The 127,975-nt window shown below is 44.2% G+C and overlaps 4 protein-coding genes and 2 long non-coding RNA genes across 12 annotated transcripts; 3 read left to right on the top strand and 3 right to left on the bottom strand.

Moving 5' to 3' along the window:
• Positions 1-14,966: 14,966 nt before the first annotated feature.
• Positions 14,967-18,398, bottom strand: MGP (matrix Gla protein). Its single transcript, XM_084765418.1, has 4 exons — positions 18,241-18,398; positions 16,828-16,860; positions 15,747-15,822; positions 14,967-15,332 (listed from the first exon to the last, which is right to left on the bottom strand). The coding sequence occupies exons 1-4, from the start codon at positions 18,299-18,301 to the stop codon at positions 15,191-15,193; spliced, it is 312 nt and encodes a 103-aa protein (XP_084621544.1). The 5' UTR covers positions 18,302-18,398; the 3' UTR covers positions 14,967-15,190.
• Positions 15,339-21,288, top strand: LOC311588024. The gene is made up of 3 exons (XR_014776059.1): positions 15,339-15,462; positions 19,364-19,571; positions 20,750-21,288. It is a non-coding gene; the product is annotated as an uncharacterized lncRNA (long non-coding RNA).
• A 10,154-nt stretch (positions 21,289-31,442) lies between these two features.
• LOC311588021 lies at positions 31,443-36,134 on the top strand. The gene is made up of 3 exons (XR_014776056.1): positions 31,443-31,677; positions 35,628-35,811; positions 35,923-36,134. It is a non-coding gene; the product is annotated as an uncharacterized lncRNA (long non-coding RNA).
• Positions 36,135-50,911: 14,777 nt separating this feature from the next.
• ERP27 (endoplasmic reticulum protein 27) lies at positions 50,912-68,660 on the bottom strand. The gene is made up of 7 exons (XM_084765411.1): positions 68,399-68,660; positions 68,115-68,215; positions 64,927-65,064; positions 56,432-56,548; positions 53,715-53,840; positions 51,465-51,662; positions 50,912-51,020 (listed from the first exon to the last, which is right to left on the bottom strand). Exons 1-7 carry the CDS (start codon positions 68,490-68,492, stop codon positions 50,976-50,978), a joined length of 819 nt encoding a protein of 272 aa, XP_084621537.1. The 5' UTR covers positions 68,493-68,660; the 3' UTR covers positions 50,912-50,975.
• Positions 68,661-69,806: 1,146 nt separating this feature from the next.
• Positions 69,807-89,032, bottom strand: ARHGDIB (Rho GDP dissociation inhibitor beta). Of its 2 annotated transcripts, XM_084765415.1 has the most exons (7): positions 88,971-89,032; positions 88,807-88,874; positions 81,150-81,340; positions 79,901-79,984; positions 75,580-75,656; positions 72,658-72,721; positions 69,807-70,524 (listed from the first exon to the last, which is right to left on the bottom strand). In XM_084765415.1, exons 3-7 carry the CDS (start codon positions 81,325-81,327, stop codon positions 70,325-70,327), a joined length of 603 nt encoding a protein of 200 aa, XP_084621541.1. In that variant the 5' UTR covers positions 81,328-81,340; positions 88,807-88,874; positions 88,971-89,032; the 3' UTR covers positions 69,807-70,324. The 2 variants fall into 2 exon arrangements, with proteins under 2 accessions (XP_084621541.1, XP_084621540.1); XM_084765414.1 differs by lacking the exon at positions 88,971-89,032 and having other exon boundaries at positions 88,807-88,914.
• Positions 86,441-109,184, top strand: PDE6H (phosphodiesterase 6H). 6 transcript variants are annotated; one of them, XM_084765424.1, is made up of 5 exons: positions 86,441-88,574; positions 104,361-104,562; positions 106,126-106,166; positions 108,305-108,410; positions 108,522-109,184. In XM_084765424.1, the coding sequence occupies exons 2-4, from the start codon at positions 104,429-104,431 to the stop codon at positions 108,379-108,381; spliced, it is 252 nt and encodes an 83-aa protein (XP_084621550.1). In that variant the 5' UTR covers positions 86,441-88,574; positions 104,361-104,428; the 3' UTR covers positions 108,382-108,410; positions 108,522-109,184. The 6 variants fall into 6 exon arrangements, with proteins under 6 accessions (XP_084621550.1, XP_084621551.1, XP_084621549.1 ...); XM_084765425.1 differs by having other exon boundaries at positions 86,441-88,457; positions 104,387-104,562; positions 108,305-109,184; XM_084765423.1 differs by having other exon boundaries at positions 86,441-88,534; positions 104,387-104,562; positions 108,305-109,184.
• The last annotated feature ends 18,791 nt before the right edge of the window (positions 109,185-127,975 follow it).

Here is a 127,975-nt window from a genome sequence, read left to right as displayed (position 1 = left end):
CATTAGAAATGGAGAAGATCAGGCGAGGATAAGCATCAGAAAACATGTCACTAAGACATGAATTTGGCCAATTTCTTTTCTTTTTGATTGATTTTTTTCCCCCTAAGACAGGGTTTCTCTGTATAGCTCTGGCTGTCTTGGACTCACTTTGTAGACCAAGGTGACTTTGAACTCACAGAGATCTGCCTGTCTCTACCTCCCAGAGTACTGGGATTACAGGTGTGTGTGGCTGGATTCAGTTAATTTCTTAATTGACTTTTAAAATTACTTCAAATGAGGCATATTTTACTCTAACTTATTTCTCTTCCTTTCTTTTTTCTTTCCCTCTCTCTCTCTCTCTCTCTCTCACACACACACACACACACACACACACACACACACACACACACACACACAGAGAGCGAGAGAGAGAGAGAGAGAGAAAGAGAGAGAGAGAGAGAGAGAGAGAAAGAGAGACACTACCTCCATGTAATGCAGACCAGGTGCACATTACAGAGATTCACCTGCCTCTGCTCCCTGGGTGCTTTGATTAAAGGCCTCTGCCGCCGCAGCCAGCTACTCTGTAAGTTTTAAACTTATCTTACAGCAATTTTGAACTGACAAGGAGTTTTGAAACAGCACAGTGAAGCCTGTGTACTTTGCCCCAGTTTCTTCCAGTAGCTATGTCTCATGAGCCACGACACAGTATTAAAAACAGCAAACAAATACCAGTGGGAGGTGTGTAGTTCTGTGGAGCCGCAGGCACTATGGCGATGTAGAACTGGAGGCTGGAGAGATGGCTCAGTGGGTGAGAGCACTTGCTGCTCTTACACAGGACCTGGCACCCACATGGCAGCTCACAATGATCTGTCACTGCAGTTACAGGGGAGTTTATGCCCTCTTCCAGCCTCTGTAGACAAAGGGTACACATGTGGTGAGCAGACATGCATGCAGGCAAAACACCCATACACACAAAATAGATAAGCAAACAGACGAATAGATAAATAAAAACAGAAGAAAGGCATAAAACTAAGTATCAGTGCACAGACCTTCCCCATGACCTCATGACCCCTCCTCTCCACCATCCCTAAGCGCTAGAGATCAGTCCTCCCATCCTTGCAGTTTTGTCACTCCAAGAATATTGGGTAAATAAATCACACAGGGTGTCATTAAAAAAAAAAAAACCACCTTTTCCCACTTAGCACAATGCCCTTGAGGTCGCCGTGCAGGACTTATGTTTTGTGGTTGAACAATACTCCTTTGTTCTGGTTCTATTGCTAATGGACCCGCTCAGCGCTCTGTCCCATGAAGACCATGCCTGCTCTCTCATTCTGTTTAATCCTGGTCACTGTTACTTCCTGGACATCGGATTTTGAACCAGTGACTTAACATCTCTGTCACTCAAAGTCCTGGTAGGTTAAATGGGAGGATAAAATGGGTCCTGGGAGATCCGCCCCCTAGAGATTGTTCAAGGAATAAAAACAGTTGTTATTGAAATGACAAACTTTTGTTGCTATGTACCCATTGGCCTTATTTTCACGTTTGTTTGTCACTGAGTCTTGAACATGCTTTCAGCATACGTCTGTGTGTTTCTCTTAGTTTGAGAGGCATAATCCAGGGAACTGACGGATGAAGTATGAATGTGTATTTTTAGATTTAATGGCAACTTTCAGCAGTGTTTGAAAATAGCCTCTTAAGATACCTAAAATTCTTTTTATTTTATTTTATTTTATTTATTATTAATTCATTCTTGTTACATCTCAATGGTTATCCCCTCCCTTGTATCCTCCCATTCTTCCCTCCCTCCCATTTTCCCCTTACTCCCCTCCCCTATGACTGTTCCTGAGGGGGATTACCTCCCCCTCTATATGTTCATAGGGTATCAAGTCTCCTCTTGGTAACCTGCTGTCCTTCCTCTGAGTGCCATCAGGTCTCCCCCTCCAGGGGACATGGTCAAAGGTGAGGCACCAGAGTATGTGAGAAAGTAATATCCCACTCTCCACTCTACTGTGGAGAGTGTTCCGTCCATTGGCTAGATCTGGGTAGGGGTTTAAGGTTTACCGCCTGTATTGTCCTTGGCTGGTGCCTTAGTTTGAGCGGGACCCCTGGGCCCAAATCTGCCTATCATAATGTTCTACTTGTAGGCTTCTAGGACCCTCTGGGTCCTTCTACTTTGCCTTTCTCCCATGATTCTCTCATCTAGAATCCCACTAGAATGTCCTCTCCTCTGTCTCAGTTTCCTGGTAAGTGAAGGCTTTCGTGGGACATGCCCCTTGGGCTAATATGAAGATATAAGTGAGTATATACCATTTGAGTCTTTCTGCTCCTGGGTTAACTCACTCATTATGCTCATTTCTAGCTCAATCCATTTATCCACAAATTTCGGGAATTCCTTGTTTTTAATAGCTGAATAGTATCCTCATTATCAGCTTTTGTGAGGAGGACGTGGGGAGAGCTTAGTTTGAATCTGAGCATCTGGGCTGTGGCTTCTGAGCCACTCGGAGTGCTGCGAAGCTAGCTTTAAACTGAGCGAGCTTGCTGGGCCTCAGTTTCCTGTAGTCTTGGGAAGGTTACTGAGGGTGTCATAGACCTACTTTACTGAGAGGCTCTGCTTTGAACCCCCTTTGTTTTTTCCCTCATGTTTATTTTCTCAGACTACAAGGGGGCTGTAAGAAGAGACATCTAAACATTTATTTATTTAGAATTTTATTTTATTTTATTGTATGAATGTTTGGCTGTTGTGTATGTCTGTTTGCCACATGTGTGCCTGGTCCCTGTGGAGGTCAGAAGAGGGCATCAGATCCTCAGAGGCAGGAGTTACAGGAAGCTGTGAACCTCTGTGTGGGTGCTGGGAATGGAATTCAGGTCCTTTGCAGGAGCAGCCAGTGCTCTTAACCACCAAGACATTTCTCCAGGCCTGTATGTATGTATGTATGTATGTATGCATGCATGTATGTATCTACCTACCATCATCTATCTATCTATCTATCATCCATCATCTATTTATCTATGTACCTATGTATGTATGCATGCATGTATGTGTGTATGTATGTATGTATGTATGTATGTATGTATGTATGTATGTATACATGCATTTACCTTAGGTGTACCTGCATGAATTTATGCACTCCATGTGTGTGAAGATGACCTTGGAAGTCATGGTATGAGATCTCTTGGAACTGGAGTTACAGGCAGTTGTGAGCCATCTGATGTGGGTGCTGGGCACTGAACCTGGGTCCTCCGCAAGGGCAGTAAGTACTCTTACCCTCTGAGCCATCTCTCCATCCAGGAAGACTTACCTGTGCTTTCACTGTCTAGAGATGGCTGCTGAGATGCAGCTCTGGGGAAGGTGAGTGCCTTACTTACTCCTTCCTTCTTCACAGCCCAAAAGTCCTCCCCAAAGTCTAAATGACTAGGTAACTCTATTTTTAATTAATCTAATTAATAGATCAATTAATTAACTTTGCGTCTGGATCGTCACCCCACCCCATCTTTCCTCCCTCTTCCCCCATCCCCATTTGTAAAGTGCCATCTGGGGAAGAGTTTGTTAGCTTTCTTACTGCGAATGCGCTTCTACACTCTGCCCACTAGAGGGCAGCAGGAACTTTAATAACAGTTTACTGTGCCGACTCCTTTGTGTCGTGTGTTGGGGGAGGTAAAGGCAATAGAAATGTTTCTCAGTGTGCTTTTTCAGAGAAAGACGGCCTTACTTGGAGTTTGGGGGTGCGGGGCGAGAACTCTATAGCCTTACATGACTCTCAGCCGTTCCTGTTGAGGTCATGAATGCTTGTGTGTGTGTGTGTGTGTGTGTGTGAATTTAATGGTGGCATTTTTATTGCTAGAAGTCCATGCTATTGCCAGGAAAGCTGTTTGGTAGAGGCCCTGCAATTTGATAGTCACAGGATTTTTTTTTGTTTTTTTGTTTTTTTTTGTTTTTTTGAGACAGGGTTTCTCTGTGTAGCCTTGGCTGTCCTGGACTCGCTTTGTAGACCAGGCTGATTTTTAAAGCTATCTGTATTTTCACTTCTCAGTTCTCATTTACCGTCACAGTCCTTAGAGAATTGAGTGACGCCATCTGCTGAAGCTGTAGGAGAGAGTGTCTTATGCGAGATCTGTTAGAAACAACAGCTGGAAAAGTGTTTGTTGAGTGACCGAGTGAGACTGACTTGGATGACTGTGGCAATGTCTTCTCCAAGTTTCCGGCTCTATGGCTACGTATCATCCCAATACATTTGTTCACTCTGGACAGACCTCCTTTAAAAATATAATATTTTTATTAATTCTCAGAAAATTTTTATACACTCTATTTTGATCGTCTTCACTCTGCACTCCCTCCTACCCCAGCTCCCTCCAAGAGCTGCACCCCATCTTTCCCTCACCCCTCCCAACTTTGTGTCCTTAAAAAAAAATATCCCATCAAGTCTTTGCGCTGCCTACATACTCACGGGTTTGGGGCTATCCAGAGGAGTGAGGTTGACCTGCCAGGGGACACACTCCTAAAGAAAAATACCTTCCCTTCCCTGGAAGCCATCAACCATCAATAGCTTCTCACTTAGGGGTGGGGCTCCTCAGTCCCTCCCTGTTTCACGCTGCAATGTTGACTGACCTGATGATCTTGTGCAGGCAACCGCAGATGCTGGGGATTCAAGAGTGCGGTGGTCCTGCCGTGGCCAGAAGATGCTGTCACACCCTGCTACTCCCTGACTCTGGCTCTTCTGGTCCTTCTATCCCTCTTCTGTGATGGCGCCCGAGCCTGGGAAGGGATGTGTGAATGACGTGAATGTCCCATCTGTGGCCGAATACTCCATGGACCTTGTCTTTATACTTTGATCAGCTGTGGATTTCTGTGCCTTTCACTGTCTAGACAGCCTGTTACAAAGCCACACATAGAGTCCTTGGAGGGACCTGGGACCCAGTGCCCTGATGTTAGATGTAGTTTCTCTTGCCACCTTTTGTCTTGATCTTAGACTTATCTGTGATTATATTCTTCCGTGGCACCCTCAGTTTTATGGCTTGTAATCTTCAGAGCTTTCATCTTCTGATACAAATTGACATTTTGGGGTCTGTGTGTCAGTTGTAATCTTAGTCCCCTAGCTACGTAAGCTAACTGGTAGTTTTTAATTTTTGTTTGCTTGGTTTGGCTTGGTATTCTCCTCTGGGAAACAGTGCTCTTTGCCTAAGTCTCCTTTCAACTCTTCTGCCACTATTATCTATGGAATGACCCTCAAAACTACGTAGCTCTCTGATTTGGGGGAGTTGCTGTGGGGATGTGGGGCTGCTTCACAGCAGCTGTCTATGATGTGCTTTGTGCTCTGGTTGCAGTGTGATTTTTTTTTAATTTTTTTAATTTTAATTTTAATTTTTTTATTTTTTATTTTATTTTTGCCAGTTGCGGGTTGTTTATGTGCTCTTGTGGCGTTTGTAATTCTGGGGACTTTTCAGAGGGTATATAAATGGCCAAGAGGTGGGGGTGGGGTTGTTGGTTGGTTGCTGTTAGTTGCCATTGGTTGCTGCTGGTCATGGTTTGTTAAGTAGTCATATGCAAAGAAAGAAGGAGGAGGAGGAGGAGGAGGAAGGAGGAGGAGGAAAGAAAAGGAGGAGGAGGAGGAGGAGGAGGAAGAAGAAAGTAGATATCCTGATGGTGAAGATCAAATTTGCCCCCCAAGGAACTCAATGCCCCTAATCAGCAAGGAGTAGACTAATGATAACATTACCCTTGCAGGACAAAGCCTGCTAAGGGCCTGAGTAGACCAGGAACCCTGAGATTCCCTCACGATCCCAAACCCCACACTCTGCCCAGGGCACAGAAGCACACAGCTTTATGAACGCGGACCCCAACATACCCAAACCCATACCCGGTTCAGAAGCTCAGCAGGCTGCTCAGCGGAAGACAGTGTGTGTCCATTTCAGGCCCCGCTGACCTCAGACTCTTTGTTTAGGCACAACATCCAAAACTCAAGAGACATTTATGATACACACGCCTAAGTAAGACATTTACTCTGAATGCAATTAGTTGCCAAAATGTGCAGGAAATTGAGGGTCTCTAGACAACAAACAAGGAACTCAGACTATTGTTAAGAGATAAAGTGACCCCACAGAAATATAATCAGGACTGAGCCAGACACGGGAGCTGTTAGACAGGAACTGACACCACGCCCTTCCCACATTCTCTGGAATCTTATGCATGTGTTTGTTTCATTTTCTCTTAGGTTTTCTTGCTGCTTCTCTAGACTCTGAAAACAAATTTCATCCAGCTCTCATGGCCCTTAGAGATATCTCCATGGACTACAGCAATGAAATATTTGCGTCCTTCTTGTTCGAAAGTTTAGTATTTATTTTTGTCACAGGGTCTCATGTAGACCAGCAGGCCTCAAGCTACCTAAGTAGCTGACTGGCCTTGTAACCCTGATCCTCCCGCCTCTGTCTCCCACATACTAGGATGACAGGATTGTGCCACCATGCCCACCCAGTGTGGGTCACTTTAAAATACCTAATTTGTTTTAGAACTTGACACCTTTTTATTGCCAAAACTTAGGTCCCATAAGCTCAGTAGAGACAAGAGCTTTCGTTTTAGATGCTTTTGAGCTTCAGGTGAGCTCAGTGGGACCTTAGAGTTATCATGCAGTTGCCAGCAATTGTGCTAGTGGTTATGTTAACTATGCTTTAGGTTTACATACAGTGGGGGAAGTAGGTGGTACTTTAAAGGCTTCTTGGCTTGGTCTTGCTAGCTCAATGGGTTTCCACTCTGTCATGGATGTCTTAAAGATGCCTGTATTTGTTGTTGATCCTATAAAATGAAATTATGCAGTGGATTATCTAGCAAATAGAGGCTTATCAAGTTTAATACATACTTGATTGTAAATGTGTTAATTGAAAGACTTGATGCTATTATACCAGGGTAGAGAGAAGCAAGACATATTTTAGCTGAAATATAATATGGTTTTTCTGGTCTTAGTGTGTGGTTTCATCGCTTCATTAATAGCAATTTTCTTCCCTTAATTAAAAAACATGTCTTTAAATGTTGTTTCAGGCTGGCAGGTCTTTGGGCAAACCCCTAATTGCTGTCAAGGAAAACATCATTTTGCAGCTGAATGTGTGTGCTGCGACCGCACAGTTACGCTTTCATGTAACTTGTGTACAAAGCTGTACTGTAGTGTTGAGAAAGGAAAGTTTTGGTCAATCTGGTGCCTCTGGAGTCTGACTGCAGTCACATAAACATTGACATTTTGTGACTAATGAGCAGGAAAAGCAGCTACTCACACCCAGGGCCCAACTTCAGCATTGTTCACGTGTTGACCGAGTAGAATGGCTAGCTCCTGTTCTCTCTGTGATGTGAACTGTGACTTTCCAGAGCTGGCAGGGGAACAGGATCCACAGGCTGCATGCCCGATTTCTACTCGCTCATGTGTGCCTGACCACCTTCAGGCTCCTTTGACGTTTCGCTAGGCTTTCAGGTCACAGGGGTAGGTGACTCTTAAGAAGCAGTCATCATGGAAAATTCCATAGGGTACATGAGACTGGCTGAAGATTGTTCACCAAGCAGAGATATTTTAACAGAGGCATGAGCTGAGGAAGCTGAGACCAGATTCCATTTTACCTAGAAATAAGGAGTGCTAGAAGGAGGGAAGAGAGACAATAGGCAGGATTAAAAAAAAAAAGCAATCAAATTTAGTTTAAAAGCATTTGAGCGGGCTGTAGAGATGGCTCACTGGGTAGAGCAGTTGCCTCTCTTTCAGGGGGTCCTGGCTTGGTCCACAGCATTTACATAGCAGCTCACAGCCACCTGGAATGTTAGTTCCAGGGGATCTGACACACTCTTCTGGCTTCTGTGAGCACTACAAGTATATGGCACACATACATTATACAAGCAAACATTCATATACATAAAATGAAATAAACAATAAATACTTTAAAAAAGGATTTGAGTTTTAGAAAATACAGACATATATATATATACATACATACAGGGGAAACCATTATATTAAAGATTTGTGCTACAAATGTAAAGTGTAACAAAGGTGATTTGGGATCCGTTAACAAATAGTGGCTGTTATGTTTATTTAATTTAATCTCTGTGGTTTTGAGGGTTGTTCTTGGGCCTCACCTCTCATAGGTAAGTGCTCAACCACTGAGTTTTGAAGCTTTCAAGCTTCCTGATGCCACTACACAAATAAGCATGAGCTAGAACTTCCGATCCTTGTGTCCCCACCTCCTGGATGCTGGGATCACAGATCTGTGTCATCACGGCTGGTTTTACTCAGTGCTGGGAAGTGAAACCAGGGCCTTGCGCATGATAGCTGAGCATCCTAACAGCTGAGCTATGTCCACTAGACGCTCTGGCCACCAGGCTTAGTTTTAAGTTCCTTTGCTTTTTGTGTTCCTTCTCTGGACACAGTACCTGATCTCCAGATCTCATGGTGTAGACACCTGATCTCCAGATCTCATGGTGTAGACTCATGCAGTGAGCAGAACACAACCAGTCTGACGTAAGAGATGCGTTGCCTTGGACTTTCAGAAACGTGTGTGGCCTACATGAGGATGGCCTGTGGGGGGCGCCACTCTTCCAACTTTAGACTTCTCCCTGCCTAGAGGAGACACAAGACACAAGGCCCGGGGGTCCTGAGTAATCCCCAGTTAAGCTTAGGGAGGAATGGCTGGGAAGAAAGGTGATTTGCATCCTGCACCTTGCAGGAAGGAACAAGCTTTCCAGTCTAGCCTTTCCAAAGAACTAAAGAACATGCTAGGCATGGATGGATTGTGGCAACAAAGCAAGGAATGAGGCCACCAAATGGGGACTGTCCAGAGGCTGTCATGTTGGTGTAATCTCTATCTCTTAATGTGCTTTTGTCAATTTTCTTCAAGAACCCACCTCTGGGCACCTGCAGGAGCACAGCAAGACCACCTCTTTGGTGGATAGGAAGCTGTTCTGTGGGGTGGCCTGGTGGGAACGCTTTGGGAAAGCCAGAATCTCATCAATACGGACCCTGCAATGATTTTGTAGAACATGGAGGGCTTGTTCAAATGCTTAAATGTCTACAACTTTAGTTTATCTTGCCAAGTTCTTATTTAGCCTCTACAAGTAATACCTGTTTGCCTTCAGTGTGAAGAAGACACATGACAGCATTGTTTAAATTGTAAAGTGCATGCACGCCAGGCAGGCACAGGCCTGAAGCCCGGCTTTGAAGCTCCCTAACGGCAACAGTAAGGCACTCAGTCCAGCTTGGAGAAAACCATGGGCAGATGTTGGTTTGGCTCAGAACCTTCTTTTCATCTTTCAGGTCACAGAGTGCAAAGGGAAAAAAAAAACCTCTGTAAATATTTTTATGTTTTGAAGCACAGTTTTATTTTTCCCTCTTGCAAAATTATTTGATTTTGCCCCAAAGTTCTAGTGCATTCTAGAAAAGAGACTGGTTGCTTTTTAGTAGAAAATGATTTCTTTCTCTTCATATGCCTTTTCTTATATTTTAAACAAATTACTAGCATATTTTAATTATACTTAATGATGACATCCATTATGGCACTTTTATACACAATGTGTTTCAGTCAGATCCATTTGCCCAGTTACCCTCTTAAGTCCTTCATTAGTCTCATTGCTCATCTTCTTTCTGCTTCCATGTGGTGTGTGTTTGTGTGTGTGTGTGTGTGTGTGTGTGTGTCCCAGTGAATTTCATTGAAGTTGTTTATAAAAACACGGGCACCTTGCCAATAGCTGCACCACTGATGGGAAAGTCTCCCCCTCCCCTATTAAATATTCTCAGGAAGGGGCGGAGCCCATGAGCCCCTCCTCCTTCTGTGATGAGGTGTTGGTGGGCCCAGGCTTCTACATGGCTTATTCAGGAAATCATAGGTGCTGTAACTAGAGAGTTCACCCATATGGCTGTGATTTCCAAGAGTGGCTTGTCAGAACTGGAACCTGAGCAAAGCAGGCTTCCATTCTCAATATAATAGAACAGAACCTGGCATGATGGTGCACGTCTGTAGTCCCAGTTCCCTGGGAGGCAGAGGCAGGAGGATCACTGTGAGTTCCAGGCCAGCCTGGTCTACAAAGCAAGTCCAGAACTGCCAAGGCTACACAGAGAAAACTTGTCTAGGGAAAAAAAGAAAAAAAGAAGAAAGAAAGAGAATCCAGTCAGTTGCATTTCCATGGCTTTTTTTCAATTTCCTTTCACAAAACTCCTTAAAACCTCTTACCCTATCAGCTAAAGGGTACTGAGGCATGCAAAGCTGACCCACAGAGCAGTCTGGCTTTAGCCGGTCTGTGGCTTGCCTGACCCTCAGTGTCTGTACTCCTCAGGGCTGGAGAGGCAGTTCAGCTGGCAGCTTGCTTGCCCGGCACACACACAGCCTTGGGTTTGAACCATAGCACCACATAGAACCGGGCCTGGTATCTCCCACCTGTGATCCCAGCACCTGAGAGGTGAAAGCAGGACAAGCAATCGTTCAAGGTCATCTTCACTTACAGAGCAAGTTTGAGAGCAACACAGGCCACAGGATACCTTGTATCCAATGAGAAAGTCAGTTTTTACACTGTGGTCAGTACAACAGCACCTGTTTTGTCTATTCTCAGGTAGGCCCTGTTAGAATGAATCAAACAGTGTATGTGCCAGCACTAAGGAAACACAGCCTTCACGGCTCAGTGACTGACCACCACATAGCTAGCATACATGAGTTTAACTTCCTAAATTGGAATTGTCATCACCAGGCACACACACACACACACACACACACACACACACACACACACACACACACACAGAGAGAGAGAGAGAGAGAGAGAGAGAGAGAGAGAGAGAGAGAGAGAGAGAGAGAGAGAGAGAGAGAATATATCCAGGGATGCTAGGGCCCAAAGTAAAAGGTTTAGAGGTTTTCTAGGTCTTTTATAGTGGGGTGTTTCCTGGACAACTCTGAATCTGTCCAAGCTGTCATTGACTGGTCATCATGGTAGATAATAATAAATATTTGTTAAATAAGTGCCTGAAAAACTAGGGAAAGGAAGAGTAAGGAATTGGGATCCATAGTGGCTCTAAAAAGCATTCTACAAGACGTTGAGCAACACTGAGAAGACCATGCTACCATGAATCTTGTAAATGAATCACAATCAGTCTCAAATATATGCTTTTACTGGAGGATCATGCAGAATTTATACACACATACACACACACACATGCACACACGCATGCACGTGCACATGCACATGAGAAGACACACAGGGACAGCAAAGTCTAAAACGCTGTGTGGGCGTACAGCAGCTTCTGGCAGAACACCAGCTAGAACTCTGTTCCTCTGAATACTCCACTGGGAAATAACGCTCTTATTTCTCCTGTGTCTTCTTTCAGGTCTCCATCCCCTGTGTGTTCTGGAGGGATGAGTGCAAACTGCCTTTAAGGTTTCTTCTAGACTTTATAGTTTTAATGTCACTATCCTGGATATTTCTATTTTTTTTCCCTCTACACATATGTATTTACCTGCACAGTGAAAAAGAATGCTCTTTCTCTCAACTCTGTATTTCTTGGTACACTGTAGTATTGGGGCCCACCTCACTGCTGCGGGCAAATCATAGCACTTAGAGTTTTCTTTGAATACTTTTATAATACAGGAATCATTACCCTTTCTGAACCTTTCCAAGATTTCTCTTAAGGAGTCAGAATTTTCACTCAGGCTGCTTGAAATCATTCGTGTACGTTCACATTGTTTCTTTACTTGTCAGGAGTGGCCATTATCCTTCCTTGGAAGGTGGGGGACAAGCCTTGTGTGTCATTGTCCCCAAAGTAAAGGATCAGAGGGCTTCTAGGCGAACACCACAGACGGCATCCTGCTTTAGCCAAGTGAGCAGGGAGTACGTTTCCTGAGCGGTAGTTTTCAAAGCGTAACCTCATGCTTCAGCAACCCCAGATGATTCAGGTCGCTGGCTTTCATGTTTGCCTGGTTCACTTTCAATGCCCGAATTCAGAAAAAACGAGACATGGAAAAAAAAAACCCCTTGGGTCACCCAGGTCATTTCTCTAAAGGAGCTGACAGACACATCTCATAGAACACAGATGCCTCCTATATATGCCAGCGTACTAGAGGGGCAGGAGGCTCCATTTTCTTTCTTTCTTTTTTTAATTGGCAGTTCCATCTTTATTGAAATACAATCAATAAAAATAAATTATAGCTGAGTTATATAACTTGATGTAGGATATGCATATACATTTACAAAATAATTTCCGAATCACTCCATGGTGTACTTTAAAGTAAATCCTATGTGTGAAACATACACTGTGTTTTCACATTCTTTCACCCCAGGTCATTGTTATCCACCTCACCAACGTCTAGTCACTTTTATACTTCACTCTTATACTTCAGCCTTTTCTTTCTTCTTTCTTTCTTTCTTTCTTTCTTCTTTCTTTCTTTCTTCTTCTTCTTCTTCTTCTTCTTCTTCTTCTTCTTCTTCTTCTTCTTGTTCTTGTTCTTCTTCTTCTTCTTCTTCTTCTTCTTCTTCTTCTTCTCCTTCCTATTCATCTTCCTTCTCTTCTCCTTTTTCCTCTTCCTCTCTTCCTCCTCCTCCTCCTTTTCCTTTTTGCAGGTTTTTGTCTTTGCATTTCTCACCACATTTCTAGGTACATTGTATTGTTTTAGTAATAAAATTCCACAGATGTGGCTTAAAACAATAGCATCTATTAACCTATAATTATGGCAGTCATAGTTGAAACAGGCACTGCGACACTAACACCATGAGGCCAGCAGGGCTCCATCCTCTTAGCGCAGTGGTGTTGAACCTTCCCAGTGCTCTGACCCTTTAATACAGCTCCTCATGTTGTGGTGACCGCCAAACAAAATCATCTTGTTGCTTCCTCATCACTGTAATTTTGCTACTGTTATGAACTGTGATTTAAATATCTGTGTTTTCTGATTGCCTTAGGCCACCCCTGCCAGCATAAGGGTCATTTGACCCTTAAGGGGTCGAGACACACAGTTTGAGAACCATGGCATTACACTCTATTCCCGTACTAGCTCCATACGAGATGCTCCAGGAGGAGCTCTCCCAGGGTTCTTCGGGTTGGCCTCTTTCCCAGGAAAAAATGATCATGGAGAGGCTCTAATTATTCCTGGATGCTGTGCTGGTGTGATGGAAACACGCTTTCCAGTTTTCAGGTAACAGAAGACTCCTGTCTGTATAATGTTTCCTTGGTATCAGCTCTGGGCGGCAGTTCACACCTCCCACAAAGCCATGGCCTGCAAAGGTTAGTGGGATTAATACAGCCACCGTAGCTGCAGAGGTTGCAAGGCCACCATTAATATATGCTGTCTCCTTCTTAAGGCCTCCCTGTTCTAGGTTTCCCTGAAGTTTAGCATGTCTGATGACCCTGGTGTCTAACTTACCTAAGGAGAGAGAACCCTCTTCTTGAATGTGGTGAACTTAGGTCACCTCATCCTCCTTTGAGTTTGCATAGCTGTTCATCTACTGTCACAGCTCATTCGAGAGGTAGCAAGTGAGGCAGCAGGGTATTGTCCAGTGCATCAAGGGTGTGTTTGCTGCTTCTCCGGAAGCCCCGCTTTCTCCCGATGAATGGGGCTGATTACCTGTGAGGAAGATGATGACTTCTTTTGCTACCCAGCCTCCCAAGTGTCTCTGGAGTTATGTGGAGCTCTTTCTGTGTTCTGTAGAGAGGGTTCACATTCTGTAAGAGCCAGGCTTTTCAGACCCATTGATCAGAATCCTAGCGTTGAAGACAGAAACTGCAACAAACCTAGTCTCTTTTGCTCTCACATCTCAATTGCTGCCTCACACGTTCTGCCCATTAGAAACACTGCCACAAATGTTCACTGGTTTGAGGCGGTAGCCATTCTACTTAGAGGTGTTCAGTTTGCCTCTACAGACTGGGTCCACCTCGTCTGCTCCTAAGTGACACGGAAAGCTGGGAATTAATCAGCAGTAAGGGGACATGGGAGAAGCTTACCTAGCAACCATCAGACAGATGGTAGCGTCTGTTCAGAAGAAGGCCTCCCGGAGTGAGGCAGAGACCTGGGTGATGAAGAGATAAACAGAAGTGGCCCAAGCAAGGTCCCCTGTTAGGGATCCAAATAGATTCGGCATAGAATTGTACATCATTAACATTTTATTTTAGTTAACTTTGTTGAGTTGAAGAAGAGAAAATCATAAGACCAGAAAGTGCTAGGGATCTTTATACCTTGTGTGTTGACCAGCTTTGGGATATGAGTTGCTTTGGGAAAAGGTTTTGACTAGGGCAAGGGGACTCACGTGGGCGCCTTCACTAACATGTGCACCCCTCCCACACTGAACACGTAATTAAAAGTAAAAAAATAATAATAAATCTTTAGAAAGAATGACAAAAATGTCCTGTGAAATGTACCAACAGTTGTTATCTCAGTTTCCTCTGATTGTGACCTTGTTTTCCAGAATAAAACTCTGGGTGAAAACAAGCCCCACTGTCTGAGGCAGCTGAGTCTCAGCAGCTCAGGAAGGCCAGCTCCAGGGCTGTGGAAGCAGTACGAGTTGGTGGAAGGCCAGCTCGAAGACTGTGGAAACAGTACGTGTTGGTGGAGGAGACTGTCCAGCTGCACTGCCAACAGGAGACTCTCCCACATGCCGAGCTGCCTGCAAGCCACTTGGGACGGGCTATTCCGTGATGAAACTGCTTTGGAGCTGTCTCTCCCCCTTTAAGTGACCTCTTAAAGCTGGATCGCATAGACTATTCACATATGTGATTATGGACAAGGTTAGACTGAATTCTGCCATCTTGCCATATGTTTTCCATTGTTGTGTTTTCATTTTATTTTTACTTTTCTACATGGCCTTGGTTCAGAGGTGCTTTTTTTTTTTTAATGTTCGAGAGAGGAGAAACTAATTAAGTGAACCCTCATTTCTATGTTTCCCCCTCCACTCTACAGTACACACAAGAGCAACATAACCTGCTTGTCTTGGGTAGGCTGGCTATGATTTCAATATCTCAGCGTTTTCACACAAGAAACTGAATCCACAAAGCTAAAGTATCAAACCAGAATTTTTATTGTATATAAACACATTCTTAACACTGTTCTTTCATTACTTTCAACCTGGGGACAGGAAGGAGTGGCCCAGCCAGACAGGAAATCACGTGGGAAAGAAACAAGCGATGCGTGTGTATCTGTGTACTTCAGCCATGCCACTGCAGCGGGGTGTGAGACGAGAATCCAGAACAAGATTATTATTTTTTTTTTCCTGGTGTTCTTATTTGGCGCCTCGGCGCTGCCTGAAGTAGCGGTTGTAGGCAGCGTTGTAGCCGTAGACCATGGCGTAGCGCTCACAGAGCTTGTAATCATCACAGGCTTCTCTGTTGATCTCGTGGGCAGGCTTGTTCTGTTCCCGGATCCTGCAGAGTGGGGAAAGAGGCCACATTGAAGGGCGGAAGACACCGGTACAGGCAGAAAAAGGAAAAGGTTGTGGGGTGGGAGCACTGGAGAGAGCCCTTCCCCGAATATGAAAAGGCATTTGAAGAGCAGGTACCGGGGTGGGGGAAGAGGGTTTGATTTTGATATTGTTTTATGAGCAGAAACGGGAGCTTTCTATCTGCCTCCTCCTTTTCCTTCTTCCCTATCTCTTTTCTAAACAAAAAGCAAAATAGTTTCTAAGCATTCTCTTTTCTCTCTGTTGCTCTTCAATTCGTTGAGTTTAAGACATAGAGATGGTGATGAGTTGTCTGGCGCACTCTGTTCAGCTCCGGGCTACCACCCTGGGAAGAATGGCTACCCCTCCCCTCCCCGCCCCATCCAGTCCCGGTATGCACCTCTCTTGTAATTTAATTCGCCATCTCTGCTGAGGGGTCATAAAGGTGTTGGCATTTCTCCTGTTGATGAAGGGACCTAAAACAGAAAGTAAACAAACACACTTTCATGGCAACAGCAGGCGAAAATACTTTGTGAACAGTCTGAGGGGCAAACACATCTGAAATCCCATCAATCCCCTGTTTTTACGTAACCACAGATAGGGAAAACTGTAAAATGAGTATAAAGTAGATTTTATGAACTGCGTGGTCAAAGGGATGAATAATCACTTATGCGTCTTGGGGACTTTTCACACAGGCCATAGCAAGTCTTATCTGTTTTGTCTTTGCACAGTCCTTTGGTACATTTGGCAATACCTAGTCAGGGGGGGTCTTAATGTTCTTAAATTTTCTCACCCTTTGGACCTATACAAAACAGATCATAAACCACCAGCCTAGGAACACGTTGGACACTATGAAATTGAGGAACAAATTAAATGCAAGGACAAGTTCCGATAGGGGTGTGGGGGGGGCTGTTGGGCTGTGAGGTGCACGCCTGTCATCCCACTACTTGGGAGGTGGCAGCAGGAGGATGAGGAGTTTAAAATTATCCTCAGTCGTGCACTGAGTTGTAGGCCAAACTCCGGGTTACAAGAGACCCTGAGTCAAAAGCCAGACTAAAAAAATGAAAAATAAAGCCCGTCCAATGTATCAAACAAACGGAAATGAGAACGCTGGTCCATGTCCAGCTGTAGCCAGACTTTCCAAGTCTCTCAGGCGCACGCACGAGCTGATGCTGACGCCTGTGGTCTCCCAGCTGGCCGCTCTGGTCTGTGCTTCCTCAGATGCCATTCCTCCTCCTTTTCCATTTGTGTGGCTGATGTGGTGTTGACTTAAAATTTCCAAGTGTTCTGGATGCAGTTTAATGTTCACTGCTCACTCGGACAGTTTTAGTCACTGGGGGTTTTAAAATGCAGTTCTCCCAAAGATGCCCTCCCTCCCTTCCCTCTCAGTCATAGACCGGATCCAGCACTTTAGCTTAAAAAAATGGGGTGATATTCTTTAATGCAAGGAAATGAAACAAGGTTGGCAAGCATCTACTTACTGACTTCATAGGACTCCATGCTCTCGTGAGATTCTGGAATTAAAAGAAAGACTCATTTTAGGCTTATTTGTGACACACTGCCTTTGTCTAAACGTAAAAGTGGAAGGGGAGGAAGAATCAAAAAGATGGAAGTGATGCATTTAGCAAGGCGGTTGTCAGGAGATTCTGCTCATATAGGAATCACAAGTTATTTCTTTATTTCTGTCTTTGCTTTGGGTGTCTCCGTGCTTGTTCATCCGATATTGGAGGTAGCTGCCAGTTTGGGCTAAGACTTCCCGAGGGCTCTGAAAATTTCAGGCATATATTATAGGACCATGTGTTCAGTATAATATGGAGTTTTTGGAATGCCTTCTTCTGTGTATTCCTGGGCCCGTGTGAGACTAGAGGATGTTAAAGGTAGAGATGAGGCAGCCAGGCTTTTCCAGGGAGAGAGCCCCAGGGTGCTTATTGAGCTGTATGACCCAGACGGTTTCTAAGAGGGTTTGGAACAGCTCTTAAGAACGGGTGTTAAATTGGCAGCCTCAGAAACCACTGGCTCCCTCTCACAGCTCAAACTGGGCACCGAGCCAGGGCGGAGAGGACGTCAAAGCAAACGTTTCTGCTTTCTATGTCTCTTCTGAACACAGTGGGCGGAATGGGAATAAGAGGCTGCGTTCAGAAGTGTCTGCCTGCCTGAGAAGTGAGAGAAGGAGGCAAGGAGAGCAAAACTGTGCACAGGAAGTTTATGAATAATTAAAAAATCGAGAAGCATAACATTAGAGCTGGTCATACAGTTTAGACTTAAAAACAACTAAATATGGTCAGCACAATTTAGGCAGAATATGTAAGCAATTTGTCTTCAAACCTGTGAACAAATCACACACAACTTAATATCGTATAGGTAGCAGAAAAAAAATTCTTCGTAAACAGTTGTGAAATTGATGCTTTTCTAAAAATTCAGCATTAAAGTTTCTTTTAGAAATCGATTCCCTGAATAAGTGCACTAAGTTCATAATATTTTCTGTCCCTAAATGTGCTCTCCTAGCTAACAGTCCCACGAAAACATATTTTTCTTAAAGTAAATGGCTCACCAAATATCCCTAACCCATCAATACTCAAGTCTGAATAAGCACTCTTGAAGATAAGAAAGTTGGGAATTGACACATGTCTGAAGCATCTTGATTTCTAGGGATGTGGTTTTATCCCTGAAAGGACTTGCCTGCAAAATAACTCACATGCATTGGGATATTAGACTGAAAAACAGATAGGATGGAGTGACCAGTGACCATTGAGACAGGAGAACTTAAATTCATGATACTCTGGATTATACTAGAGAAAGAAGAAGAGGAGGAATGAGAGAGTGAAAGGAGAAGTGAGGGGAAGCCAGAGGCAGGAGGGAACCCTCCGTTGACAGCAGGGAGAGAGGTTTCTCACCATAGCCCAGGGCTGCCACGGCCAGTGCAGCCAGGATAGCCAGAGGGAGCACGCTCTTCATGGTGTCTCGGGTGTCCTGGGAGTCTGCCTCTGTGTCTGGCGCAGCAGCAGAGGGGTGAGGCTCCTACATGCTGCTGGAAGAGGCTAGGCTGTTTTTATAGGGATTTGAGCAGCTGAAAGGGGGGGAGGAGCCAGCGGGAGAGCAGGGCTGGAAAAGGTGGGCTGGCTTGGCACGAACCTTGCCTTGGGATGGCTCCCAAGTACTCATTTCTTCCAGATACTATCTACAAAGCGTGGGCAGTTTCCTTTCACTCCTGGTCCTGGCTGTGCTGCAGCAGGATGCTGTCCTAGTGCAGAAATTTGCGGCCAGCCCTATGTTGGCGAGACCCCGGGCACATGTCCACGGAGAGGGCTGTTACCACAAACACAGGGTTGCCTTTCGAAAGTCTCCTCTGATCTACTTGCTGGCCCTGACCACTAGCCGTTGGGGCCCGATCCACAGACAGAGCTGTAGTGTTCTCTTTGCTAACCAGATGGATGGAGGAGAGATTCTAGGGAGAAAGTCCCTTTCCCCCCAGATGTCTGCGACAGCATAGACATCTTCACAGTAGGGCAGAATTTTCAACTCTAGACCAATCAGGCATTTGCCTGGTGATAGGCAGTTTTCCAAGGGTTCAATGGGGGTAGATGTGTGGTACCCGCCCCCTCCAGTTTTGCTCATTAGCTGCACAGTCATCTGTTATTTAATCTTGTGACAGTCTTGTCTTGTGTCCTCTCAGGCTAATGTTATGGATGGTGTAGCACCTTGCTCAAGGGTGGCAGGGATGGAGGTGCTCTTTGGTCAGGTTCTCAGAGCACTGTCTTGCTGCTGAGCTAACGCCAGGGGCAGCTGATAAGGCACACAGTACTGTGTTTAGGTGTTGTGTGCTAGCTACAGACCAGAAGGGTGCCTCCCTGCCCCAAGTGTCAGAAATAGCTCTAGCCTATGCCCAGGTTTTCATAAGTCTGCATTTTACCATAGTGTGAGGTTTTGGGGGGGGGTGCTGTTGCTTATCTTACAGGAGAATTTCTACCCCATGGTGTCTTAGCTGATTGGAAACCCATGCATCTTCTTCATGCGCAGCAGTCTTGGGTCTCAGAAGCACACCGCAGTAGACCTAGGGCCTCAAGACCTTGGGCTTGCCATGAACCAGCAAAGAGACTGGGCTGTGGCCTCTAGACCTTTTGTCTTCCTGGAACACCACTGTCCTTTCACTTTCCACGCTGGGGAAGACTTTTAAAGATGCTCCAGGACTCACTGTTAAACGTGCAGCCCAACTACACCCTGTAAGGTTAGTGAATCTAAGGAAACAATAGATCTCTGGCTTTTCCCTCCAGTTAAAAAAAGTGTTTATTGGCTGCGGAGACAGTTAACTTTCTAGTACTCACATTGGGTGCTCATAACTACCTGTAACTCCATCTCCAGGCACTCTGATACCCTCTTCTGGCTTCTGTAGACACCCACACAATGTACACCCCCTCCACCCACCCACCCATCCACACACACGTACACACCCACACCCACACACCCACACATACACACGTACACACACACACACGTACACACACATATCTATATATCTATTTTAAATCTATTAGTTTTTTTTTTTTTAAGACAAGTGTTTTTTAAGCACTCATAGCTCTGTCTGTCCTGGAATTCAGTATGCAGACTAGTCTGGCCTCAAACTCATAGCTTCCCTGAGTGCTGGGCTGTGTGTATGTGTGTGTGTGTGTGTGTGTGTGTGTGTGTGTGTGTGCGCGCGCACCCATGAAGTGCAGATGGCAACTTTAGCCTTTGGTTCTCACTTTTCACCTTGTTTGAGGCAGGGCACCTCATGAGTTCCCTAGTGATTGTCCTGTCTTCCTCTTCCATCTCACCATAGGCGTGTTGGTATTGTAGATGACCAAGAGTTTCAGGGATTGAACCCCTGTTGCCAAGTTGTGTGGCTGGCACCTTTATCTACTGAGCCACGTCCCCAGCCCCATATTAGGCCACTTTAAATAAAGGAGACTCGAATGTCCCTGCCTTCACTTCAGTACAATGATCAGATCAAGATGGATTTCTGGCTTTGAGCACTCAGGGCCAGCAGCCGCCCCCTCTGTTCCTGGGCTCAAATGGCAACTGTGCTCTCTCACCCTCTCACATCCCCTAAAACCATCTCTTTCCAACCTAAGTTTTTCAATTGTTCTTACAAGTTTTAATGATGCTGCCACCAGATCCCTCAGGCTCACCAGCTTCTCTTTTCACCATCTAGGGTTTCACAAGGCCAACACTGTCACTCTCTGGTCCCTTTGTTTCTTCTCATTGTTAATCTAATCCATCCTTTCATGTCCCACCCACCCAATGTATTGATTACCTCCTACTTGTAGGTCTAGAATGGAAACACAGCCATACCACTGTGCTTTCTCTCCTCAAGCCTTCCAGAGCTTTTAGGACACAGATTTAATTAGTGCCTCCTTTTATCTAAAGCCTGTTTGCAGCCAGCTGGCCTTGGAGAGGACCACATGACATGCATGTCGTATTGTGGGGCTGACCCTCCCTGCCTCCAGAGTGCACCTCTATAACCCAGAGCAACAAGGAAAGCATTTGATGACCATCAGATAAGATCAGGGAGAGAACAGAAGAAAACTGTCAGCCATTACTGTGGGGAGACGCTTTCCTGAAAACCATTTGGAGGGTATCCCCAAAGAACTATGCCCTCTCTGGTATTTGTGAAGATTCAAGAAAACACAGAAATTAGAATGTATTTTCTCTACCAACCCTGCACCCTCTTCTTGCATACTATCAATTTCTAACAAGCTCCCCTTTTCTGATGGTTTAGCATTTTGTGTCTGAAAAATGTTCCTGGCTCCAATAAAATTAAAAAAAAAATCTTACTGTCCCATGAGATTCAACTTTATTTGCAAACATTGGTTTTATGAGTGCATTTTAAAAAATTCTATTTTGTGTGTGTGTGTGTGTGTGTGTGTGTGTGTGTGTGAGAGAGAGAGAGAGAGAGAGAGAGAGAGAGAGAGAGAGAGAGAGAGAGAAGGAGAAACCTATTATTCTTTCCAGCAAAGGAGAAAACAAATGAGAAGAGTTAGCAAGCAGAAGCCCAGAGGATAAAAACAAAAGGTCACCATCTAAGGCATTAAGTGGCAATGATTGCGACACAGAAGCAAGGCCAGCTTTATGAACTCTATTCTTTCAACACGGTGGTTCTCAACCTTCCTAAGACTGTGACTCTTTAATACAGTTTCTCCTGGTGTGGTGACCCCAACCATAAAATTATTTCTGTTGCTACTTCATAAGTGCAATTTTACTACAGTTATGAATTGCAATGTAAATCTCTGTGTTTTCCGATGGTCTTGGGCAGTCTCCATGGAAATGTTGTTCAGCTTCCAAAGGGGTTGTGGCCCACAGGTTGAGAACCACTGTTTTAATGAGTTTCTTGAATGGATTCTGTCTCTGACTCTTTGATTGACTTATTTTTCCAGACACGGAATAATTTATTCCTTTTCTTGAGTTGTCTAAGCTGACTAAGTACGAAGAAGCCTTTGTCAGTTTCAGGCAGGGGTGCATATGGGAATGACCATGGGCAGAAATTTCCAGGGAAACGTTCAAGCAATGGAGCTGCTGGTTGCGACCTGTGTACTTTTTCTTTACTTCACATTACGTCAGCCATGTGCTTCCTGTTTTCTGAAAGTTTCATTTTTCCAGATGGGGTGGTACCTGGGGTAGGAAGGCCCGCACCAGTGAAGGCGGTAGGACCTTTAGTGGTGTGCATGGATGCTAGGGTCGCTGTGGATGTGCCTTGGTGGGAATTGTGAGACCCCCTGCTCCTTCTCTGTCATTTTGCTCCCTTGCTTTGTCAGATGAGCTGTTTTGTTTCGCCATGGATTCCCACCTTGAGTTTTCACCTCCTCAGAAAACTGCCAAAATGGTGGCTCAAAACGAACTTCTTGCAAGTTGATTATTTCTGATATTTGGTGGCAGTGAGAGAAATGAACTAACAAAGGGAAAAAAATACCAACTAAGAGTTACCCCCCTCCCCACACACACACTACTTATGTGATATGATTCTATGTTGAGAACTTGCTCTCAGTTTTCGCCCATTGTGTCATTTACTTTTTAAAATAATAGAATGTCACCCACATCTTATGTGTGTGAACACAGAAGCTCCACAGGTCTGCGGTTTATGTAAGGTTGCACAGTAATTATGTGTCAAAGGGACTAAAGACTACGATTTTCATTACAGTTATAATCGTTCAATATCCACCATGTGACTGATAACCACTTATGCCACGGATTGTGTCCAAAAAGCTAAAGATACAATTAAACTAAAAGATGTACATATTAAAAATAACATTTTCCACAATATCTTTTAAAATAGAACGACAGAAATCAAAGACTTATGCTTTAGCGTGGAAGCCCAGAAAAGTGAAATGATTTAGGAAGCAGAGAAGGATGAACTCGGTGTTGGATCTTGCCTCCCGTGTCCCACCCACTACCCTGTATTGTCTGCCCAAACGTGTTCCAGTTAAAATACGTGACAGTCCAAAAACCTTTCAGCTCACTTCAGGAATCACCACGCATGTCTCCTCCCAGTCTGGGAACTCGTGTTTGCTGAGTGTCATCTGACACTAGCTCTCTGGTTGGTGTACCCAGGCAGCCATTTCCCAGTGCCTGTAAAGCCAGTTTCTACAGTTACTTAGACCTCAAGGAGGGAAAAGGGGGGGGGGGAGTGCAGGCTTAATTTACAAAATGCTCTTTCAAGTCAAAGCAAAATAGACCACTGGTTCCATTGCCAGTCTTGGCTAGCGATGAAGGTAAGGGCAGCTTGCTGCTTACTCTTTCAACCTTAGCTGTTTTTTCTGGATAAGAGATGATGAAGATGAAGTATGGGGAATTTCTAAGGTACCAACGTCCTAGCTGGAGACCAAGGAGTCTCTTTGCTATCTGCAGACTCTACTACATCCTCAATGCCGCCTTTCACTGTTCCAGTTCACCAAGATAAACTACTCCTTCCTGTGCTAGGGGGTGGGGGAGGGAGAGATCCGTAACCCCAGAGAATGAAGTGAGCTGTGGGGACTGTGGGAGTTGTGCATGACTGGCAGATGGGGGGGTGTTAGGGATGCACTTGGTGAGGTGAAGCTGTGGGAGCGTCAATGACAGCAGTTCTCACTAAATGGTACAGAGACAGAGTGCAACCTCGTTCATCGCGCACAAAACCTCCCCAGAGAAGGTGATCTTTTCACCCAATTGCTGTACCCAGAACCCAGCCATATAAGCCCAGCACTTGCGAGGCTGAAGGACCCTAAGCTACCCAGTTAGGCTCAGACTAAACAAAACAACCCTGGAGGACATAAGAAGATGGAAATGATACTTTAAATAATGCTGACTGAAAGTAGCTTTAAGAAACATCCTGTTAAAAAAAAAGCCAATAAAGGGCATTAGGAGAGTGAGCATCCCCTGGTTTCCCTCCTTCTGGTGCCTCTGGAAACAGTCACTGCTTGAGCTGGATTGGAATCCGAGGACAGGCTTCGCAGAAAGCAACACCTTCTCTGGCTAACATGTGTAGCTTGGGGGGATAAAAAGCCTGGGTTTGGACCTGAATCCTGGCTCTTCTGTCTGCTTTTCTCCTGACATGCAACATGTTATTTAAACTCTAGAGTCTTGCTTCTCAGCGACACAACTGGGGATTATAAAATCCAAAGCTGAAGAGTGTTGGCTAAGTTAAATAAGACAGCACATAGAGGGTTACCAACTGAAAGGCTGTCATGAGATATCATGGAACACACACACACACACACACACACACACACACACACACACAAACATGCATACATTAACAATAAACAACAACACAAAAGTCATTTGTTCAACTTCACCAAGAGTCAACTCCCTTTTTGTCCCTTGACTCTCTTTACCACTTGGGGAACAGATCAGCAGTGATAAATGAAACAGAGGAGGGAATACAGAAGGCAAACCTGGACCATCAAGTCAGCGAGGTCTTGTGCGATGAGAACTGAGGTAGGACCTGGAAAGCCTGGTTTGTTCTGATACTTCCACCCCATGGCCGTGTGAGTTTGTAAACAGCGTTATGTATGTTTGTAAACAGAAAGGTTGGGCTAGACCATTATAATTTTGGGCCTCTGAATTATTTCAGTCTTGAAAGGATAAACACACTGGGGAGACAGTCCTAGGAGCCAAGGCCCGGAGGAACACTTGGTTCCTACTGCAGCTTCGCAAGTGGTCCTTCAGGGCTGCCTGCTGTTGGACCGTGCACACCTCTGCCTGAAATCCAATAACGAGATGGCCTGCAAAGGCCTCGTTCAGATCTCTCCCTGCCTGGCATTGGGTGCTGCAACTTCGCAGCCATCAAATCACATCCCTGACAGCCTTTTGAAATGTGTATGACCAGAAAAGCAGCCTTTCCAGCCAGGCTTTGGTTCCTGAGAGAAAAAAAAAAACCCTTCTGTTCACAGAAGAGATTTAAAACTCTGTAACTCCCCTCCTTGGCTACAGAGTCTAATTACTGCAAGCCAAGGTTAGATGGAGTCCATAGAGGAAGCCGAGGGATGGAACAGAGGACACACTTCAGGTTAATATTGAGCAGGGTAGACTACAGGGCCGTGCATTGAGAGAAGAGTGTTTCTACATCCGAGTCTCACTGATAGGATTACAGGGAAAATGCAGAGAAGCTGGGGTTCAGCCTTGTCCTCCAGGGTTTGTGTAAGAGTTCTGTAATCACTGTTTATTTGAATTTGGGTGGCCCTCCTGCTGGCTCAGAGCCTTCTAATTTGTCATTCTCCGAGTCTCCTTGCTTCCTCTGACTCCTCTATCATGTACTTCCTGACATTATGAAAAATTTTGGAAGAAACTCTTATTTTGTTGAGAGAATGAAAGACACTTTTTTTTGCTGGGATTCTTTGGGTAGGGGACTCGTGGGTGGGAGGACTGATAACCCTGAGAGGAAGGGAGACAAGTGGAAGGGAACAGGATGCAGGAGGATGCCTTTCTTCACTCGTCTGTCTTGAGATAGCAAGAGAAGGGCTTAGGGACCAGGTAGGGTATTAGGTGTGGTGGTGTGAATGACAGTCTGATATTGAAAGCTGTCTGTCTGTCTGTCTATTCGTCTCTTTTTGAGACAAGGCCTTGCTATGTAGCTCAAGCTGGCCTCAAACTCAATATCCTTCTGCTTCACCCTCCCATGAGCGAGGATTGCTGGTCTATGCTACCATGACAAACTCTATTTATTTTTTAAAAACCAGGACACCTTCCCCATTGCTTCCTGAACTAAGCTAATATCACTCTTATGTGCAATCCAGATGGCTTTGTGAAAGACAGAAATAACAAGTGCTTTAGCATAGCTTGTCACTTGCTAATCTCTTGTCATCTTTTGGATGCTCCTTTCTGTGTTTGCCTTTTTTTTTAAAGATAGGGTTTTATGACGGGAAGGTTATAGACTCTGAGGGGCCTGTGTGCCAGCCTACCCTCTGCCATGCTGCACATCACTGGCGGGTGAAGACTCCCAGAGGCCTTGGGAAGACTCCCAGAGGCCTCCCCACAGCCATGCCATGCAGAGTGGGTGAGCCGAAGACACCCAGAGGCTGGCTTGCCTTGTGACCCACCTGTAGTGCAAACCACTCCGATGGGCAATGTGTGAGTATGTGTTGGACAGATGGGAGAGAAAGAGAAGAGAAGAGTTGTAGCACCACAAAGAGAGGCAGGCCTGGAGGCAGGAGGGCGGAGAGGAACAGCCTGAGGCTATGGTGAAAATCCAGCCCTTGCTGCCACTGAGGGCCGTATCTGGGTCTGTGGCCATGGAGTAGCAGGGGTCTATGCCAGTGTCCATGGCCGTGTTACCCGTGAAAGATCATGTGGACATCCTTGCTCTATGATGCTGCTGGGGACCATGTTGGTGTCCAAAGGCTGTGCAGAGCTGACACCACCCCTTACTGGCTGGGATACACTGAAGAGTTGGTATCACCTCTTGCTGGCTGCAGCACTCGGAAGAGTGGGCCCAGCACTTTACCTGCGCAACATGGCAGAGCTGGCTCTGCTGGTGAAGGAGCCAGTGAGCCAGCCCTGAGAGTGTGAGATGGCCCAGTCTTTCCCTGGCTGCAGCACTCAGGAGGACGGGGCCAGCACTTTGACTGGATAGCAGAATAGAGCATGCCCTGGAGGTGTGGGTCAAGGAGAGCTGAGGGGTCAGGTAGGCAGACCAACTCAGTTGCTACCCAGGCCTAGATCCAGGGCTTTGAGCTGGCCACTCCAACATCTAATTTATGAAGTGCCGGAGCAGATGAAGTGGCTGGTCCTGCAGATTCAAAGCTGCAGGATCTCCATGACAAAGAGCAGCAACAGGATACCCAAGAGGAGTCCAGGTGAGGATCTGAAATTGATGGTTAGCATAAGCCAGAAGTCTCGAACCAGACCAACGACTCGTTGCAATGAACAGTTGCAAGTAAAGATGTGTGGAAAAAGGGTACACTGTGGGATACAATATTACAATATGGCACTCCACACCTTCCACAGTGAGATGTGTTTTCTTGTTTTGCTTTATTTTATTATTTTTGTTTTGTTCTGCAGGGGAGGCTGCAAGGGCAGAGGGCAGACATGAAGAGACAGGGAGGTGTGTGGGGTTGGTGTGCATTATATGAAACTCACAAAGAATCAATAAAAAGCCAAAAGAAAAAAAAAGGGGGGGCAGGGCGGAGGTTAATGCAGCCTAGGCTGGCCTTAAACTTGGTATGTTGCCAAAGCTGGTTTTCTTCCTTCCTTCCTTCCTTCCTTCCTTCCTTTCTTATTTTTTCATCTGGAAGAGTGGAGGCTGTCATGGGAAGGACACGATTGAATAATTGTAGTGGGCATGAAAGGAGACAATGCATGCTGAGAATGCTCTGTAAAAGTGGCTGGTACTATTTCTAGTTAGCCGTGTGTCTTAGTCACTTTTCTACTGCAGCGGTAAACCGCCATGACCAAGGCAACTTATAGAAGGAAAGGTTAACTGAGGGATTGCAGTTCCAGGGGGGTCGGACGCCATCACCATCATGGTGGGGAGCATGGAAAGCAGGCAGGCAAATGTGGTGTAGGAGGAGCAGCTGATCTTTCACATATTGATCTGCAAACAGGAAGCAGAGAGGACACACTGAACTGGGACTAGGAACCTCAAAGCGCTTCCCCAGAGACACATCTCCATCAACAAGGCAACCTGTGCCAAGCCTTCCCAAGCAGGCTTACCAACCCGTATGCAAACACCAAGGATTTAAACACATGAGCCGAGAACACACGTTCTCATTGAAGCCTTCATACTATGTGACTCCAGGTCCCTGATTGTAACATCTAAATGACAGTTGTCCCACTAAATGCTGTAATGCCTCAGTGAGATTAGCCTTGGGATATATCGAGTGTGTGCACCTTGGTTAGGGCTGATTAAATGACAGTTCCTCTCCCTCTATGCCCAGGTCTCTTTCCTTTTCTTTTATTATTTCTCTTCTTGGAACACATCCTCCAGGCAGACTAAGTACTCATTCCAAGATGTTTCTGTTTTGGTTGTCTCACCTCGGCTCATATGAAAAAAATGTCATCTTCTTCTTCCCTTGTTTTCTGTCTCTATGGCAATGCCAGGTACCTTGTGTTCCCTGGACATCTGTCTGTGTACTATGCATGTGTGTCTGCTGCCTGAAGAGACAGAAAAGAGTATTACATCACCTAGGACTGTAGTTACAGATGGTTGGGAGCTGGTATATGGGCGCTAGGAACAGAACCTGGGGCCTCTGAGAAAGCAGCCATTGCCCTTAACCACTGAGCCTCCTCTCCAGCCTTCAGATGTCTTTTAAAGCAAGGCCTGTTATATAGTTTCTTATTTAAGCCACACACATATCTGTCCACCTGACTCTGATTCCACTAGTCTCCGGAGCGACTAAATGGATCGTTGCTTACTGAGGCTGCACACTGAGTTGCACGCCTCTTGTGAGTTTTCGCACTAACTCCATGACATTTTTTCTGTAGCTTTGACACTGTTCCCATGGCTGCATCCCATTGGATCTTACACTTCTCAAGAGAAGTCAGTTTGTTCCTTCTTCAGAGCCCATCTCTGATGTTTCTTCCAGCACACAATAGGTACTCGTTTATGTTTCTTGAATTGAGCCAATCTGCTAATTGAATATTCACTGAACATCATAAAGCTGTGATAAATTTGTCCTTAATATTTTGCTACAAGAATGCCTTATTTTTTTTTTTTGAGACAGGCTCTCACTATGTAGCTCTGACTGTCCTGAAACTCACTGTGTAGACCTCGCTGGCCTCAGACTCATAGAGATTCACCTGCCTTTGCCTCTTGATTTAGGCATTAAAAGCATGGGTCCCCATATCAGGGTTGTGTCTCTTAATTTTAATTGAAAATATTACTATCCTTTAACAAGTTGACATATACAATTAAGATTTTAATTTTTCTTTCTTTCCTTTATCTTTTTCTTATTCTCTGTATTTTCAAAAATTTTGTGTGTGGGGGCATATTTTCCCTGAAAGTACTATAGTCTGTGTTCCACATGTATTCAGTGCCTGGAGAGGCCAGGAGAGGGCTTCAGACTCCCAGGGACTGGAGTTACAGATGGTTGTGAACCGCCATGTGGATTCTGGGAATCAAACCTGAGCCTCTGCAAGAGCAGCTAGGGCTCATAACTGCTAGGCCATCTTTCTAGACCCACGATAAAGCTTATTTGTGAGACCAAGTCTTATGTTGTAGCCAAGAACTTGTGTTTTTCCTGTGTTGGCATCTTAAGTGCTGTGATTACAGGAGTGTGTGCCACGCCTGACCTGTATTAGGACAGGAAATGGTTATAGTTGAAAATATAAAATAATGATACAGATGCTCACTTTTTTTTAGTCTTTGATTTATGTAGCAACTCAACTACTTAATTAAATGACCACCCTTTGATGAAATAGCAATATTTCTAAAGAGTTTTTAGATAAGGACCCTGGAAAATTAAATTATAATGTCTATCCCTTCTTTAAGGAAAACAGTAGGGAAACCTCTGGAATAGCAAGAATTCCTTCAGAAGAGCGAGCATTGTATTTTAGAAAAGTCTCCTCCTATTGTGTTGGGAATGCCAATTCTCCTTTTAGGTATTTTTCTTTACATCTAGTGTCAAGACAAAATGCCAGTGGGATACAGATAAAATAAGTTCAGTAGTGAAAAAAAAACCCCTGCATACATTTAGGCATGGGGGTACAAGCTTATAATTCAAGCACTTGAGAGTCTGAGGCAGGAGGATTGCTGTGAATTCCTAATATACATATTTACATTTATAATTCGGACTCTCTTGACCTGTCAGCTCCCAATAATGACACAGAGACATACTTATTTATTATAGCTCCATAGAGACATATTTATTTATTATAGCTCATGCCTTAGCTTAGGCTATTTCCCAACTAGCTCATGTATCTTAGTTAACTTGCTTATTCCAGCCATGTTTGCCTCATGGCATGGCCTGTTACCTCTCCTCAGTCCTTGTACATCTGGATTTCCTCCATGTCTGGCTGATGAATCTCCTGCCTCTCAGTTTTTTCTACCATTCCTATCTCAGCTCAGAAGTCCCACCTTTCCTCTCCTGCCTGTTTATTACACCAATCAGAAGGTGAGGGAAGTGTGTTTACAAAACACTGAGACCAGGGATGCTTCATAGCAATAACGATACTAGAGTCAGCCTATAGTCAATTCTCTGGCAGGTTTGGAAACCAGCATTTGAATAATACAAAGACAAACATTACACAGTACACAAAAGATTATCCCAACATACATCTGTATATATGAAGAATATAAATATATAAAGATTACACACACACACACACACACACACACACACGCTTGTGCATGGTGCTGGAAAGATTGGAAAGATGGCTCGGTGATTAAGAGTCCTTGTTCCTCTTACAGAGGACACGAGTTTGGTTCCCATCCTATGTCTGCCTATAACTCTAGCTGTAGGGAATCCAAGACTCTCTTCTTGCCTCTGAGGGCACATGTATGCCCATGGTGCACATAAAGTCACACAAACACACATCCACATAAAATAAGTAAATACATAAACCTTCAAACATTGCGGCATACCGTTAGTGGGCTTTTCCTCCCCTAAGGAGTTACTTAATTAGATAGATAGTTTCACAAACAGGTCATTGACCAAGCACATACAAATTCACTCAGAAAAATCACTGAAAGTCTTTAATATCCTCTTAATATTTCAGACACTTAAAATGCCTTAGTATTCTCTCAGCATTCTGTGTTTGCGTTCATCCAACCATCTACCTCATGGAAGCAGTTCCTGCCAGTCAGCCTCACCAGGACTACCTTGCCAGCTTGTGCTATTGCTCTTCTTCTGTGCAACAGGAAGGCAGTGAGTTGGGTTTTTCACTTCAAGTCTACATAGGAAAAGTCCCAACCAGACTCTGCCTGGCCTGAGAAGGATTGAGCCTGAGTTCAGAACACATTATAAATATGAGGTGTGGGGGCTGAGAAATCCATGTTAGGTTGCCAGTTTAGTTAAGGACAACACTGATCCCCAGTTGTTCCAAGAACATTTTTATTATTGTACCGTTGTCCATTAGATTTATTTCTGGCAAAAAAAAAAAAAAAAACCCAAACATGGAGAATTTCGGCATTGCAGTGATACAGAGACCAGCCAACATCTGCACCAGACTTTCTACTCATTCCCAGGATCCCTTGGCTCCAAAGCACATATCCTCAACTCTCATCCTGACCTTGTGAGAAAGTTCAGATGGCCATTGGCAGCTAAGGATGAGAAATGCTGAGATTTGCTCCAAAAAATACACCACGGGATTCTTGGAAAAGGAACAGCATGGCAGAATTATCTTCTTTTCAGCTACTCAGTGAATGTGTGATTGTTAAAAATGCACTCACTTCTAACTAGACAAGTCTCCTATTAGAGGGAGGGGTCCGCCAACTCACCCACAAAAACTTTGACTCAAAATTCACCCTGCCTACAAGATATGCAGGGATAAAGATAGAGCAGATAAAGCAGAGATTGAGGGAATGTTGAGTCACTTCCTGGCCCAATGCAAGACTCGACCCATGGGAGAGGACCAACCCCTGATATGATATTATTAATGATACTCTGCTATGCTTGCAGACAGGGGTCAAGCACTGTTGTCCTCTGAGAGGCTCCACCCAGCAGGGCCTTGAAACAGATGCTGAGACTCACAGCCAAACGTGTAGGGAGCCTTGTGGAAAAGTGGGAAGAAAGAGAAAAGGAGCTGGAGGTGACAGGAGCCTCACAAGAAGACCAACAGAGCCAACCAGCCAGGGCTCAGGGACACCTCCTGACACTGAAGCACCAAGGACCTTGCATGGACTGGACCTAGGCGCTTGGCAGCTCAGGCTTCATGTGGGTCCTCTGGTAAGGGGAGCAATGGCTGTCTCTCACATGGACTCTATTGCTAGCCTTTCAACTACTTCCCCCTGGTGGGACTCCCTTGCCAGGCCACAGGGGAAGAGGACACGCTCAGTTCTGATATGACTTGGTGAGCTGGGGTGGATGGGAGGGGGCAGCTCCATTTTCTGAGGAATAGTGAAGAAGGATAGAGGAGACGGAGGGAGCACGGGACGGGGAGGTGAGGAGGGATGCAGCTACAACCAGGATGTAAAGCGGAGAACAAACAAACAAATAAACAAACGCACTTAAAAATGCATTCATAAGGAACTGAGGAACTGTGGGAGACCCATGCTTTCTACATGAACTAACTTTGTGTATGTTGCTTATAGACACTGAATTTATAATTTTCCTTACCTTATCTTAAAAACTGTGCCTTGGCCCCTAGCAAGTTGACCAAGCCCAGTGGGTGGCCTCACGCAGGAGCATATGTGCAGCATAAATTGGAATGGCTGAATTCTAAAACAATGAGTTACAAAGTTGGGAGGCACTGAGAAGAAGAGTGGTGAAAAAGATTGAACTATATTGTCAGAAATTCTCAAAAAGTATAAGCAAGTATAATTTTAAAATTTGTTCTTTCTTTTAAACCACGTGGCATAGATGAGAAGCTTGTTCTGGATAGACCAAGGAAAGAGAGAAAAGAAAGAAAGAAAAAGAAACCATGACTTAGTTCTTCGGTCTTAATTATTCATATTAATATAGGGAACTCACAGAGATCCACCTTTTTGTGCCTCCCAAGTACTGGATTAAAGGTGTGCACCATCATGCCCAGCTGGAAAATGTCATTACATTTATTTGTGTATCTGTTTGTGTGCACACCATCACATGCATGTGGAGGCCAGAGGACACCTTGCGAGAGTTAGTTATCTCTTTCCATCATCCACCCTGTGTGTGAGGATGCTGCTCCTTGGGTCTGCAGTGGCTCAGCGTGTGCAAAGCCCTGGGCTTGGTCTTCAGAACTTCAGGAAACAAGCAAACATACAAGCAAAATTGCCCTTAGCCTCTGAAAAACCCCGGATTCAGCATAGTCTAGTGAGGTGAATGGGCCTGTCCCCCTTCTCCTAGTCCGTAGGGCCACAGATCTGTGGCAGTTACAGTTTCAGAGTGTCTGCTGATTAGCGCATGAGGCAGGGAAGGCACCCCACTGGAAGTGATATTGTAGGGTGACTGCAACCAAAGACATGTATTAGACTCTTCCTGGCTGATCGTTTTTAGTCAGTTTTACCTATTCGTGTAAAAGCAATGGTAATTATAAAGGAAGAGATATAAGGACAGACTTAAGGATTGTGGCCACACCTAAGCATGGCCTTCTGGGTGCAGGGCTTTCTATGGCTATGCTTATGTTGTGCTTGGCTCTCTAGTTCCATAAATCTTTATGCTTTATTTCTCATTGCAGATGCCATTCTCTCTTCCCTTAGACTTAGTCACAAGTTCACTTTTTAGCACAAGAGCCATTTTTCTGGAATCAGCACAATGACATTTTTTTTGTTTTCATTTTAATATAACATTTGTGTACACTCATTTTTCAAACCATCTACTTTTTTGGACTCCCTACTGTGTGTAGGCAGATACATGCACAGGAAGCCAAAATTCTGTTCTCACGGAGAGGGATTCTAGTTGAAGAGATGAGGACTAAGCAAATAAGATAAGGGGAAATCTCTCATAGGCAGTAATGTCAGGAAGAAAGGGGAGAGGCGGACACACAGCATTGGACACACAACATTGGAGAGTCTGTACCCATGTCACATGCATTCCAATTCATGTCTTCACATGAAAAATGCAGTTAAAAATAAGTCCAAGTTAGAGGATCCAAATATAGTTTAAGTGGGTTGGAAATAATTTTTAAAAGAAGAGCAATCAACCCACAATTTCAGTTAGGAGCAAGAGCAAAAAAATGAGTCAATGAGCAAAGGTGAGTGAAAAACAAAGAGCCTGGAATACTGAAGGAATGGCGCCTTGCAGGCTGAAGGCTCTGAGAGTGATGGCGGTGGTGGTGATGATGGCGATGGCGGTGATGGCGATGGCAATGGTGATGATGATGATGGTGGTGGTGGTGGTGATGGTATGATGGTGGTGGTGATGATAATGATGATGATGATGATGATGGTGATGGTGGTGGTGATGATAGTGATGATGATGATGATGGTGATGATGATGATGGTGGCGGTGATGATGATGGTGGTGATGGTATGATGGTGATGATGATGATGATGATGATGATGATGATGATGATGGTGATGATGATGGTGATGGTGGTGGTGATGGTATGATGGTGGTGGTGATGATGATGATGGTGGTGATGATGATGATGGTGGCGATGGTGGTGATGGTGATGATGGTGGTGATGATAGTGATGATGGTGGTGATGGTGATGATGATGATGGTGATGATGATAATGATGATGGTGGTGAATTAGATGGGACTGGTGTGAGAATGAGAAGGATCTTATTTTAAAGGAAACCTTAAAGGAAATCACAAGCCACTGAATAACCTTAGGTGGGAGAAGAGAAATAATCCTGTTTTAGTGTCTGTAAAGGGCCAGATGGTCTTGTTGGGGGATATATTAGAAAGGGCAGGCGTTAGTGCAGTTGAGAGGGTGGGAGGGGGCGTGGCACAGGGGATGTTTATGTAAGTTCTGATGGTGCCATAATGGGAAAAGGAAGAACATGGAATGGCATTTATTTAGGAGGCCACGCTGGCGCCAGCGGGTAGCATAGGAGTGAACGTCTGGTGTCAAGGATGGCGCCTTCATTTCTGTGTTCTACAATCAGCGAGAGTCTAGAGCAGTTTAGTTTTCAGGGAGAAGTAAAAATGGGTATATTGAGTTGAGATTGTTTTGTGACAAATAGAAATGTAAAAACAAGTAACTGACCTAAGGCTCAATGTGGAGGAAGAGGTGGCCCAAAGAATATGAGAGCCAGAGGATCTGGGCTGACTTCTGAGAAATTGTAGCTTCTATTCAGGACAAGGAAGCTATACCTGCGGACTCTCATCAATATGGCTTCCTAAGCAAGACATCCACAATGACAACACTAGTTGATATGCCATCATGGACAGGAAAACCTCATAAGGTCTCACGCACAATGGCTATTGAGAGAGGGAAAATTCGGGTTACCCAGGCATGAGCCACTTAATAGTTTATCCAACCCCGAGTGGTCAGCCTTAAACACTCATACATATGACAATATTAAAAGGACACCACCTGGTGGGCTCAGCAGGGAACACATGCCCATTTGTATGTGTGTATGCATGCACATGCACATGCATGCACACACACAACAATAAAGAGATCGCAGATTTGAGAGAGAGGCCATGGAGGGCAGAGGAGGTGTTGGAGGAAGGGAGAAGGAAAGGTAAAAATCATGTGAACATCATTCTCATCTATCAAGTTCTAAAAAAAAAGAAAAAAAGAAAAAAAGAAAGAAAGAAAGAAAAGAAAGGAAAAGAAAAAAAAGTAAAACAAACCACTGAGGTCCAATGTTGGATCTGACTCAGAGACACAAACTTGGGGATTATCAGCTCATGGGAAAACCTACCCTCCACACATCTATTTTCAGTATAAATGGGTATTTTAATCTTCTTAAATGGGTTCCCACCTATTTCCCCTCATGGAATAACCATGTATTTTAAGCTACAATGGGTAAAAAGATGACTCCTTGTGGTGTCTGTCATTTCTGTTTACTTACTGTTCTTATTTCTCTATGACTAATAATAATAAAACCAAACAACATATTGCATAATTTCAACAAAACTGAGTTAAATATAGAGAGGTTAAAACACAAGAGCCCATGCTGGTGGTGGTGGGGGGAGGGGCGGTTTTCATAGAGTAGACAACCTACTTGGATCAATCACACTGAAAATATTGCTAATCACTTTCTTAGAAATGATGTCTAATTGAGTTTGTGTTCCCCTTTAAGAAGACAGGAGGAAGTCCTCCCACCCCTGAGGCCATTCAATGACAAAGGCAACTTAGTGACTTGGCATGACAGCAGATCCAAAGTTTCAATCTGCCACTTAGTTTTCGCATGCCAAGGACCCCATCAGCTAATGTGATTTAACAAATGTGGAGTGTCTGCAATGTGGAAAGAATGCTATGATTTTGTAAGAGTTTTTTTTTTTTATACCTTTTTTTGTCCTTTTAACAACATATCTTCCCAAATACTCTGCTTTAGGAATATTAAAGACAAATTGTATTTTCCATTCCTTCCCTAGAGACCAAAAACTTGACATGAACCCTGGCCAAAAAAGCCTCTTGGGACCAATTTGAGCAGTCTGGTGGGACCAGAAGAGGCAAACCGAAGGTAGTCTCACCGGAAGGGGTGGGACCACAGGAGCAAGCCCAGGGACTGGTTCCCAGGTAGGGGTGAGCGGTAGACGGGAAATGTGGGCAGCTAAGAGTTGAGATCAGGAGCTCACTGCAAGGAGGCCCACAAAGATGTCCGGACTTACTTCCCCCAGCACTGGGCAGGGATTGGGTGGTGTTTAAAAGCTCCTGACCATGTGAGAGCCTAGGCTCTTTGCTTCTTATCAGCACATTCCTTTGCTGACCTGTATCCTTCCTGTTTTCTGTAGACCAGTGAGTCCTATTTCTTATGTGACCACTGATAAGCTATTTAATTGTCCTTAACACAATTTGGGTATAAATCTGTTTCCTAATAAAAAATGCCAAAGCATTATGCTGTGTTTATTTCCAAAGGGACTTTTGAAAGCCCTCATGAGTTTTAAGCCTTGTGCTCTTTGTCCACTAATTTCAAATACACTTATTTAACAAATTTTAAAAAATTCCTAGCCATTTTAGGACACAAATAAACAAATATCTAAATAAGTTACTCTTAAAATTTTCCTGTACCATATGTTTGTTGCCTGGGAACATGCTTGAGGCTAGGAATAATGCTTCCTTTGTATTGTTTTATGTATTCTGTAAAACCAACAGCAATAACTGCCGGCATTCAAGTCAGTGGTTCTCAACCTGTGGGTCATGACCCCTTTGTGACCTCTTCACATAGGAAAACATGAAGGCTCAGAAAGCTTAATCTGTAGCTAGAACCAGGAAGGCTGATACTGCGATCAGAGCTCACTTGAGTTCTCTCTACTTCCCCAGGCTGCCTTAAAGCTGTTTATTTCTCCAGGCTACCTTAAAGCTGTTTATTGTTGATTTCGTTAATGAACCATTGCTCCACAGTTCCTGGTCTCCATCTCCTAGAGCCTCCATGATCATCTCTAGAATTAGACTACAGGCAGCGTGGGTAGGGAACATCTTGGGCCTTTTCCTTTCACAAGGGAAAGAAAACCTCAAGCCTTTGCTTGTGTATTCTTTTTTTTTTTTTTTTCTGTTAGTCTTGGTTCTTTGTTTCACATACGCTCATGAACAAAAAAATGACTTCTTACGTTTCAGCTCTTTCTCTCTCTTCCCTGATATAATTGTCAACGTGGATGTTTGGTATGAGCTCTGTTTACACATTTCTGAAGACTCCTAGGGTAACTAGTTACATTCCAAAACATTAATTTGCTCAGATGGGGGCTGATTTGTATGGCCATCCTGGGAAACACACACACACACAGACACCCACCCAATGTTTACATTTTTATTTTATTTCAAATTCTCTGTATGTGTCTGTGTCTGTGTGTGTTTGTGCACGTGATTGCAGATAGGTAGAGAAGACAAAAAAAAAAAAGCCATCAGAGACCCTGGAACTGGAGTCACGGGAAGCTGTAAATTGTCAGATACTAGCCCTAAGAGCCTTGTTCAGGCCCTCTGCATAAGTAGCAAGCACTCTTACTTCCCTGAGCCATCTCTCTAGTCCCTACAGTCAGATTTTTTAAAGTAATTTTTACAAAATTTTTGAGATTATAACATAATTATATCACTTCCTCTCCCCCTTTCTCCCATGCTCCCCCATGTACCTTTCTTTTTCTTTAATTGTTGGTACACGTATCTACACAGATAGACTATATATATATACACAAATACAACATGCTCAGCCTGTGTAGTGTGGCTTGTCTGTTGGTTTCAGGGCTGGCCATTTGGTGTTGGGTAACCAACTGGTGAGCTCTTTCCTGGAGAAGCCTCTTTCCATCACTCTCAGCATTCTTCTTTGTTGTCCATCCATAGCTCTTTCCCCCTTCTACCTTAGCATGTCTCTTGATACTGCTCTTGTTGGGATCAGGTTTAGACAGCCATGTTGGTGATACTTCATGGGTGTACCTTCTAACATTTCTAGGAGACATAATCTCCTAGCCAACACCCTGTTTCTCTGACTGACAGAGCTTTTGTTTTGTTTTGTTTGTTGGTTTTTGTTTTTAAGAGGAGAAAAATCAATGCATTTCAGTAAATTCATTCTTGGTGTTAACTGAGCTAATTTTCTTTGTGTGCATGTGTGTGTGCATATGCGTATATGTGTGTGCGTGTGCATGTGCACATGCGTGCATGGATGTGTGTGTGTGTATGTGCGTGCCTGTGTGTGTGCCCTTGCATGGAGAACCATGCCAGCAGGCTAGAAGGAGAGTAGCCAAAGCCAAAAATTACAATGCAAGACTCAGATTAAAAAAATGCAACTTGCTCCCTGACATCGATGTGGCAGCTTGTGAAAAAGGAAAACAAAAGGTCCTGGGAGGGTGCAGCTAATCAATTTTCAGTGATCAGTTGAAAAGCTAACTTTGTTTATTCTTAGCTTTACCGTTCCAAAGGGGTCAGTGTTGAACATGACCTCCAGCAATAATCACACGTTGTAGCCCCGGATTCCAAGGGCTCTGGGGAACAGGTTGGCAAGGAAGGGTAAAGAGGAAGCCACAGGAGGATGTTTATTTGTAAGAAAGAGACCCTGCCCTGACTTCCTGCACTGAAACCAGTCTAGACCTTTTTTTTTTCCATTTTACACAATGTCCGTAACAGAATAAATTTATTAAAACCAAATAAACTGGGGGCTGAGTTTTGGCATGGAAAGCCAGACAGGAATAGAGTCAGCTGCTGCTGAGTTCAGTCACAGACTGATTTATAAAACAGTAGGTTAAAGCTAGTTTGGCCTCAGCTGAACTGAGAGTAGAGGACAATCACAGGTCAAACATCTGGCCCATCACAGGTCAAACATCTGGCCCAGGTCAAGGACTCATCAGCCCTGCATTCAGCTGTCCTATTCCTTCAATATTCAAAACGCAAAATGTTAACATGGAATGTTATGGTCGTTTTCTTTTTTAAAATATTTTATTAATTTATTCATATTACATCTCAATTGTTATCCCATCCCTTGTATCCTCCCATTCCTCCCTCCCTCCCGCTTTCCCCCTACTCCCCTTCCTATGACTGTGACTGAGGGGGACCTCCTCCCTCTGTATATGCTCATAAGGGTATCAAGTCTTGGTAGCCTGCCATTTTCTTATTTGTGTGTGTGTGTGTGTGTGTGTGTGTGTGTGTGCGCGCGCGCGCGTGTGTGTGTGTGTGTGTGTGTAGAGGGAGAAAGTGTCCTTCTGTTCATCGCAGTGGTTGTGAGTGAACATGTCACTAAATTAACAGGGCCTACAAAGGAGAGATCCAGTTATGTCTCCTAGGGACTAGGAAAGTTAAGCCCAGGGCTATCTAATATGTGTGCATGGGGTTGGGGGAGGGAATGGGGGTAATGGGAGGGTGAGGAGGTGGGGTGTAGGGTCATGGAGCCCACTCTCTGTGAATTGGTAGAGCTGCACTTATGGGTTTTCCAACCTCTCCCTTCTCATCCTACATGGCTTCAAGCTGATTACTTCCGGATCCAGGCACCAACGGGAGCGTGCTTATGGAGTGCTGGTTCCTAGGAATTACTGAGCCCAGGCCAAAGTCAGCACACATTTTTATATCTCAGGATACTTCCCATTCCCCATTTCCGGTTGTCCCCGTCACGTGCACGTGGGAAGAGAGAAGGCCCTTTTAGCTCTGTTTCACATGGAGGAAGAATGTGGCACAGAAGTGACTTCAAGTGGAGGCTAACGGGGAAGACAGGATTGGAGCCCAAATCTCTGCTCTGTTTAAGCTGTCTTCATGATAGGACACTCTTCACCCCAGCGGGATTAGGAAAGCGGGTCAGTGAGTGAATGCTGAAAGGCACGCATGCTTTACATTCGGTATTTGAAAAAGGTGCTTTTAATTAATTTATATGTTAAACACTCTGGGTTTATTTTTGAGTGAGGTGTATCATGGGGCCATAACAGAAATTTAGTTGGCCTCTCGCTCAACATTTGTCTTGACTAGGCAAAATGGGCAGAACCACTTGTTCTCCACAGATTCTGTTCTGAAAAGCGTTCTGCCTGTCTCTCCAGGCAGAGGAGTGGACTAGACCCTCATCTCACAACAGAAACAAATGTCAGCTCTAAGCGGATTAAAGACATACATGTGAGACTCCAAGCTCTGAAACTACTAGACGAAAACACATGGAGAGTTATTCAGGGCGAACCTACAACCTGAAGTGCATTTACAAATAGGATAAGAGCAATTAAGACTCTTCTGGCCGGGCGGTGGTGGCACATGCCTTTAATCCCAGCACTTGGGAGGCAGGGGCAGGCGGATCGCTGTGAGTTCAAGGCCAGCCTGGTCTACAAAGTGAGTCTAGGATAGCCAAGGCTACACAGAGAAACCCTGTCTCAAAAAACCAAAAAAAAAAAAAAAAAAAAAAGATTCTTCTGAACATCAAAGGAAATGAATGAATCAACATCAAAAAATATTATCAAATACTCTCATCTGAAAGTGGGTTTAATGGCAGCTAAAATGGCTCAGCTTCTAAGAGTGCTTTCACGCACGCCTGATGACCTGAGTTTCATTGCTGGAATCCACTGCAGAAAGAGAGAAGATTCCCAAAAGATGGCCCTGACCTCCACATGCGCAGTTGTAGAAGCACATATGTGCTCATGCACCCCACCCCACACAAACAAATAAGGAAGGAAGAAAGAAGGAAGGAAAAGAAAATAGAAAAAAAAAGACATACTGAAGGAGAGATAAACATGTTTTTTTAGGATTCCAAGTGTGGGATCGGAATGGTCTCGTGAGAGAACAGGTGAGGTTAATTCACTAGATGAGCAACCACCTCGTGCAGGAGCTTAATTGTTGCCAGCTGAAAAGATCCCGTGACCAGACTCTGGGAGGAGATATATAAATGAGCCAGAACTGGAGGCAGGGGCTTTTTGGAGACTTGGGATAGATTTGGCTGTTCCTTGCTGCACTTCGAGACACTCCTAGACAGAACCGCTTGAGGGAAGGCTTCAGGGCTCCGGCTCCTGCTGAGGTTCTGGGTTCTGGTTACCCCAGGTTCTAGCAGAAGAAATCCTGCAGCTCACTTCCGGAGAATCGTTCCTTGGAACTGATATCCTTAAGGTTTTGTTATTGTGTCCATTAATCCTTATTTCCTATTGTTTTGGTTAGTTGGGTTATAAGTGACATATGCTCAGTCACTAAGTTGTTAATAAAATATATTGGTTAAGAAAATTGAGCCTACAACACCCGGCCAACAGATATTATGGAGAAATGTCAACAGCACTAACCCTCAGGGAAATCAGCTTAAGGCACGGTGTGACAGTATGATGGCTCAGCACCCAGTAGAGCGGCGAGAATGACTGTTATCAAGAGGCAGGGGGATGGTAGCAATGGAAGTTAGTGTAGTCATGTGGTGCGTAGAATGGAGGCTCTTGGGATGATGTAAACAGCATCATTATATGGCCTAGCAATCCTGTTCCTGGGTACAAGCCCAAGGCAACAAATGAATTGGCCTGGGAAGAGACAGCCACAGCTCTAAAATGAGACTGTCATTTTGATAACACGGAGGCCTTAAAGTTGGTTAATTCCATCGACAAAAATGTATTGCATATCTCAAAACAGCTAGGACACAGGATTTGAATGCACATACCAGAGAAAACAATCCGTGTTTAAGGCGAAAGGCATGCTAATTATACATTATAATTCTGTCTCCCCCCTCATATATGTATGCATATATATGAACCAAAACATCACATGATAGTCTATACATTACAAGTAATTATTGTTAATAAATATACTCAATTTTTGACATTTTTTTGAGGCAGGGTTTCTCTGTGTAGTCCTGGCTGTCCTGGAACTCACTCCATTGACCAGGCTCGCCTTGAACTCAAAGCTCCCCCTGCCTCTGCCTCTCAAGTGCTGGCACTAGAGGTATGCACCACCACCACTTTGCATCATTCTTTGACATCTAATGTCCATCTTCCCATGACAGATACAGAAGTCTAGGCATTTCTCAACTCTCACTTTGTGTTAACCCTTTGAGTGCCGAGTAGAGGAAGGAACCCCGGTGGGGGTCAACAGCTGCTTGGAGAAGAAGCTTTGTTCTTAGAAGACGTCTCTTTTCTCTTGACATACCTCATTTTCAGACAACTGTGAACTTTCTATCTCAGAGGCTCACACTCTCTATGGGAAAGAAAAACGAGATGTTAATCACGAGGCTTTTTGAATATATTTTTGTTTAAGGGGCGTACCCCTTCTAGGAACACGGTCAGGAATTTGCGGAGGAGCATGAGAGATTGAAATTAGTTCCACACACACACAATAGTCTTTGCTGTGGTTTGGATTCAGCTCTGGTGACTAAGACTGTTGTTACTGATATGTGACCTTTCCCAACCATGGTCCTTCCGGGCCCCTGTCTGGTAGTTTTCCCAGTTTCTCATATGTAGTCCTCTGGTACCAAGGCACAAACTTCTTTTACTTTTTCTCCTACAACTTCTCTCTCTGCTCAGAAGTTGGAAACACTGTACTTACACTAAACACTTTGAAAGCTAAACACTTAGTGACTTAACTTTTTGGAAATGACCGCACAAAGAAGCCAAGTGGTGATTAAAGTCCCTCAGTTTGGGGAGGGACGGCTTTCTCCTTGAGGCATCCCAGGAGAGCTTGAGCGTTCTCTAATTTGATAATTAGAAGATGAAAGGTGGAAGCAGAGAGTTGTAACCTGATGACAGTTCTCGAAAGATAGCTTCAGAAAATGAACATTTAGTGCAAGGTCTGGCTAGCTTACTTCTGTCGACATGGAGCCTCGCTGTCAGCCATTTTCCCCTAGTTACCAGCTGGATCAGGAAAAACAGCAGTTCCTGATCCTCTGACTCCCACTTTACAAATCAACAACACCTCATTGGCATTTCTTCTTGCATTTCACAATCATGTAAGAGCCTCACCACAAACCACTGTGCCCTTCCGCAAGCCCCGCTCACTTCCACTGTTGACTGACAGCCCCCTTTCCTTCTCCAGCTCTGCTGTATCATTAGCGGTCTTCACAAACAGTATGCGAGGTAAAAGAATGAGTCAATACAAGAGAGGCTTCGCATCTGAAGGATGGGATCACAAGTATCAATGTTTCACTCTCACGATGACGTGTTGCCAAAGCGTGGTAGAGTGTCTGCTACACACTCCGCACAGGTAGTCTCTTGGGGGCCAGTGTGATTCTAATGACCATGGAAGTTGCAGAACAAGCCAGAAACTTTTATGCACTGTTTAGTGTGAGGTATTTTGACTCTTAATTACTCTTCTCTGTGCTCAGCCATGATACTATCACTTCACTTACCAGAACCACTTTTCCTCTTGGAGCTGCTGTGAGGGATGAAGTTATGTTTTAAGTGTAAATTACTGTGTTTAAGAGACCTATGAAACAAATGTCTCTAACCTGTAAGACCCACCTGCCAAGGACAGGTAAACCTGCAAGACCCACCTGCCAAGGACAGGTAAACCTGCAAGACCCACCTGCCAAGGACAGTTAAACCTGTAAGATCCACCTGCCAAGGACAGGTAAACCTGCAAGACCCACCTGCCAAGGACAGTTAAACCTGTAAGATCCACCTGCCAAGGACAGGTAAACCTGCAAGACCCACCTGCCAAGGACAGGTAAACCTGTAAGATCCACCTGCCCCATGTAAGATAATAAGCCACATGTGTTCACTTCAGTAAACAAGCTTGGTGGCCCCAACTGCACAGGATGTGCTTGGTCACACATAAGCAGGGATTACATCAGGATGTATGCCTTCCCCCTTTGGATGAAGGTGACATATAAGTAGCCCTGTGGAATTTGCCTTTATAAACACCTGACTAACACAATTCACAGATGTTCTCCAGGAATCAAGCATATGCACTTGGCCAGTGTCCATTGTACTGTCAGGTTTTTAATAAAGCTTGACTCAAATTTGGCTCAAAAACTGTGGTAGTGGTTTTATCCTCACCCAGTGGGATTAACAGCATATCCTAGGGAGAGGAGATGAAGAGAAGTAGAAATAGAGGCTGTGAAATTTTAGGAGAAAGTCAGAGAGGATGGGCTATGGGTTGGGTAACTATCAACAGGATGGGTGACATTTGAGAAGGACCAGGAGCTGGAAGCAGATTCAGGAAGTTGTTACTGTCACCTCTTGATATCCAAGGAAAGGATATTAACAAATTATAAGAGACTTTCAGATATTTAGTTGGTATACATGAGCATTATGGGCTGTCTACAGCCAAATCTAACACCAGTGTTTGCTAACTTGCAATTTACTGTCCAAGTCTCTGTTTTCTCATTATCCTTTGTCATTATGAAGATATATGACTGCTTGTTAAGTACATTAGAAATTCAGTGTCCCCCTCAAAGTTCGGCCGATCTAAGGGAGAAGGGGGTGGAGTCAACATGATGCTGACTTGGATTTTATTTATTTCCTTCTATATCTTGCCCTGTGGTAGCTGTTCAAGAAATGCTTGATGAAGAGGCGAGTGAAAACCCTCATCCTGCCATTAGAGGTTTGTTCTAGTTCTTTCCTGCTTGTTTGTTTGCTTTGGGGAACAGGTCTCATCCCAGATTGGCCCGGCGCTCCTTAGGCAGCTGGGGATGATCTTGAACTTCTGGATCTTCTGTCTCTACCTCCTGAGTGTAGAGGTTACAGGGGTGAGCCACCATGCTGAATGTGGGGTTGGTGATCCAACCCAAGGTATTTCATGATGATAAGACATGTACCCTACTGATTAAGCTGCACCCCCAGCCCTATTCTGGTCCTTTCTATGATTATAGCAAAGGCATGCTTTCCTCCAATCACAATCAATCAGGTATTCTATATTCTATGTTCTTTAAAAGACATAAAATAAATTCATCCTGTTCTCAGGAGATGCACGGCACCTACAGGTGATGATCAGTATTGGGGTAGTAAGGCCTGGCTCCATTTTCCAACATGGGACAGTTTTACAAGACATCAGAGCATAAAGACGCTCATGGGACTAAGACATTATTATGGTTTTTCCCCCTTCTGTCTAGTCCCACTCCCATTTCAGTACAACTCCCAAGAGCTTGCCCCAGTAAACTTCCTGCAAGGGAATTTAGTCTCTTAACCTTCTCCCTGGGGAATATGAGCTGTTTTATTTATTATTTTTAAAACTCTCACTTCACCACCATTTGAATTACATCACATGTGTTCTTGCTTCTCTTCCTTAAACCTAGGTTAACACTATGTTGCTATACCAAGACCAGTGGGTCTAATGCAAAAGTTGAATCCTGCCATAAAGACTTGAGTAATTATTTGGACTGTTAAATATTAACATGTTGTTTCCACATGATTTTTTTTGTATCCTGCAGAGGTAGCCTGGCCCTGCCTAGCTCTTCTCACCCACTCCTTCCCACCATGACTCAACTTTTTCATGGTCAAGTTCACAACAATACTAAACTCTGGTTCCATAACAGGAAATGCCTTGTCTTAGAAACAATCTGAAGGGGCTAAATCTTTCACATTTGCAGGTACGCTTATTAAAATTAGTTTATTTCTTTTGGTTTCTTTCTATAGGTCTTTTTCTCCAGGATTCAGATCCCATTGGACCTTAGCCCCGTCCTTTTGATGTTCTCCATTTCTTCCTCTCTCCATGCAAGTTTGAACTTGAGGCTCAGGCACACCCCCACTTCCTTTCTTGCTTCTTTCTCTGCTCTAGAGCCCTGGTATTTTTAGAAAGGTGGAATAAACAGGGTTGGTGCCAAGTTCACTTTTGAAATATGTTTGGTCCATGGTGAACCTCTTTCTTGTCCTGCTAGACTTTTCATTGTGGCTTCTCTTCCATCTCTGGGGACTCCTTGGTCCATTGCCAGCTTCCTGTTAATTGCTCCCCACAGCCTACCTCTTTTCCTTTCTCAAGCTTGATCTGTTCTGCTGATCTCTGTCCATGGCCCAGAGACAGTCTGATGATGTCTGTGTCCCTCTGAAATGGAAAGCTCTCTGCTCAATGGCTGTTCATCTAAGGCCAAGCCTTCAGGAGGCAAGCCTGCTTGACACCCTCATAGCCAGTTGATAAGTATTTAAATGAATGATTGAGTATATGAATAAATGATGTGTTCTCACACTGAGTAATACATATCCTACCCTTTATCTACCCAAAACATGTGTGTTAATACAGGTTTAATAAACACAGTTTTTCTTTGAGCCCTGACCCAATGAGGAGGGATAGGAGCTCCAAGGTAAGTACATGACAGAATAACTGAAAACCATGTGTTTCTGGTGCTTCAACTTCTGAGACATCACTGGTCCTGCAAAATCTGTCCTTCCCAGCAACCTGAGCAGGTGGAGAGATCAAGAGCAGTGAGATACAAATGTAGCCTGATTGTTAAGGCTCAGTGTAGGATAATGAGCAATGTAGTGTATCCTAAGCCCTTTTCGATGTCCTGCTGGTACACCCAGCTCTCTCTGGGAGAGGGTGATGGTTATTCTTGCCTGTCAACTTGACTACCTCTGGAAATGGAGGGCATACTTGTAAGAGATATCTTGCTTGATTTGAAGTGGATGAATCCACTCAAGTCCGGACCTTTGTGGTAGAAGTCACACACCTATGATCCGGATCTTGAGACAGGAACATGAGTATCTTTGATTTGGATCTTCAGGTGGGAAACAAGTCTTTAAGGTGGGCCATGCCTTCTGCTGGAAGCCGATATAAGGACTTGGGACAAGGAAGATTTTGCTCTTCTTCTGTTTGCTCTCGCCTTGCTGGCATGTCCATTTCTTCCCTGGCAGGAGAGCCTACTTTTTTGGGAGTTCCAGTGTTCCTGAAGACCATCTGAGACATCCAGCCTTACGAACTGAGCAGCTTCTAGATTCTTGGACTTTCTGTTCATAGGCTGCCATTGCTGTATTAGTTGGACCATAATCTGTGATTTTAATCACTCTGTAAGTTCTGCTACTCTAGAGAACCCTGACAAGCACAGAGTTTCCTCTGGCCTCCAGGGATGGTGAGGTTGATCGCCTGTATTACCACAAATTATTGTTTTGCTTTAGAAAGTACCGCATTTGGTGAAACCACTCCTTTTCCCCTGGATCCTAGAAATAACCTTTCAGTTTTCAGGGATTCCACCTTAACATGCATGAGGTTAACATAAGTTTTCCTTCCACCTGCGAGATCTCTCTATTCCAAGCCCAGAGAGTGAGGGGCATCTAGCTCCTTGGCAGATGCTCTGTCCTCCTTGAGAGGGCAGCTACTGCCTTTGCTCCAACAGGTCAGCTCCTACTAACTCTTAGTGCTGGGATACAAGGGCACTAGGGCTAGCTAGTTCCTAGAGACAGCAAGCAAGTCACCTGCCATTCATGTTTCAGATGCAAACTGACTCATACGGAGTCCTTACTCCACTTACCTTCCTGATGAGATCTTATGCCTTAGCCACTGTCCGGTTGTCCTACTCACCCAGGGCCAAGGTCTAGGCAACCAAGGACAGCCCTGACACCTGTGAGCCTGGGCGTGTTGTTCAGCTCAGCTTCTCATCCTCCTTCACCCTCACCCCTCCTAGCCAGTTCAGCTCACTCTGCCACATCAACGGCGGAGATGCTTCACCTGCATACCCTACCTCACGGCATACCCAGCTCTTACTTCTTGCAAATTCTGCATAACCAATATTTTTAGCACTGGCTATGGTTTCCCGATCTGTGGACTCACTATGCTGAGTAATGATAAAAGAGAGATAAAGACAGTAATCTACAGAATTTTCTCCTGAGCAGGCTTATGTGTTTAAGGAAGTCAGTAAGCGGGACAGGGGTGGGGGTGGGGGTGGGTGGTGGGTGGTGGGTGGGTCTCTGTTTTTACAAGTTGTAACAATTGGAGAAATGACATGACGATGAGGAGGAATACAGTGTGACGATTTTTAGCCTTCCCTTGATATGTATCATCACCCTGGAATCTCGAAACGTCCTATGTAAACTATTTCATTGTCCTAAACAGGCTTTACATTAATCTTCAGAGACACAAACTGGTTCTCCTAAAGTCCAGAAAGGAGTCGAATCCAAATTTTTCTATCATGCCTGGTTCTGCCCATGTCCACTCCTTCTATAATAGTCTTCCAAATCTTCCAACATCTTCCTAGTGCTATAGGATAGCAGCACATGTCATACCTTAGTGAAAGGGCGTGGCTTTATCAATGAGAGCTAATGAATGAATCCATGAGCAAAACATCTTAGCTGCCCCCAGATATCCCAACAAGAGCATAGCCTCATGGAGTGAACATAGAGTCTTAGGAAACAATTAGCCAAATACAAAGAAGCATCTAGAAATGGCAGAAGTTTTAGCAGGTGCCATCTTTGGCCAACAGAAATCTCTTCTTTTGCCATCTTCGGTTTCACACACTTATAATCCCAGCACTTGGGAGGCAGAGGCAGGACAATCTTGAGTGTGAGGCCAACTGTTTACATAGAGGGAAACCATAAAGGCCTCAAATAAACACACAAGCAACCCTACATCTCTTTTCCCTAAAGAAATTTCATTCTTCGATTTTGAGTCCTCAAAGCTAATTAGCATTGACAAAGACATGGAGAATTCCTGGCAGCTTTGAAGAGCCATGAGCTGATAATAAATAATTCAGCTCAACACTATAAAGATACAAACATAAGCATATAAGATAATATATGACAAATTTGTTTGTTGTATCAGGACTTTCCCATGCTCCTAGGGTAATAACTCATGAGATTCAGTTATTACTTACAAACACCTAAGCATATAGCTAAGGTCTTCTATGACTACCTCATAACTTAAAATAACATGTTTATACTAATCTTTATTCTGCTAGGTGGATGGTTACCTGAGCTCAGGTACAATACATCCACTCTCCTCACATCTTGTCAGCTGGAATCACATGAGCCTGGCTCTATCCCAGAATCCCTTCTGCATGCGGATGTGTCCCAACTATTTTCTGCCTCAGCCATTGGCCATAGGTTTTTTTTTTAATTGAAAGGGTGTTGTATCCATACAGTACACAAGAGATTCCTTCTACAATTGCTACAAAATATCATCAGCCAGGTGCTGTTTTGTAGCATCTATGGAGTCTGTGCTACCACTAGCATGTGGGAAAGAGTGTATTAGGATAAAATGGTAAAATTAAGTCACTGTTATATATGACATAATTTGGGGGCTTTACTAAAGTTTAAGGTACTCTCATTTTAAGCAGGAAACAGGGAAAGATGAGGAAAAAGAAAGAGAGAACATGGTTAACTGATAAATGCATTGGAAATGAAAATAATGAAAGGTTGCATTGTATGGAGGACCAGAAACTATGTAGATGGTTACTTTAAAAAGGGTTTTTTTTTTAAATTTTAAAAAAGGGTTACTTTAGAGTAGCCAGGAGATGGCTGAGAATGTAGCTAAGTGGCAGAACACTCATCTAGTGTACCTAAGGCCCCAAGTTCAATTCCTAATAGCACCAAAAAGAAAAACAAATAAAAGCATGGAGTTGAAGCTAGCCTTAGGGCAGTTATTCTCAACCCGTGGGTCACCACCCTTTTGGGGGTGCTGAATTACCTTTTCACAGGAGTCCTATATCAGATATCTTTTATATCAAATGTTAACATCATGATTCATGGCGGTAGCAAAATTGCAGTTATGAATTAGCAATGAAACAGTTTTATGATTGGGGGTCATCGCAACATGAGGACCTGTATTAAAGGGTCACAGCATTAGGAAGGTTGCGAAGCACTAATTTAGGGGATGGTGACAAAGCAGCTTCAGGATTTTCATTCTGAGTTAAGTCATCCTGTCAGGCAGGCACCAGAAAGAATTGAGTCTAAGTGTCAAAAATGGCAAGAAGGCATTCTGGGATTGTGTAGCTCTGGGTTGGCCTTGATGACCCCTCGGCTCCTGGTTCCTGTGTCACTGCAGGAGTTGCTTTCCCAGTCTCCTTTCCAGCCACTGACCACGCCCTGGGGGCTGTGGGCTTGGCCCACAGAAAGGAACAAGCGAGCCTTTCACTCCTCGTCCCTCACTTGGAGCTGTGTCCTGCAGTACATCTGTGGTTTTTCAGCACTTAGGCACTTTTCTTTAGAGCCAAGGGCCAGGAGGGGGTGGGAGGGCTATGACAAAGTAACATCTGTGTGTAGATAGTAACAGCTTGTGGGCCAGGGACCCACAGTCAAACTCCCCTGCTACCCGGGTGTGCTGGATCCTGGACCGCACACCTTACTGGCAGTAACCGTGGTTAGGCCCGGCGTGCCCTGGCGCCAAATGTGCCTCTTCAGTCACTTCCCAACCTTTTACCTAATTGACTCCCTGGCTCCTTTGCCACATTTGTACCAATCCTCACGCAGGATGGTCTTGTCCCACCATCCATCCCACCCACGCAGGGGACAACACATCAATAGGTCATGACCTGAAAGGAAATAGAGCCCTGGGCATGTACTGCTGAGCTGGGCAGCTGTGCTCCTTCCAAAGGAGTTGGCTTGCTGAGGTGTCACTCTTTTCCTTTAACGGCATTGGATTTTTACTTATTCCATGGGTTTCTGTTTACACAGGGAGCTGCAATCACTAAACGAATGTAGCCTTTAACATGCTCTGTTTCTGATGTGTTAAGAAACTTGGAGCCATCGTTTAACTTTTGAGGGGGAAAAAAAGAAAACGAAAAATATGTTTTTTGTTCTTGGCCCAGAGTCAGAGAAGGCTATGTGCTTATGAAGGAGGGTGGGGTTTTATCCTCAGATGACCCCAAAGGAACAGGAACTGTTGTGTAAGGGTACTAATTCAATGTCAGTGACACACCAGAACATTCTCTCTCTAGGAACGCTTGTCTTTCACAGAGATGCCTGCTTTTGAAGGCCCTGTCTCCCCAGTACTCACACACAGTAAGAAAGTAGCTTGTGGAGAGAGGGAGGTTGAAAACAGAAGAGTCAAGTTAGATGTTCAGACACAAATGATTGTGATCCTCTTGCCCCGTGTTAGAACGCCCCGATGATCCTCTTTAGTGTTGCAGAGATACAAACTGCCCCTTTTTATTCATCACAGAATAGACATGGAGCAGTAAGCATAAGTTCCTGGGAACGGTCAGAGGTCAGAGCTCCTCCTTCACGGCATCTTCTTCAGCTCTGTGATCGCTCTGAAAAACATAGCAAAGAGTGCATACTTTACTCTTGGAAAAACCTTAAATCCCCTTCCCGTTGAACCGCTGAACTCTTCTGTTGTTGATGCTGTGTTTGTATTTTTAAGATGTCTCAGTACACAGCTCTGGCTGAACTTAAACTTACTATATGCCCCAAGCTGGCTTCAAACAGTGGCCGTCAACCTGTGTCAGCCAGCACAGTTCTTAGCCTGAGCCACCACACCCTAACGTGTGAGCTCTTTATCTGGGATTGAAGTTATTTCCTGTGGGAGAAACCCTGTTAATGATGCATTCAGAGTCACCCTGCTTTGGCCACTCCATCTGCACCACCTTCTGTCCTTCTGTTCTCACATCCAACAGGGTCAAAGGCCTCTGATACCACAAGAAAGGAAACGCACAGAGATGAACAACACATGTTTTACCCGAAGGCCCCACACTTACCAGCAATGCCCCCTTTAGGAATTCATTGCAGAAGCCTTGGACTTGCTCCAGTGTAACCTCTGTGATGGGCAGTGTCTCCCACTTGTCATCCACAGTTTCATAAATGGCCAAAGCTGGCAGCTGAGACTCCTTGAGTTTAAAATAGGATATCACCTTTCCATATTCCCTTACGCTGCTGTCCACCAGAACAAAGAGAATCTGTGGTTGGGAAGAGTTGGATGAAAAAGGTTCAGCTAAGATCCTGGGGGCACAGAGACACTTGTAATTGTCACTGTGCAGATTGAATTTATGGTTCATGTCACATAATTTGAATCTGTTAAAGTCGGACATGATGAAGCACTCTTGTAATTCTAGCACTTGGGAGACAAAGGGAGTAGGACCACAAGTTCAAGTCATCCACAGTTACAGCAAGTCAGCAAGTTTGAGGCTAGCCTGGGTGCTCACTCTCTGTCTCTGTCTCTCTCTCTCTCTCTCTCTGCCTCTGTCTGTCTCTCTGTGTCTATCTCTCTCTGTCTCTCTCTGTCTGTCTGTCTCTGTGTCTCTGTCTCTGTCTCTGTCTCTCTCTCCCGCTCTCTTGCCCTTCTCCTTCTCCCTCTGTCACACACCCACACACATCTTGATTGAATTTAAATGAATCTAAAATTTATTTTTGTTGCTTTGGTATTTTGTTCCTTTAGTCAAATTTAACTACAAGAATTTGGCATATGGAGTTAGACCAACGATTCCTAATGCTGTGACCCTTTAATACAGTTCCTCGTGTTGTGGTGACCTACCCCCCCACCCCCGCAACTATAAAATTATTCTCATTGCTACTTTATAACTATAATTTTGCTAGTGTAATGAATCATAAAGTAAATATCTGTGCTTTCTGATGGTCTCAGATGACCCCTGTGAAAGGGTCATTCGACCCCCAAAAGGTTGTGACTGAAAGGCTAAGAACCACTGGGTTAGAGATGGCTTGGAGGCCAAGAGTTTATGCTGCTCTAGCGAGGACTTGATGTGGCCCTCAGCACACTACACCAGGTAGTTCACAGCTCCTTGTAAGGTAGCTTCAGGGGATCCAACACTCTCTTATAGTCTCTCTGGACATCATCACCCACCTCCACGACCTGATTGAAAATAAAAATAGTCTTTCAAAAAAGAATTTGGACTTTGAAGACACTTTGATGATTCCCTAAGCAAGAAGTATAGCTGGAGGATTAAAGGCAGAGAGTGAGGTAAAGTTGCCCCCATCATCCTGGCTGTCTCCCGTGGTTTCCTTGAGGCACAGTTCTCTTATTTGTAAAGTGTACTGGTCAGGGCAGGGATGAAACAAGATGGTGCATTTAGTACCAGTGGTGTGCAGTGCATACATGTTGTTTGATGAATGTTATTTTCTGGACCTATCCCATGAATGCCTGCCCTGGTGGCTCCCCAGAGTCATGGGCAGTGCTCTTTCTTGTTGAGCCTACACACTTTGGATATAATAGCTGGTAACAAAACAAAACCACTGAAATAACATGGGGGCAGCAAAAGCTCTTTAAAGCATCTGAGTTGCTTATGTCTAGGCTTCTCCATTTACTACTACTTTGAGTTAATAGGATAACTGGGGACATCTGAAATGTAGAAACAAAACTACAAATGAGCTGGGAAGTGGGGTGGGGGCTGTTTATTAAGTCAAATCTTCCTCGTGGAAGTCCTTGTGGTCTTCTGCACAGAACATTGTTGTGTTCAGGGACACTTAGTGGTCTCATGTCAGGGGAGCAGTCCTCCCCAAGACAGCTTATGCGACAGTCAGAAGGCTCTCAACTGATAGGCCCGTGGCTGGGTTCTGCCATGCAGGCATAGGTGAGAATGGCTTTTTCGGAGATCTCAAGTGGAACTGCACCCTGGAGGGAGGACGGGATTAGGGCAACAATTCATGGTGCACAATGCGGCAGGTGCCAGATGCTCCGTAGGTACTCCTGTGAGAGGCACACCCTTGCATCTGTATCAGCCTTAGAGGTTCTAATGAGAAGTAAACACATTGTGACCAGGTGACTTGGTTTCAGTATATTTATGCCTATTGTCCCCCCTACATATCAGTGTGACCCAAACAACCACATCACCCCAGTCAGAAGATGGATTACACCGGTTTACAAAACAAAATATCATTAGTTTTAATTGTTTTCACTTCTTACATCTGACGTTTTACTCCATGCCCTCAAAGCCATATTGTTTTCCTTCTTCCCAGATCCGTCTTCCTTGTGGTGGTGACCACCCCTGACTCACCTGTCCCTGGAAGAGCTTAGCTGCCTTCCGGTATCTGTGCATGCTCTCTTCATACTCTGGGGAAGCCTTGCTTATCATCAGGAGAAGATGAACCTGAACCTTGGTGTTAAACAAGCCAGCCGCGTTCTGGAAGATTGACATTTATTATAAAAGAAGGTAAGGATGTGGGAGGAGGGAGGGAGGAGGAAGGGAAGGACAGAGAGGCAGACATACAGAGATTTGAAAACACAAAAACAAATAGCCCCTGAGATGGCTCTTAAGAGCTTCACTACCTTGAATGTGCTCCAAATAAATTGTATTCGTGTATAGAATTAGTAAATAATAAATACAAATATACTTGACAAATAAAATCATCTGGGAATTGAAGAGATGGCTCATGGGTTAAGAGCACATTAATCCAGACATTGGCTTGGCTCCCAGTACCTGCGTGGTGGCTGACAATTGCCTGTAACTCCAGTTCCAGAGGATCTGTTACTCTCTTCTGGCATCCTCTAGTTTGTGCACACATGAAGAGCACACATACATTTACTCAAGCACATACAATAAATAAATAAGTCATTTTAAAAGTACAATTATCTGGGGCTGGGGCTGGAGAGACAGCCGAGGGGTTAAGATTATGTGGTACCCTTGCACAGGACCTAAATCTAGCTTCTTCCCCCATTCTGGCTGGCTCACAACTGCCTCCAACTCCTCCAGATTTAAGGGATTTGACACCCTCTTCTGGCCTCTGCAGGCACCTACATACACGTGGTGCCCTTGCTCACAATCAGACAAACAACTTAGACATAATAATAATGTCTAAAAAATAATGAAAATGCACCTTAAAACTAAGTACAACCATTCCAGGCAATTGTGTAGACAACCCCCATCCCTCACCCCAAATAAACACAACCAAAGTGAGTAGCTAAGAGGACATTGTGGAGATGATGGGAGTCCAGGGCTAAGCCCACTCTTTGTTATACCAGTTACTCTAGGGGTAACCAGCCCAGTATGGGGTTGTCAAGCAGCCCTGTGTGTATGTGTGTGTGTGCGCGGGTATGTGTGTGTGTGTGTGTGTGTGTGTGTGTGTGTGTGTGTGTGTGTAGACAATGAGAACAGGTTTGCTGACCATATGAGTGGCCCTTCTTACATCTGGATCCTGCAGCACTGGTGGTGCCTGCAGATGTGTTTGGCCTGGCCCATGTCTACATTCAGTCCAGAGACCCTAAAGCAGAAATATCCAGCTGCGCCATGCCCACTGGCTGTCCCCTGGAAACTGTGTGAGACTTTCTTCTGCAACTGGTCACACAAGGACCACGGGCAGGCAAGCATGGGCAGATAAGGATTTCCTAAAGACTTTCTCTTGGACTTTAGCAACACTTTCAGTTTTCATTGGTGATGCTGGGTGGCAAATAATTAATTCTTGTTATAACGATATGTGTAATTATAGTAACTGATTCATGCTGCTTAAATTCAGAGTGGCGTCCACTCTTCTAAAGCAGAGAGAATTCGTAGGAAGAGTGAAGAGATGAGAGCCAAGGAGCCAAAAGGTAAAGTTATCTTTAGTGCAGAAATAACTGGTTTAATCAACAGACAACAGCCTGGTTTGCATAGCAAAGCCACACATGAAATGTGTACATACAAATGTTTGCACCAGAATGCCCAAGAAATAACAGCTGTTGAATGGACAGCTTTTCAAAGGAGAAGGGATTATTTCAGATATGTGAGAGTCCAAGGAAAATTAAACATGCTTCTCTGAAGAGATTCTTCCCTGACTTTCTCTTGACCTTATTTGCTTTCCCTAATAGTGTGAAATATACATAGGACACACCACTGTTCTGTACAGCGAGAGCTCAGCCAGGTCTAAGAGCTCAGGAAGACGTGTCCTTGCCCTGTTTGGCTGGCATCCAGGACACTATGGCACCAGGGTCATGTGCACAGCATACACTACACAGTCTTTTCTGAGCCCACACACAGTTCTGTGGATTCAGTAGAGACAACAGTGATGCTCGAAGTAAGAAAGCTATAGTGGCTACTCTTGTGCTCAGCTTGATCGGATTGAGAACCACCTAGGAGGTACACATCTGGTCACGTCTGGGAGGGTAGTTCTAGAGGAGTTTCAAGAAAGAAGAGCCACCATTAAGGTGGGTAGAGCAATCTAATGGGCTTCAGTCCTGGACAAAAGAAAAAGAAAAGGAAGGAGACAGTGATCTGAGACCAATATCTGTCTCTTTGTGCTTCTTGGTTATGGATGCTCTGTGACCAGCCTCACGTTCCTACCTCCACACTATGATGGACTGCGTCCCTCAAACAGTGAGCCAAAATAAGCCCTTCCTCCTTTAAGTGGCCTTTGTCACAGCAACAAGAAAAGCAAGGAATAAAAAAAGCCTTGATCACAGTGTGACAAAGGTGGTTTAGTGACTATCTCAGAGCACACTTACAGCAAGACTCCTGATCATGCAGGTTTTGATCCAGGCACTTTAACTTTGCATTTTGTTTTTGTTTGTTTGTTTTCTCTTATGAGTTGTGCCATTTAACTTTTCGAAGTCTGTTTCTCTCTTTGTCCAATGGGGAGGGAGGACCTCATCAAAGGATTAGTAAAGACATTAACATAAACAATATGCTAGGTATGCAGTGAGGGGCAGTTACTAACAGTGGCTAGAGCGTCTCTGCTGTGGGAGCAAGAATCCTCCAAGACACAGGAGCATAAAAGGCTGATCACAGGGGTCAATGTTTACCCTGGGGCTGTACTCTGTCACCCAGCGGAGGTTGTTCATCTGAATGAAACGGCTCAGTTTGGCGGCATCTAAATCTTCAATGTCTTTACCATCCAAATGCAATTGTTCATTATCAACCTGAATAAAGAAAACAAGACACAGTGACGGATGAAGGACGGAGTGGCCCCTGTTGTGAGGCATCTTTTGATTATGAGGATGAGATGGACTCTGAGCTCGGATCTGATGACAGGAAGTGAGTTTCCTACTCTCAGGGATGCTTTTCTCCACTTGTCTTTTAAGGGCTATTTTTATGTAATATAACCACTGATGTACTGAATTCTGCATTTTCCACTGGTGCAGCAGTTCTGAATTCCATTTTTCTTAATTTCTGGCTTATTTTTCATTTAGTTACTCCCCATTATTCCTTCTTGTTTTCCTTTGGTTGGGAAGTTACTCAAACTTTATTTATCCCTTTAAGGACTGCCAGCATGCATTGTGTAACATGCAGCTTTTAATTTACTAGAAGCTAGCATCATTTTTCATCTGCCTCTCCCTGTTGAACATTAGAAGATACACGCAAAGTTAAAAAACTAAACAAACAAACCAAAAACAAAAAAAAAACTTAAAAGATTATCTTAATAAATTAGATTTAGAAAATAATAAATGGTATAGAAATAAATAAAAGGTATAGAAAATGTAGATCTAAATTAGAATTTTTGGGAAAAGGCTCTGCCCAGTGCATTGGGTATTTTAAAATGTGAAGTGCAGGCTGGCAATATAGCTCCGTGGTAGAGCGCTTGATTGGCTAGTGTGTCGAGTGCCTAGGTTCAATTCCTTGCAAGAAACACACAGAAGTGGGACTGGCGATGTGTGGGTCAGTTAGTTGGATGCTTTCCTGGTGTGCAGGAAGGCCTAGGTTTGATCTCTAGTGATATATGGAAGTGACATTTTTTATTTCTGCCATCCCAGCACTCTGGAAGGAGAAGCAGGAGGATCAGAAACGTAAACTCAAGGGGCCTCTGCTACACAGTGAGTCTGAGCTCAGTAAGCACTGGGGGAATTCACCTGGTCTACATACAAATGTGTTAAAATCCAAAACACTCTCAGAAGGAACATTGAGAAGAAGATACTTTTAAAAAATAGGAAAAGTCTCTGTGGATGCTATTCAGCTTTATATTCCCAATATTTATACCAAACCATTAAAAAAAAAAAAAACAAAAAAGGATAGGCTGTTGTGGTACTTCATGTCTTTAATCCCAGCAGGCAGCACGATTTTCAGGAGTTCAAGGCCAGCCTGGGCTATGTGGGAGTTTCTAGGCCTTCCTGAGGAGCTAGAAGAAGACCTTATCACAAACAAACAAGCAGACAAAACACAAACAAGGGGTTAGGGAGTGGTTGAGAGAGCCTCCTGCTCTTTCCGAGGTTCCTAATTCAGTTTTTGGTAGCTCAGGCTGAGTGGCTCTCAACAGTTTATAACTCCAGCTCCACGGGTTCCTGAGGCCTCTGATCTCTGCTAGCACCTGTTCTCATGGGCACATATACAAAGAGACAGACACCCAGACATATTCAGAGAGACAGGGAGGCAGGGAGGTAGGGAGGCAGACAGACAGACAGACTTGACAGACACACATTCAGAAAGACAGAAACATAAACACAGATGATGATGATGATGAGGAGGAGGAGGAGGAGGAGGAGGATGAGGATGATGATGATGAGAGAGAGAGAGAGAGAGAGAGAGAGAGAGAGAGAGAGAGAGAGAGAGAGAATTACTGAAAGTTCTCTGGAATCTTCTCTCTTGCTTAAGGCCTGGCTTGCCAGCTGGCAGAATATCTCATACTTAGGCCTTTGTTATTGCAACTACTCAGGCCATCATCATAATAATCAAGGCCCTCTTAATATTCAGTATGTCCAAATATTTGAGGATTATTTTTCTAGGACATAGAGGAGGCCTGGCACCTGAGTGCAGCTGGGCCTGGCAGCACACGGGTCAGGAGGCCCCACCCTCCTGCCCAGTTTCCAGGCAGCTCCTCAGGTTTCCCAGAACTGGAGAGTTGGAAGCGCCAGGCGCTCCAGGTGTTTCTGGACTCAGACATGCAGAGAAGGGACAGAGAGTGTGCAGGCGGGATAAAGTTAATTTCCTGGGCAGTGACAGTGCTTCAATAAGCCACCCCCATCCCTTGCTGGATTTCCCTTTGCTGAGGTCCTTCCAAGGAAACATAGCTGATTATTTCATTATTTCCTAAATTAATAAACGGAGGAACGTTCCTGTGTTGGGTTTCTGGAGGCAGCCCTTGAACAAGAAGTGTGCTTTCGGTAAAGGGGATCATTTGCATAATGCAAGACAGAGAAATCTCTAGCTCAGAACAAGGCTTTGGGAAAGTTTAAAAAGTTATTTTATCAGTCTTTGGAAGGAGTTTTACTTAAGACATCCTCCCCAGGGACAGAGACACCAAAAGCCAGAAAAGCAGCTGGAAGGGTTATGAGCTCAGAACTGTTTTGTTTTAGATACCACGCATGTCCAGCCCTTTCTGTTCTTTGAGGAGGTATTCCCTTGCATTCCTGCGAGCTCTCTGATAATATAGCTTCTCAGAAGATGCATTAAAACTCATCTTAGTTCATTTATGTTCTTTCTTTTTTTATTTTTATTTATTTATTTCAGACAGGATTTCATGAAGTGAGGCTGGTTATTGGTTTTCTATGTAGCCAAGATGAATCTGAACTCCTGACTGGCCCTGGTCCACCTCCCTGGTGTTAGGAGTACAGGCATGGACCACCATGCCTTACTCATCTTGGTTTTTACTACAGCTATAAGATTTTATGACAGCCCAGCCATAAAGTAACTTGGGTAGCAATGAAAAGTGACTTGTTAAGCAATTGACCATCTCTCTCCTTTCTCTCTCTCCCCTCCCTTTCCCCTCTCTCTTTTTCATACATGGATTTCACTCAGATCTCTCTCTCTCTCTCTCTCTCTCTCTCTCTCTCTCTCTCTCTCCACACACACACACACTCACACACTCTTTGTTTCTTCTGAGGCACTGTCTCCTGTAGCCCAGAATGACCTTCAACTCCTGTCCCTCCTGTCAGTCCCCCAAGGGGTGGGACTATGGGTATGCACTGCCACGCCCAGTTAAATACATACTTTACAAAAATAATTTAATAGGTAGGCATATATCACTACTCTTATTTACTAATTTATTTTTACACAATCATTTCTTCTGGCTCCCTTTGTCTGGTAAGGTACATCTCTTATACTAAGCATTCAAAAATAACTGTACAAGGGTCAAGAATGACACACAAGGTTTCTCTTACATCCTGTTGGGTCAGAATTGGGCTAAGTTTATTTCTCAAAATAGAAGTAAATAAGAAAACCCAAAGTAGTGCAAGCATTCAAATAATAGGGTAGGCTCATGGTCCATTAACCCCATTGATTGGAGCCCTGTGAAGATTGCATCTCTATGGGGGTCACACTCACAGGCTGGATCCTTGACAGACACCCTGTCCCCTGCAGCTTCTTGCTATTCCCTGCATTTTGTTTAAATGCTTCCTGGAGATTGTTACATGAGTCAGTCTGTATTAGTTTGGTGGTGGTGGTGGTGGTGGTGGTGGTGGTGGTGTGTGTGTGTGTGTGGGGGGGTGTAAGCTCCTTTCCTAGCTTGATTTCTATTGCTGTGACGCAGACAGTGGCCAGAACAATCTGAGAAGGAAAGGGTTAATTTGGCTTATAGGTCCCAGTCCATCATCAAGAGATGCCCTGGCAGGAACCAGGAGGCAGGGACTGAATCTCAGAAGATGGAGGAATGCTGCTTACTGGCTGGTTCTATCTGGTCTCTGTTTCAGGTTCCTGCCTTGAGTTCCTGCCTTGCCTTCCCTCAGTAATGAACTGTGCCTTTTATGTCAAATAACCCCTTTCCTCTCTAGATTGATGTTGGTAATGTCTTTATCACATGCACAGAAACTCTAAGACAGAAAGTGGTGCCAGAGTGGGTTATTGCTGTGGCACATATGACTGTGAAGGATTTTTGGGACTTTGGGCTGGAAAAGCCATTGAGTATTCAGAGCATAATAAATCATTCTGTGGGAAGCTGAAAGAGAATATTGAGAGCAATGCAGATGTTAGACGCCTGGCTTGTGAAGTTTTGAGGCAAGTAAAGAGTTCTTCAAAGACTCTATCAAAGCTATTCATGTGATATTTTAAAAATAAAGACTATGTACTTCTGGTCACCTCGGGCTGATAATCAGCTGTGATGAAAAGAGACCAGTATCACTGAGGTGAAATCTTCCTCAGGGTCATCACACAGAAGTTATGGTTCAGAGGGGCCAAGGCTGCATCTCACGCTGGCAGCCAGGATCAGTACATGGAACAGTCTTCCTCATTTTACTGACTTTGGCAGCAATCAAAGGTCATAGAAAGAAGTTGAACTTTGACAATGTGTTACAAGGTTAAAATCCCTGAAGAGAGGCCAGGATAGGCCATTGGTGATGATTCTGTCTCAGCTGCAGTGGAGACCACAGCATGTGTGAGATGCCAGGGCTGTGTGATGACCACCAAGTGCAGTGGGAGGTGTAGAGTGGAGCCAGTCTGAGCTACCTGGACAAGCTATACATGCTATACAGAACCATATACATAAATGACAGATCCAGACTGAACCTTTCCCAAGCCCACTGGAGCCCAGAAGACTGTGAGTCCCAGACGCTGGGTAATGAGTTACTGATACAATTGAAGTTTGTTTTTTGCCTCAATTTGATTGTGGCTGTGCCCTGGTTCTCCCGTCTTGGAGCCAAAAAAATATTTAACTTTTAAAATTGTTTTTTATCTGACTTTCACACAAATCTGGTGCCCCATATTTGACCACGTCCCCTGGATGGGGAGGCCTGGTGGCACTCCGAAGAAGGATAGCAGGCTACCAAGAAGAGACTTGATACTCTATGAGCACATACAGGGGGAGGAAGTCCCCCTCAGTCACAGTCATAGGGGAGGGGAGTAAGGGGAAAATGGGAGGGAGGGAGGGAGGAATGGGAGGATACAAGGGATGGGCTAACAATTGAGATGTAATATGAATAAATTAATAAAATATATTAAAATTGTTTTTTACAAGAGCTCATAAGCTAAAATATTAGAGGAACTTTATTTTAGAGAGATTTTAAACTTTTAAAGAGACAGGGTATTTTAAAGAGTATGGACTTTGGAAGTGTTTGAAAATTTAAAAACTGTAAGATTTTAAAAGTCATTTATGCTTTATGTTGTGCTATTAATAATAATATGGGATTTGGGAGGTGAACAAGAACCAAAAGGCTACAGTTGAAGAGTGATACATTTGTGTGTCAAGTTGACAAGAAGTCAACTGTACTGGCTAACTTGACACAAGCTAGAGTCATTTGGAAAGATGACTTAAGATTGGCCTACAGGCAAGACTGTTAGGCATTTTCTTGATTAATGGTTGATGTAGAAGAGTCTAGTCCACTGTGGGTGGTGCCTCCCTCAGGCTGGTGGCTCCGGGTTATATAAGAAAGCAGGCCAAGGAAGCCATGGAGAACAAGCCAGGAAGTGGCACTCCTCCATGGGCACTGTTTCAGTTCTGCCTCCGTGTTCTTCCCTTGAGCCTACCCAGAATTCCCTCAGTGATGGGCTGCAACCTGAGAGTTGTAAGGAGGCAGCAACCATTTCCTCCCTAAGTTATCTTTGCTCATAGTCTTTCATCACAGCAATGGAAACCCCAACCTACACAGTTCCACAAACTTCTGCTGGCCCAATAATAATAATCAGTCAGTGTAGCTTTGCATAACCATTATTTCATCTTATTTTTAAATATTATTCTTACGGTTACGAATCCAGTAACTCTAAACTCTGAAAATTTGCTACCAAACTGTGTAGTATCTAAATTAAATTCTGAGACATAAATCCTCAGGTTTGGTCAATTACTAGCAGGGGTTTAGGGAAATGGTTTGGGGTAAAGTTTTTGAAATGTAGACCTCAGAATAAGGAATGCCAAATAAACACAAGCTAGTGTAAATGTAGAGAGATTTTCTTTGGGGGCTGGAGAAATGGTCCAGTGGTTAAGAGTGCTTGGGCCCTTGCAGAGGACCTGAGTTCAAGTTGTAACAGCTGTGTCAGGCAGTTCATAACTGCCTACAACTTAAGCTCCAGGGGACCTGATACTCTCTTCTGGTCTCTGCAGCACCCAAAATAACACACACACACACACACACACACACACACACACACACACATGTAAATATAAAAGAATCTTTAAAAGGGCTTAGAAAAGATTTTCCTGAAGTGCTTTAGAGAGCCATTCTAGTGCAGAGGAGTGGGGAGGTTGAGTGTGGAATCAAGCAGTGCGTGACAACTGTGAAACTTGGGAGAGTTGGTTCAAGCTAGTAGAACTTTATTTTCCTTATTGAAAAATCATGGATAATGTTCCTTTTTCATATTTTTGTGAGAATTACAATAGTGCCTATCATAGATGCACACAGAGGCATATACAGACAGATGGACAGACTGACACACTATGGAAAATTGCAAATAATAACATAATAAATTGTGAGTATGAGTGGATAGAAGTTCAACTTATTAGAGTTACTCTGAAATCCTGAACAATAATCCTATTAAAATTTGTACCAAGCCTTTGAAAATGTAAACCAAGAAGAAGTGTTTATGTAACAATCGGCCTGAAGAGGTGGCACAAAACCAGCCTGTTTGCTCTCTGGCCACTGAGGTTCTAAGCCTCACCCAGAGTAGGGCTGTCACTAGTGGTCATCATAAAACCGATGCTAAGGGAGGGTGCCGAGCTCAGAAGAGCCACCAACAGGGCTTGATGAAGAGTACATTGTGAGCAAAGTTCACACTTCTGTCAGGATTGCTCAGCTCCTTTGGTGGGGGGGGCTGGTCTTGAACTTGTGATCCTTCTGCCTTGGACTCCCGAGTGCTGTGCTGCAGGCCTTCATCACCAACTTGGCAAATTCCCCTTTCTTTAACTTCTATTGCTGCTTCTCTACTGCACACCCTGTGTGCCTCATTAAAAAATATAGATGTGGGTATTTTGCCTGCACATATGTCTGTGCCCCTCATGCATGCTTGGTATCTGAGGAGGCCAGGAAAAGGAGTCAGATGCCCTGGAACTGGAGGTGAGAGGTGCCGGATGAACACTGGGAAACAAGCCCAGGTCCTCTGTAAGATCATCCCATGCTCTTAACCTCTGGGCCATCTCTCCAGGCCCTACAGACACTCAGTAACTTTCCCATAGTCTATTTTGCTAAGCTGGGAAGACCTCTTGCCTCTCCCATCTCTGCCTAACAGCCCATCTTGTTCTTTGTTCTCAAAATAATGTTGCTAAATCTCATTTCTGCCTACTTTATGCTCCTGATCCAAGGCTTTTATGGGTTTTCTAATGCCCATCAAATTAACTATGTTCCCAGGCTACTGGTGCTGTGGTTTCAGCACAAATATGGTTCTAATTAAGCCTCCCTGTCTTATATTCCTTGTCCTATAATATGTGCCTTGGGATCTAGTCAAGTTGGCATCACAGATTCCTAACCGCATTCAGTCTTTCTCCGTTGGCCATGATTCTTCAGGAAGCCCAACTTTATCCAACATACACTTCCCAGTTTAATTGTCTCTTTTGTATTATTTTTCTAAATTTCCACACTATTTCTCATTCCTGTAACACTTTGCCTATAGTGATGTCCTCTATTAATGTATTGATTGTAATCTTTGCTGCATTTTAAGATCTATGAGAATAGAGAGTATATTCAATATGTTATTATTATCAATGCTGTATACACGAGAGTTGTCTAATATGATAAACATAAGTCAACTGATCAGCACATAAAAAATATAAAATTGTGGCACTAGGCATGTAGCTCAGTTGATAGTGTGTCCACCTAATACTCAGGAAGCCCTGAGTTTGATTTCTCTGCGCTGGGTAAATGGGACATGATGATGCTTGCCTGTAATTGCAGTACTTGGGAGGTAGAGGATCAAAAATTTAAGGCACTCTTCACCTATGTACCAAGTGGCCATCCTGAGCTACTTGAAAAATTATCTCGTGTGTATAATTATAATGCCATCTATCATAAAACTCCTGGTCCTTGTCTGTCTGTCGGTCTGTCTGTCCGTCCGTCCATCCATCTGTCTGTTTCTCTGTCTGTCTCTCCCTTGCACCCCCGGTGTGTCTGTGTGTAAGTTCAGTGCTTAACATGACCTTAGAGATAATACAGCCATTTATTCTACAGCTGTAAGAACTGAAGCTAATAAGCACTAGGAGGCCCCACGCATTCTTCCCGTCTCTCAGGGGACCAAGCCTTTACCATTCGCCCCACATGCTGGCTCTCAGTTTCTGTCCTCTGTACAACTCGTTCCAGCACCTATTTTGCTAGCCTGAGTTGGGCCACTGTTCTTGTCAACAATGTCCCTGAACTTGGCACCAGCATCAGTGTCAAAGACATAGAGTTCCTTCCTGCAACACAAGGAAAACCTAGGAGGAGGCAGTGGGGGCGGGGCAGACTCCCCAGCTTACCAGTCGAAAGAGGCAGATGCTGTTGCTGGTGATGTTGTAGTGGGCCAGGACCTCAGAGCTGTTGCTGATTCCAAAAGATATGTCTTTGAACTGTTGTGCCATGCTGCGGAACACGGGCACTACCGGTGTTTCCAAATCCTAAAAACAGAGCAAAACATGACAAAACAAACAAACAAACAAGAGAAAAAGCAACCCACAGATCACTTGTTGAGAGAAGAGACAGAGAGAAGAAAAAATATGCTCATGCCAGAAGTTACAGGTTTGACTTAGTGTAGTAAAGCGAAAGTCACTCTTATACATGCAGGCTCTTATTTGCAGTTGCTTTGTGAGTGTCCCAGGCTGTGTGAGTATATAGGTTATTATCAAAATTGTGTCTAAACCTTGGGTTTCTGAGTGACCTTATCATATACCCTGAATTGTACTTTAGTTGAGGGATGCCTTGGTGTCCGGAGGTCTGTGAGGTCGGGCTATACAGCCATCCATATGCCCAGGGAGGCAAATGCTTTGGACATGGTTTGTGGAGGAACAGGGCGATGCAAAAATAAGGAGCAGGTGTTTCTTGTGGTCACTGGGAGATGCTATACAGGAAGCTGAGGATCAGGTGTCTCCCTCCAAGGATCCTTCAGGCTTGTGCATGAAGGTAGTTATTGGCCCGTGCATCTCTTGCATCCCAGGCCTGCAAGTAGGAGGCTGGGAAGCCACTCATCAGTCATCTGTGTCTGTCCTCCCACACCTGCACTGTCATCCTGGCTGTGTTAGAATGGTTGTCCACAGATGCTCCGGGTGATACATGAGAGTCTGCCCATCTTCCCTGTATCTCACTGAGCTAAAGAGCCTGTGCAAGGAGAAGGGAAGATTGCTAGTCTTGCATCTGGGATCATAAGACAGAACTGGTGACTCCTTTTTTGAAAGGAAGATGATTATTCACTCAGAGGCTGTGAACATTTGTCGATTTGCTTGCTGGTTTGTTTATTTATTTATTTTTAATTTAAAAAAATTTTATTAATTTATTCATATTACATTTCAATTGTTAGCCCATCCTTTGTATCCTCCCATTCCTCCCTCCCTCCCGCTTTCCCCCTACTCGCCCCCTATGTCTGTGACTGAGGGGCACCTCCTGCCCCTGTATATGTTCATGGGTATCAAGCCTCTTGTTGGTAACCTGCTATCCTTCCTCTGAGTGCCACCAGGCCTCCCCATCAAGGGGACATGGTCAAAAATGGGGCACCAGAGTTCGCATGAGAGTCAGACCCCACTCTCCACTCAATGGTGGAGAATGTCTTAGCCATCAGCTAGATCTGGGTAGGGGTTCGAAGTTCACTGCCTATATTGTCCTTGGCTGGTGCCATAGTTTGAGCAGGACTCCTGGACCCAGATCCACGAGTCATAATGTTCTTCTTGTAGGTTTCTAGGACTCTCTGGATCCTTCTATTTCCTCATTCTCCCATGCTTCTCTCACCTAAAGTCCCAATAGAATGTCCTCCCCTCTGACCCACTTTCCTGGTAAGTGAAGACTTTCATGGGACATGCCTCTTGAGCTAGTGTCTCGATATAAGTGAGTATATACCATTTGACTCTTTTTGCTTCTGGGTGAACTCACTCATTGTGATAATTTCTAGTTGAATCCATTTGTCCACAAATTTCGGGAATTCCTTGTTTTTAATAGCTGAGTAGTATTCCATAGTGTAAATGTACCACAATTTCTTTATCCATTCTTCTACTGTGGGACACTTAGGCTGTTTCCATGTTCTGGCTATTATGAATAAGGCCGCTATGAACATGGCTGAGCATATGTCCCTATTGTGTGGTGGAGCATTTTCTGGGTATATTCCAAGGAGTGGAATAGCTGGGTCTTGAGGAAGCCCTGTTCCCAGTATTCTGAGAAAGGGCCAGATAGATTTCCAAAGTGGTTGTACTAGTTTGCATTCCCACCAGCAATGAGGGAGTGTTCCTCTTTTTCCGCATCCTCACCAGCATGTGGTGTCACTTGAATTTTTGATCTTAGCCATTCTAATGGGTGTAAGATGGAAGCTCAGTGTTGTTTTGATTTGCATTGCTCTGATGACTAAGGAGTTTGAGCATTTCTTTAAGTGTTTTTCAGCCATTTGATATTCCTCTGTTGAGAATTCTCTGTTTAGTTCTGAGCCCCATTTCTCAATTGGGTTATTTGGTTTGGTGGTGTTTAATTTGGCTTGCTGGTTTGTCATCTGTGCTTTTGAATAGAATTGCTCAGGGACACAGTGGCACCATCTGGTGATTATATTTGTTACTGCGCCCTTTCAGGTTTTTGCTCTTTCCTTTCTGCAGCTCCAACCCCTTATTCCCCAAATCTGACTCCCACTGACACCGCATAGCAGCCATTACCAGCTGTGTACACAGAACGGACAGGGTGACTGTGAATTAGCATCCAGGAGTGGAAGAGGACAAGAAGGTCTGAGGTAAGAGAACAGGTCTGGGTTAGCGGTAAGGATTACAGGTGCCAATACCAGAGCTAGAGGCAAAGGCTAGAGGGACACCCTCTTGTTACTGGCTGTCTACATTAGCCAACAGCCAATATGGAAGCTGTCTGTGATCCATTCCTCTTCTTCAATATTCAGAGAAGGCAAGAAAGATGGGTGGAGGTCTACCTACTGGCTTATCACAACCTGTGAAAAGTGCTTCCAGGTCATAAAAGATGGGTTTAGCCTGGGTGTGAGGCATTGTCACATTATCCCACTACTCAGGATGCTGCAGCAGGAGGATTACTGGTTTGAGAGAAGCATGGGCTGCACAGCAAGTTTGAGGCTAGCCTGAATGATGAGAGCCTATCTTGAATAAATAATAGATAAATATATTCTTTAAGTGCCCTTACTTTCACTTCTGCCTATTGACGGGGCACTGTGGGTTCAGACTGAGGCTACTTAGGACAGTGGTGAGGTACGACTGACTTCCTGCAGACACCCACTTTCTCTCAAAGTGTCCAGAGATAAGAAGACCCAGCCACGAGACTCAGAGATCCGAGTCTCCAGAGACCTGCTCCAGAGGGTAGACTGTTTTGAAATGAAGGGCTGAAGTCAGAGTCTATACCCACTCACTTCCATATCACTGTCACTTGCCCAACAGGCCACCAGCGTGACTACCATAAGGTAGAACATGCCCGGTTGTGGGCATACAGGTTGCGGGGGGTGGGGGGGGGGCGTTGCACAAACCTGGAAGAAGCCTATGATGGCCACTTCGGCAGCATCGATGAGTTCCACGGTAGCTCGGACATCTGGGAGCCATATGGGTTCCTGGGCAGTGCTAAGGCCATCTGCGGTAAGGGGGTGAAGATGCTCGGCCATACACATCTTTACTCAGAAACGTCTGGAAAATGTTCTAGGTTTGGAATGAAAACCCAGAGTATTTTCATATTCCCCTGCCTTTTCCTTAAGGCATGCTTTCTTATGGCCACCCAGCTGCCCCCTCCCCCTCCCCACTTTTTTGTTGTTGTTACCCGAAGCTTCTTCACCGTCTGCTGTAACTTCTGGAACCAGCCCACACATGAGGACAAATGAGAGGATTAGATATCTGGACCTGGTGACATTCATTTTTCTTCCCAGGTTCCGAGCCTTGATGTTAAGTTTCGGCCGATGCCGTGAAAAGGCTGGTGAGCTGTGAGGGCCCTGGGAATTTTGCAGCTGGTTCCAGGGATGTTTCACCTGCTAAGTGGCTCACAGCGGCAGGGCTTTGGACCACGTCCAACCAGAGGAAAGTCAGGTGTGCTCATTTAAATAATAAACAATATATAGGACTCGTGCCACGTGCTGATTTAAGCAGGCCGTAGATATATAGCTGTGAGCTGTGATCCAGCGCCTCTCAGCTTAGCTTGTTGATGGGAGACGTGGCCACAAAGACAGATGACATGGAAAAATCCACTTGGTGTGCTGTAGGGTTGGATGGAGAATGTCTGCCTGTCTGTAAGTACAAACGGAGTTCTGGATGAACACGATTACTTCAGGCATCAAAACAAAAGGACTCGCGTTGCTTTTTCTCTGCTGTGACAAGATGTTATAAACCGACAAAAGCAAGGCAGGATTATTTTGGTTCCCACTTGCAGGGTACAGTCAGTCATGGCAAGGCAGGCACGGAGGCAGGAGTGCGGGACAGCTGGTCTCACACTGCGGTCAGGAAGCGGAGAAGAATGGTGATGATCAGCTTCTTTTCTCCAGTCTTTTATTCTTTTATTCAGTCTGGGATTCCCAGCAAGGCGCAAAGCTGCCCATCGGAGGGGCGGGTCTTCCCTCCTCAAAGACCCACCCCCTTCCGAGCACGTGTCTAGAAGCTCCTCCCAGGCACGCTTGGGGGCGGGGCTTTTCTCCTAGGGGGCTCTTGAGTCTGTCAGGCTGACAATCAATATTAACCACTACAAGAGATTGCATGGGAAGAGCTAAAAGCTAGGCAAGAGAACAGAATGTGGAAGAGCATTAGTCACTAAGAATAGCGAGAGAATGGTAGATAACAAGCCTTTGTGTAACGTAATAAGCTAAACTAACATTGATTTCTTCTTCTTCTCTCAGTAGAAACTGGGAGCCCGAGGAAGAATCACAAGCAGGAGATAGAGTTTGATTTGGCCACAGATCAATTCTAAGATGAGAGTTCTACAGAGAGTGGGGGAGTACACCTCAATCTTACATGGAGCCTTCCTAACGAAAATAATATACAATAAATGAAACTTAGAATGTTCGCTCTGTATTACTAACATCCACTGACCATTATATTGTAACAGCCTTTAGGTAAGGACATAAATATCCCCTGTACTGTGGCTCTCACCACACTCCCACCCATAAGACAGCTTAAATGTGAGCCTTCTGGTACCATATTTGAAGGGAAAAAAAGGAAAGGAAATGAGGTTCTCAGCCACACACACACACACAGCTTATTTTATTCTTTTCCTTTTGTGTTGTTTACAGTCTCCCACAAAAGAGCTCCCACTGGCAGGGAAGGTGATGAGGGGACTAACTGAACCAGAAGAACAGGTGGCAAGAATGAATTTCTGAACAGAAGGCAAAGGAGCCACTAGCGATAACTTGCCCATTCCCTGGCCTTCGGTACTCAGATTGGAGAAAGACAGGGTGATGCTATATGAGACGGAGAACTTCAGAACTCTGGTCCAGTTTAGGGGGAGAAAGGTTGAGGGAGCATGTCGGATTAAAGCCTAGGTTTGAAGTCTCTAGTGCAGGGAACACAGTGAGAGCCAGGGTGAGGTAAAACATATCAACTAGAAGATGTGTGGGGGGGGGGGAGGGGCGGGGCTGGGAGAGGGGGGAGGGGGATGGACCCAGCAATGAGCAGGGAGGGAGGAGGGAGAACGTGATCAACATGGCTGGGAGGAGTCTTCCGGTGGGGAAGGCGGTGGGGTGGGAGGGATGGACAGACGCATTCACTCTGTCCAATCCTTCTTAATGGCCAGGTTCCAATCCCAGGTGAGGTGGTCCTGCTTGTCATCATCAGTGAAGACGGACTTGTTGTGGTAACTACCTCGGGCCCACACTCCCTTGGGAGACTCTTCTGGTGGAGTGAGGAATTCGTACTCCTCTTTCCGAGGCCCGTAGCTGCCAACCATGAATGTAGCTTTATCCACTAGGAAGAAAGGAGAGTCTGTTAGTGTGAGAGTCTGCTGTCAGAAAAGCATACTAAAAAAATGGGAGAGTCTGGACTGCAGCGTACATGGGAGAAAGGCCAAAGCAACAGTGTCCAAGTGTGACCGTATATCAGTTTGACCTGGGACATTTTTTTCTTCTTCTTTTTTTTTCTTTTTCTTTTTTTCCCCTCCTATACTAAGCTGGGTGTGCACACTTCCCTTTCCAGCACAGGGGAAGCCGAGTTTAAGACCAGGTTGGGCTGCACACACAGGAGACCTTGTCTCAAAGACCAAATAATCCCTCTAGATGGATACATTAAAGCATTTTAAAAACCCAAATTCTTTTGAAAAAAAATGTGATTTGCTTTGCTACCACCCCCATACTTGTAGACCAATATACAATAACCTGTGGATGTCCCAAATCAGCCTTTTAAAAACGTGTCTGAGTTGATTCTGATTACTAAAGCCACAGTGTTAGCAGCATAAATTAGTGGAGCTGACGCCTCTGTACAGAAATGCAGTCAGTGGACTATTAAACACTGACAGGCGACAGTGGGATAGATAAGTTGAACTTTGTTTTTTAGCCTCAATCTCAAAGCTACTGAGGCTCAGCGGCACATAGCACTTTCTTTTTCTTTTCTTTTCTTTTTTTCTTCTCTCTACATAATGGACTTCAAGGATCTCTTGTCTACAGTCGCTCTGGGAACATCTTAGTTAGAGAAGGTTACTGTAACTTCTGGTGATCAAGATACATAGAGTTTAGTCATTCACGGGAGGGGAAATCAGCAAACTGGTCAAACGTTTTAAAATGGAGGATTGGTACAAGTGGTGAAATTGCTGAGCAACCTTGCTTATTGAGGGGGCTGTGAGTTCAGAACGGCTGGGGCTTAAATGGCACGCAGTTAGCTGGGAGGGAGGGGACAGGTGGCCTTTTAACTGTCGCACACTTGGGAGAGACAGCTGCACATATGCCACTGGCTGCTTGCCGATGTGAGTCAGCAGAGCCTCTGGGCTTCAAGGAAGTAGGAAATTGAGCTGGGCTTTCACGAAACCAGCCATTAGCCAGGCCAAGCCTGTGTTTCAGGTCAACAGTCTCCTCTGGACTGTGCTAGATTAGTTCTTATGTCCTGAAGGCACGCCGAATAATAATTTCTCCTGGCTCCTCTGTCAAACTGAAGGAATGGGCTATGGCATACTGTTCCCTCATCCGGCACAGAAAGTAAGAAGTAAGTGCCTGGAAGGAGTGCGGGAGGAACGGGGCTACCTCCCTGTCCATGGTACATCCTGAATGACAGCAGACCGAACACACACGTGGTTACATGTCCCGATTACACTGCCTCTCCTCCGTACTGTGCCCCTGATGCTCACCCCAACACATTGCCTCTCTGCCCACCAACCCCCCCATGGGCTCTTGATGCTCACCCCTAAGACACAACCCCTGGGAAGGTCTTTCTCGTCTTTCTGTCATGTTTACACTGGGAACTGCTTTCAGTTTTGAAATACATATTTGGTATATGTATATGCGTGTGTGTGTGTGTGTGTGTGTGTGTGTGTGTGTGTGTGTGTGTGTGTGTGCGTATAGGCCAGAACTTGACCTCAGATGTTCTTCCCAGGTAATATTTGCCCACCCCCCATCCTTTTGAGACAGGATCTTTTCACTGGCCTGGAACTCACCAATTAGTTTACATTGGCCACCCAGATGCTCTAAGATGCTCCTGTCTCTGCCTTTCCAGGCAGGAATTAGAAATATGTGCCACTATGCTGGCTAGCTTTTGGGTCTTCACGCAAGCACTTTACCAACTGGGCTCTTTCTTCCACGTCTCCACTTTTGATAAATATTTTAAGAACCCTCGCTCCCACTTCTCTTGGTTAATCTCCCCCTATGTGAGTGAATAGCCCGCTTGAATTCCAGATTCTCAGTGACAAAGGCCAGTGGCTTGCCTTTTTTCTGAAGTGAGCATTCTGAGCGATGGTCTCCATGTCTGGGCCTGCTGCGCCTGTCTATCTTCTCGTCAAACAGACAGGCCATCCAGCTCTACCCTTTATCCAACTCTTGTAAGTTTATAGCCAAAAGCTGTTAAAAAGCCTGGGGTGGAATTATCAATTAGAAGTAATTGGGGACAGTCTCATACCTTTCATCCCGGTCCGGTATGTGTGCTGAACATACTTCAGGCCAGACACAATATCCCTGTTCACCTGTAGGTGAGAAGGCCACAAGAAACTCAAATTAAAGACTCTTTCATTAAAAAAAAAATCTTTCCTTCCCATCCCATCTAGCTAAACAGAAATTGGAGAGACCCAACAACAGGACTTCATGCTGCCAGTACAGGTTTAATCATTGTCTGCTATAATATTTCTCAATTTAACTACTTTCAGGGAGGGGTGTTGATCAAAATAATGTCTCAATATTCTTCACCATATTTCTCCTTCCTTAGTGGCTTGGGCAATAATCTCTAGCTTCCTCTCTCTCCTTAATGCTACTAGTGAAAACACTGCCCTTGTCTCAGAGAAGGTTATAAAAATACCAATGGAAAATTTTATGTAAGTCTGTGAACACCATATCCTCAGAAATGATCCACCTAGCCTATGAAAAACAAACAGCAGGGAGAGACGTGGTAATGGAAAATCAGGCCTCGGAGCGGGCTGTGTAACTGAGAACTGAGCCTGGAGGCAAGGCCATGGGTCACACTAATGCACCCTTTCCCATAAGCAACGGGTGAAGCCCACTGGCTCCGGCAAGCGTTTCTAGATTCTCTGACCATTGGATATTATCTGAGCTCCTTCCCCTAGACACTCAGTGAAAAGCCACAAGATGGACTGGAAATGTAGGGAACCCAGCATTTTGTTTTCCATGACTCACTGAACCTGGGCCTGAAATGGGCTGTCAGTTTTTCACAGTGGTCATGTCTACATAAACAAGTTAAAAAGGACATTGAGTCATTAGAGCTTGGGGAATTTTCAACAGCAGGAGAAGTAAAGCATCTTTAATAATTTTTCCCCATCAGCAATTAAGGCTCTCCGTACATGTGGTGGGTACCAAACTGCTAGGGCTGCACTTCATCCTTCTCATGCCGAGGTAGCCCAGCAGTGAGCATTGTCAGCTTAGATTCTAAACTGCCTAGGTTAGCACGTGTGATAAAGCAACCCAAAACAGCTAGAAGGAAAACAGCTTTATTGAAGAGATGGTGATAAAATAGAAGCCCACGCTTCCTAGTTACTCTGATGTTCATAAGCTCATAGGAGTGGGAGAGTTGAATGTCTATTTATACAAGTCTGCACCATGACACTTGGGACCCTGGAACATGTATTCAGTTCAGATGGAAAGAGACTGAATAGTAGGAAAGGCAGTCCAGCAGTAACTAGAATTTTAAAATAAGGTGTCTTCTGTATGAGCAGTGTTCCACAGAGGAGCCATTTAATAGAAATGTATTTATGGTGAAAAAGATGAATATTCACATGCTCTTCCATCCATGCTTTCTCTCCACTGGACCTCCTGCCCCCCAAAGCAAGAAGTTTTGGTGACAGGGGTGAAATTGAAGGCTGTGGCAGTCAAAGAGACTTAAGAGGCAAAGTAAAGGGGGTGGGGACCTGAAGAATCACCCTTGTTCAGGGTTCTAAAGTGTTGCCAATTTTAGATAAGAAAAAGAACACTGAGAGAAACAGGATGCTGGAGAATTGTAGGTAATTGGTGTTATAAAGGCAGTTTCCTTGAATGTTTGTCAAGAAATGTCAGTAAAGATTTAGGTTGCTTTTTAATTACTCTTTACTGTGATCTGTGTTCCTTCTAACTGTGGCTCCAAGCTGGGACAAGCTACAGGCTGATTCAGCTTTACTTGGCTACAGAGTGGTCTTAACCTTGGTGGAGAACAGGGCAGACCTCAGAAGTGGATTTGACTCGGCAGTCCCTTGGTGCCTTGATGCTAACCCAAGCAGCCCTAGACTCATCTATATTCATAGACCTCCCTTCGTCTTCTTATTAAATCAAAACCTACTGGTTGGGTTTCATTTGCAAACATGGGCTTTCTAAACTGACAGCACGGTAGTGTACATGATTACGTTCTAGACGGATGTGAAATTGTTCTATGCGCTTTAGATATGAGCCTTTCCCAAAACCCCAGGTGCTCTAGCAATAAACAGTATGCCAGGAAGCAAAGCCATCCACAGTTCAAGGGATGGCTGTGTAGGTGTCGATAAATATTTACAGGACAGCAAGACTTTAGGTGTTTCAGTATGTGGTAGAGAGTGGCTGTCTAGCCACCTTGAATCATATCCTGCACCCAGGAGAAATATGGGCCATTGTGCAAACAGGGAAAGCAGATGGAGTGTCCCCCCCACCCCCTGGTGGAGCCCTGGAGAACATGACCGAGAGGGAGAGAGTGACAGCCAAGGCAAACACATCCTGAAATGCAAAACAGTGTGTCTCTCTCTCTCTCTCGCTTATTTGCTTTCAAATTCGAGGTTATTTTTCTGGGAACTCTAGCTGCTCATCGGGATGTATGTCTACTCATGAGCTGTGAGCTTACGTCTCATTTGGTTTTGCTAGTATCTGGTCACCTGCTCAATAAATGTCACTGAAATTCCTAGCCACTTTGTAACCACCGCTCCTCTTCTGAATGATAATTGAGCAGCTGGAGTATCTCGTTTGTTTCCTTTTTCTATTTGTTGACTCATTTATTTGTGTATTTGTTAACATATATCCATAAAGACCTATCATTCACAAAGTTGTGTGGGATAGTGGGAGGAAGGGCACACGATTTTAGGCTGCTTCTGTGTGCTTAGGTTGTGAAGGGTCAACACATAGTAGTGTATGCCTCATCCTGATGTAAGTGTCAGGAATTCTGAGAGAGAGTGCTGATGGACGGAGAAGCTGAGGTGTCCTGGCTGGGGGAAAGTAAGGGTGGGTCTCCACAGGAAGAGCTCAGAAGTGGGAACAAGTGGGAAAAGGAAGACAGCAAAAACCACCACCCAAAACAACAGGGACAACAGAACACCAGCAAAAACAAAGCAATACGTGGATTATAGGGAAGTTAAGAGCACACGTGGGAGATACTTACTTTGAAGTTAATTTTGACCCTATATTCCACACCTTCCTTTAGCACAAATACTTCTTTTTTGAGGGCTTCAAGGTCACCTGTAGAAGAGGATTTAGAAAGTTAATATCCCTGGCAGCTGTTACATAAGGAGTGACAGGTAAGGCTCAAGTCTTCTTCTGGGCTTGTCTGGGTCACTTGATTACAAGGATGTTAACTCAGATAGCATGTGAGATTAGTGTTCACACAGACTTGCACATGCACGAGCACACACACACACACACACACACACACACACACACACACACACACACACACCTAGTGGTTGAAATATTACAGCTCTGTCATTAAAGAAACATAATAACATAGTAAATGATTTTCCTACAAGTTTGATGTCGGTGCCAAACATATACAAACTTTGTAATTAGTTGTGAAGATAAATCTCTTTTTTTCCATGACTTCCAATCAGTACTCCTGAAACTGTATTTTACTTTGTCAGAAGTGGAAAAGTGTCAATCAATCAGTCAGCCTAGAAGAAAGTAAGTTAATATTTTTTCTATTGAAAACTTCATGCACATGCATAGCTAATGAAGACTTGATGTTTTTCTTTCAAAGAAATACGAGAAAAAAATATAAGTGCATCAGCCACTGGCTTCCAAAGAATTGATAGGCATTCAACAAAATTTTCCCCCATCAATTTATGATTGATATTATCAATTAATAATTGATAATATATGGTGTTTTCTAGCTTTAAAACTGCTTTTAATTTTTATAATTATTTAAACAAGTGCTCACTTTGAAACTACTGGTCTTGCATTTACAATACAATGCTATTTTTCTTAAGAAAGAGAATTCCAATTGCAACAGCTTTAGGGTTCATAGTCCTGAGATCTGCATTTTACTTCTTGTGCCATGCTTAGAGAGGCTATAATACTTTAGTCTTTCCTCTATATACTCCTGTATAGCTTAGTTTGTGTGTGTGTGTGTGTGTGTGTGTGTGCATATATATGTATGTGTATACATATGTATATATATGTGTGTGCACACAGCTTTGGGTGTTTTACTTCATAAACTTAGGAACTTCCCTAGGACAGAAAACCAAATTGAGGTTTTCCCTGCTGAGAAGAGGGGACCAAGACCAAGCTTTCCTGCAATGTCCTCATTTCCTTCTGGTCATGCCCTCAGTATCCTCAGAGCCATTTTCGCAAACTGACAGTTCTACCTGGTCACATGACTCAACTGAATGCAGGGAAAGGGCTGAATCTGGGTGAGAGCGAGCCAGTTTCTGTCCTGGAGAGATGCTGCAGTGTGGGTCCGTGTGTGTGTGTGTGTGTGTGTGTGTGTGTGTGTGTGTGTGTGTGTGGTGTCTGCTCTGCTGATTTCAGTTGAACAGGAAACCTGTCTTCTCAGCCCCTGATTTCCTCCACTCAACAGAAAGATCCATATAAGGTAATGTGCACATGTCCTGCGAGAGGAAGCTCCTGCCTCTAACTTCACTGCTCCAGAGCTGTGGTTCTCTTCTGCTTTGGTGCTTTGGTGAAGCTTTAAATTTGGTGACATATTTCCCCTTCTCAATTTACCTTTGATGTCCCTGATTTGGATTCAAGACCTTTTCCTCACCCTCAACGGGTGAATATTTTCCCACCTTCTGAGTCTGCCCATCTCCTCGAGACCCTCCTAAGGAAAGCACTTGACTATTAGTCACAAAAGAGGGTGGGGAGTAAACACATTTTTTAAATAGGAGAGACTGTTTAGGAACAGAGCTTTAAGCTTTGAATGTGCAGAGTAGGAAGTGTCCATCATTATGCAGGAGGTGTTGGGTTTCCTCCTCCTCCTCTGCTAAGGCCATAGCTGTAACAAGGTTAGCATTTCACTGGGGTTCAGACCATATAAACACCGCAAGTCTAGCAGCACACAGCGTGGGTCTCAAGAATAGCTGTTTCTTCTGTTGCCCTGTGAAATACAGAGCTGAAGTAAATGCCAAACAAGCAAACATATCAAAAAGGAGGAGACAGCTCAGTGAGTAAAATGCTTGCCAAGTGAGCATGAGGACCTGAGTCTTTGACCTCCTGAACTCACATTTTAAAAATTCAGAAGTAAATAATCCTCCCAAATAAACAATGCTGGGCATGGCAGCTCTGGAGAGGCGGGGACAGTGGATCCCGGGGGGGGGGGTCACTAGCCAGGCCAACTAGCCCAAGTGACAGACCTGCAGGGGCATTTTTTGATTGATGCTTCTTGTGGGAGGGCCCAGCTCATGATGGACGGTGGTTTTTTTCCCTGGGCTAGTGGTCCTGTGTGCTATAAGAAAACAGGCTGAAATCCATTCAATGGAAAAATGACAACATCTTCAACAAATGGTGCTGGTCTAACTGGATGTCTACATGTAGAAAAATGCAATTAGACCCCTATTTTTCATCATGCACAAAACTCAAGTCCAAGTGGATTAAAGACCTCAACCTAAAACCACAGACATTAACCCAGTTATAGGAAAAAGTGGGGAAGTGTTTGGAACTCATAGGCACAGGAGACAACTTCCTGAACAGAACACCAACAGCCCAGGCCTTAATGTCAACAATTAATAAATGGGACCTCATGAGGCTGAGAAGCTTCTGTAAGGCAGGTGACACTGTCAAGAGAACAAAGCGACAGCCTACAGACTGGAAAAAGATCTTCACCAACTCTTCATCTGACAAAGGTCTAATATCCAAAATATATAAAGAACTCAAGAAATTAAACACCACCAAACCAAATAACCCAATAGAGAAATGGGGTGCAGAACTAAACAGAGAATTCTCAACAGAGGAATATCAAAGGCTGAGAAACACTTAAAGAAATGCTCGACCTCCTTAGTCATCAGAGAAATGCAAATCAAAACGACACTGAGATTCCATCTTACACCCATCAGAATGGCTAAGATCAATAACTCAACTGACACCTCATGCTGGTGAGGGTGTGGAGAAAGAGGAACACTCCTGCATTGCTGGTGGGAATGCAAACTAGTACAACCACTTTGGAAATCTATCTGGTGCTTTCTCAGAAAAAATGGGAATAGGGCTTCCTCAAGACCCAGCTATTCCACTCCTTGGAATATACCCAGAGGATGCACTACCACACAACAGGGACATATGCTCAACCATGTTCATAGCTGCCTTATTCATAATAGCCAGAACTTGGAAACAACTTACGTGTCCCTCAATAGAAGAATGGATAAAGAAACTGTGGTACATTTACACTATTGAATACTACTCAGCTATTAAAAACAAGGAATTTCCAAAATTTGTGGACAAATGGATTGAACTAGAAATTGTCATAATGAGTGAGTTCACACAGAAGCAAAAAGAGCTAAATGGTATATACTCACTTATATCGAGACACTAGTCCAAGGTATACGTCCCCATGAAAAACTGTACCTACCAGGATAGTGGGTAAGAGGGGAGGACATCCTATTGAGACTTTAGGTGTGAGAAGCCTGGGAGAAAGAGGAAATAGAAGGATCCAGCGGGTCCTGGAAAACTACAGGCGAGTCTGGGCCCTGGGGTCCTCCGCAAACTATGGCAACAGCCAAGGAAAAAATAGGCAGTAAACCTCGAACCCGTACCCAGACTAGCCGATGGACAGGACATTCTCCACTGGTGAGTGGAGAAGGAGATCTAACTTTCACACAAACTCTGGTGCCCCATATTTGAACATGTCCCTTGGATGGAGATGCCTGGTGGCACTCAGAGGAAAGATAATAGGTCACCAAGGAGAGACTTGATACCCTATGAGCATATACAGGGGGAGGAGGTCCCCCTCAGACACAGACATAGGGGAGGGGAGGGGAGTAGGGGGGAAGTGGGAGGAAGGGAGGAATGGGAGGATACAAGGGATGGGCTAACAACTGAGATGTAATATGAATAAATTAATTAAAAAAATAAAAAGAAAAAAGAAAAAAGAAAAGAAAAGAAAACAGGCTGAACAAGCCATGGGGGAGCAAGCCAGTAAGCAGATACCTGAGGTTAACTTTTGGCCTCCACATGCATGTACATACATGCACTCTTACATATAAATGAATACAGAGTCAGAATAATGTGTAAATACACACACACACACACACACACACACACAGAGAATGTGTATAACTGTTAACTGTTCTGTTACACTGAGCCAAGAGCTAGGTTTTTCATTAAACACAGCAAGCAGTGGACACTTGGATGTGCAATTGTTTAGGAGCTGGTCCCAGCACATACATCACCAAGGGCAACCTTACTAGTTTTCTCCAGTGGGGATTGGAGACAAAGACCAAGTTTTCCCGGAGACTTCTTAGACTCCCCACCTAAACAGTAAAAATATGTCCACTTACCAGTAAGGTCCATGGTGATTGGTCCTGGTGCACTGTCACAAACAAGGCTAAGCCGGGTAACAGTCACATTGGGAACCGTTGGGTCTGCAGGGTTCAAAAGACAAGATAAGCACATGGGAAGGGTGTGTGTGTTTGTGTGTGTTTGTGTGTGTGTGTGTGTGTGTGTGTGTGTGTGTGTGTGTATGAGTACCAGCACATAAGCACATGTGCATGTGTTTTAAGTTGTGGATGAGGGAAGAGACTATAAAGACAAATGGTGGCTCTGTGCGGTATAGCAACAGAAACAGAATGGCAGATTCACTGCTTGGTATTGGCCCCTATAGAAATGGCAGAGTTGTTATTTTCTGATTCAGGCATATGCAGACTGTTGTAGCTACTTTTGTGTCAAATTGACTCAAGCTAGAGTCATTTTCTTTTCTTTTCTTTTTCCTAGAGTCATTTTCAAAGTGTACCCTTCGCTTGAGAACATGCCCTCACTGGACTGGCCTATGGCAAGCCTGTAGTTCATTTTCTTGATTGATGATGTTAAGGAAGGGCCTGGCTCATTATATTTACCCTGGGCTAGTGGTTCTGGGTGCTATAAGCAAGCAGGCTGAACAAGATATCGGAAGCAAGCCAGTAAGCAGCATCCCTCATGGCCTGGGCTTCAGTTTGTGTCTCCAGGCTCTTGTCTTTAGTTCCTGGCCTAGCTTCCTTCAGTCATGGGTTGATGGTGGAGACATAAGTCCAATAAACCCTTTCCCCTCAAGTTGCTAACTAAGACACAGGCTCATCTAAATTATAAGTCTCAAATATGGAGACATTGTCTATCCAGGCCTCGTAGCCATGTCTTGTTCTGGCACAGTGTGTGTGTGTGTGTGTGTGTGTGTGTGTGTGTGTGTGTATGACAGAGGGAGAGAGAGAGAGAGAGAGAGAGAGAGAGAGAGAGAGAGAGAGAGAGAGAGGAATAGTTAAAAACAATCCAAGAAAGAGAGAAAAAAAAAACTGTAGGGACTGGTGGAGAGCATAATACAGTGTAGTTGTGGTCTGAAATTCTAAGTGCTCCCCATGGGTAATTTTTGTCTGCCTCACCTCCTACTCTTAAACAGTCTCCAAAGAAGACTTAATTACACTGTCCATGACCTAAGGCAGCATGTACAAATGGTGCCTCACCCACCTAACCATGTAGCCCATCACTTTTGACCGTGGGTGACAGCGAGGCATGCCTCACTGGAGGCCTTCCCCCCGGCCCCGCCCCACGCGCACACACCTGCTATCACGGGACCATCTCCCAGCAGTGTTTTCTTGTATTTGGCTAGACTCTCATCATCTTTATCCATCTCCTGCAGCTCCTTCAGGGACTTCTGTGGGGGTGGCTTGTAATTGAGCTTGCTGTCCAGGTCATCGTCTCCCTCCTCCAGCTGTGGCTGTTCGTCCTTCTCAGTCATCTTGATATCTATTTTAGAGAGAAGATGATGGTCCATTAGCCAGTTTGGTTGCTATTGGTACCACCCTATGAGATGAGATTTGTACTCATTGGTGATTTTCAAATTGTTCCTAAACACATTTCATGAAATATATAGTATTTCCAGACATTCCTCTGACTTGTCTATAAGAAGAATAGCTCACTTAAACAATCCCAATGGCCTGCCATTCTAGCTTTGCTCCGTTGCTGTCCCCAGTGTGCACAGTGTGAGTTATGATGACGTATGGACACAGGTTTCTTCTCATTAACTAATTATTTCCCTGAATATATGTAAGACCTTAAAGAGGTAAGGCTGGGGAAAGCAGACCTCTGACATCTGCCTGGCATGTATGAACGCTTTCCACTCCACACTGTTAATCATGGCTTGAAGGCAGGCACTGGGCCCTAGGATCTTCTTGAGTGCCCACCCCCATCCTATAACACCTGTGTAACTTGTGTTTTATAACTGTCATTGGTTGGTTTATTTCACTCCGTTTCTTGTGTTCTTTTGACATGCTATCAAATTGCAAAGAGCTCAACTTCCTCTAGGCAAAATCACAAGTGCAAATTTGTTATTAGGGGCCTTGTGCCAACCTCCTTTTTTCATTGAGTCTTTGATGTATTTTTCCATATTTCTAGTGTCCTTATCCTCTCTGCATGCTGTAGGTTAACTATGAGTGTGACCTAATGTAAAATCATAACCTTAAAGGATTATGAGATATTTTTTGGAAAAAATTTTTGCATGACTCTTGAGCATGAAGTTTATACATAAGAGCATTGTGGGACAGTGTCCAAAGGCTAGACACACTCACGACGACTCATCTGGGTGGACCATGGAACATTTCTTCTCTAATCAGTATCTACACTTACTTGACATGTATAAACAAAATTGAGAAGGAAATCTAGTAAAATTATCCTCATGTGAATATTGACAAGAATCTGTAGATACGAATTTTCAGAGCACAAACAAACTTAAGAGGTAAATAGTCCAACTTCTCATTGAATCACCAGGAAAGCTGAGTTCTGAAGGTTAAGAGACTGATTCCTTGTCACCTAGCTGTGAACTTCATAGTGTGTGGGTAGAGGAAATGGGAGAGGAAGCCTAGGAGACGCCTAGGAAAAGATGTCAACTTCATATCTCTTCCTGCCCATAGGCAAAGCCTCCATTTCTCACTTCATAAGTCTGGAAGATAGTCTCTATCACATCATAGTGACACTGTGAACATCTGTAAATTTTCTGGGGACAAGGACATTTATGACCCAATTTGATTGTAGTTCTGTGTTTCCATGTTATTAATGTTATAGGAAGAAAAATAATTTGGAAGTGAAGATGAGAAAAAGCAAAATTAATGGAATGAAAGAAAGAGAAATGGCAAGTTGTGGAGGGGGGAATGAAGGAAAGATTGAAATAGAGGAAGAAGAGACATTGATCCCTTCATTCATCTTCCAACAAAACAGGCCAAACACCAAAGCCCTTAAGTAGTGCCCAGGTCTACTTTCTACACAAAAAGGAAGCACATAGATTAGGTCACATGATAACCCTTGTCTCACGTGAGCCACTGGCACCAAGATTCTGGAGAGCAGGAAAAGCCTAGTGAACAGCCCAGGTCATATTCCAAACATCACACAGAGAAAAAATAGAACGAACTGGTAGGAAAAATACAGAAGGATGCAGCGGATGGATGTTGTAATTTAGGAGCCATTTAAGGACAATCTTTAAGGGGCTGATGAGGAGCAAGCCAGATAAGATGAATCGGATGAGGCAGATTCTCATCCAGTGGACATAGCAGCCTGACAGATAACAGAAGTGGAGAGTCCATCACCAACCCAACAGAGCATCAAGCTGTTTGCATGAATAAGCGCATCTCAGTTCACAGAAAAGAGTCTTTCAGAACATAACCCTCTGTTCTAACAGTTCCCCATTGAAAGCCTGCCTGTTAGATGGCGTCATTACACCCAGTCATTAGTTTAAAATGATCTTGTTAGCTTGCAAAAGCTGTACTTCTTCAGCCTTAGATTCTAAATTTTGAAAAGAGTAAGAGAGAGAGGGAAAGAGGGAGAGGGAGGGGAAGAGAGAAAAAGAGAGAGGCTGACATAAGACTTGCAAACTTCTGTGTGAGCATTGCCAAATCAATTCTTCCATCATCCGAGTTTTAACCTTATTATTACATATGAGATATTATTTAAGTTTTCATAATCAATTTGCAACTTATAAATGTGTCATAAAACTGAGACAACATTTTAAAGAAGTTGAAGAGCAGAAGACAATGTACGGCATATGGAATTGACTCACTAAGAGCAGATAATTAAGAGCCATATTACAATAACTTGACATAATTGTAGCAAAAGAAAAAGATAAGAGACCACATGATCCAAAGTCCCCCACTGTGGAAAGATGATTATTGTGCCAATAAACACAAAATAACTGAAAAGGCAATTCTCTGTCGAAGCCTTTTAAGCAACACCTTGTTGGTGAGCTCCCATTGTTTACAAGCTTTCACTGCAAAACATACTGACATTTAAGTTGCTGGTCAGGACCAGGGAGGGAATATAAGTTGGTAATTTCAGCCACACTAAAAGGGTCTGGCTGGTTTCCTTGGTGGTCCTTCATGGTTTGGAGATGACAGGATTCTTAGATATCCAATAAGCAGGGCCTGGGGAGATGATTCAGGGTGTAAAAGCATCATCTGTTTTTCCAGAGGACCCAGTTTTGATTCCCAGTACCACAGGGCAGCTCACAATCATCTGTAAACCTAGTTTCAGACATCCATCACCCTCTCCATACTTCTGTGTCATACACATAACATAAATAACTCTTTAAAAGTATGACAAACATCATGGTGTCTAGTCCAAAAAGAAAAGGGGTAAAGATAAGATTCATTATTATTATTAATTTATTATTATTATTTTTTGCCTATAGATTCCTGGGCTCTGAAGCCCTTCATAATCTTATCATTGTCTATGACAATAACTAAGGTTGATCATGACCTTGAGCCTGTAACTTCCTGGTGAACTCCGTCCAGTTGATTGCAGCAGAAGATCTCCCCCCCACCCTCCAGCTTAGACCCCAACCTGAGGCCCCGCTGGATCATTAACATTGAACCTAAAAGTCAAGACCATAATTAACCAGCCAGAATGTTGGATATACAGAAGCAGAGACATCGGGTGATAGCTGTGTCTTGTGAGTGTGGGCATGTGGCTAGTGGTTAGAGCTGTCTGATTTGGGGGTGATTATCTTCTTACTGAACAGCCCCCATCACACATGGAGGTTGGATCTGGCTCTCTGGCAGTGAGCTCTTGGGCACATGTTTCAGGCATGAGGACCCTACTTTCTTTATCTTAAGAGATGGAGGACTAGGGCACACAGCTTAGATGAGTCACAGTCCCCAGCCCCTCTCTGCATGTATCTCATTGCCTGTAGTTCTGTGATGGCTACAGTTCAATTACTGTATTTCTCAGACCATAAGACGCACTTTCTCCGGTTAGGGGCGCCAGTGGGGGGGTGGGGGGGCAGGCGAGGGGAATTAAGGTGTGCCTTATGGTCTGGTTTCTGTTTTTACTGTTTTTCTTGTTTTACTGCTTGCTCTAAAAACTGGGTGTGTCTTATGGTCAGGTATGTCTTAAAGTCTGAGAAATACAGTACCTTATCTCTATTGTGTATCTGAGAGAAAAATATCAGTGTTTAATTACTTAAATTTCATATCACTTTCCCAAAGGTGCTACATTTTACATAACTTACTTCCCTGCCTCAGATGTAAATCATGTTTCTTTTACCTAGACCCTTTCACATCACAAAGATATCATTAAAACATCTGCAAATAGTTACTGAACTGTTCTGAGTCATCACATAGCAATTACACACTAGGTGAATCCCCTGAATTACTGAAAGGAATCGCCAGACACTGTGAGGGAGACGATGTGGGCTACGTGTTAGAGAAACTGAAAAAAGTCAGAAGAAAATAGTAAATACAACTTAACCTTAGGCCAGTACTCATATGTCTGGCTATAAATACAGCTTCATATGAGATGATAGCCATAAAAAATGAGAGCCTATGTTTCTAGGAAATAAATCCCATCCCAGGTAAATTTACCAAAGTTTGATAAAACATGGGCCTTGATCAAGGGGGGACCAGGGGCTCAACGCCTGGCTGTGCCACCAAGTTATAGGACCTAAACAAGCCATTCACATCCACCAGAGAAGCAGGGAAAGTGAGACTTCCTCATGGCATTGAAGTTTGTAGAAAACATGAGTTGTAAGCTGCAGTGGCTAGTCAATGCTCAATAAATATTAATACCTTTCCTTGTATCCCTCTTTGGCCCCAACACTATGTGTTTTAAGGGACATAACTACCTACATAACAAATGCTTCTACGTATAAACTGATCTGTCCCATTCTTCTTCCTCAATATTTCTCAGTCTGCTTCTCTGAGGAGTAAGGACGAAACTCAAAGTTTAGAATTCTTTATCAATGGGATCGAGTGAAAAAAAAAAGGACAACAACTAAATACATTTATTTTGAGTATATTAGTCTCTCATTAACAATTTAATTTTAGATTTTATCTATTGAACCTTGGCCTGACTGAAGCCAGGGCTCATTCTGGATAGTCAGCGGATGTAGAAGACAGGTGATTGAGGAATTGCCTCTGGCTCTGGAGGAACATGCAGATTTAACTAGATTGAAAGGGTGGGTCGGCTGGGGTCTTATCCCACACATTTGAGTCACTACATGAAAAAGTCATTGCATTGCATTGCATTGCATTGCATTACATTACATTACTACACAGAGAGCTGTGTGAGGTGGGGCAGGGCAGGAATAGGGGATTTCCGACAGTAGGACACAGAGCAGAGAGCTGAGTTCTCTTTGAAAACTGCACATTTCACAGTTAGTCAAGGCTGTGCTGGCTTTGCTGCGGCCTGGTCTCAGGAGACTCCAGTCTTTCTGTTAGGACATCCGCAAGGCCTCTTGATTGCTTCTGGAGTCACCCTTGGTCCTGCAGTATTTCTAGCCGCATGAAAGATTTGGCCATTTCCGGACATCTCAAGGCTATTTTTTATCAAGTCAGCTGCATGGGCATCCCAAACTCCAAAATTCTCTCTCTCTCTCTCTCTCTCTCTCTCTCTCTCTCTCTCTCTCTCTCTCTCTCACACACACACACACACACACACAAACTCACAAAGATTCCCTGTCTCTGCCTCCCAAATGCTGGGATTAAAGGCATCGCCATCACTCCCACCAAGAAACAGTTTCACCTTTCCCTTCCTGAGAGAAACAGCCTATTACTTCCTGCCTATGCATTCCGAGCATGCTCTTCCAGCATTGTATATATGGGTTTTGTTTGTTTGTTTGTTTGTTTGTTGTTGTTTTTTTGGTTTGGGGTTTTGTTTGTTTGTGGGTTTGTTTTTTTGTTTTGTTTTGTTTTGTGGTTTTTGTTAAGAAAGAGAAAAGACTAAGAATTACTACACTTCTCCAACTGCCCCTAGGATACTCTTCACTCACAAACACCACTTTAACTACTCTTCAAAGGCAGCTGCACTCCTGAAACCGTGACTAGGCAAACAAGTAGACTCTAGTAACTCAACATATTCACCAAGGTTCTAAGTGAACAAAACATGAGAAATGAAAGACAATGCCATGGACACATGAACTTAGATTATCAGAGCCGAGAGGAAGCCCCAGTGGAGTTTTAGCTTGCTTTGGCTGAGGAAACCAGAGTGTTCTCAAGAGAGAACAACTTGGTAAGGGCTTATTGGATGGATGGAAGTGTCGATGATGCTTCAGGAGGCGGCAAGGCACCATCCACCAGCAGTCCCCATCAGAGCAGCGGTGCTGCTCGGAAACAAAGAGAGCTTCTGCCATGGACGTTTTCCAAGGCTACTGATTCCTTTATTGTGCCAGTACATGACTTCAGTTAAACCACTGACCACTTCCTTAATAGAATTCTCTATTCTCTCAGTATGAAAACCTCGACTTTCCTTAATACCAGGCTTGGCACACAGAGCACCCTGAGCTGGTGCTGGCTGTCTTTTCTCTCTGTTTTATTTTCACCCCACCAGGCTTCTCCCTTCCTGAAGTTTGTCACATAGTGTATTCCTATAAATACCCCTCAAACTAACTCTGCTATTCTGAGCTTCCAGTGAAAACTAAATTGTGAGACTGTGCAAAGCATGTCTCCCTAGGGACAGAGCTTTGCGCTCTCCAAAATGGTGAAGGAGCAAATTCCAAGGGCTGGAAGATGCCGCTGAGGTTTAGGCCTGCTAGCCATGGTTGTTCCTCACTGCCTGAGTGAGGGCAATACGGATAGAGAGAGAATGACTATTCTATCAGAAACATACAGGGCCCACAAAAGAGGAAAGTGATTTTGTTACTAAACCCGTGCTGTGTTTAAAACCGGCAGGGATACACTCTTAGAAATGCCACAGAAAGAAGTGACAGGATGAATGACACCTGGTGGTGACAAATTCCCAGCCAGCGGGTCACCACTGGTCTCTTCTTGAGTTCTCACTCGAGTATCTTTGTCCCAACCCTGACTTTGGAAGACTCTTGGTGTCATGGTGACGCGATGGTTTAGGAGGCCTTTCCCATGAGGGCAGTCTACTTCCCTCCCATGGAGTGAAAAATGGCTAGGGGTTTCTGAGACCTGAGCAGTTACCCGAGGTGAGGAGTTTAGTCTGATAAAGTCTGATAACGAGAGAGGAAAGCCTATGAAGTGACGTCTAAAGCATTTCTAACGAGGCCAAAGTTCAGGCCATGACAGCTGGAAGGCCCACTGACCACTTTTACAGCTGGGCCCAGTTAGACCCTTCCTAGGGTCTCTCGCCAACACTTTTCTCTGCTTCTTCCGGGCCTGCTTTAGTTTTTCTTGACGTGAAGGGCTGTTTTTGGCAGTAACAGTGAATATCTTTCTGCCCATCCCACTACAGGAATTTAATCCTCCAGTTTTTTTTTTGTTTTTTTTTTTGCTAATGGCTTAGTATTTGACAGCTCTGAACCATATTTTTTTTCTCTTTTCAAACAGTCTCTTTAAAGTGTGTTTAAAAACAGGAAACCGCACATCTCCACCCCAACATAAGCCGCCCTCCACCAACACCAACAGAGTCCGTATCAGCGCTGAGGTACAGTTTTCCTGTTCCCAAGATTGGGCAAATCCCAGCTCCTGCCTAGCAAGGAAACCGCTGCCCCCCTATTCCAGGTATCTCCAGAGACCTTTTCTAGAACATTCTGGTAACAAGGTAGGCTGCCCTGCCTCCTTCAGTTTGTCCACCATTTCCAGCTATGACTTCCCCTTTTCTGCCCCAGCAATCTCTTTAGCACTTTCTTATCGTGAAGTTTGGTTTAAAGGGCCGCCCTTCTTAAAAAAGCAACAACACCTCCGCTGTAAGGACAGTACCCTGGCTCTGAGATTTCCTGAAGGGCTCTGCGCCCACCTGCAGCCTCCCCCACCTCAGGCATTCAACTTACATTCTGGGCTTCTTCGAGTCTCTGCAGTCTCTGTCAGGGTACCTCTGTCTCTCAACTCTGACTTCTGAGTACTGGCAGTTAGAACAGGAAGGAAGTGAGAGAGAGAGAGAGAGAGAGAGAGAGAGAGAGAGAGAGAGAGAGAGAGAGAGAGAGAGGTTTAAACCTACTTGAAGAGGAAACGCTGGGCTGTCTCCAATCCTGTCCCTTTGCACTGCCTATCTCCCCATCAGCTAACTCTGAGCAGCATTCTTGACAATTAACGACACATGTGGAGCAAGCCAGCCCATGTGACATAAGATGCATGAGTGTGCATGCTGGGGGATGGTCCCACAGCCATGTGTGTTTTGAATAATTGAGTGTACGTGTTTAAAATCCATAAACTTGGGGAGAGAAGAGGAGCCCCCAAACAGTAGTAATAAATTCAGATAGGCTTTAATGTGTACCACTAACTCCTGTAGAGCCCTACAACCTTTATTTTCTTTTCTTTCCTTTTTTTCTGGTAAGACAATTTGTTGGCAGGAATTTTGGAGTAGAAATTATGAATGTTAAATGTATAGACTGGGTGTTAATTTAAATAATTTGTCTTCAGATATATTTTTAGGGCTTTACTTATTGGTTCTAATTTGAAGATGTTACTGTGTATTGTACCACAAACCTTCAAATGAAACAAACAAAAGTAAAACAAAAACAACTGCCATTGGTTATATCTAGGAACGCAGATTGCAAAGGAAAATTCATCTTCATTAATTCATCATCTAATGCAGCAATCGGTGACAATCACATGTATGCTAAAATTGACTCTACAGCTATTTGAGGAATGGTTTGTGAATAAATTTAAAGGAGAGCAAGCTGCCAAGGCCATATGTGAACTCTTTGAAGAAAGAGTTTCAGACTTCTACATTTCATGTACTCTAATACACTCCTCTGACTGCACCAACAACCCATGTTCATTTACACTGGTATTTCAATAATCAGTATTTGTATCATTGCATGTCCTTCCGTTATTTTGAAGATCACTGTCAGGAAATGCATTCTGTCCTTAGGGCAAGCAGAACTGGAGTGACCAAGGGGATGCTAGTCACCTGGTGTGAGAAAACAGACCACCTTACAAAAGGTGTAAGCTGGAAAATAGTGGGGCTGTGGGGTGTGTGCTGGCTAGTTTTATGTCAACTTGACCCAAGCTATAGTCATCTGAGGGGAAGGAACCTCAATTGAGAAAAAACTACTCCATAAGGCTGAGCTGGAGGCAAGCCTGTGGGGCATTTTCTTAATTACTGATCGATGTAGGAGGGCCCAGGCCGTTGTGGGTGGTACCAACTCTGGGTTGGTTGTTTTGGGTTGTATAAGAAAGCAGGCTGAGTGAGCTCTGAAGAGCAAGCGAATAAGCAGCACCCCTCCACAGCCTCTATATCAGCCCTTCCCTCCATTTTTTTTTTTGAGTGTGTGTGTGTGGCAGCATGGGGAGGCAGTTTGCCCTGCTTTGAGTTCCTGCTGTCGCTTCCCTTGATGGGCTATGATAAATATGTAAGCCATATAAACCTTTTCCCTTCCAAGTTGTTTTGGTCATGGGGTCTCATCACAGTAATAGCAACCGTAACTAAGATAGGGTACGTGTCTGAAATCCATCACTCACGAGTCTGAAGCAAGAGGATTTTATATTCAAGGTCAGGCTGGGCTACATGGCTACATGGTAAGGCCCTCTCACGAGTCATAAACAAATATACAAATGGATAAGCAATCAAAGAGGAGAGCAGGACATAATTACACTTAGCAAAGTTACTAAAACCTTAAACAGAACTATTGTGTAAATCACTGGGTAATATACAGGTAGAGGGTAACCCGTTAGATACAGCAGAGAGTCGTACTGTTCATAAAAACATCCTCTAATTGGAGTTAGGTCCTGATCAACAACAGGGAGACCAAGCCGGACACACTGAAAGCCTACCTACCTGACTACGAAGCCATGGTTATTGGAGGAAAATGCACAACAACCACTTACTAAGCCAGCAGATCACTAATGGCAATCTCTAAACATTTACTTTAAAAAAAAAAAAGATTTATTTCTGTATTAAGTATATAGTGTTTTGCCTGTTCACCAGAAGAGGGCACCAGATCTCATTGTAGATGGTTGTGAGCCATTGTGTGGTTGCTGGGACTTGAACTCCGGACCTTTGGAAGAGCAAGAAGTACTCTTAACCCCTGAGCCGTCTCTCGAGCCCAACATTTGCTCTTATACCCATAGACAAGTCTAGTCCTCACCCCTCATCAAGAAAACTCATTGTCACAGACAGAGACCACTACGGAAATCCACCACTAACCCAAATGCAGAGTCGTGGACCTCAGTCCCCATGAGTACCTCTACTAACATTCCTACATCTAAGGCCCAGCTGGGACCTGACGGGACCCTTAGACATCCTCAGAAGAGACAACACGATTATTTCTGGAAGCTGTTTCGGCCTTTCAAGTTGGGGCTTATTTGTTACGTGTCACCAGCTAACTAATACACTCATCTCTGGCTCCGTGAATACTCAAACTCATCCCCTACACTTGGCCACTGCTTATTCCTTTGCAGGCTCCTGCTTCTTGTCTCTTCATCAGAAATTGTTTCCTAGTGTGGAGAGTGATTCTTTCTGTAGGTGTGTGTGTGTGTGTGTGTGTGTGTGTGTGTGTGTGTGTGTGCTCACATGTCCTAGATTCTTGTACAGAATTTGTTTCCTGTTTTTATATAGGTTTCTACTCAACTATTAAGGCACCAAAGGCCCCTCTAACCACACATCTAAAGAAAGACTGGAGGGCTGGCCGAGCAAGTAAAGGAAGGTACCTGCAGCCAAGCCTGACCATCTGAGGTCTATCCTTGGGCTCCACATGGCGAGGGAAGAGAATTGACTCACACAGGTTGTCCACACACACACATGCCACAGCATGCATGCTCTCCCCCAAAATAAATAAATGTCATAATTAAAACTGTGCCGTCTAATTATTCAGATTTATGTTCACGTAGAACATGAAATATCAAGCATTTTTTAATACCTATTCCTCTTACTTTATCATCCATTTCAACACTCATCGCAGGCTATCTTGGCAGAATAAGTGTTATACACTGGGGAACAGGATCTATGAAAGAGGAAGCTGTAACAGCTGCCTAGGGGAGGAGGAAGTGGGCCTGGAGAGGGCAGGATGGTTTCAGGGGAGTGGAGGGAGCAGTGAGGTGGAACAGCCAGGCCAGCTGACCCAGACCACCTACATGCAAGCTTCAATTTGATTGCCTCTGTGTTTATGTTTCTTTTTCTCCTCGTTAAATACTTTAAAGCAGGACTTTAAAAAAAAAAGTCATGTTTTTAAAAATAATGATAGGTTTATAGCAGGTTGTAAAGAAACACACAGCCTTGTCTTTGGCTGTGTCTGCCATCCAGTGTCAACATCTTTGTTAGCTATGTCCCGATTCAAGGCTGGGCATTGACACTGGTACAGCTTGGAGAACTTATTCAGATCCCTGCCTCCATGTATGTGCCTGGGTATGCATGTATATATGTGTGTATGAGATGTGTACGCATGTGTGTGTATGTGTATATTTGTCCATGATCGAGATATAAACCATCATCACCCAATCTTTATCTCTTTGTTATTTTTCGCTGCTTCACTTCCACACTGCCATGCCCACCTCCCCCTAAACTTATCTCTAATCTCTGGCAACCACTGACCTATTCACTGCATTTATAATTTTTGCAAGAGTGCTACATAAATAGAATGGTGTACATTTTAAAAATTGGCTTCTTTTATTTGGCATAATTCCTTCAAGGTTTATCTAAGTTGGACTGCGTGCACATATGTGTGTGTGTGTGTGTGTGTGTGTGTGTGTGTGTGTGTGTTCTATGCTTATTTCAGGGCTGGGAAATATTGCATGGTACAAACATACCACTGGTTTTTGTTTTTGTTTTTTTGTCAGAATACTGGATAGGTTCCAGTATTGGGGCAAGAATGAATAAAGCCACCAGAACATTTGTGCACAAGTTTTTAAAGTGAAACTAAAATTTCACTTGTATGGAGAAATTCCTAGGGATACAATTGCTGGCTTGTATAGCAAATTCATATTTAACCTTAGAAAGCTATAAACCATTCGACAACGGTTTGGCAGTACCAAACAGTGGTGGGACATTTTCCATTCTACTTGCAGTGCATAAGCAGTCCAGTTTCTCCACATCCTTGCTGTCATTTAATGTCTCGTTATTTTATTTTATTTTTTATTTTTTTAAGGATTGCCGTTGGTCATATCTTACTGTGTACTTCCTTAGTGTGTGACTACCGTAAGCATCTTAAGCATTTGTCAGTTATGAAACCTCTTCTGTGAAGTGTCTGTTTTGTTGTTCGTTTTCTAATTGGGTTGTTTGCCTTTTTAATGATGCTTTCAACTGACGTGTATTCCTTGTACACAGTACTGAGTTTGCTAAGGACATTTTCATGACGTGTATAATGTGCCTTGCGTATATTCTGCCCCCACCAGCTGGCCTTCCTCTTCCTTCTCCTTCCCCTTCTGGCTAGTCTTCTCTGTCCTTCTTGTTTACCTCTCCTTCTATGTCATTTTCACACACTTGATTTTATGTACATTTATAAGATCAAGGATCTACAATGGGACAATATGCAAGGCTTGCCCTTTCGAGGCTGGATTAACTTGCTTAATGTAGTAATTTCCATTTGTATCTATTTTGCTGCAAATGACAAAGCTTATTCTTTTTCATGGCTGAAACAATCCTCGGGTGTGCTTACCCCATTTTCCTCATCGATCCCTCTGTGGCTGGATACTTAGGTTGTTTCCATGGCAACTGCTGTGAACTACACTACAGGGAACATGGAGATACAGGTATCTCTGTGTTGTATTAACTTGGAGTACTTCGGCTAATGCCCAGGAGATGGACAATGTGGTCTTATGTTCTAGTGTACTAAGCCTCCTTTGCTGACTTCTATAATGGCTGGTACCAGCAAACAGTGCCTTTGCTTTATGTATGTCTGTAGACATGGTGTTGATGCTCCAGCATAATTTGGTAGATAAGCTGCCTCCCTCTGTTGCCTTGCTTCTGCACTTTGGACAAAACCTAATTCTTTACATTTGTGTGAGAGTGTATGCACACCTGGATTCTCCAGTGTTCACTGAGGGCTTTGGGATTTTTGCCAACTATTTTTAATATATTAATTTGTTATCAGACTCTTTCACACATGTACATAATGTATTCAGAGTGCTCTTACCTCCACCTTCTTTTATCTCCCACCCATCCCTGATAGCCTTTCATCCTCTCTAAAAGTATATTTATGATATTAATACTTTTTGCTTTATGTTGTGAGCCACTGAGTTTAATTATGGATATTTGGGTGACTAGAGATATAGAACTATGCCATAGGGCCTGATATTCACCAGTGGGTACACATCTGAAGATAAGGACTCTCTTGAATACCACAGTTTAGTGGGGAAGGGAACGGCCCCATGAGCTCTCTCTTACTCACAGGGCTGTTGACAGTGCCTGCCGTGTGCAGGGACCAGTGTAGGCAATCTCAGCTGTGGTCGTACCCAGAAGATAGTGTTTCATAGCTCATTTCCCTATGTTCAAGCTTTTAAATACTTTTTATACTTTCTTTCATGTTAGTCCCTTAACCTTTACAGGGTGGTATACATTTCCTGTTGAGGGCTGAATATTTGGCTGTTCCTTGTGTTTAGCACTGTGTACAGACAAGAGTCACTGTATTAACTGCTGTTTATTGGAAAGAGAAACTTCGCCCATTAAGGCTGAAAGTAGCATTTGCTTAACATATAGACGTAGGAGCTTAGAAGGCAGTTTGATGCCATATCCATTTAGTAAAACAGTAAGGAATTTCCTCTTGGACCTATGAACTCCCAGCCATGAGATTTTAAAATTGGGTTTACAGAACCAAGCATGAATTTCTTCCTGTAGAGTGAGCCTGGAGTCCAGTGAGAAAGCTGTCACTTGTTTCCTTAAGAGTTGTGTCACTGTTACGGCACACTTGGGGTCAGCGTTCTGCATTACTGGGGACGATTGATCGATTGAGGAGAGAGAGAGACACTGCAGGATGAATTTAGGCTTCTCAAGCAGCAGTGGGATCAGCCTCTCAAGGACTAAACACAAACTCTTTTGGCAGAGCCTATTTATTGTCACATACAAGGCACTTTAACAAGTCAGTTTCCACAAACCAAAACTTTTTTTTTTATCTGATCTAGGAGTTGTCTCTAAAGGTTGTCACCTTAAGATATACAAGACTTCCTGGTTTGTCAGATATATCTTGAGATGAAGTTATGCAAAGGCTCTGAGAATCCTTCAAAGGAACCATCCCATAAACTCTCAGATAACAGCCACTGGCAAAAGATTACCTCAAGGCCTAGGGGCCATCACTCTGAAATTCATGCCAGATACAATGGTTCTGCTAAAATTTTGCTACACCTAGCCTCTTGGTGTATATATCTAGGTAAGATCACAGATGCCTTTTCTCCCCCAGCAGCCTCCACAGCCTCTTCAGATATTATAAAAAATAACTAGGAGGGAGGAAGCTGCCAGCTCAGCTCTAGTTGATTTCTCTGTATCTTACAACCACAGGCACATTGTATCTTCAGCTTTAGGATCTTAGCATATCCTTCTAGTCGTAACCAAGAACAGTAGCAAGAGCTACTCTTGTCTTGGGAGCCTCTGGACCTCCTGATAAGCAATGCATAAGGATTCATGTGGCCTTTCCCACACACCCATTGTTTTTGTTAACTTCCCCCAAGGTGTTTTCTTTGTCAATTGATAGATCGTATGAATTTTTGTCTTTAGTCTGTTGATACGATGATTTTATATTGATTTATTTTAATCAATCTATCTGTTTATGGTGTATTATTCTTTACATATTTTGGTATATTTGATGTGTTAAACATTTTTTCTATAAATGCATTGACGATAGTGGTTTGTACATTTCAGGGGTTTTTGCCATCTGTTTTGATTTTGATGCTTTGGGAAATCAAACCTCACGGAAGGACTGGGATGTGCTCTCTACTCTCTTTTCCAGAAGAGAATATTACATTTAAAGTGACAAGTCACCCATTTCCAAGGTTCAGAATTCTATTCTGGCTAGTCAAAATGTGGTACACCAAGAAAAGAGGGTCCCAGGCTGTAGTTCCTCTTTTGCTTTTAGAGTGCTGTATGTGCATTAGTGGGAAACCCTGTCTAGGGCACTCCAAACAGGGAGGAAACATGGACTGAACTTGTGTTTTCCTACTCACGGTTATTTCCAGAAACACCAAAGAAGGCTTAGAGACTAACTCTGAAGTTAAGCAGCTTACAGTGCAGCTAAGCGGTTAATGACTTGATACCTGCCCTGTAATGACTTCCCCATGCTGAATCACCCGGTCTGTAAGAAAGGATAAAAAGTTAAAGGTTATAAATGCACAGAGCATAGGTTAAAACTCCGCCTTATTACATTTAATTTTGAAAAACAATTTTTGTGTGGGGGGAGTACTTGAATTTTGACACATTCATCAGCTGTACATCAGGTCATCCATCCCTCAAAATATCTCTCTTCTTTTCCATTTGCATTGATGATGGCCTTGTTCATGCTCTGGCTTACTCTCTAGCACTGTAGTTCTGAGTTACTAGAACATTACCAATGAAACCAGAGGGAACAGATTTTTAATACAGCGTGAATCACATGCCATTGTAACCATCAGTAGTCTCCACCTTCTCACACTTCTCCTTTCTACGTGTGTGTGTGTGTGTGTATGTGTGTGTATGTGTGTGTGTGTGTGTGTGTGTGTGTGTGTGTGTGTGTGTGTTTTGGTCAATGAGATTCTTGGTGGTTTTACTTCTTGATACAAAATCTCAGAATGTTGCCATCCAAAAGTCTATTACAGGAATTTTGTGCTGATGGTCACCTTGCTTAGAGTTCTGGCCTCAGTGGCTGGTTGATAGATCACACATAATGTCGCCTGACATCTTCTAAAATGACACTGATGTGTCCGTAGAATGATTCTGTCCAGTGGAGGAAGTACTCATGGCTGTCAGTGGGCCAGTCTTCTCCAACAGCCAAGGCTCAGTGGACAGAGGCTTATTAGAACACCACTGAACAGATAACAGTGGGTGCCTTCCTTATAAACTTGAGAGCACGCAGCTCCTCAGACAATCGCAGTGTCCTAGCCCTGGCTTTCCTCCCAGCCGAGCTAGAGGAAGCTGAGGTCTTTGCCTGTCACAATTCCCTCTGTGTTTGTTCTTGTTGTTCCTTTCTTTCCAGGTGTTCCAAAATTCCTTCTGTTGTCATTTCCTTTTTGTTTTGATGAGTGACTTCAGTTGTGCTTTTAATCCACATTTTTCTGGTTACACACACTGAATCTTCCTTCTCCTCACAGTGTCTTTATTCCCAGGCTACAGAAGGATCCATTTACTACAGGTAGACAGAAGGCTGCCAGTCTTCTCTTTAAAAGCTTCAAAAGGCTATGACCTTCTTCTGGTCCTCATGGCTTCCAATGAGAGTCTCACTGCCCTTCCAGGCATTTACCCCCAAAGGGGAAGGTGGGTTTGCTTCTGCCACTTTTCGGTTTTGAAAGACAGCCTTCTGAAGCTTGGCTGTGACCTCCTTTGGCATAGATTTATTTGAGTTTAATCCTTTAAGGTTGGCGAGGTTCTTGGTTCCAAATAATGTATTGGCTTTCGCCAAATCTGGGAAGTTGTCATCCAGTGCTTCGGTTCCTTTTCCCTGTCCTTCACAGATGCCGATGGTGTTGCGTCCTTTCCTCTCATGGAGTTTTAGTCCAACTGTCCAGTTTTGTTCACACAGACTCATTTCTACAGCCCCATTGTTAACCTGATTTGTTCTTTGCCCTGTTCTCTATTCTGTAGCTGAGGTCACACATTGGATATATTTCATATTAGTTACATTTTCTAGTCTAAAATATGCATCAAATTTTAAAATGTTTTCTTTAGATGCTTTATTATTTCTTAATGAAGGTAAAAAAAAAATCAAAATTTTCTCTTGAGCTTCTCTGACTCTTTTTAGGTAAAGAAAAGAAGGCGGCTAAACGGGACAGGCGCTGAGCCAGGACAGAAGTGTGTGTCCTCCTCTCTATCTTCATTAAGTTTAGTCATGCATTTGTTGATGTTTGCTGACAGGAGAGTGTTTTTTATCTAAATATTTTCTTTTATGCTGGACTGCACCTTTCCTCGTCATTTGTCTAGAGAGACAGGCTATTGGAGAGGCATGTTCACTTCTTTGGGAGTTTTTCACTTGTTGCACTTTCCCAAATGTGAATCAGGGAAAGCACAAAGCAAATCCACAGTGAATCCACAAAGCAAAAAGGAAATACAGGAACTTGATGACTACATCCATGGGGTCCCAAGGCTTGTCTCTGGTCTTCCACTTTCAAATCTTTATTAACATGGCGTTTGTCAATTAAAAAAAAATCACAGGCCAAAATTAACCAGCCTCGATGTCTACACATTTTAAAGATCTCCTTTGTAGTTAGAATAGCCATTCTGAGGCTCTGCAACTTCACGTTGGGTTTTAGAGTTTCACTATTGCATATACGTTCATGTGCTTACACACCACTGCAAAGTGAAAAGTTCATGACAAAGTTAAAGCTAGAAAAAGTACTAGCTTTATAACCTCTTCCATCATTGTGAACGTTCTTAAGAATGCTGTATGGAGCAGGGCACAGTGGCTTGGGCCTGTAAACCCAGCACTCAGGAGGCAGAGGCAGGCCTCTTGAGTTTAAGGTCACCCTGGTCTACAAAGTGAGTCCAGGACAGCCAAGGCTACACAGAGAAACCCTGTCTTGAAAAAAAAACAACAAACAAATAGACAAAGAAAGAATGCTGGGGAAACAATCCTAGCACTGTCAATCATTTCTTTTACATATGGAAGATGGCAGTCTTCACACAGAGCAAATGAATGATGCATCTGAGCTTTTGCACAGGCCTGGGGGGGGGCACTTCTCAAATGTTCATGTGCAAACAGATCAGTGCAGACCTTGATATAATGAAGGTTGGTCCAATAAGTCTGCAGTAGGCACCGAAAGCCCACCCTATAGTCTGGGAAGTGTGTGTGTGTGTGTGTGTGTGTGTGTGTGTGTGTGTTTGTGTGTGAGCATGCACACCTATGGACATGGAGACCAGAACAGGATGGAAGTCCAGCACCCTCCTCTGTCATTTTCTGCTTCATCCCCTTGAGTGAGGGTTTCTCACTGAACCTGGAGTTGGCTTTTGGCCATCAAACCTAAGTATTCCTCCAGTCTACTCCCCACAGCACTGTGCTTTATAGGCACACACTTGAACATGCCTGGCTTTTTATCCAGATTTGGATATTTGCACTCAGGTCCTCATGCACAGTCAGCAAACACTTTTACCTGCTTACTCATCTCTCCAGGGTGCTGCCCTTTGATTGACAACATTCTGGAAGACACACTCATCTTACAGCTCTTCCCACTGCCTTTGGGAATTCATTTCAGTCCTGTGAGGAAGTGGAGAACAGCATTTGAGTCCCCAGCGAGTAACCACCTGGTGCGATGGAAGATCTGAAGATCTGAATGGTCATGAAGTCACCAAGGAGAGAGGATGGACCAGCTCCAGACTAAACGCTCTGCTGGTTCTATGTAAAATGTGTTGCTTTGGTGCCTCATATTTGACCATGTCCCCTGGAGGGGGAGACCTGGTGGCACTCAGAGGAAGGATGGCAGGCTACCAAGAAGAGACTTGGTACCCTATGAGCATATACAGGGGGAGGAAATCCCCCTCAGGAACAGTCATAGGCAAGGGGAATAAGGGGAAAATGGGAGGGAGGGAAGAATGGGAGGATACAAGGGATGGGATAACCATTGAGATATAACAAGAATAAATTAATAAAAATTTTTTTTAAAAAGTGGCTCTACTGTTGGTTAAGAGAGAGAGAGAGAGAGAGAGAGAGAGAGAGAGAGAGAGAGAGAGAGAGAAAGAGAGCACAGAAGCAGCCCCTAAGCTTCTTAGCTCCTCTTGTAATCTGCTTGGGGCTGTGGGTTAAGAATCTTTCTTTGCCTTGTGAGGACAAACGGCGTTCCACCTTTATGATCTTAAGGAGTGCAGTTCTCTAACAAGTAGAAATCCGAGCAAGGTGGCTGAAGTTCCAAGGCAAAGTGTAGAAGTGAACAGAAAGTATGCAGTTTGTTCCTTATCTGCGTTGCCATGACACAGTCAAGAGACCCTTGAATAGTCAACATGTTACAAGTGTCCAACTTTCTAAGCAATGTTGAATGTGTCACCGACTTTCTCTATGATAAACCTATCAAAAGGGTTGAATGGCCTGTGAGCCAAGGGCTACGTAAGAGTCATATAAGGCAACATACAAATTAATGCTGGTAGCTAAATGCCATTTGAAGACTGAGCCAAGAGATGTAGTAATTGGGTAGTAGCCTACAAGTCAGGAAAATGGAGGATCTCATTTTACGTTTTCAGACTTCACCTGCTCTAAGGTCCCGGCGATCTCTTGGCCTCATTCTCTATCCAGTGTCACTGAGCTTGCAATGACTGGCCTTTGAGTTTCATCTCCATGAGGAAGTGTACACAATGCCAATTAGCCAGAGATAGTCTGAGCTCCTCCATGTCACTGTTTCCACTATCAGAGTCCTTACAGTGGCAAAGGACACAGGAGCTGCCTCTGTTCTCTAGTCACCCACAGACTTATAAGAATCATGGTGTGTGTGTGTGTGTGTGTGTGTGTGTGTGTGTGTGTGTGTGTGTGTCTGCCCGCACAGGCACATATGTGTGGAAGCAAGAGGAAAAATAGGTTTAGTAAAAACAAACAAAAAAAAAATGGCAATGGAGAAACACAAATAGTATTGCATCAAAAACTGAGCATCTGCCCAGTTTATCAACATTGTGTGTGTGTGTGTGTGTGTGTGAATTTAACTTCTCTTCACCGCTGGAAGATGCCCTTGTCATTTGGTAAGAGTGTCCCTGTCAGAAGACTCCTGAGTCTGGCTATCTCACCCCGTCATCTCCTCCCACCTTCTTTGCATCTGGTTTTGCGTTCTAAGCCTATGATGCTGGGCTTAAGTGGCAGGAGGGATAAATCAGGATGCAAAGGTCCTTTAAATCAGGACTCAAAGGTCCTTCCACCTGCCCCGGAAAAGGCAGCTAGGCAACTTACAGGAACACATTCGGCTCCGTGAGATACTGACTCGTGGTAAGTCTGAGCGCAATGCTAAGTAACTAAATGCTGTTGGAGGGTCGCTCTGGCTATAAAACAAAGCCATGCAAGAAGAACACTCTGGACTTGTGGATCTGACCTGAGGTTGGGGTTGGACAGGGGGCAGAACACACTCAAGCCTTTTCACAATGTCATGTGATGAGCTATTGCACGCAACGTGGTTATTACCAGTTCACTGCAAACCTTGGTCGCTGAATTTGTTCACAAGGAACCTAGGGGGACCCTCCCTGTTTGTGGCTTCCTGGCAAACAGTTTTCTGGAAAAGGATGGATCCGGGGCATTACACAACCATAGCACAAATAGTCCTTTACTCCCAGCATGAACCTGAGGCTAATGGGACAGCGTGAGGATAAGGAGAAAGCAAGCATGGGATGACCGCAGGGCGGTGTGGGTGGCGTTGCCTTCTCCCTCTGAAGTCAAAATGTCTGTTTGTTCTATTCTGAAGCCAGGTACATGCTGGATTGTCTTTTAGTGGCTTCGGTTTGGTTCTTGCTTGGATCTTTAACCTATTTGATTTTCACTTCTCAGAGAAACCCTGGTAACATTTATGGACCTAAACTATCACTGCAAAAAATGGTAGTGCCCATGTCTACCCCTGCCCACTTTATTTCCATTTGTTAACCATGAATCTGTCCACCTTTCTATAGATCTTTGCTGAGGAGGGAGTGGGGAATCTAGAGGTCTTGGGTGATGAAGCACCATGAAGGAGCCTGTGTCAATCCTTCCACATCTGTTTTTTCTTGGTGAGGTCTAGCCAAAGCTTGCCCTCTGTAATTCTGCACAGCTGGCCATAGCTGTGTTGGGTTCAATGTGCCCTGTCCTTGGGTACCCAACATACTGTGCCTCAGTACCCCACTAATTTCCATGGAAGAGCATTTTGTAATCTCCAAAGCAGGAAGGATGAGTATGGCATTAAACGCAGGAAAACAGATCCTCACACAAGTAATGGGTCCCTTGACCCTTGGCGAGGAGGCACAGGTGTGAATGAGCACTAAGTTAGATGTTCAGTGTGGGTGCACTCGGCTTTAAGATGGAAAGGAAGCACGCATGTCAGATGAGCTTAGCCTTTGGTGATGTCTGTAATCAATGGGACTCTCTTTTGAGGGAAAAAAAGGGTCCTATTTGTCCTGATCTTCCCAAAGCATTGCAGAGACCTATGCAGTAAATCTGTGACAGAAACTCAGAAGGATCAGTTCGATTTCTCAGATACTTTTAAAGCTGTAGCATCCACATTAAGCTCGCAGAGCAGGAGTCATTCACAGAGCAAACAACCAGGTTCAGCCTGATGACTACTGTGTACGTCTGTGGGGAGTCTTCTTCTTTACTTTTTATTGTTTTACTGTGTGTGTGTGTGTGTGTGTGTGTGTGTGTGTGTGTGTGTGTGTGTACATGCAAGTATGGGCAGGTTGGTGCATGTATCCATGGAAACTGGAGGCTATGGATGCTCGAGGCCAGAAACTTTGGATATCCCTGGAGCTGGTGGTACAGGCAGTCGTGAGCCACCAGATGTGGGTGTTGGAAACTGAACTCTGGTCCGCTGGAAGATCAGTATAGGCTCTTACGCATTGACCCATCTTTCCAGCCCAAAGTCCTATTTACAAAATGTATTAAACATAAAAGTTAGAATATGTACTGTCTAAGCGTAAAGGTGCGCCTTCAAAAACTACATAAACATGAAGAAGGAGTTATGCCAGTGGGGGAAGTATGACAAGAAGATGCTAACGTTAAGATTTTTAATTTCTGGGGCTTGCTATGAGAAGTCAAGGAGATTCAGTGAAGGCATCTTGAAGCAGAACTTTGAAACCAGATAAGTTAATTGTTGGGGCATTTGAAGGAGCCACCAGTAAGGGCTGATGACAGTCTCCATTCCGTGCAGAGCGAGGATTCCTCAGCACTCGGCTGGGGAAGGGGGGACCCCAGAGGTGAACACATGTTGCGACCATGGGTCTGTTTGCACGTCTGTGTTGGCTTCTCAGGGGTCTAGTCCTGATGTTGAACACTTCATGTCAAATACAATACTTCTATTAGACCTTACCTTTCTTTGATTGATCTTATGGAAAGGAGTGTGAAACTTGTCAAGGACTCATAGTCAGCTTTGCAGATCAGGAATTTAAAACGACATGTGTAGTTAGTCCTAAAGAACTCACTCTTTCCGATGCTATGACTTCCAGATGGTAATTCGATCAGTGGAAGGCACTTTAATCCTTTGTATTTTGAACTCTTTTTCCATACAATAGTTTCCAGATAAAACATAAAATGCTCAGCTACTTTTGAAATTCTGAAAAATAAAATGTTAAATATATTTTCACTGAAACATTGTTATTTAGCTGGCGATCTCAATTCTAGTAAGTTCTCCAGATTTGAGGGCAGTGGGAAAGGGAAATTTATGGTGTATTACTATTTTGAAAGAGCTGGAAAGTTCAAGATCGTAGCCTGAAAGCAGTTCTCTGGTTGGCCCTGTGACTTTGGCACAACGACGCATGCCAGTTACTGGCAGCACATGCCGAGAGCGAGGCCGCCTTTGGCTGCCCACCACCAGCTCCTGTATTCTCAGCCACACTCTGGAGAGGCACAGATCTCGCCTGTTGACAGGGGCAGAAAGGCCCACTGCACAAGAATTTGATTCAGTGGCAATACTCTCCCTGAAGCCACTGAGGGCATTGGGAGGTGGAGCCAGCTACTGCTTTCTCTGTGGTCTGATGGAAAAGTCTTGAGGTCGGAGCTCATTACTCACAGTCAAGGGCATTGCCCGAATCCCTTCACTTATATATTCACCCGCTCAACAAACACAGTACTTATAGTAAACTCACTTAACTGCCAACACATAGTGAGACTATAGAAATGTCTCTCAGCTGAAAACAGGGACACATGAAGAACAGTCCAGTAGGAAAAAAGACAAAAAAGGACCAACTGTGAGAGCCGCCAAGTTCATTACATGACATCATAATTAAATACAACTGAATTTTTTTTGAGACAAGGTCTCATGTATCTGAAGCTGACCTCAGATTGTAATACAGCCAGTGATGACTCTGAACTTGACAATCTCCTGTCAGAGAACTTTGATTACAGGTACACACCAACAGGTCAGGTTTTCCAGTGCTGGGAATCGAACCCAGATGTTTGTGTGTGCGAGGCAGAACACTCTACCATGTAAGCTGTGTCTCAATTCTCATATATCTATTTTTTTTACTTAAAAAAAAATCTCTTAGTTTACTGAATACCTACATTGATTTATAGTGTGTTTTCTAGAAATAGTTTCTCTGGTTTGCTTGTGCCAACACAACATGTCAAAGCTTCTGTGTCAAAGTGCTCAAGGGTCTCTAACAGCTAACAGTCCTTTTGATTCCGAGGGTCTTCACTTCCTTCCACACTCCAGAGAGCCTAAAAGCAAAACACCAGCCACCCAAGGTCAGCCAGGATGAGTGACAGCACTGCTCTGGGTCCCCCAGCACCAAGCCAGGGCCCTACTACTCCCCGCAAAGGGCCCCCTAAGTTCAAGCAGAGGCAGACTCGACAGTTCAAGAGCAAGCCCCCTAAGAAAGGAGTGAAAGGGTAAGTGTAACATGAAGCAGAAGGGGCTGCCGTCTGTGGATTGTGCTACCACAGCCTCAGAGCCTTCCGCCTCCCCCTCCATCTTCCTCCCGAGCCCATCCTTGCCAAATCCTGTCCTGTATCCCTGGTATCCTTTTCTTTGTAAGCTCCTGGGAGGAGGATGGGAAGTTTTAAAAGGAAATTAGAGCTTTTCGCAATGACCTTTAACTTGATCTTCCAGGTTTTTTCTTATCCAGCCTTGAAAAAATTTTACTTTATTTTAATTATGTGTATGTATTGTATGTCTGTATGGGGCATGTGCTATTGAGTGCAGGTACCAGAAACAGCCAGAGGAGGGCGCAATGGACCCTCTGGAATGGGAATTACAGGCTACTGTGTGCCCAAAGTGTGTGATGGTAACCGGACTCCGGTCCTCTGCAAAGAGCAGTGAGCTGGCTCAGCAGCCCCACTCTCTGCTCTCTTATGCGGACATACCCTGTGCTTTAACATGGAATTCTGAATAATCAGTCATTTCCAGAAAACACTGGGTTTTGTTGTTGACGATTTTTTTTTTAATCTTCATGTCTTGTTTCTTCAGTTCTTCATTTTGTTTTTGGGGGAAATTTTTTTCTATTTTCAACACATAATTTCTCTTTTATTGCCACTTAAATTTTATAATCATTTCCGTGTTTATATTATGATACATTCAGCCATCGTAACTTGTGCTGTTTTATATTACATTGGTTTATTTATGTCTTTTCACCAGGGCTGAGGTCACTTAGAGAAAATTTTGTTTTTCCTTAGTTCTCTATTCCTAACTAGTGAAGGGAATTCAGTAGATTCATTAACTAATGTAAATGCCTTACATTATTTTAAAAAGCCTCCATCTTTAAAAAAGCGAAGACTGAGGGCTAGCAGAATAGTTCTGTGGGTAAAGGCATTTGTGCGCTTATTAGGCAATCCAGGTGTTCAAAGTTTAAACCCTAGAGCTCACCCACATAAAGGTGGAAAGAGAAACCTGACAACACACACACACACACACACACACACACACACACACACACAGAGAGAGAGAGAGAGAGAGAGAGAGAGAGAGAGAGAGAGAGAGAGACAGAGACACAGAGACAGAGACAGAGACAGAGAGACAGAGAGAGAGAGCTGGAGGTAGGTGGATAAACTTTTCAATAGAACTTGGGGTCACTTGACAGAGTGCTTGCCTGGCCTCTAGGGAGCCCTCTGTTCAGCTTCCAGCGCTGCGTAAACTGGGTGTGGGAGCACACACCTAAATCCCAGAGCTATAGAGATGTTGAGGAATCCGTAACTCATGTTAAGCATTATTCTCCTGTCTCACGCCATGTCTCTGGAGGGAAAGGCATCCAAATCCCCGCCCAGGTTGCACTGAATCCCCGGCAGTGTGACATCATGGACCTGGTTCAATGGATAAAGTTTCTCAAATAAAACACTTGGGACTTCTCCTCTGGATGAGGAAATCTTCCCAGGAGTAATTTCTGGGTCCCTCACCTCTGGTCTCAGCTAACATCTGTTCTATTCATCTGCTTTTGTTTTTGTTTTTTTTTAACTTAGGTTTGGAGATGACATACCAGGCATGGAGGGGCTAGGAACAGGTGAGCCACACCCCTTGTAAGTGAGCAAGTTGCCTTTCAAGTTTCCTCTTTGTGGAAACTTCAAGCTTCAAGGGACAACTTAAAGTTACAGCACCAACAATATGTGGTTCTTTGGAGACAGAAAGATGGCAACTTAACTTAATGTTTCCTAGATGTAGCTAGATGCCTAAATGCTAAAAGAAACGGGAGTAAGCCTGGAGCTTAGAGATATCTGGTGTTGTATGAAACAACCTTGAGAGCATGCCTGCAGCTGTAGGCTTGTGACGCGTGAGATGCTTCCACCTGATCCATCCCAACTTCAGTTTTCAGAAGAGGACTCTGAGGTAGGCTGGGGACCAGTGTGAAGCCACAGCCCGAGGAACTGGAAGAAAAGACAGGGTCTAGAGAGCCTTTCTACTCTGCCCAGCAACCGGCTCCTCACCAACTTCCTCTTCTTCACATCCCATCGTGCCAGGAGCAGGGGTGCACACAGCAGTGGGAGCAGGGGTGCACACAGCACTGGGAGCAGGGGTGCACACAGCACTGGGAGCAGGGGTGCACACAGCACTGGGAGCAGGGGTGCACACAGCACTGGGAGCAGGGGTGCACACAGCACTGGAAGCAGGGGTGCACACAGCACTGGGAGCAGGGGTACACACAGCACTGGGAGCAGGGGTACACACAACACTGGGAGCAGGGGTGAACACAGCACTGGGAGCAGGGGTCCACACAGCACTGGGAGCAAGGGTGCACACAGCACTGGGAGCAGGGGTACACACAGCACTGGGAGCAGGGGTACACACAGCACTGGGAGCAGGGGTGCACATAGCACTGGGAGCAGGGGTCCACATAGCACTGGGAGCAGGGGTACACATAGCACTGGGAGCAGGGGTGAATGTAGCACCAGGAACGGGGTGAACATAGTGCCAGGAACAGAGGTCCACAGAGCACCAGGAACACATCTAGTACCAGGAAAAGGGGTGCACATAGTAGCAGGATAGAGGTGCACACAGAAAATGGGGCACACTTAGCACCAGGAATGGGGCGCACACAGCACCAGGAGCAGGGCTATACACATTAAGTGCATCTGATACATTCTTTTTAGTTGGCTGGGATGTTTTGCTTCAGTAGATAATGATTATAATTGATATAGGCAGCTTAAAAATTTACAGACTTTATAAAAAAAAAAGAAGCTTCAGATTTCCGGAGGAATTCGGCATTGGTCTAGAGAACACAAGTAACCATGGCGTCTGCTTTTACACAGTTCCCAGTAATTAGCATAATGTATGAGTCTGGCACATCTGTCAAGGGCGGTGAGCCTCTATTTATCATTCTTTCTGTCTTAGCAAAAGTCCAGAACACATACGGTTGGAGGCTCAGCGGTGCCATAAGTGTCTAAGGGTTTTAGTGAGCCTGTAAGGTTGTGCAACTGCCATTGTTGTGTCATCGAGACTGGTTTCATAGCCCTAAGCACTCCCTCACCTCCACTTGGCAACGTCTTCCTTCCCCAGCTGCACACCCCTGGACACCACAAGACTTTTTACTGGGTTTTAGAGTCACATTTTTCTGAAATTTTTATTGAGTTAGAGTAATACAATATTTAGCTTTCTTACCCTGGCTGCTTCCATGCAGTAATGTTTACTCAAGTGTCTCCTGTCTTCTTAGGGTGCAATAGCACATTTCTTTCATTTCTTTTCATTTTACGTATATGCTCATTTGCCCACATTTATGCCTGGTGTCAGTGGAAGCCAAAAGAGGCAATCAGATCATCTGAAACTGGAATTACAGATGGTTGTGAACTACCATATGGGTGGGCGCTGGGACCTGAACCTGGGTCCTCTGAAAGAGCAGCTCTTAACCACTATAATATCTCTCCATCCCCAAATAACTCATTTATTTTTATTACTAAATAATAATCCATTTTAGGTGTATTCTATTAAAGGACATATTGATTTCTTTCAAATATTAGCACTAATTAGTAAAATTGCTCTGTGTGTGTGTGTGTATGTGTGTGTGTGTGTCTGTGTGTGTGTGTGTGTGTGTGTGTGTGTGTCTGTGTAACAGTGGAAGAGGAATGGGGTGAAACTGGTCATCTTCTTGCCGGATAGGCTCCTCCTCCTGGTGAGAGGTTGCCTGAGACCTTCTTCTATCTCTTGCAGACATCACGGTGATCTGTCCCTGGGAAGCATTCAGCCACCTGGAACTGCATGAGCTTGCTCAGTTCGGGATCATATGAGGAGTCCAGAGGCGCCCGCGCTTTGAACAGTATCTGCTGTTAATGCCGCTGCTTTTCCCCAATTGGTCTTTCTGAGTCTTGAAATCCAGTATTTAGAAGGAATTTCTTTGACATATATGGTTCTTACCCATGAATTACAGTATGTGTTCTTTCCTGCAAGGTGACTCAACTTCAACGGTGAATAAAAAGGCACCTTTTTAGGGGGTATTTTGAACTCTACACCTTTTCCTATCTGATGCTTTGTAGTCATCCACACGTCTCCATATTCTGTTCAAGTCTATGCCGGGCACTCATTATGTTAGTAGTAAAATTACAGAGTGATGTCAGTACATTTGAAAGACTCTGGTAAGAGGAACGTTATAGGTCAGCTTGGGCTACATAGTGAGTCCCAAGCTAGCTAGATGTGAGACTATCCCAGAACAACAAACAAACAAACAAACAAACCCTGTAGTGTAGTGTGTCTGGGGCAATCTGATAAACATCTCAGAATGAACCAGGGCATCAGTGACACGTAAGAAACAATCCCACTCATGTTGAATGCATTTAATTGGTGACTTAATTGTGTGATTACTTCTAGGACCCTGAGTAAGGGGCTACTTCCAGGAGCAGGGACAACTTCCAGGCAGTTACACTACTAAAGAGGGATGTCACCTTCTCCCCTTGAAATTGTTAACTGCTTATAGATCCTGGGGAGAGGGGAGACCTCATGTGCTCCTTTCTGACTCCTCTCCCATCTTCATAAAGGGATGCTATTAGGCCCAGTCTTTTGATGACAGATGCCATCACACCTGGTCTGATTTCAAGATGACAATGGTCGTGTCATGCCCGGAGAACAGCATTCTATACCAGTTTATGCCACAGTCCTCCCTTCTCATTTATAGAGAAGTTAGGAACCTTGACATTTCTAGTGAAGTTATATTAAGCACCGTATGCAAATATCTAAAGGAGACACGGCCACATAGGAAGTAGGCGCAGGACTTACAGAAGAGCCTAGTGTCAAGACTCAAGCAACGATTCTACTTGGCACATGGGAAAGCCACATATGTGAATCGAACCAGGTTACCTCAGAGGTTGTCAGCTGCCCTAACTCAGTTCGAAAGGCTGAAGACTTGAACGCATAACCCTGATATGTGAGCTTCCTTCCCACTGCTCTGGTTCTAGAAAGTTCCTTTTCATCCCTTCATTCATTAAAGTTATTCTGCCCAGTAGCTCAAGCTGAGAGCAGCTGGCTATTAGAATATCTATTGTAACCCATAGCATTGCAATCTTTCTGTAATCTATAGCAAACCATTTTCAGATCATCAGCGAGAAAACCCCACAGGCTGTGAAGGTCAGAAAGGATGGTCAGGCCCTCTAAAGAAAGTGGGGGTTTACTTCACCCCAGATGTTGTGTCAAACGCAATGTGCACATAGCTGTCTTTCCACAATGCTTTCAGCGCAGTTGCACAATGCAAGCGCCGCCTCTGGCTTTGGGCTTTGGTACTTAGAATGTGAATTTCCTCATTTCAGTTTTGTAATCTGTGGCAAAAGAATGGACTAAACTAACCCAGAAGAGAAGCAAAGAAGGGCAATAGGCAGGCAAGGCTCAGATCTCCGTCCTGGCAGTGGCTTTGTGCTCCTTAGCACCTAGGCAGGAAAAGTGAGAGAGAGAGAGTCAGCACTCAAGAGGTTGCCCTCTGCCACAGGCATTATGTTGATTGTTTTGTAATGGCCAGATTATCTTCTATCCATAAAGCTGGAAATAGACAAAAAAAAAAAAAAAAAAAAGCAAACGTAAACTGGAAAGTAGAGGTGTTCGTGGAGGAGAGAGCACGGGAATGTGGGCGTCTTCCCTCCACACACCTTGACTCAGTTGTGGCACCTGACAGTTGCCCCCTCCCCCATCTACCTGTCCTGCTGTGCTGTCTCTGAGGCAGGGAGGTCCAGTTCTCCAGCTAGGCAAGGCCCTGGGCCACACTTCATTCACTTTATCGATGGGGTTGGTTTTTTTCTAAAGATGAAACACTAGTGTCAACAAAGCAGACTGCAGCAAAGGGTCTGTATTAGTTACTTCTCTTACAGCTGTGAGAAAATCCCCGAAGAAACAACCTGAAGGGATTATGTATCTTGGTCCCCATTTTTAGAGGATCCAGCCCCCTGATGGGACAGTTCACATCACCATGGCAGTTGGGAAGCAGGGTGAGAGGTGGGGTACTGCAATCTGGAGACCCCAAGGGCACTTCCAGTGATTTACTTTCTCCCACTGGATCCCGCCCCCCCCCCCATCACCACCTCTAAATCTACTATCAGGGTCTAGTTTGATCTTGGGTCTACTCCGTTCATGACCTCAGATCTTCACGATCTGATTGTTTCAGGAAACAGTCACAGACACACCCAGACACATGCCTTCCTTATCCACTAACGATCCCTCAGTCTAGTCAAGTTGACAACCAGGACCAACCATCACACAAACGTAGCCAATGGCCAGGGGAGAGGAGGATCAAGGATCAAGACACAATGGAAGGAGCCAATGACAGGGAGCCTAAACAGAAACTGGTACCTAACTGCCAGTGTTCCCAATGCTGTAACGAGGACGAAGCTGGACAACATAGTTCACACAGGAAGCCCTCACTGAATGGTGAACTCGAGTCTGTGTCATCTTAAGTCAAGGCTGGCCTTGAACTCACAGACGTCTATCTGCCTCTGCCTCCGAGCACTGGCATTAAAGGTGTGCTTTCTTATAGAACCCAGGATAGAACCCACCAAAAATGGCACCCTCCAGGATGGGCTCTCCTCATCAGTCTCTAATTTAAACATGCCCTGAAGGCTCGCCTACAGCCTGATCTGAAGGAGGCAGCTTCCTAACTGTAGCTGTGTCAAGTTGACACAAAAGTGTCCAGCACAACATCCAAACACCAGTTCCTTTGTTTCTATGCTGAACTTCTATCCTTTTAATCTTTGCTAATGAGAAATAAGTAACACTTTATTGAAAAAAAAACCACAACACACATGAAAGCAATATAATAGGTTGTCTCAGAGTTGGGGCAAGAGAGGCGCCAAATTCAAAGAGGGCAATTTCTTCAAAGTGTGAAGAAAAGGACCCATTTGGAGATACAGATGCTGGGCAGTTAAATGCTTGCTGCTTTTGCAGAACTCAGTTCCATTCTTGTACCTACACTGGGAGGCTCAGGACTGCCTACCCAGTTCCAGCAGATCAGATGCCTTCTTCTGGTCTCTGAGAAACATCCCTTCCCCAAATAGAGATAAAATAATAATTATTTTTTTAAGAGAGCTGGATGTAAAAGCCAGTACAATAACTTGGGTGCAGCAACAATGAGGACCCTAGAGCTCAAAGTAATCTGAGAAATCAGCTATAACTACCAGAGAAAGTGCATAGCTACGGGGTGTCCTAGACAGGAGATTCCGCCCACTCCAGTGACCCTCTGAGGGACCAGAAGAGGAGAGGGCGAAGCTAACAAACTCCTTTCCCTGCCTGTTCCTGAGGTTTGATGGAAGCTGAGGTTGGTTTTACCCATAATCTAGACACTGCCACCTTTCTCAGATGCCAGAAATACCACATCCAGACAGAAGGCAGCGTGGAGTGGGGGTGGGGCAGCTTTGGGCTTTGCCTTTGGTGCACCCAGAGCTGAAAGAAGGAAGGAGAATGTTCTCTGGACAACAGAAGAAGCCAAGTGGGATTGGCCAGCTAGACCAACACCTAGCCAAGAGAAACAGGAAGCAACACAGACAAAACACCCAACTAACGTGTTTGTGACCTGAGTGGTCTTAAAAAGAGAAACAAAACAGGGCTTTTGTTGTATAGAAGCCCATCAGCAAACGGACTGTCATAATTAATCATCTACTAGTAAAATGCTTTTTGTAACTGCAAGTTGTCCATTCTTCTTAGCTTCATGAGGCAGAGGATAAATAAAACAGCATTGCTTTTGTGTGTATGTTGAGGTGGGGGTGGGGGTGGGGGTGGGGGCGTCGTGAGGCTTTGAAGCCCTGGCCTGGAACTTACTACCTATCCCAGGCTGGCCTTGAACTTGTGACAATTCTCCTCACTCTCCCAGATGCTGGTGCTGGAATCATTAGAATTTAAAAAGCAAAAGCTATAACTGATTCTAGACATGGGCCGTGCTATGCTATCTGCTTTGGGCATGGGAAGTCAAGCAACCTGACTGCTTCCTGGTTCCACTAGTGAGTATCTGTGTAACTGGCTAATTCATCTGCCTTCGTGGGGATGAAATATTTGAAAATAAAGCTAGGGTCTTAGACTTGCCACAGTTTCTCTGGGCACAAATTTCTAATAAAAAAAAGGAATAAATCTAAATATGCTTTAATACGAACATAAATGTTCCCTTTATGGCCAGAAGCCCTCATGGTTCCCTTTAGGAGTGTTTAATCTTGGTCTTTCACAGCTCTCCAGAGTCCAGAGTGAGAGTGTGTGTAGTACTGCCACCTGGTGTCAGGAAGGAGCACTTTCACATTGGAAGCCAGGGTTTCTCTGTGTAGCCTTGGCTGTCCTGGACTCTGTTTGTAGACCAGGCTGGCCTCAAACTCACAGCGATCCGCCTGCCTCTGCCTCCTGAGTGCTGAGATTGAAGGCTAGCACCACCACACCCGGCCTTGGAAGTCAATTAGACTTTTAGTGGTCCACTGCTTCCCAACCATCAACCAATGTTCTCTGTTGCACACTTGGCTCTGGAAAAGGAATCCACACATACAGTACACATGAGAAGGTTGAAAGAGTACCACAGTACACGATGGATTTCATCCCCATCCAATGTACTATGTAGTGTTTTAAGGCTTGGGCCACACAGAACTGATCAATTTCCAAACAATTCATTTTGATGTCAAATAATATCATATTTACTAACTAGCTGCTATTTGCAGATAAGATAGTCATCTATCCTTATCAGTGTTTGTAGTTTGACTGCATGCTCATTTTATTTAAAGAGTTCTTAGATTATTTTATCATTTGATAACTTGGAGGGTTTCTTGATGCACAGCTCTGAGGCTAGGGGGAACCTCTCATTAGGTAAAGTGTTCCCACAGGAGCTTACCCCCAACACACAGAGGAAAAGTCGGATGTGGTGGCACATGCCTTGCAGTCCTGGCCCTGGGCGCAGAAATCTGAGGGTCCATGGATCTAGCTGCCCAGCTGGCTTTGCTGAATTGGTGAACTACAGGCGTAGTGAGAGACACTGACTGAAAAAAAAAATAACATGAGGAGTGACATGAAAAACTGTCTCTACATGCATGCACAAGCACAATACATTATACACAGCCATATAAGTACACACACACACTTGCAACCCACCCCCAAAGCAGATATCATCTGATATATTTATTATTATTATTCTGTTATTCTGTTTTATTATTTGGAGAAAGGAAAAATGGAACATTTATTTTAGCTTGTGTTTCCAGAGGGCTAAAGTCCATGACTGCCCGAAGGCATGGCAGTTGTGTGGTAGGTAGCAGGGACTGGAAGCCGGCTGATCACACTTGCGGTGACTGTGTTATGTTTGTTATAGTCACTTTTATCCCTGTCCGTATGAATCATCTATATTCAACGTAACGATAGCCTAGCACAGAGACGTCATCTCTGCTACATTCACAGTGATGAGAGCGTCATTGCTGGGCGATGTCGGTGTGAGCTGTGTAGTCACAGGAATGAAGTTTTGGCTGAATCTGCCCACTGCTTCTGCTTCCATTACCTCATGAGTGAATTACAACGATGCTGGTAAATGATCCTCCTGTTCTCGGTCCTATCTGTGAGTCCCATCCTTTGGCCTAGTACTTAGTGGATAGGTGCTGAACGGATGATGAACTTAAAGATTCGGTCCTGTCAGAGTGCTTCCTGTTCACGCAAGAGGTCCTGAATTTGGGCCTCCTTGGGCATGGTGGTTCAGGCTTGTAGCTCCCGCTCTGACTAGTCTGCCTATCTGAATTAGCAATCCTCAGGTCCCAGTGAACAAGTGATACAGAAAACAAGGTTTACAGCGCTTGAGTACAATACTAGAGGTCCATCTCTGGCACACACACACACACACACACACACACACACACACACACACACACACACTCCTGAAAGTACGGAGCAGAAGAATTCTGACAACCCAGGGGAAAACGATGTAAGCAACATGCTAGCAGACACATCTTAGGAAGCTTCGTTGCAGTTTCATAGCAGAACATAGAATTCTGCGCGTAGAATTTAAGGGTAGCATTTCAGAAACTCTATCAAGTGGATGTCTAAGAAGAGAAGGGCAACTGTGTGTGTGTGTGTGTGTGTGTGTGTGTGTGTGTGTGTGTGTGTGTCTGTGTGTACATGTGTGTGCAGATGCTCATGTAGGCCCGAAGAGACCACGGAAGCCTTTGCAGCTGCAGTTACAGACATACAGGACCAGAACTCCAGTCCCCAGTGGTTCCTAATGGCTGGGCCGTCTCTCCCTAGGCAGGGGACCCTGCGCTGTGCAGGAGAGGAGAAATGGAGCAGAGCACAGCCGGTGAGACGGATGCTCTGACTGAAGATGAGATATGGTTAGCTCTTTGAAGTTCCCACCTTGACTTTCCCTCAGGGATGGACCATAGCCTGGAACTGTGAGCTGCAACAAGCCCTCTTCTTCCTCAACCACTGAGCTATCTCTCCAGCACCTCCCTCTTCTTCCTTACATTGTTTGTTTCTCAGGGCATTTTATCACAGCGACAGAAATGAAATTAGAATGTACAACCTTTCTACACACACACACACACACACACACACACACACACACACACACACACGGGTAAACATGTTTCAGTATGTTGTGTGTGTGTATCTTCTCTAGTAACACACAAGTAAATTTATTTCACGAGGAGAAAGGAAAATAATATTTGATATGTGCTTATGAATTATGTTAATCCCATTTGGTCATGAGACATATCATTTTGAGTATTATTGACACCAGTCTTAGTATTATTGATGCCAGTTTCTATGACAGGAGAATCAGACTTGGTGATATTTAAATAGCAGAGCCATGATTAAAATCTTGGCTACTAAACACCAATCAAAAACCCTTTCTTTTAACAACTACTTGCCTAAGATTTAAAAGTACATAAGTTAATCAGAAAAGCTCAATTTATCAGTTGCATGAAAAGGAGTATTCCCGGTATATTTGTGAATAAGATATGACTGGCTTTGGCTAACATCTAGTCAGTTATACAATAATATTTCTGTTCAAAGTTTAGGAAAATTCATAAAGTTCTATTACTTCAAAATTTTATAAACATATTACTATACATCCATAAAATCTTTGGTATCCACTATTGTTTTTTTTTCTAAATGCTAGTCTTACAGGTTGGCTTGTGTTTTGCCATAGGGAAACATACATTGAAATCTTTTCCTACTTGTGAATAGAAATGGGATCTTATGTCACTAAACTGAAGTCAATGTGGGCCCATAACCCTGAGTGGAGTTGGTGTCAAGCTGCCCTGTACCAACAGATGCCTAGGACAACCGGAATCTGGAAGAGCTTGGTTTTGTGTGTGGCCCACTTGCAGACTGGAAGAGAATGTGTTTCCACTGTTTATATGCTGTTTACGTGATATAGCATCAAAGACACAGGAAGCTAACATCCTATGCTAGACCATGAGAAGCATACAAAAGGTACCATGTACCCTCTTCCTTAAAATGGGAGGTGCTTGCCCGTGCTGCATATTCTTGTTTAGGTCTGAGGTGTAAAGAAGAAAATCAGATATGGCTCCTGCGTTCATAGCATTGGTGCTCTAGCAGAAAGAAATAGCAAACCAGAACGCACATGAAACTTTAAAATACCACATGTGTAAGGGCCACAGTTATTTGTGGCATAAAAGACCACACATGGATATAATAAAAAAAAAAATAACCAGGTACAATCATCAGGTCACACATCCTGTAAAGAAGGTGTTATGGATGGGGATACATCGTGGAACAAAAGAGCAACACAGAAGTCCAGGGCATCGGGGGATCCGGCAAGTACAAGGAAATGAAGTGCACATTGAGGAGAGTTCACTGCACAGTCCGTACAAGATTTCAGCATTTATTCATCCAGAGAGAGTGAAGAAGAATCAAAGGCCCGTGCTGTGTTACTTTTCTTGTTACTTGGACTGATGCCTGCATGATTGTGGCCCTTAGTTTGAGGGGATGGTGCCACAGTTCCTCCTAGAGGGAAGAATGCTATGGCAGGCAGCTTGTGGGCCCCCTCACTGCTTGTCTCCGCAGAACAGGAAGCAGAGAGCAGACAGGCACTGGGAACAGACCCATAAACCTCAATGCCGGACCTCAATGACCCACTTCCTCTGGGGAAGGGCCACTTCCTAAAGGTTCCACAATCTTCCAAAACACCACCAGCAGCCGAGGCCCAACTGCTCAAACATAGGAAGTCAAACTGCGGCACAAGGCTAGTCCAAGGCGACGGTGTGGGTGCTGAGGGTGCTGTGTGACTCTTTTCCTGGCCTCCTTCCACTGGGATCTTCCTGCATCCTCACACCTGGGGAAGAGAGAATTCAAAGTCTTTGTTGCTTAAATCACTGTGAAACATTTGGGGTGCAAAGGATCGTGGTGGTGATGAGCTCATTGAAGCCCCAGTGGTGGCTGCAGCTCCAAGCTACTCACGTTAGAGCAATGAGCATCTGTGTCTTAGGAAACCCAGAAGTCGCCAAGGAGTACAGAGGGCAGGGACGCAGCCAAGGAAACTGTGTTGGTCAGGTGCTGTTGTTGTTGTGGGTTTTTGTTGTTTTTGTTTTATGTGAGCCTAGCTGTAGAGACGGGCTACTCGGTCAAAACACTCAAGACTGCATGAGTGCTATAGTCCTGTGGCAGCCTGGAGGACGTCACCATAGATGATCTAGGTGCACCTGACCAGCCCAGAACAGACGTTTCCCTGGAGGGGAAGAATTCCACCCACCACCTGCAGCATCCATCTTGTTGAATATTTCAGCTGCCTTTCCTTTGACAGTCGGTCCTACAGAGCTGAGACCTTCCGGTCTCTCAGTCGTGTGTGCGTGCACTTTGGTTATCTAGGGTTGGTTTCTTGGTTTGTTTAGATGTTATTTCCTCTGCTTCTCTGGTGAAATACTGACTGACACAAAAACCGGAGACCTCGGCAATCTCCAAAGAGACCTGGAGGGCTAAGCATGTGGCAATAATACCTGGAATCTCAGTAGCCAGGACCTTGAGGCAGGAGGATTGCAATGTTGAGGTCAGTCTGAGCTACCCAGGAAAACAGTCTCAAAAAACAGAGGGAGAGAGGGGGGGAAAAGAAAATAAAGCATTGGCTGGACTGGAGATAGGAGGAAGACTGAGTTTCCTCAGTGGATGGCAATTCACGCTAGAGACATGGAGTTCTGTGGTTCCTCAGAAAGCTGGTTGGCATCCAGGTGCTCAGGCCAGAGGCTGGGCAAGTCACAGGTTGTAGGATTTGGGGGTTGCAGGTGGGCGGGGAGAAGCCTGAGGAGACCCTGATCTCTGGGGGTGCTATTTAAGGCCATCCCTAAGTCCTTCTACCATTTCTCTCAATTCTACCAGTAAGGCTAGAATTTTAAGTCCTTACTAACTTTGACTTAGACTGCCATCTTGTGGGTAATTGGCTTCATAACAAATAGCAAAAATGCTGTGCATAAAAGTAATCTCTCTCCCTGTCTCCCTCTGTCCCTCCCTCTCAGTAATCTCTCTCCCTGTCTCCCTCTGTCCCTCCTTCTCTCAGTCCTTCTCCTTCTATTCTTCTTCCTGCTCCTCTTCCTCCTCCTCCTTGCCTCCTCCCCTTTTTATCCCTCTCCTCCTCCTCAATTTCTTCTTTCTAACAGGCTTCTAATGCATAGCCCAGGGTGGCTGAAGTCGGACGCTCATTGTATAAGAAGACAGTGGATTGAGAACCATCTCTTACCCTCCACCCTGAGCCTCCTCTTTACTGTCAATGCGTCTCATGTGTCTCAGGTCTGTGCCTCATCCCTTTGCTGACTTGGAAAGAAGGCATACCTCATGGATCCAAATGGTCCTTCACGTTGGCCAGATGCAAGCGTTGTGGTGACCACTTGTTTTATCTTTTGGCAAGGAGTGCTTCCTTCTTGTAATGCTAGAGTGGGTGCCGGGTGAGCTAGTATCTCTTCCATTGTCAACATTCATTAGGAATGCATGTTATCATGGGGGGAATTTAACTCAGTCCATCCCATTATGAAAAACAGGGTGGAATAAGATTTCAAATAGAACTTCCTTAATGGTCCAGCAGTCTCACTGCTGGGTAGATAACTAAACAAAATGAAATTAGCCTGTCACCATCTTCACTCCTTTGTTCACTGCATGGATGCTCACCATGGCCCAGGGACCGACTTGCAGGGACTTCAACAGATGAGCATATGTAAAGAAAAAGCAGTGTCCCAGACAACAGCATCACCTAGCCTTGAAGAAGAGGAGAGACCTTCATTTGTGACAACACAGCTGTGCTTGTTCATACTTGTTAAGTGAAATAAGCCATGCACAGGAAGCCAAATCACATGTTCTTCAATGGGGAATGTTAAAAACAAGCCGAGCTCACAGAAGCAGAGGGTAGGATGGTGGCTCTTCAGAAGTCAGCACGAGGGAATTGGAGACGTGTTAGTGAACAGACGGCAGCTTCCATGAGAGAGAATAAATAAGTTCAAAAGCTCGGTTGCAAGCCGTGGTGACAAATGTTAATACAAATATATTGCGTTTGAAACATTACTGATTGTATTTCTACCACCAAAATATAACTATGTGGGATAAATTCATTTGTTAATCATTCTCATTTAGGTATTCCACAGTGTGTATATATACACACCATATATAGCACCACCTGTTAATTTTTAAAGAATGGATGACAGCCAGGTGTGCTGTTTCACACCTAAGTCCCAGAACTAAGAATGTGGAGGCAGAAAGATTCAGAATTCAAGGCCAGCCTGGCTACATGATACCTTGTCTTTAAAAAATGAGAAACGAACACTGGAGGAGAATAGGGAACAGGAGGGGCAGCAGGAGGGTAGACGGATGGATGGATGGATGGATGGATGGATGGATGGACAGACAGACAGACAATAACAAATGGGTGAATGCCTAACAATGCTTTGAATGCCATACCCCTCAATATTGTATGCCTATTGATTAAGAAATATTTTTAAGACCTCTTCTGAGATACTCAGTAGAATACAGACCTTAGGAAGCCTAAATATTTCCAGGAGCCAATAAAGGTTGGAACCTGGTGAGTCTGAGTGGAACCGGATATGGCATTCTGAGGAAAGCTTAGGCTTCCTGCCAGAGGCCATCTGAAATCAGTGACCATTGTGAGCCTGGACCCAACATTACTACACATTTCAAAGAAAAACCAAAAGATCAGGTTTATATTAATTCTGAGAAGAAACACAAAGAGGAGGTGTTTTAATTCCTCTAAAAAGAATTGAAATTTAAATTCATAGCACTAAACTAAAAACTTCTCCAAACATTATCTAAAAACTAATGTGAACAATGTACAGAGGTGAATAGAGTTCACACCTATTTGGCATCTGTGAACGCATACTGGAGCCTCAATATTTCAACAGTAGGTCTCCATAAGAAACATGAAGATTTGGTCGATGCCCTCCATATTGCAGCAGTCACGGTGCTTAGAAGAAGCAAGGGAAGTTGAAGTCAACGGATCTGCGTTTTTGCCTAAAGCAAAAGCCACACCAGCCCTTGTGTGATAATGTGCTAGCCGGATGACTAAGAGCACCAAGCTACAAAAGACCAGCTTTGTCTATGAAGTTTAGGAAGGAAGACAGGTCTTTGAAACATCACTTCTGCCTCTTAAAGTCATTTAAAAACATGCCTGAATGCTTATCTCTTGATCTCATTGAGGGGGGGTCATTTCAGATACCCACAGGGTATGTATGCCTGGGTCCAAGGAGATGCTGGATAAGGGTCCCCAAACACTCCTCAGTGTTCAGAGATTTTGCTGGTGTGGACTTCGGTTCTTCCCAGGATTGAGAACTGTAGGGTCTCCTGGTCTCACTGTTTTATGGGGCACGAAGTTAATGGCTTACTTAAAAACGGATTGCTGACAGTTGTAATAATGTCCGATGCACAAGAAAGTCAATGTAAAATATTAATCCTCATGAGTCGAGATGATCACTGTTAATTAGCAATTTATATGTGCTTGCCATATTAGGAAAAGGAAGCAGATCGGACATGCCTCAGTCCCTATAAGACCTTTAGTCTCTAAGTTCACACTGCTACTCTCATGCACTTATTTGTTGTGCGTGTTCCTTGTTAGAGTATTAGTTCCTTAAGGATGGTGTATTAGTTTCTTTGCTGTTGCTGGGATAAAATACCCTTACAAAAAGCAACTTAGAGGGGGGAAAGGGTTTAGTGGGCTTATGGTTCCGGAGAGACAAAATCCATCACAGCAGTGGAGGAATAGTAGCAGAGCTTGAGGCTGACCTCACAGTCAGAAAGCAAAGAAAACAATTTCATCCATACATAGGAAGTAGTGAACGTGAACAGGAAGTGAGGTCAGGCTGTAACATCCACCCATAAGGACCTTGGTCTTCCAGCAAAGCTCAGCTGCCTAAAAGTTCCACAATGTCCTGAAATAGTACCATCGACTGGGACCAAGCACTCGGGTGTATGAGCCTATGGAGGACAGGGTGGTGGCAGTGGGGCATCGTAATTCTCAAACGACTTACCACAGAGAAGAATCCACCTTTTTTTTCCTTGTCACAAGCACCCTTATCTCCTAAAACGAAACCTGGAAGGAGGACAAACTGAACAAACACTTCTTGGGTGGACAACAAATGAACGAGACAATTATTTTTATCAGACAATTATTCTATGGCTAGTGACAAAGGCTATTATGCTGTCAGCAGAGCTCCTCTCTCCAGCTATGGCGAAGCTCTTCTTTACAAAACAAATCGAAATTTCTACCAGAGTTGCTTGCTGGGGTTTTAGAAGGATCCACTTCAGTTTACATGGAGGAATGTTTCAGATAGCGTGCTGATTGATTTAACTACTGTCACTCTACTCGGAGTCACGTTTGGCTCTGTGATGCTGGGGCTGGGGCCACAGAACGCATCCGTTGGTGTCCCTTAGGCTTCTCCCGGTGCACCCAAGAGGCTGGTTGTGAGAATGAGGGAGGCTTGAAGTCCTTGCTCTTGGCAGCTTCCCAGTGACAGTTTCCTGTCCCATTATGGGAGGCCGGTGGGTCCCGTCCTCCAGTTGTTTCTGCCCTCCCCACTACAACGGTATCCATGGCAGCTATGGAGTAAGTTTTCCTCAGAGCACAGATATGTGTGTAACTCCAGCTCCTCTGGGTTCTCCAACCCAACATTTCCTCTGTTCTGCCTCCCCTTGGGTGCAAACTACTCTTGGAAGTCATCTCTGTATCCCTCAGTGTCTCTCTTGGGCATTCTCATCCCTGTTCCTAGTTCCTTTTGATTGTGATTACTTGTGTTAGTTCCCTGAACTAGAAGCTAACGGTTAAAATTCTCATCATATCCCCAACCTTGCCATTACATATGCCTTTATGAATTCTGTACTTCATAGCTCTAATAACTTGCCATAGACATACAGAGCTTTTTAAAACTTAAGGTACAAGATTTAAAAAATTTAAAAACAGTTTTCTAGTGATGTGCATTTAAATTCATGAAACAAATGGGAGAAATTCAGAATGGCACTACCATATTGCTATGTATCAATTTTTAAAAACTCTTTATTGATTCTTTGTGCATTTCACATTGTGGGCCCCAATCGCACTCATCTCCCGGCCCCTTCAGATCTGCCCTCACCCTTGCAACTTCTCCTTCAAAAATAAAAATAAAAATAAAAATAAGAAAATAACAAACAAGCAAAGAATCTCATTACCGAAGCTATAGTGTGTCCTGGTCTGTCACATAGGATACAATTTTGCCACATCTCTTTACTTGCAAATGTTCATTGGAATGAGTCACTGGAGGAAGAAAACAGCCCAAAGCCCTTATTTCTGAGAACAGACGGTCCCTAGAGACCACAAAGACTCCTCAGAGATCCCAGCTCTCTCATCAGGAGCAATAAGTCATTACAGAATACTATGTTCTGTCTTATCCATCATTTTAGATTTTAATTATCATCATTTATTTTCAGCCTTTAGTCTTAAAAAAAAATTTCCTTTCTTCTAGGGCCAGTGGAATCGTGCCTATTGGAGTCATAACAATATGACTGTCACAACAACTCTTCACACAGCAGTGTGGCCGTTCCTGGCCTGGGATTGGAGATGGCAAGATCTTCAATAGTGGCTTAAATAAAATAGTCCTATTAATTATTCTAAAGATATAAATGCAATGGTAGCGAATGTTTATCGATCTCATATGACAGTGTTCTGGAAACACTTCAACTATGTTAAGTCATTTAGTTTTGCAACTGTTATTTATTTTATAAGAAATAACTGCCGCCACTTGTCCAGCTAAAGAAGATTTTTTTCTAGATTAAATTTGTAAAGTTCTGTACTCCAAGCACGTTATCACTCCATAAGGCCACATCTCCAAAGTCTCCTCTGCTGAAAACAGGAAGCTGTTTCCCTCTACCTACCTAATGCTCCCTTCTGATGGGAGGACCGTGGACCAGTTTTGTGTGGGTGTTTCTTTGTATGAAGATGGAGTCTACACACCATGCTGGTTTCTGTCCAACCTACATGGTGGAGAACGATTTCTTCTTGAGGGGCGCTTTCACCTACTGGCCCCTCTACTAACCTCCCACCTTTCTCTACAATCCTTAAACTCTTGATTGTGTGGTCCCCTCTCCAACCCCCCAACCCCTGAAGCTGTGTGCTTCTTTGATCCCTCGGAAGATGTATATCCTGACTTCCACACAGAACATCTGACCCTCACATGTTGAGGTTAGTTTTGAATTTGTCCTGATCCTTAAGATCTGTTCGCAATGTTCCATTACGTTTTTAATTCTGCTTGCTGATGAGCTGATGAACTTAAAGTCTCTAATCGGAGCAGAAGGTCTGACATCATTTTACAGGAATCACTTTATAAACTTTATTTACTTCAAGATGTGGCCGACACACAAATTTAGCAGCCACAGAATCACAAGAGTGTATTGCAAAGAAGTTATTAGCTCCCTTTGAGAGATAATATTTATAAATGGAAACTAATTACAATCTAAAGGCACAAAGCTTCCAGAGATAGAAGCAATAAAGTTAATGCAGTAATGGATTTACCGTTTGATCTCCTGGGAGGAAGGGTTCTCAGGGAAATCAGGAACAGGCTGGGAAGAAGGAAGGGAGATAAAGAAGGCAGTAAGGTGGGGCTCTTTCACACAGTGCGTATGTTCCAGGCTGTTCTGTGAGAACACAGAGGCACCCGAAGGGAAGAATGTGGCTCACAAGAAGGGGATTTTGAAAAGCATTTTCCAACCTGATAAAAACTTTCTCATGGGAATGTCTTTCCCACAGATGTTTTCCCAAAAGAGACTTTCTCTTATTTTTCCCAGATAACTGGATATTTTTTTTAAAAAATTAATAATAATGACTCTCAACTAGATAATACATAGCCTTTATCCTTAGCTTGGAGACTTGGGCCAGTAAGCTTTACTGAGCACTTACTGTGAATGACATATTTTAGTTCGTATTTTCAGAGATACCCAGACGAATAACTTGCTCCTTATCCTGAAAAGGCCTAAGGCCAAGAAGAAAGGGAAGACACATTCTGGAGGAATTAGGAGGAGCAGTTATACTGCAGCAGTCATGGCTCTCCATGCTTCTGATAGAGCAACTCGTCTTTGTTGCCATGGCTACCATGCAAGAAGTGGTGGTTTTTATTTCATTTCATGAGAGAGGAAACCTAAAGTCGGGCAGCTTCATGTAGCATGTTCGATGCCATGTAGCTGTAAACAAATAGTACATTGAATTGGTAGGAGCTGAACTGTTCGCCTTCACGCTGCAGAGCGAGTCTGCCTGAGACTTTGGGCTGTAGTTGAAGTTTCCCAACTGTCAACATAGGCTCTCTTTCTTTATGAAACTATAAAGCCTTTCAGAGTTTTGTTTTTATTAGTATTTTTCTTTCCTTTATAATAAATGAGATCAAGGGTGAGCTGAAAGTTCCACTCGCTGATTCAAAGAAAGCAATCAACTCGAAGTCGAGATTTGTTTTTTCTACAGAGCCTTGAAAATACCCATTAAGAATTTTTATGAAACCAAACGAAGCACTGTTTGTACAAATAGTATTTTTAAAGGGGTTCTCTGGCCAGAGCCAGTGTGAACGTGCAGTTCTGGTGACTTTACAAGGCTTCTATATGAAGTTTTTGTTTTGTTTTTTCACTTTACTTTTTATGACACTGAAGTTGTACCTCAGGCCTCACACGTGCTGGGCCAGCATTTTACCTCTGAGCCAAGCACCCCCAGGCCCTGTTTTACTTTCAGTTTAAAATATTGTCCAGGTTGACTATGAACTTGTCATCCTCCTGCCTCAGCCTCTCAAGTAGCTAGGCTAATGGACCTGAGGTTCATTTTTTTTTAAGTGCTCATTTGTCTAAAATGCATGCTTCACTTTAGCAAAGTTCATTAATTTTGAGTTACTGACTCAAGGAATATTGACTTATTTGCATCAAATATCAAAAGCATCATAAAAGAAGCTCTTAAGGTAATTATAAAGCACCTTCTAAGCAGGAGTTTCAGAGGCCAGCAGAGCTGATGCCTGTTAACCTGGTCCTTCAAAGAAAGTACAACTGAGAAAACATGGTCTCTCCCCAGAGCTTTCTGCCCTGCTCTCCCTACTGTGTGCTTTCTTTTTAGATCCTGGGACAGCATTGTTACCCCTGCCCCACTCTCCAAACACTTGCAGTATCTCAATCTGGCACTTTTTTTTGGGGGGGGGGGAAGCTACTGAAATTTCATTCTTTTCTATTTCACTCCCTAAACACAGTGAATTTTAGAGCGTTCACTGGGATAGCACATGAACCATCTGGGACACAGGATGCGTTAATTTCCTCAGGCACCCATAACATATTACCGCCTGCTGAGTGGTTTGAAGCAAAAGAAATTTGTGAGTTCTCTGGTAGTGCAGGAAGCTAAAAGTCCAGCATCAGTGAGATGGTAGGGCTGTGCTCCTTCAGGAAGCTCCCAAGGAAAGACCTGGTGGCTTTTGGCGAGCCTTGGGCTCTACTTTTAGAAGCTAGTCTCTGTTGCTGTTGTCACACAGCCTCATCAGCTAGGACTCCTTTATGCCTCTATGCCTATATAGCCCTCGCTACTTTCTTTAAAATGCCAGTCTAGGGGCTGGAGAGATAGCTCAGAGATTAAGCACTGGCTAGTCTTCCAAAGGTCCTGAGTTCAATTCCCAGCAACCACATGGTGGCTCATAACCATCAATAATGAGATCTGGTGCTCTCATCTGGAGTAAAGACACACAAGGAGGCAAAACACTGTAAAGATAATAAATAAATCATTTTTTAATGCCAGTCTAGAGCTGGGAAAAGAGCCCAAAGAGCATGCCCTGCAAACATGAAGAGCTGAGCTTCATACCCAGAAGTCTTGGGGAAAGGCAGTTGTGGCAGCACACACTTGTGATAACAGATATGGGAAGGCAGAGAAAGGTGGATCTCTGGTTCTTGCTGACCAGGCAGCCTAACCTGGTCAGCCATCTACAGATGCCAGGGAGAGGCTGTCTCTATTGACAATGTGGATGGAGCCTGAGAAATTACACCGGAGACTGATCTTTGTCCTCCAAATGCATACACACATGTACGCACATATACCCTTAGTAAACACATACACACACACACACACACACACACACACACACACACACACACAGAGAGAGAGAGAGAGAGAGAGAGAGAGAGAGAGAGAGACAGACAGACAGACAGACAGACAGACAGATAGAGACAGAGAGAGACAGAAACAGAGACAGAGACAGAGACAGAGACAGAGACAGAGACAGAGAACCAATGGTTGGATTTAAGCTTCTCTAATTTGATATAATTTCACCTTAATGCTGATTCTGCAAGATTAGACTTTGAAATAAAGTAATATTCTGAGTTTTCTAACAGACATGAATTTTGAGAACACTCTTCCATCCAGTACAGCAGGTTGATAATAGAAGACAGGAAAGAAATTATAATCATCTTAATAAACATTGCTTTATTTTGAAAAGGGCTGTGCAACTCCATCTCCCCCAATTTCCTCTTATAATCTTAACTTCCTTTGGTGGCTAGGAAGTGTTCAGTAACCTCCTTGGACCTATATGTATCTTAGAAAATCCAAAGGACAAATGCTTATGCTGCTGACAGGATGAAGTGCTACTGTTAGCTCAGCTAACTCATCACTAATTATCTTCTTCAAAACTAAACTGAGTGGGCATGCCTTTCCGTGGAATGACAATTTCTGCAATAAAGATAAGGCGAATTGAGCATTATGAGAAGACTTGAGTCCTGGGTGTCAGACAAAACTCAACTCAATTCTGAATGCTGCTACTGACTCTCTTATTAGGGAATTAGTAGCCATGCATTCGTAGTAACAGCTGTGGAACAATTAAGTCCACATAAAAGTTATATAAGCTGGGTAGCAGTGGCAGTGTTGGTGGTGATGGTGGTGGTGATGGTGCACGCCTTTAATCCCAGCACTTGGGAAGCAGAGATAGGCAGATCGCTGTGAGTTCGAGGCCAGCCTGGTCTACAAAGCGAGTCCAGGATAGTCAAGATTACACAGAGATACCCTGTCTCGAAAAACAACAACAACAAAAAAATTGTTTTCAGGCCGGGCATGGTGGTGCATGTCTTTAATCCCAGAACTCAGGAGGTAGAGGCAGACAGATCTCTGTGAGTCCAAGGCCAGCCTGGTCTACAAAGTGAGTCTAGGACAGCCAAGGCTACACAGAGAAACTGTGTCTTGAAAACAAAACAAAAGTTATTTTCAGGATTAAAGAAAGACATAATTTTAAAATTATTTTTAAATATTTTAAAATTATGATGTATTTCCCACCTTAGCAGTAGTGAGAAATATTAGTCATGAGGTTGGTCCACAGCCCCTGTGTGGAAGGCCAGTCCTGCCAGAGCACTCTAGGAAAGTGCTAGAACCTACAGAGTTGAGGATAAGTGGGAGGATGTTAGGACATTAGGAGTGTGCCCCTGAGGGGATGCTGAGAACACAGATCCTCTTTCTCTTTCTCTTGCTTTGCTTCCTGGACACCCTGAGGTGACAAGTATTCTGTGCACACACTTCCTTCACGACGAATGGCATCTCCACAGGCCACAAAGCCGATAGCTCTGAAATCATAAGCCGAATAAAGCCTTCCTGCAATAGTGGGGTTTGTCTAATATCCCATCACAGTGACAGGAAGATGACACAGCTGCCTGAAGAAAACGAGTTTCTCAAGTGCACTGATCCTGGTATTTCAAAGGAGGGTTAATGGCAGCTTCATGGCTAAGACACCTTATCATGTTGAGGCAAAAGACAGCAGTACTGATAGGAGTGGTCATGCTCGACAGTTTTTCCTCCTGTGTAAACTAAGGTTGAGTCCACTTCAGTTTCACTTTGAGCAAAATTTCATCTTGTCTTACTAACTCCCAGCCCCCCAACATTGCACAAACCAGGAACTCTGATCTTTTCTTGAAGCACAACAATTTTGTTTT

This window comes from Acomys minous (genome assembly GCF_964271855.1).
Source record: "Acomys minous genome assembly, chromosome: 17".
In the NCBI taxonomy this organism is placed as follows: domain Eukaryota; kingdom Metazoa; phylum Chordata; class Mammalia; order Rodentia; family Muridae; genus Acomys; species Acomys minous.
This window is presented reverse-complemented; position numbering and strand designations above follow the sequence as displayed.

What these genes read in the sequence shown, in the direction of transcription:
- MGP (XM_084765418.1), bottom strand. Translation starts at nt 18,301, where the DNA reads ATGAAGAGCGTGCTCCCTCTGGCTATCCTGGCTGCACTGGCCGTGGCA. An exon ending in CGTGGCAGCCCTGGGCTATG is followed by an intron (nt 16,861 to 18,240) that starts GTGAGAAACCTC and finishes TTTTAATTCCAG; the next exon opens with AATCTCACGAGAGCATGGAG. An exon ending in CGAATTAAATTACAAGAGAG is followed by an intron (nt 15,333 to 15,746) that starts GTGCATACCGGG and finishes CCCACTCTGCAG; the next exon opens with GATCCGGGAACAGAACAAGC.
- PDE6H (XM_084765425.1), top strand. Translation starts at nt 104,429, where the DNA reads ATGAGTGACAGCACTGCTCTGGGTCCCCCAGCACCAAGCCAGGGCCCT. An exon ending in CCTAAGAAAGGAGTGAAAGG is followed by an intron (nt 104,563 to 106,125) that starts GTAAGTGTAACA and finishes TTTTTAACTTAG; the next exon opens with GTTTGGAGATGACATACCAG. An exon ending in CATGGAGGGGCTAGGAACAG is followed by an intron (nt 106,167 to 108,304) that starts GTGAGCCACACC and finishes TATCTCTTGCAG; the next exon opens with ACATCACGGTGATCTGTCCC.
- ERP27 (XM_084765411.1), bottom strand. Translation starts at nt 68,492, where the DNA reads ATGAATGTCACCAGGTCCAGATATCTAATCCTCTCATTTGTCCTCATG. An exon ending in AGACGGTGAAGAAGCTTCGG is followed by an intron (nt 68,216 to 68,398) that starts GTAACAACAACA and finishes CCCTTACCGCAG; the next exon opens with ATGGCCTTAGCACTGCCCAG. An exon ending in TGACAGAGTACAGCCCCAGG is followed by an intron (nt 53,841 to 56,431) that starts GTAAACATTGAC and finishes TCAATCTTCCAG; the next exon opens with AACGCGGCTGGCTTGTTTAA.
- ARHGDIB (XM_084765415.1), bottom strand. Translation starts at nt 81,327, where the DNA reads ATGACTGAGAAGGACGAACAGCCACAGCTGGAGGAGGGAGACGATGAC. An exon ending in AATCACCATGGACCTTACTG is followed by an intron (nt 75,657 to 79,900) that starts GTAAGTGGACAT and finishes CCTCTTCTACAG; the next exon opens with GTGACCTTGAAGCCCTCAAA. An exon ending in ATACCGGACCGGGATGAAAG is followed by an intron (nt 70,525 to 72,657) that starts GTATGAGACTGT and finishes CTTTCTTCCTAG; the next exon opens with TGGATAAAGCTACATTCATG.